At 44.4% G+C, this 144179-nt stretch overlaps 1 protein-coding gene across 1 annotated transcript; it reads right to left on the bottom strand.

Annotated features, from left to right (window-relative positions):
* Positions 1-8036: 8036 nt before the first annotated feature.
* Positions 8037-68177, bottom strand: LOC143764630 (thioredoxin-like). Its single transcript, XM_077250417.1, has 5 exons — positions 67995-68177; positions 14831-14935; positions 9827-9886; positions 9663-9728; positions 8037-8155 (listed from the first exon to the last, which is right to left on the bottom strand). Exons 1-5 carry the CDS (start codon positions 68160-68162, stop codon positions 8090-8092), a joined length of 465 nt encoding a protein of 154 aa, XP_077106532.1. The 5' UTR covers positions 68163-68177; the 3' UTR covers positions 8037-8089.
* Between the last annotated feature and the right edge of the window lie 76002 nt (positions 68178-144179).

Consider the following 144179-nt stretch of genomic DNA (forward strand, 5'->3'; position numbering starts at 1 on the left):
TTATGATTGGTTGGTCTCCCAGACGTGGTCAGATCACCCGGCGTCTGGATTCGAATGTCAGCTGTGGTGGCAAGTTCAGCAGCGGCGATGATGCACACCGTGGCGACAGTAGTGGCATTGGTCAAATCTGGGTTAGTCGTAGTCGGGACAGCAGGTGGCGCTACGGCCGGCCCGCATCGTTGGACGTCTCGAGCGCACCACCCCTGTGCACTCCGGTGGCGAGTGTAGGTCACCTGATCCCCTTTACATGGTAGCTGATTGTCATATCGATTACGGGACGGGGTTTTCACATTGTAGCTGGTAAAGAAGATTTCAGTCAGCAGTCCCGGTTCTTGTATAGAGCCCCAACCCCGCTTCGGGTGGAAGGCTAGTACAGTCCCCTGCTTGACCGAGTTCCTCCTATTGTGTTCAGTCTTTGGTCTCTGTACTCTCGGTGGGTCATTTGGTTCTGTCTCTTTTTGGTTTTGCCTTTGTCGAATTAAGCATTGCTTATACTGTTCCCAGGTGAGCGCAGCAATGCTGTGGCCCTCCTGCCTGGCCCCATCTGGCCCGATCCGTGGGGTGTCCCACTGGAAGGTCACCCCCTCCGAGCTCACATCTAGCGGTTTCCCCATTTTTGTTGGTAGCGGAGGCACCAGCTTCTCCATGGTGCCTGGGGTTAGTATTACTGGCTCAGCGGTGAAAACTCGGCTATTGTCAGGCTGGGGAGCGACCTCGGGGGCCAGGTCGGTCGGGGGAGCAGGATCGGTCGGGGGAGCAGGGGCGCTTTCCATACCTGCGTCTGATGTGATTCCACCGATGTCGATCTGTTCCGTTGACAAGGACACTGGAATCGGCTGCAGCCCGGACCGCGGTTCTTCCAGGGCGGTCTCCTGACACAGCTCCGACCTCCATTGCTTCGCATCGGCTGGCTCCACATTCATGATAGGCTGGCTCGGCTCCACCGCCTGTGGCTCCAAGAGGTCCGGGTCCTCCAGCTGCGGTGGGTCCGGGTCCGTCTCCGGTAGTCGAAGACAGGCCAGGGTCGCTTCGCCGTCGCTCTGGGACTCGCTGGTCTCCATCCCTGCTCCGGGATCTTCGGTGGCACATGCACGTTGCCCCTCAATTTTCTGAGGGCGTAGCTTCTTCTTCCTCCCGTTCCCGCCGTTGCAATCCAGGGGGCGGTTCTCCTCTGCTCCTTGGCAGGTCGTCATCTCGCAGCAGTAGACGGAGGGGGCGGTCGCCACTTTTGGCGCCGCTTGGATAGTCTACTCACATGGCACACCCTTCTTCTTCTGCACTCCCCATGGCACTGCAATGGCGGCGGTTTTGGCGGAAACTTCTGGCGGCAAGTGGCAATCCACAGTCTTTGCAATAAGTCACAGTTCAAGCACAATAAATCACAGTTCCAAGGCACACATGACCTGATTCTTCAGGTTTAAGTAGATCCTGTTCGTGACGCCAAGTTTGGAGCGCCCCAGACGCAGGGCCGCGGGGTACTCGGTACCAGGCCTCTCGGTCTCAGTTCTGGGGTTGTCACGGTGGCTAGACCCGGTCCGTGACCCTGCTAAGGGGCGTCCAATGAAAGTTGTAGGTGGTGGTGCGTGGTGCAGGTCGCGATGAATAACGAGGACACAGGGTTGCAGTCTCTTTACCTCTTTACTGAAGGCTTCAGGGTCCTCAATCCAGAGTACGATTAACAGGGCTGTCTGAGACCGGCCGGTTCGATGGCACCTCCAGAGTTCCCTTTGCAGGTGGAAATCTGTGCCTACCTTCTAGCGCCTGTGTGTTGTAGTACTTCCCTGCTGACAACCACGGGATAGTCCTCACAACTGTTGTGTCTGTTTCTGATGTTCTTTCCCACAACTTATGTCTGTTCTGATGTTCTTCTCCGTCCCCCAGATGATATGGATAGGACGCACCCGTATGACGAGTAGGCCTGGAGTTCTTCCGGGACCCTAGTGACGCCCCTCTCCCACAGTTGCCCCCTATGTCTGCTTAGGTGATTTAGGTGAGACAGCCAACCTATAATTAACTGTCCTGCCGTTGGTTTGAAGTAATGCTTGGAGCTTAATACTTCCTCGGTGTTCCGGCCACCGGCTACGCGCCTCAGTAGGATGTTGCCTCGGTCTTACAGCACGACTCCTACTGGTGTTATCTCCTTTTTTGCTGTGATCTCATTTCTCACTCTCCACAATAAACCTCGCTTCTTGTCCTTTCTTGAGATACCGCCGCGATGTAGTGCAGGTGCGGTTCCTTAACGTTCTTTCCTGTTCGCTAGGCCTCTGTCAGGATCCCACCCCTGACAGGGACCCCCCTGAATCTTCCCCTGCAACACCCTCTGCCACAGGATGTTGCCTGGTTCCAACCCAGTCAGCTTCTGTCTAACTTTCTATCCAACCCCCAGTTTTACCAGATTGTGAGGAGTGGCCTAATACATAGCGCCCTTAGCTCCCCCTGGAGGCCAGACAATGAAGTGTATTGGTGTCTGTGATACCTGGTCAGGTGAACTCCTTCAGTGCCATCAGACGTACCATCACTCCCCTTAGCGGCGGAGCATCAGTACTGCAACGACCAGGACTCTGGGGCGCTGCATCTGCTGCTAGTGGCATTGACTGTGTGGCATTGACCTGGTCTCTAATCTGAGCTGCTGTTAACCTGTGATTTCTGAGGCTGGTGACTCGGATAAACTTATCCTCAGAAGCAGAGGTGACTCTTGGTCTTCCTTTCCTGGGGCGGTCCTCATGTGAACCAGTTTCTTTGCAGCACTTGATGGTTTTTGCCACCGCACTTGGGGACACTTTCAAAGTTTACCCAATTTTTCGGACTGACTGACCTTCTTTTCTTAAAGTAATGATGGCCACTCGTTTTTCTTTACTTACAGTAGCTGCTTTTTTCTTGCCATAATACAAATCCTAACAGTCTATTCAGTAGGACTATCAGCTGTGTATCCACCAGACTTCTGCACAACACAACTGATGGTCCCAACCCCATTTATAAGGCAAGAAATCCCACTTATTAAACCTGACAGGGCACACCTGTGAAGTGAAAACCATTCGCGGTGACTTCCTCTTGAAGCTCATCAAGAGAATGCCAAGAGGGTGCAAAGCAGTCATCAAAGCAAAAGGTGACTACTTTGAAGAACCTAGAATATAAGACATAATTTCAGTTGTTTCACACTTTTTTGTTAAGTATATAATTCCACATATGTTAATTCATAGTTTTGAGGCCTTCAGTGTAAATGTACAATTTTCATAGTCATGAAAATACAGAAAAATCTTTAAATGAGAAGGTGTGTCCAAACTTTTGGTCTGTACTGTAGGTGATTGACCAGACCCACCCAGCTCTCCGGCAATCCCTGTAAGCCCAGCCCCTTACAAGCTAAGCAAAGCTTGGGGAACTACAGGTCCCAGAGCAACATTTCAGGCTTACAGCGCAGAGGACATCCTCCTCTGTGACACATACCGGCCATTCACAACAACATCGGTCACTGTCTCACATTGGCTAGCCTGTAAATGTAATGACATGGTCCTTTCCTCACCTGACCTTATCCATGATGACATGTGGGCCCTTCTTAAAAGGGTTGTCCTCGTTTGGGGTAATTTTTTTTCACTTTAAATAAATGTATTTTGGTGGAAAATAATTTTTGCAACTGGTTCATATTAAAGCCTATGTGTTACACTATCTAATGCTGACTGTCAGTGAGCTAGTTCTGAGCATTTTAAAGAGTATTTCTAACAATTATCTGTCTTTCAGCTAACTAATGACTAGAGATCACATCAAAGTTTAATGCACAGGAAAACAAAGTGTGTTTAGGCCAAATGGTGCAAAATTTGTAAAGCGTGCATGTCTCCAGAAGCAGGGGATTAGCATAATGTACTGGTGAGTGCAATGTACTGGTCACTACAATGACAGTTTGCAATTTTCACTCAGTGGTAGGACAACAGATCAGAGCTGAAGGGGTTAAACAGGCAGATGGCAAAAACAAAGCCCAAGCTCAGGGAACAGATCAAGCATACAGAACTCAAGGCACAGGAGAGCACAAAGCACATATCTAACAAGATGAATGTACGTCTGGTAGTGTTCTGGGAAGCTCAGCTCAGTTAACAAACATGGCCATTAACTGGAGTAATGAACACATGAAACAGCCGATGTCTCACAGTCTCAGATTGGATAGTCGGGCTGTCAATCAACACACTGACAGCTCAGCATGCCCCTGTACCAGATTGGTTGGCCAAGCTGTCAATCAAAGTACTGACAGCTTTAGCACACCCCTCTACCAGATTGGACGGCTGAGCTGTCAGTATCTGCATCCCAGGCACACTGAGGTGTGGAACCATGACAATGGAGCTAAAAAAGAGTTATTTGGGAAAAATGTGATTTTTTTATTTCCACGGCTCTATGTTATAAACTTCTGTAAAGCACCTGTGGGTTCAAGGTGTTCAATACACATCTAGATAAGTTCCATAAGGGGTCCAGTTTCCAAAATGGTGTCAATTGTGGGTGTTTCCACTGTTTAGGCACATCAGGGGTTCTTCAAACACGACATGGCATCCGCTAATTATTCCAGCAAATTTTGCATTCGAAAAGTCAAATGACGCTCCTTCCCTTGCAAGTGCTGTCGTGTGCCCAAACAGTTGATTTCCTCCACATATTGGGTATCAACGTACTCAGGAGAAATTGCACAACAAATTGTATGGAGCAATTTCTCCTGTTATCCTTGAAAATGCAAAATTGGAGCTAAAAAAGATTTATCTTGGAAAAATGTGATTTTTTTTATTTTCATGGCTTAACATTATAAACTTCCGTGAAGCACCTGTGGGTTCAATGGGCTCAATACACATCTAGATAAGTTTCGTAAGGGTCTAGTTTCCAAAATGGTGTTACTTGTGGGAGGTTTCCACTCTTTAGGCACATCAGGGGCTCTCCAAACATGACATGGCATGTGCTAATTTTGCCAGCAAATTTTACATTCAAAAAGTGAAATGGCACTCCTTCCTATCCAAGCGCTGTCGTGTTCCCAAACAGTAGATTTGCCCCACATATGCTCAGGAGCAATTGCACAACAAATTGTATGGTCCATTTTCTCCTGTTACCCTTGCAAAAGAAAAAAATTAATAGGTCTAAAGGAAATATTTTGTGAAAGAAAAGTAAATGTTTATTTTTTCCTTCCACATTCCAAAAATTCTTGTGAAGCACCTGAAGGGTTAATAAACTTCTTGAATGTGGTTTTTAGTATCTTGAGGGGTGCAGTTTTTAGAATTGTGTCACTTTTGAGCATTTTCTGTCATATAGGCCCCTCAAAGTCACTTCAAATGTGAGGTGGTCCCTAAAAAAATGGTTTTGCAAATTTTGTTGTAAAAGGGAGAAATCGCTGGTCAAATTTTAACCCTTATAACTTCATAACAAAAAAAAATATGTTTCAAAAATTGTGCTGATGTAAAGTAGACATGTGGGAAATGTTATTTATTAACTATTTTTTGCTATATGACTCTCTGATTTAAGGGCATAAAAATTAAAAGTTTGAAAATTGCAAAATGTTCTACATTTTCACCAAATTTCCATTTTTTTCACAAATAAACCCAAGTAATATCAAATAGATTTTACCACTATCATAAAGTACAATATTCAGAATCAGTGGGAGTTATGACCTCATAAAGTGATGCTGGTTAGAATTGTAAAAAGTGGCCTGGTTAGAAAGGTGAAAACAAGCTTCGGGGTGAAGGGGTTGAAAAGGGAGAATTACGGTGAAAGAAAACAGAACACCTCTCTGAACAGTTTATGGGAATCTGTGGTTGGTGCTGCCTAAAAAATTGATTGTCAACAGACTAAGAAACTGACAGACTCCATGGATGGAAGACTTATGACTCTTATTGAAAAGAAGAGTGGCTATATTGGTCACTGATATACACTCACCGGCCACTTTATTAGGTACACCTGTCCAACTTCTTGTTAACACTTAATTTCTAATCAGCCAATCACATGGCGGCAACTCAGTGCATTTAGGCATGTAGACATGGTCAAGACAATCTCCTGCAGTTCAAACCGAGCATCAGTATGGGGAAGAAAGGTGATTTGAGTGCCTTTGAACGTGGCATGGTTGTTGGTGCCAGAAGGGCTGGTCTGAGTATTTCAGAAACTGCTGATCTACTGGGATTTTCATGCACAACCATCTCTAGGGTTTACAGAGAATGGTCCAAAAAAGAAAAAAAATCCAGTGAGCGGCAGTTCTGTGGGTGGAAATGCCTTGTTGATGCCAGAGGTCAGAGGAGAATGGGCAGACTGGTTCGAGCTGATAGAAAGGCAACAGTGACTCAAATCGCCACCCGTTACAACCAAGGTAGGCCTAAGAGCATCTCTGAACGCACAGTGCGTCGAACTTTGAGGCAGATGGGCTACAGCAGCAGAAGACCACACCGGGTACCACTCCTTTCAGCTAAGAACAGGAAACTGAGGCTACAATTTGTACAAGCTCATTCGAAATTGGACAGTAGAAGATTGGAAAAACGTTGCTTGGTCTGATGAGTCTCGATTTCTGCTGCGACATTCGGATGGTAGGGTCAGAATTTGGCATAAACAACATGAAAGCATGGATCCATCCTGCCTTGTATGGAGCATCTTTGGGATGTGCAGCCGACAAATCTGCGGCAACTGTGTGATGCCATCATGTCAATATGGACCAAAATCTCTGAGGAATGCTTCCAGCACCTTGTTGAATCTATGCCACGAAGAATTGAGGCAGTTCTGAAGGCAAAAGGGGGTCCAACCCGTTACTAGCATGGTGTACCTAATAAAGTGGCCGGTGAGTGTATATATATATATATATATATATATATATATATATATATATATTTAAAATGTCAGAAATGTATTTTTGTACATTTTGAGTTGTTTGGTTATTGTTCTCACTTTAATAAATGAAAATAAACAGCTGAGATGTGAAATTCATTTAGTTGTATAATTACTTTGCACACAAGGAGTTGCCCAATAATTCTTCACATATACAAATTCTCATAAGGCCCTTTTCACATGTCCACTTAAAAAAACATACATGTGAGGTGACCATTTTTACTATCCGTGTGGTTTTCTGTTGGCTGTCCATGTGTTCAAGCATGTCATCCGTGGGACCATCCGTGTAGCATCTGTGTGACATCCATATAACACGTACAAAAATGGAATGCAGATAAGAAATTAGAGAGTTTTAGGTGTTAAATATGTGCAAAGATGTAGATAGATAGACAGATAGATATCCATGAGATACGTTATATAATTAGTACTTGGCATGTGTAGCTTACTGTACATGTAGTAACCTAATAAATAAAAGAAAATAATTATATTACCCATTTTTGGTAACCAGCAAAGGTAAAGCAAACAACTGTGAGCTGATATTTTTAGGCTGTTAAGGTCCCTGGTTATTGGGCCCTTCCCAGCCTAAAAATACCAGCTCGCAGCCACTCCAGAAGTGGAGCAGTACATAGGAAGCTCCAATTCTGGTGCTTCACCTTCATTCTTCCCGATTGCCCTGGTAGGTTGGCAATCAAGGTTGGTTTGGGGTTTATGTCAGCTGTGAAATGTACACAAACACAGCTGGCATCAAGCCCTCGTTTAAGCAATAGAGAGGTGTCTATCAGTCACCCTCATTGCTAATCCAGTAACAAAAAAAAAGCATCGGCGCATGTGACGGACACCACACGTTCTGGAAACACTGATGTGTGAAGGGGGACTAAGAAAGACAAAACCTCACTTTAACAACCATAAATATTCAGGTTTATTAAGCCTTTGGATTGACTGACAGCACCGTAATTGTTCAATATTAAAATGAATCATAAAAAATGCAAATTGTTTAATAATTGTACACACCGTGTATGAGAACACACAGAGTACGATAGGAGTGGAGATCAATGTTGTTTAATTTTGGCAAAGATATGGGACCACAAATGCTTTTACAGACAAATAATTTGACAGTACAAATTTATTCCTGTTCAGTAGACGTGCGCCTTTTTATTAAATGCAATCACACAAAGAACAACATATTTGTCATATAAAAAACTACTGACTTCTTTGATATTCAAAATGTCTTTATTTATTTGAAACAGCAATAGATTGCATTCTAGAACCTTAGGTCATGGACTGTTTTGCGTAGGAAGTCAACATTACCTCCTTGGAATTTATACACCTAAAGAGGAACAACATATCGTTAAAATTAAATTGTATTTGCACATATTAATAATTGTAGATTATATGTTACATGTAAAGCATGGTTAACAACAACATTCTATATAATCAAGTATTTCATTGTATTTTAGATCCTTATCACATACATTTTGAATAGAGTTAGCATGCAATACCTCCATGTGCATCTCATTTTAAATGAAGACACGCAGAGGATCTGTTGATGTGGGGATACTTTGCAGTTTAATAGCATTTTAAAGCCACCTGGCCGCAGTACTGAAAGCCCAGCTACAGGGAGGAAAATAAACTTACATTTCTCCCGGCAACTTCTGGCTTTGATAGTGATCGGCGGCTATAAGCTCGCTCCGACATTGCCAGACAGCCGGCTCTGTACTGATACACTGCTGTGCCGAGTGGCAGTCAGTGTTGCGGTGTGGTTACAGGTAAAACTACAAGATGGAAATACCCCTTTTAGGGTCCATATTTCAGATCCTTAAAGGGGTTGTCACAAAATAAGACCTGACTATGCATTTAATATCTATATGGCTGATGGAAACAGCCTCTCTGTGTGACAACTACTTTACTAAACGCCTTCTCACTACACTACTGCAGTTCTAGTGATTGGTTTGGGTTCCAGCGACTAAACCTACAACAATTAGACATCAATCACCTATCCTTTGGATAGATGATGAATTGCCTTTCTAGGACAACCCCTGTAATGCCGGCTGTCTCATCAAAAAGTACCCACACACAGATGTGTGCATGTGTCCAAAAGCCAAATTCATAAGTTATGTGTAAAATCACATTAGATTATAATTATCAATTGGATTTAGAAAGGAGCAAATTGATTTTCAGCATCTTGGGAGTCCTGTGAACTGACTCCTACCTGTCGGCATCCCCGGAGTCTCTTCGGATTAGTAGGCCCGGCAAACTTCATGTAGATGTCACGCTGCAATGATGATGTTGTACTTGGTCTACAAATCAGAAGAGACACCGAGGATTCGGGAAGCCAGGAGTCAGGTCACAATACTTTTGTCTAGTGGCCAAGAAATACTTATGGAAATTCTAGACCAGTGTCCTTTGAATTGATTCGTTCATCTCTAATTAGAATGCCAGAGAACACAGTTTTTTTTTACAGTTTACTATACAGATATTCACAGATCATAACAACAGAAAAGATCCCTACTTTGTGAATTGGAATTTAAATAGATTGTCCAGGCTTGGGATGAAAGTCTGCAGTCACTCTATGTGACTACAGACCTCTGAATCCAGACCACGTGCGGCATGGATTGTCCAGTTATACTAGAGCGGGCAGTTAAGTTTAGTGGACTGAGAGAGGATTCGCACATCTAGTTGAAATGTAACTGGAAGTACGCAAATAGCATACTTGCAGTCACGTGACGGCCTACTCTCACGGGCAATACCAGAAAATCCTGACTGCAAGTGACTTCAGACTTTAATCCCAAGTCAGTTTTTGACTTAGAGCATAATACAAATTTATTGTAACATACCTGTTGCATATTTCTGAAGAAACAAAAAGCTGGTACTCCAGATATCTCATATCGCTCTACAAATTCCTGCAACAAAGATATAAATTATATTATAAAAATTTTTATTGTAACCTTCATAAAAATTAATTTGATCTAGTTTGATTAAATCTATCTTTGCCACTTACGTCTGATTTACGAACATCAATTTTAACAAAAACTATGTCCGGCATCTCACTGCTCATTGACTGTAAAAAAAAAAGAACTATTAGTAAAATTCCAAATAATAACTGAATCATCAAAAAATCAAATAAAAAATATCTTGTGGGTTTGGTTTGAAATGTAGGCGAGATGTAGCAATTAAGAGCTACAAGTGTAAGGAGATGGACATAATGCCTACGTTCCCCCTTGAAGAAACAAGTGTTATGTTGCGTAATGAGAATGCTGATGTGCGATAATGATGTTGAAAATGTAAATTGCTTCACAGTAGGAATAGTAAGAGTTAATGTTTTGAAATATCACAGAGTGGGAGGGTATAAGCTTAAGGAAAAGTGATAGTTTCCTGTTGAGATGTCAGATAGGGCCTGGAGTGTGTAGAGAAGAGACATTAGGTCTGATGGGAGCAGTGCCACATTTATTGGGTGCCCCAAAAGTGAAAGGAGACATAGAGCTCAGGGGCCACAACATGCCCTCTGCTGCACACTGTCACCGCTATCTGCATCCTCAGGATGCAGACAGCAGTGAATACATTGGTGAAGAACGGCACCACCGGCTCCTTCTTCCACCAATCAGCGTTTGAGCCAGCAGATGCAATGACATCACTTAATCGCACTGCTGCTGACAATGGGAGAGAGGTGAGTATGTATGTAGTCAGGGCTAGTTTTAGACAAATTGGGACCCCAAAGGCTCACATATTGCACCATCACACAGAAACATTTCAGTTGTATTTACATGTGCTGAGTTCAAGTCGTCAAACGAGCGCAATTGACAATATTGAAGTTGTTTGATGCTTGTTCCCGAGTTTTTTTTACACCGGATGAGGAAGAATGATGGGGACAGATAGTCCTCGATACAGTATAATGCAGCTCACATACAATATAATGCACTCCCCATGGTCCTTGATAGGGTATAATGCAGCCCCCCTCAGAGTATACTGCAGCCCCCCTCATGGAGTATACTGCAGCCCCCTCATAGAGTATAATGCAGCCCCCTCAGAGTATAATGCGGCCCCCCCAGAGTATTCTGCAGCCCCGTCAGAGTATACTTCAGCCCCCTCAGAGTATAATCCAGCCCCCTGACAGTATAATGCGGCATATAGTGCAGCCCCCACACACACACAGCATAGTACAGCCCCCCACACACAGAATAATGCAGCACACACACACAGTGTAGTGTAGCCCACGCAGTACAGGCATCTCTGCTCCAGTCTCATCAGCTACACTGCTGGCACAGCGTGGCGCACGATGATGTGATATCATCACCTGCTGAGTCACAAACAGAGCGGGAGTGATGGAAGAGGGAGTATCACGTAACACTCTATCTTCCATCAGTGCTTTCTACTGTATCGGCATCTATGATGCTGATAAGTTGAATGCATAATGAAGGGGTGCTGGGTCCCTCTTACAGGCCCTATAATGGCCACTGGCTGGGGGGCCCCTGGAGGAGCATGGGCCCTAGGCAGCTGTCTGGTCTAACTTCCCCAACGCCGGCCCTGTAAGTAGTATAGTATGTACTGTATATTGTAGGCTATGTGGGGGCTCATACTGCATATAGGGGGCTGTTTGGAAGCTCATATTGAATATAGGGGGCTGTATGGAAACTCATGTTGTATATTGGAGACTATTAGAGTCTCATACTGTATATAGGATGCTATTTGGTGCTCATACTTTTTCAGTATATAGAGGCTGTGTGGGGGATCAAACTGAATATAGGAGGCTCATGCTGTATATTGGAGGCTATGTGGGGGCTCATATTGAATTTAGGGGGCTATGTGGTGGGCTCATGGTGTATATTGGAGGCTATGTGGTGGCTCATGCTGTATATAGAGAGCTATAGGAGGTAGTGGAGAGAAGAACTCTGAGAAAGTGTATGGCAATTATGAACAATAATGCACATCCACTATATGAGCTATTCATGAGACAGAAGAGCACCTTCAGTAACCGGCTAATACTTCTGAGGTGTAAGAAGGAAAAATTTAGGAAATCATTTGTGCCAACTGCTATGGGGATGTACAACAATAACATTAGGGTTAAATCATAAAGGTGATTGTCTACTTTATTCCTTCTACTTTTCAGTTCACCCGCTGTGTATGTCCTATTCTAATGTATAATGTCCTTCTGTCAACAAACTGTCATGTCAATTAAGTAATTCATTTTATGATTCTTATGATGTATGTTGTGCTGCTGTGATACCATAATTTCCCACGGGATCAATAAAGTGTATCGTATCATATCGTATCGTATGTGGGTGCTCATACTGTACACAGCGGGCTGTGTGGGGGTTCATACTGTATATAGGAGGCTATGTGCGGGCTCACACTCTACTTAGGAGGCTATGTGGGAGCTCATTCTGTATATAGGGGGTTATTTGGGGGATCATACTGTATATAGGAGGCTATGGGTATCAGCAGGGTAAGTAGTTCATGTACGATGGAAATAGATGGGAATGGTGCAGGACATGTGAGAAGTCAAATTAATCTTTGTTATAAACTCTACTGGCAAGTTGTGGCTACAGAAGCTGCCATGGCTGTCTGGGCCAGATGGAAAAGTGAACAACTCAATCATATAGATTAACCCCTGTCAGCCACTAGGCATAACTGTACTGTAATCTCTTAATAAGTTTTGCAGAATCGGAATCTTGTCCAGCACTAAAAAAAGAGCTTTGAGCACTGAACAAGATCACCGTTTTTTCACGTTTTCTATTATTCTTTCAATTACGATTCAGTGTCTGTGCTCATCTTGAGAGTTCAAAGTTTTTTCATCAAGTGAGTCCTTAGATGCACATTCAATTGAAATGTGTTGCAGCGCAGACACCAGCTATCTGCGCCACACTACCAATATGAGCCATCAGCCAATCAGAGGTGACAGCTGATATTGCCAGGCCGATGTGGGCAAAGTGTGTCATCACTGCCATGCGCTGCTCAGGCTGCAGAGGAGAATGGGATGCTGTTCACCAAGGGAGCAGACATCAGGTGAGAAGGATATTTTTTTAATGTGAAATGTGGCATAACTGGGGAAATTGCTACATGATGGGAAACAGGATGGGCACATTATTATAAGATGTTTGCAATGATGGCATATTACAATAAGATGGATACATTACTACAAGATGCTGACCAAGATGGGGACATTACTATAAAATGGGCAAATTGCTACAAGAGGGGGACCAGAATGGGAACCTGACTACAAGAAGAGGAAACTACTGTAATATGGGAACATTACTATAAGATGTTGGTCAGAATTACTATAAGGTGCTAATTGTTAGCCAAAATTACTGTATGCGGCCAATTAATGGACACGAAAAGGAAATACAAATTGTAAAAATAAAAAAAATTCAAAATAAAGTATGAAAAAAAAAATTTACACTAAAAATGCTGCTTTATGTATAAACTAAAGCAAACAAAAAACCCGTAATGACTGACCCAAGATATCAAACTGTACCATAACTCATAAAATGAGTGCCATTTAAAAGAATAGAACAAAAAAATCCAAAAATATTTTAAAAATGATCAAATGAATAGAAAAAATAATATATCACTAAAAATATAATCTCTTCTTTTAAAGAATGCGGCCCTTCAAATTCACATTTCTTCTAAGTGCGGCTCATTTACCCAGCCAAATTTGAGACCCCTACTTTAGACCTTTGCAACATACAGTGTAAGGGCTGTCCCACACGTCCAGATAATTCCGGTACCGGAAAAAATCGGTACCGGAGTTATCCGTGTCCGTGTGCCCGTGAGCTCACGTAGGCCATAGTGGGTACCACACGGAGCGTGCAGGAGACAGCGCTAAAGTTTAGCGCTGTCCCCTGCATCGTGCTGAAGCCGCGATTCATATCTTCTGTGCAGCAGCGTTTGCTGCATAGAAGATATGAATAATAGTGTTTAAAAGAAAGATCTATCTGTCCGCCACCCCCCCACCCCCTGTGCGCCCCCCCGCTGTTCAGAAAATACTCACCCGCTTCCCTCGTTGGCTGTCGCGGCTTCCTGTCCTGCCTTCCTGCCTTCTACTGTATGCGGTCACGTGGGGCCGCCGATTAGAGTCATGAATATGTGGCTCCACCTCCCATAGGGGTGGAGCCGCCTATTCATGACGGTAAATGAGCGGCCCCACGTGACCGCATACAGGAGATGGCAAGAAGGCAGGACAGGAAGCCGCGACAGCCAACGAGGGAAGCGGGTGAGTATTTTCAGAACAGCGGGGGGGCGCACAGGGGGTGGGGGGGTGGCGGACAGATAGATCTTTCTTTTAAACACTATTATTCATATCTTCTATGCAGCAAACGCTGCTGCACAGAAGATATGAATCGCGGCTTCAGCACGATGCAGGGGACAGCGCTAAACTTTAGCGCTGTCTCCTGCACGCTCCATGTGGTACCCACTCGGCACACGGGCGGCACACGTGTGCCGCACGTATGGCCTACGTGAGCTCACGGGCACACGGACACGGATAACTCCGGTACCGATTTTTTCCAGTACCGGAATTATCTGGACGTGTGTGACAGCCCTAAGTGTGCATGTTGTATCCACACTTATAAATATCGGAACTGCAGATGAGAGTTTGTCGGAAATCACAAGACAAACCAGCAAAATTATGCTAGACAGTAAAATATATGCTGGAACAAAAATCATTACTCTTGGCACCACATATAGGAGATGTGCTGCCTATGACATAATATGTATGGGGAGAGAAAGATCTATTAATGATCGTTCTATCCCCATTATTCTGCCTGTGTAAATAAGTTAGTAAATAACTGCCGAAGGGCTTGAACATAGCAGATTGGCACTTTTTAAGTTTGTCCGAAATAGACAAATCTGCGGGTGGTTTCTCAAATAATACCTGTATACCCAATACATCAAGGAGAAAATAGTTTTTATGTTAGCTTTTTTATTTTACTTAATGGCTAATGTGCAGGGGACAGAAAAAGTAACTGTGTTAATTCAGACATTTATTATTTCAAATCTTTTCACTTGCCTCCAAACATGGTGTTGTTAATCTGCATGGTCCACAATTTCCAGAAGAAAAGGCAACGACTACAAGCTTCCTCCCAGAATTTCTCAATACTTCTTGAAGCTCACACTATTTAAAAGGAGAACAAAATGAATAAAACACATGGACCTTGAGGCTTAGTTTGTCTCTGAAATACTAAAGACGTAGTTAGTATCAAACAACTCTTATATCTCTTTCACAATATGAGACCATTTTGATTGATGCATTATAATTTAGACCAATTAGCGAAGCATGTTTCAAATTCCGTGCCAATTCGCGGGCAGACTGCACGTGTCGCTGATTGTTCGCAGCTGGGCATGACCAATCAGTGAAGCCAGGGCCAGCTCCAGGTTTTTGAGGGCCCCGGGCGAAAGAGTCTCATTGGGACCCCCTCTTTAACACATACCACGAGTCATGATGCACAGATACAGCAGAGAAATATAGCACAGCCAAGTAGCGTATAACACAGCCCATGTAGTATATAACACAGCGCACGTAGTATATAGCACAGCCACGTAGTATATAGCACAGCCACGCAGTATATAGCATAACCACGTAGTACATAACACAGCCACGTAGTATATTGCCCAGCCAAGTATTATATAACACAGCCATGTAGTATATTGCCCAGCCACGTAGTATATAGCACAGCCCACATAGTAAATAGCACAGACATGTAGTATATTGCCCAGCCATGTAGTATATTGCCCAGCCACGTAGTATTTAGCACAGCCACGTAGTATATAGCACAGCCACATAGTATATAACACAGCCACACAGTATATTGCCAGCCACGTATTATATAACACAGCCACATAGTACATTGTCCAGCCACATAGTATATAGTACAGCCCACATAGTAAATAGCACAGACATGTAGTATATTGCCCAGCCACATAGTATACTGCCCAGCCACGTAGTATATTGCCCAGCCATGTAGTATATAGCACAGACACGTAGTATATAGCACAGCCACGTAGTATATTGCACAGCCATGTAATATATTGCACAGCCACATAGTATATAGCACAGCCGCGTAGTATATAGCACAGAGACGTAGTATATAACACTGCCCATGCAGTATATAACACAGGCCACGTAGTATAGAGCACAGCGATGTAGTATATAGCCCAGTCATGTAATATATACCACAGCCATGTAGTATATAGCACAGCCCACATAGCGTATAGCACAGAGATGTAGTATATAACACAGCCCACGGAGTATATAGCAATGTGGGCACCATATCTCTGTTAAAAAAAGAATTAAAATAAAAAATAGTTATATACTCACCCTCCGTCGGCCCCCGGATCCAGCCCAGGCGTTTACCGATGCTCCTCATGACACTCCGGTCCCAAGAGTGCATTGCGGTCTCGCGAGATGATGACGTAGCGGTCTCGTGAGACCGCTACGTCATCATCTCATGAGACCGCAATGCATGGCCGGTCACCGGAGCGTCGCGAGGAGCGGGAAAGGCCTGGGCTGGATCCGGGGGGCCGACGGAGGGTGAGTATATAATGATTTTTTATTTTTTTATTATTTTTAACATTAGATCTTTTTACTATTGATGCTGCATAGGCAGCATCAATAGTAAAAAGTTGGTCACACAGGGTTAATAGCAGCGTCAGCGGAGTGTGTTACACCGCGGCATAACGCGGTCCGTTAACACTGCCTTTAACCCAGTGTGAGAGCTGACTGGGGGGGGAGTATGGTGCGGGCACTGACGGCAGGGGAGTAGGGAGCGGCCATTTCGATAAAGTAACTTTATGGAATTGTAACAATTACAAGATCGATAGACATGTTAATCATATGCAAATGGTCAAAAAATGAAATCAAAATTTTTCAAACATTTTGATTATAATTCAGAATGTAGTAATTGCGAACACATAGAAATGCACGCACTTACATGCCTTGGCAATTAGGTTTAATTGGTTGCCTGAGGAATGCTCTGGAATTAGCCATGCAAATCATCAAGATCCACTGCTGGCCGCACCCTTTGCAATTGCCAACCAAAGATGTTCTATATGTATTTTCAATGGAAGTTGCCATCAGAAGATCTCGATGATTTTTGTGCTCAAGTGCATTCAGAACATTTCTCAGACAACATTAATTACCTCATTGAAAAATTGCCAAGGCATGTGTGTACTTTTGTACATGGCGCTCATACTCGATACTGAATACACTGAGATGTTTTGAAAATGTTGTTTTCATTTGTCCTTTACTTACAAATTTTTAACGTGTTTATCAGTTTGTCAGTCCTGTGATTTCTATAATTGCAATTTCACTGTGGAGGAGTGTACATATATATATACAGTTCTGTGTAAAAGTTTTAGGCAGGTGCAAAAAAAATTCTGAAAGTGAGAAGTGTTAATAGTTTATTTTTATCAATTAACAAAACACAAAGTCAGTGAACAAGAGAATCAATGATGCGCTTCCCGCCTTACGTGTGTTTTATGCCACTGCCAGCAATTGACAGCGACCTTTAACTTGTTAAACCCGGGTGGAATCTCAGATCCACCCACGGCTGTTGGAGGCACTTGATGGCTGATTAAATCAGCCATCAGGTGTGAGGAAAGATGTGGGCTCAGTCTTTGAGCCCACATTTAAGGAAGGGAAACGGCCGATGATGTAAATATATGTTACCTGTCGTCAAGGGTCTTGCTTGTTCAACAGGTGTTTGCCAGTCTGTTTAGGCGGGCCAATCAGGAATGAGCATTGCTGCGAACATTTGTTTCACGATTGCCCGGGAATTGCAGTATTGGAAAGATAGACTTAAATATGCTTTATCCCTTGTACTCATGAGAAATTAGATGTTGCCAGGAGTGTTTGGCTCAGGGCCGGTGTCATCACCTGGCGCACCCGGGCAAGTGCAGAAGCCGTGAGCAGGTGGGGGGCTCACTCACCATCGGGGACACTAGAGTGCTATGGGGGCTCGGTGCCAGCGCCCGCGAGTGGGCCCCACCACCTGCTCAGGTCCCCGGTACTTGAAATACTTACCTTTCCCCGATCCTGCTTTGCGGCGTGTTCCGTGTCTTCTGACTCAACAGTCAGTGGAGAGAGCCGGAAGACAGTGAAGCTGAGGAGTCCGGCGCAGAGCAGCAGCCAGCAAGGAGAGGGTTTTTTTGTATTTGTAACATTATATGGGGCCATCATATGCTGGAGGATTATATAGGGCCATCATATACTGGAGAATCATATGGCACATCACATGGGGCCCATCATATACTGGAGCATCATATGGGGCCGATTATATATGGAGCAATATATGGGGCACATTATATACTGGAGGATTATATGGGGCCATCATATACTGGAGCATTATATGGGGCCATCATATACTGGAACATCATTTGGGGCCATCATATAATGGAGCATCATATGGGGCCCATCATATACTGGAGCATCATATGGGGCCCATTATATATAGAGCATCATATGGGGACATCATATACTGAAGCATCATATGCGTCTCATTATGTATGGAGCAATATATGGATCCCATCATATACTGTATGGAGCATTATATGGGGCCCATTATGTGTGTATGAGGTCCATTATTATGTATGAAGCAATATATGGGGCCTAGTAATCTGTATCGAGTACTATGTGGTGCCCATAATACTGTATGGAGCAATATACGTATGGGGCTCATTATTCTGTATTGAGCGTATAGTGGTACCGATAATACTGTATGGAGACCTATACTGTCCGGTTTCTGAGCTATTGTATAATTTACAATAGATATCTTTGGCATTGTGCTACAGCTATATTTTTCTGCCATATCTATGCATCATGAATTGTGGTATATGTTAAAAGAGCCCACTGAGACTCTTTGGCCCAGGGCCCACGAAAACCTGGAACTGGCTCTGGTCTGGCTGTAGCATATTCCCACCTCACTATTTAGAACATATCCATGCTTGTCAAGCCGATGTATAGGAGTGCATATGTATAGGAGTATGGAATGTATAGCGATTGGCCAAATGGACTGATAGTTTTAAGCTGGCCATGCACATCATGAAGCCTTTGGCTAAATGCTTTGATGGATAGCTATATCTCCCGAACACTAATTAAAAATAAACAAAGCAATGCCTTTTTTGAGTTTTATGGATAATAAAAACTCTAAATTTCAACCTCTTTAGGACCTTTCCATTCCGGCCTATTACAGCCACTAATGAACTGCCCTATAAACAAGCACACTACCCACTCCTGGAGTGAAGAATCTTTAGTTTGCAGAAATATTATTGCACAGGATGTATGAAAAGTTATTCATTACTTTGGGCGACTATATATATATATATATATATATATATATATATATATATATATATATATATATATATATATATTGAACTTTTATATTTTCTCATTGTTTTTATGTTTTTAAAAAACGTTTAACTTTTGGCATGCTTCAATAGTCTCCATGGGAGACTAGAAAATGCAGTACTTTGATCTCCTCTGCTACATACAGGCGATGATCAGATCACCTGTGTGTAGCAGAAATGCTCACTTGCTATGAGCACCGACCACGGGGCAGCGCTCATAGCAATCTGGCAATAACAACCTTAGAGGTCTACTTCAGAGCTCTGGTTGTCATGTCGACCCATCGGTGACTCACGATCATGTGATGGGGTCATCGATGAGCAGGATTTACAATGGGCTACCGGTAAGCGCGAGTTCAATGACGCTGTCAGAAATTGACAGCCTCATTTACCTAGTTAACAGCCACAGGTGGATCGCGATTCCACCCGCAGCTGTTGCAAGCACGTGTCAGCTGTATATATCAGCTGATATGTGCCCAGAAAGGTTCCGGCTCAGCGCCGGAGCCTGCACCGAACAAAGAGAGTCTGACATTGGATTACTATTATACCCGATGTCGGAAAGGGGTTAAAACACAACATTCTCTCTCTTTCATTATTCTGGCATTTGGCAAATATTTATAATTATGGTAATGCTAATTGACCTAAAACAGGAAAAATATGCATATGCATCTTTTTATATAGTGTATGTAAACTTCTTGTTTCTAGTATGAAATCACCCTGAGCCAATAAGCCTTTGTATGCCCATGTGTGATGTTAGACAGTTATTAAGAAAGAAATGTATGATTTTTATATCAGCAGTTTGCGCCCCTTAACCTAAGGCCCCATAATTAGAATTTGTGAGAGTTATTATGGCACATTATTTGTAGCATTTCTGCTCCTATTAGCTAAACCAGACTACTTGCATTTTTTCATTGCTTTTTTTAGTTTGTTTTTACATTTTCTATTGAGTTTTTGATCTTGCGGTTTTTGTCTCTTTTCTTATGACATATTTTAAATAAAGCTGCTTTTTTATGCTTCCAGGTATTTGGCTTTGATTAAAATGTATTCCTATATTCATGTGTGGATTAAATACTTTTTTTAACTGGCAAATTTTCTACATCTTAAGCAGTTCTAAGGGAAAAATTTGCACATCAAAATCCGCGTTCCCCTTGAAAGAAATTTACATGTGACATATTTCAAAAATCAGTTTATGCGGAGTTAGAAAAAACCAGAGTGGGCATCAGATTTCTGTAAATCCCATCCAAGTTGCTGGAACTATAAGACAGTGCGATTTTGCTCAGCATAAATATCAAAACCTCACTGAAAACTCATGAAGGAAACTTCTCATTGTCTTTTAGACTTCTGATTGTAGTGTACCACTTCAATCAAGTGCCAATCTGTCCGGTCAGCGCAAAATAAGTGTGACATTCACCAATGTGCCTTTATTTTTCTTTCGGAACTCTACCTACAGTAGTTAAAGATATGACCATATGTGATTATTTCCTGCCCTCCGTCTTGTGGTGGCTGTGGACTGCCAGCAATGTAAGCTTGTATTCTATATCTGTGCTAGAGACTTTGGAGTCTATTGACTTCCATAGGAAATAAGCTGCAGTACCTGGCAGTGGCTGCTAAACAAAGGACAGAGTTGCCGTTTTCTGCCCCTACACTGCTTATGTTTGTCAATCGCCAGAACAGATATTAGGTGATCAATGGGGTTATCGGGTGTCAGACCACCACTGATCTCATATTAATGGCTAATGATGGGTAATTGCACTTTAATCCTTTTAGTGGTGATTACGCTATTTTAAATATGCCATTTTAAAAGGTTACACTGATTTCATGGACAAGATGAAACAAGAGTTTACGTTTATTGGATAGATTATTGCTTTATTCACGTAGCTGCAAAGACATACCTAGATTCTTTTCTCATGATGTAGGCAATGTCATTTCATAAGGTTTTACGTGCCTTACAGTCACAATTAAAACGCCATTAATCCGTCCAGAAGAAGATTGTGTTGGCACAATACAACGTACCCCACCTAGACCGCACCCTTTCTTGTTGGACATATTTAATAATTACAATGATTTTTTATCTTTGCTTCTATGAGAACATGGCCCTACAGATAATCTGCATTGCTGTAAATTCAGTGACAGTGTAAATGGATGTGAAATGACACTTCTGACTCAGTGTAACACTGCAGGAGTGCTGATGTCATAATGCTAGCTATCACGGGAGGATACCCATAGTAAGGCTTGATCCATCTGCCAATGGAAGATAATACAGTCTAATGTAAATAGTGAAATGAGCCATTTACCGAGATTAAAGGCCCATTCACACAGGCAATTTATCTCCCAGAAAGCAATGCCTATGGACAATGTAACTAGTGATCTGTGCTCGTGTAGGTGAATGTATCTCCTGACAACTGTGGGATGTACTGCTGACAACTAATGATGTTTTTGTAAACATCAATGATGAGAACGACAGCATTCTGTCATTGGTCACTGAATAATGTTTACACAGGACAATTATCGTGATTGAATGTTCATAGAAACAGTCCTTCTGGTTATTACCACTCTTGTGCAATTGGGCTCTAAACCTGGATCTATAGATAAGAATAATCTGAGCCACACCAGCTGAATACTGGATGTGCATGTTTGCCGCACAATTCTCCCCTAGCCTATGCCTGACCCTTGTGTTCATAGCAGGAGAGCCTGGCAGCAGTTTACCCTCTTCTCCCCATTCAGACTACGTGACCTAGATGTCTACCAAAGAGCGATTACCCAATTCTTGTTTGAAGGATTTTAATCCATTCTTCCTTGGAAAATACTTCCAGTTCTGTAAGATTCCTGGGTTGTCTCGTATGAACTGCCATTTTGAGGTCTAGCCACAGATTTTCAATCATGTTCAAATCAGGAGGCTATGAGGGCCACTGGAAAACCTTCAGATTGCGCCTTTTAAGGTAATCTATTGAGGATTTTGATGTGTGTTTAGGATCATTATTAGAAATGAGCGAGCACTAAAATTCTCAGGCGCTCATTGCTCAAACAGAGCAATTCCTATTACTCGATCTTTTCTAGTAACGAGTATAATAGGAGTCAACGGGAAATCCAAGCTTTTTTTCTGGCAGACCCTACAAAGAGGTCTGGGGGTGCAGTGAAAATGTTCAAATGAATGGGAAAAATGCTGAATGGAAGGGGACTAGCATGGGTAAGACCCCTAGGAGGATCTCTGACTCCCAGATCTCTGCTGAGAACAATGGTGTCACACTTTAACCCCTTCATGACCTTGGGATTTTCCGTTTTTCCATGTTCGTTTTTCGCTCCCCTCCTTCCCAGAGCCATAACTTTTTCATTTTTCCGTCAATTTGGCCATGTGAGGACTTATTTTTTGCAGGACAAGTTGAACTTTTGAACGACATCATTGGTTTTACCATGTCGTGTACTAGAAAACGGGAAAAAAATTCCAAGTGCAGTGAAATTGCAAAAAAAGTGCAGTCCCACACTTGTTTTTTGCTTGGCTTTTTTGCTAGGTTCACTAAATGCTAAACCTGACCTGCCATTATGATTCTCCAGGTCAGTACGAGTTCATAGGTTCATAGACACCTAACATGACTAGGTTATTTTTTATGTAAGTGGTGAAAAAATATTCCAAACTTTCCTAAAAAGGAAAAAAAAATTGTGCCATTTTCCGATACTCGTAGCGTCTCCATTTTTCATGATCTGGGTCGGTTGAGGGCTTATTTTTTGCGTTCCAACTGGCATTTTTAATGATACCATTTTGGTGCAGATACGTTCTTTTGATCGCCCGTTATTGCATTTTAATGCAACGTCGCAGCGACCAAAAAAATGTAATTCTGGCATTTTGAATTTTTTTCTCTCTACGCCGTTTAGCGATCAGGTTAATGCTTTTTTTTATTGATAGATCGGGTGATTCTGAACGTGGCGATACCAAATATGTGTAGATTTGATTTTTTTTATTGATTTATTTTGATTAGGGCGAAAGGTGGGTAATTTAAACTTTTATATTTTTTTAATTTTTTTCACATTTTTTTTTACTTTTTTAAAAACTTTTGCCATGCTTCTATAGCCTCCATAGGAGACTAGAAGCTGGCACAACACGATCACCTCTGCTACATAGCAGCGATCTGATGTTCACTGCTATGTAGCAGAGTTGCAGGTGTGCTGTGTGTTATGATCCTTAGTGGTTGAGGATCACAAATTACTCCAGCTAAGTAACAAACATAGGACAAGCTCTAGGGAGGTGGCAAACTGGACTGACCGCAAATCTGAACCTATCCAAACACACTAGCAGTAGCCGGTGAACGTGCCTAAAAATCCTAGACGTCTCAAGCCAGCCTGAGGAACTAACTACCCCTAGAGAGAAAGAAAGACCTCTCTTGCCTCCAGAGAAATAATCCCAAAAGATATAGAAGCCCCCAACAGATAATAACGGTGAGGTAAGAGGAAGGCACATACACAGGGGTGAAAGCAGATTCAGCAAATGAGGCCCACTAATACTAGATAGCAGAAAATAGAAAAGGGAATCTATGCGGTCAGTAAAAAACCCTTACAAAATATCCACTCTGAGATTTCAAGAACCCCCACACCAACTAACGGTGTGGGGGGAGAAACTCAGTCCCCTAGAGCAACCAGCAAGCGAGGAAATCACATTTTAGCGAGCTGGACAAAAAACATAATGAACACTGATAATCAAAAAATGATCAAACAAAAACTTAGCTTGTCTTGGAGAGACTGGGAGCAAGGTAGCCACAAGGAATCTGAAGAGCACTGAATACATTGATAGCAGGCAAGGAACTGAGTCTCCAGGTGAGCTAAATAGGAAACCAACCAAGGATAACGAACCAGCTGATGCAGCCAACCTGCAGAAAGACAACACTACACAGTACCGCTTGTGACCACTAGAGGGAGCCCAAAAATAGAATTCACAACAGCTGTGAGCACCGACCACAGGGTGGCGCTCACAGCTGTCGGGGATCAGTAACCATAGAGGTCTCAAGGACCTCTATGGTTACTATTCTGAAGCATTGCCGACCTCCGATCATGTGACGGGGGTCGGCGATGCGATCATTTTCAGCCGCCCGGCCGGAAGCGGTAGTTAAATGCCGCTGTCTGCGTTTGACAGCGGCATTTAACTAGTTAATAGGCGCGGGCAGATCGCAATTCTGCCGGCGCCTATTACGGGCACATGTCAGTTGTTCAAAACAGCTGACATGTCCCGGCTTTGATGTGGGCTCACCGCCGGAGCCCGCATCAAAGCGGGGCTTCTGACCTCAGACGTACTATCCCGTCCGAGGTCAGAAAGGGGTTAAAGAGTGGCAATAAGACAGCCAAATGGATGCAAAATTGCATTTTACAGAAAAAAAATGTTAAGAAACATATTTTCCTGTATAATAACTTGTATAAAGGGACACATTTAAAAAGGATTAAAAAAATATATAATTTAAGTAAACCAAAATTGTGTTTTTATTAAACAATAGGACATTTCAGTTTCATTCATGAAGCAAGAACTGCCAAAATTATGGACTCAGATACACCTTGTGTTAGACAAAAAGGAGGGCCTCATATACAGTACATTCTGTTAAAATTGCCATGTGTTGGTTCTTCCAGACTTTTAAAGGTTATGCACTTTTGAAGGTTTTATACTAAAGAAATGTAATCCAGACCATGGAATAGTCTATGGGTGAGCAATCTAATACCGATATAGCGATAACATTTAAAACAAGTTTGTTAGGGTTACATACCAAAGAAATATACCCAAGAATACGTTATACTGTGTGGATGAGCAATATAATAACAATACATTTTTTGCAACACTTTTAGAGGCTTTTATAGCAACAAAATATACCCAAGAACATCGTTGGGTTTTTGCTCATTTTGTTTCTTGTAGGTTTTATATGCTTTATGGCCAAAGTGAACATGTGTTTATGTGCTGCATGTATACCAACTCAAACCAAGCTCAATTTTTTTTCCCTCTCTGCTGAGCTGGAAATTATATTTAGGGCTCTTTTCCATTTGCGAGAAACACGTCCATGTCTCGCATGTGAAAACAAAGCTCTGGCGCCGGCACTTGGGAGCGGAGCGTGTGACTGCATAGCAACACATGGAGCAGCACGCTCCACTCCAAAGTTAAAGACTTCTCCAGACTGGTGTCCATAGGTCGGGACCGGGTCCTTTTGTCTGCCCTTATTCACACATTGAGGTCAACTCTGACACATGGTAAGGTTTTTAACCCCTTCACCATGAAGCCTGTTTTGAACTTCCTGACCAGGCCATTTTTTTCAATTCTGCCACTGTCACTTTATGAGGTCATAACTCTGAAACGCTTTAACGGATCCCGGTGATTCTGAGAATGTTTTCTCATGACATATTGTACTTTATGATAGTGGTAACATTTCTTGGATATGACTTGCATTTATTTGTGAAAAAAACGGAAATTTGGCAAAAATTTGGAAAAATTCACAATTTTCAAATTTTTAGTTTGTATGCCCTTAAATTAGAGAGTCTTATCACGCAAAATAGTTAATAAATAACATTTCCCACATGTCTGCTTTACATCAGCACAATTTTGGAAACGTAATTTTTTTTTGTTAGGAAGTTATAAGGGTTAAGAGTTGACCAGTGATTTTTCATTTTTACAACAAAATTTGCAAAACCATTTTATTTAGGGTCCACCTCACACTTGAAGTGACTTTGAGGGGCCTATATGACAGAAAATGCCCAAAAGTTACACCATTCTAAAAACTGCACCCCTCAAGGTACTCAAAACCACATTCAAAAAGTTAATTAACCCTTCAGGTGCTTCACAGGAATTTTTGGAATGTTTAAGAAAATGAACATTTAACTATTTTCCACAAAAAATTTACTTCAGATCCAATTTGTTTTATTTTAGCAAGGGTAACAGGAGAAATTGGTACCCAAAAGTTGTTGTGCAATTTGTCCGGAGTACGCTGATACCCCATATGTGGGGGTAAACCACTGTTTGGGCGCATGGCAGAGCTTGGAAGGGAAGGAGCACCGTTTGACTTTTTCAATGCAGAATTGGCTGGAATTAAGATCAGACGCCATTTCGCGTTTGGAGAGCCCCTGATGTGCCTAAACAGTGGAAATCCCCCACAAGTGACTCCATTGTGGAAACTAGACCACCCAAGGAACTTATCTAGATGAGTGTTGAGCACTTTGAACCCCGAATTGTTTCACTAAAGTTTATAATGTAAAGCCGTGAAAATGAAAAAATCTTTTTTTTTCCACAAAAATGATTTTTAGCCCCAAAATTTTTATTTTCACAAGGGTAGCAGGAGAAATTGGACTGCAAAAGTTGGTGTCCAATTTGTCCTGAGTACGATGATACCCCATATGTGGGGGAGAACTACCGTTTGGGCGCATGGCAGAGCTCAGAAGGGAAGGAGCGCCGTTTTGGAATGCAGACTTTGAGGTCTGCAGGCATCACGTTGCATTTGCAGAGCCCCTGATGTACCTAAACAGTAGAAAACCCCCACAAGTGACCCCATATTGGAAACTAGACCCCCCAAGCAACTTACCTAGATGTCAAAACAAAAGAACGGAGTATACAAATCCCAATACACATTTTATTTAAAAATTGTATAATTTTATTTGTATTATCAAAATATATAACTCAAACTGAGTACTTAAATATAAATACAATACATATAAATAACAGGATTAGTGGAGGAGGAAACACTATGATAGTGGCGGAGCGGGTGAAAACACCTATCACATCATATCACAAGGACTGCTGTTATGGGAGCCATAGTATGAAAACAATCTGTGGCAATAGCCCTAATCATCATAGCTATATTGCTCAAGAAAAGGTGCAACAGTGCAGATTACATCACTAGCTAAAGTGCCATAGTGCCTACAGGGCTCATCACCTCATATCATATAGAGCAGCTTACCCATTAGGTCTGAGATGTCTCACCACGCTCCACACACCACCCCCTTGACGCACGTTTCGCGGTCGCTTTCTCAAAAAGGGGTTTGAAACCCCTTTTTGAGAAAGTGACCGCGAAACGTGCGTCAAGGGGGTGGTGTGTGGAGCGTGGTGAGACATCTCAGACCTAATGGGTAAGCTGCTCTATATGATATGAGGTGATGAGCCCTGTAGGCACTATGGCACTTTAGCTAGTGATGTAATCCGCACTGTTGCACCTTTTCTTGAGCAATATAGCTATGATGATTAGGGCTATTGCCACAGATTGTTTTCATACTATGGCTCCCATAACAGCAGTCCTTGTGATATGATGTGATAGGTGTTTTCACCCGCTCCGCCACTATCATAGTGTTTCCTCCTCCACTAATCCTGTTATTTATATGTATTGTATTTATATTTAAGTACTCAGTTTGAGTTATATATTTTGATAATACAAATAAAATTATACAATTTTTAAATAAAATGCGTATTGGGATTTGTATACTCCGTTCTTTTGTTTTGTATTTATTGGGGAGTTTCCTAGACTGTCCTATTGTTTCGGACAGAAATATTGGGAGAGATATAACAATCCTTGTCTCTCGGCCACGCATATGTACTAATTTTTGTGAGTTTTGTATTGAACTTACCTAGATGTGTTGTGAGAACTTTGAATCCCCAAGTATTTCACTAAAGTTTATAACGCAGAGACGTGAAAAAAAAATGAAAAAAGGTTCCACAAAAATGATCTCTTAGCCCCCAAATTTTTATTTTTACAAGGGTAACAGGAGAAATTGGACTGCAAAAGTTGTTGTGCAATTTGTCCTGAGTATGCTGATACCTCATATTTAGGGGTAAACCACTGTTTAGGCGCATGGCAGAGCTCAGAAAGGAAGGAGCGCTGTTTTACTTTTTCAATGCAGAATTGGCTGGAATTGAGATCGAACGCCTTGTCGCATTTGGAGAGCCCCTGATGTGCCTAAACAGTGGAAACCCCCCAATTCTAACTCCAACCCTAACCCCAGCACACCCTTAACCCTAATCTCAACCGTAACCATAACCCTAACCACACCCCTAACCCTGATACCCCTAACCCTAATCCAAACCCTAACCTTAATCCAAACCGTAAACATAATCCCAACTCTAACCCTAATCCAAATTCTAATCCTAACTTTAGCCTCAACCCTAACTTTAGCCCCAAACCTGTTATTGTCTGGTGATGTAGGAGCGACATGCGACTATCTCTGAGCAGGTGGTAACTATACAGACCGCAGTTCCTAATCTTAACACAGACACTAGCAGTAGCCGTGGGATGTTCCTGTCACTCCCTGGACACCTCGTCACAGCCGGAGAACTAGCTACCCCTAGAGGTAGCCCCAAAGGATAGGACAGCCCCCACAAATAATGACTGTGAGAGGAGAAGGAAATGACATACGTAGTATGAAACAAGATTTAGCAAAGGAGGCCACTTCTAGCTAGATAGAATTAGTACAGGACAGAACACTGTGCGGTCAGTAATAAAAACTAGAAAAAATCCACCACAGAGAAATGCAAAAATCTCCACACCTGACTAAAGGTGTGGAGGGCAAACTCTGCTGCCCAGAGCTTCCAGCTTAGCTTAATAGGTTCATACTGATAAGCTGGACAAAAGAGCAAAACATAGAAAGTGCTGAACAACAAAGTCCACAACAAGTGAACTGCAAAAGGACAAGCAAGGACTTAGCTTTCCTGAACTGGTCAGAGTGTCAGGGAAATCCAAAGAGCCGTGACTCCAGGCTGGAACAATTGACAACTGGCATTGAATGAGGAAACAGGCCAGACTAATATAGCCGAGCCAGAAAGAAGATCAGTGAAAACAGCTGCTGATGCTAAATCCCAGAAACAGCCATACCACTCAAAACCACAGGAGGGAGCCCAAGAACAGAATTCACAAAAATGCCACTTACAACCACCGGAGGGAGCCCAAGAGTGGAATTCACAACACAAACCTAACCCTAACTTTAGCCCCAACCCTAACCCTAACTTTAGCCCCAAACCCTAACCCTAACTTTAGCCCCAACCCTAACGCTGAATTTAGCCCTAACCCTAACCCCAGCCCTAATAAGAAAATGGAAAGAAATAGATTTTTTTATTTTATTATTTTTCCCTAACTATTTATAGCGTATTTTTATAGCGGGTTTTTATGTTTGGCAGCTGTCACACACTAAAAGACGCTTTTTATTGCAAAAAAAGTTTATGCATCACCACATTTTGAAAGCTATAATTTATGTGAGGTCTTATTTTTTACGGGACGAGTTAACGATTTTATTGGTGCCATTTTACAGGCACATGACATTTTTTTATCGCTTTTTATACCGATTTTTGAGAGGCATTTATATCTTTTTTCATGTTTTGGCGCTTTTAAACAATAAAAACTATTAAATAAAAAAATTATTATTTTTGAATCACTTTATTCTGAGAGCTATAACTTTTTTATTTTTCTGCTCATGGAGCTGTATGGTGGCTTGTTTTTTGCGGGACAAGATAACATTTTTAGCGGTACCATTTTTATTTACATCTGTTTTTTTTATCACGTTTTATTGTACTTTTTGTTCAGCAGTATGATGATAAAGCATTGTTTTTTGCCTCGCTTATTTTTAATTTTTTTACGGTGTTCACTGAAGGGGTTAAATAGTGGGATAGTTTTATAGAGCGGGTTGTTCCGGACGCGGCAATACAAAAAATGTGTACTTTTATTGTTTTTTTTATTTACATAAATAAATGGATTTTTTGGAAAAATATACAGTACAGACCAAAAGTTTGGACACACCTTCTCATTTAAAGATTTTTCTGTATTTTCATGACTATGAAAATTGTACATTCACACTGAAGGCATCAAAACTATGAATTAACATATGTGGAATTATATACTTAACAAAAAAGTGTGAAACAACGGAAAATATGTCTTATATTCTAGGCTCTTCAAAGTAGCCACCTTTTGCTTTGATGACTGCTTTGCACCCTCTTGGCATTCTCTTGATGAGCTTGAAGAGGTAGTCACCGGGAATGGTTTTCATTTCACAGGTGTGCCCTGTCAGGTTTAATAAGTGGGATTTCTTGCCTTATAAATGGGGTTGGGACCATCAGTTGTGTTGTGAAGAAATCTGGTGGATACACAGCTGATATTCCTACTGAATAGACTGTTAGAATTTGTATTATGGCAAGAAAAAAGCAGCTAAGTAAAGAAAAATGAGTGGCCATCATTACTTTAAGAAATGAAGGTCAGTCAGACCGAAAAATTGGGCAAATAATAATAATAATAATAATAATTTTATTTATATAGCGCCAACATATTCCGCAGCGCTTTACAAATTATAGAGGGGACTTGTACAGACAATAGACATTACAGCATAACAGAAATCACAGTTCAAAATAGATACCAAGAGGAATGAGGGCCCTGCTGCTTGAAAGCTTACAAACTATGAGGAAAAGGGGAGACACAAGAGTTGGATGGTAACAATTGCTTTAGTTATTTGGACCAGCCATAGTGTAAGGCTCGGGTGTTCATGTAAAGCTGCATGAACCAGTTAACTGCCTAAGTATGTAACAGTACAGAGACAGAGGGCTATTAACTGCATAAAGTGTATGAGAACATGATACGAGGAACCTGATTATGAGGTTTTTTTTATGATAGGCCACACAGGGATAGTTAGGTTAATGCGTTGAGGCGGTAGGCCAATCTGAACAAATGAGTTTTTAGGGCACGCTTAAAACTGTGGGGATTGGGGATTAATCGTATTAACCTAGGTAGTGCATTCCAAAGAATCGGCGCAGCACGAGTAAAGTCTTGGAGACGGGAGTGGGAGGTTCTGATTATTGAGGATGCTAACCTGAGGTCATTAGCGGAGCAGAGGGCACGGGTAGGGTGGTAGACTGAGACCAGAGAGGAGATGTAGGGTGGTGCTGAGCCATGGAGTGCTTTGTGGATGAGGGTAGTAGTTTTGTACTGGATTCTGGAGTGGATGGGTAGCCAGTGTAATGACTCGCACAAGGTAGAGGCATTGGTGTAACGGTTGGTGAGGAATATGATCCTGGCTGCAGCATTCAGGACAGATTGGAGCGGGGAGAGTTTGGTAAGAGGGAGGCCGATTAGTAAATTGGGCAAACTTTGAAAGTGTCCCCAAGTGCAGTGGCAAAAACCATCAAGCGCTTCAAAGAAACTGGCTCACATGAAGACTGCCCCAGGAAAGGAAGACAAAGAGTCACCTCTGCTTCTGAGGATAAGTTTATCCGAGTCACCAGCCTCAGAAATTGCTGGTTAACAGCAGCTCAGATTAGAGATCAGGTCAATGCCACACAGAGTTCTAACAGCAGACACATCTCTACAACAACTGTTAAGAGGAGACTTTGTGCAGCAGGCCTTCATGGTAAAATAGCTGCTAGGAAACCACTGCTAAGGACAGGCAACAAGCTGAAGAGATTTGTTTGGGCTAAAGAACACAAGGAATGGACATTAGACCAGTGGAAATCTGTGCTTTGGTCTGATGAGTCCAAATTTGAGATCTTTGGTTCCAACCACCGTGTCTTTGTGCCACTCAGAAAAGGTGAACGGATGGACTCTACCTGCCTGGTTCCCACCGTGAAGCATGGAGGAGGAGGTGTGATGGTGTGGAGGTGCTTTGCTGGTGACACTGTTGGGGATTTATTCAAAATTGAATGCATACTGAACCAGCATGGCTACCACAGCATCTTGCAGCGGCATGCTTTTCCATTCGATTTGCGTTTAGTTGGACCATCATTTATTTTTCAACAGGACAATGATCCCAAACACAGCTCCAGGCTGTGTAAGGGCTATTTGACCAAGAAGGAGAGTGATGGGGTGCTACGCCAGATGACCTGGCCTCCATGGTCACCAGACTTGAACCCAATCGAGATGGTTTGCGGTGAGCTGGACCGCAGAGTGAAGGCAAAAAGGGCCAACAAGTGCTAAGCATCTCTGGGAACTCCTTCAAGATTGTTGGAAGACCATTCCCGGTGTATACCTCTTGAAGCTCATCAAGAGAATGCCAAGAGTGTGCAAAGCAGTCATCAAAGCAAAAGGTGTCTACTTGGAAGAACCTAGAATGTAAGACATATTTTCAGTTGTTTCACACTTTTTTGTTAAGTATATAATTCCACATGTGTTAATTCATAGTTTTGATGCCTTCAGTGTGAATGTACAATTTTCATAGTCATGAAAATACAGAAAAATCTTTAAATGAGAAGGTGTGTCCAAACTTTTGCTCTGCACTGTACCTTTGTTCATTGTGGCCAAAGAGTTCTATTTTAACCTCATCTTTCCAAAGGACATGTTTTCAAAATGCTGCAGGTTTGTTTAGATGCTCTTTTGGATACTTCTGATGCTGAATTTTATGGCAAGGACACAGGAGAAGTTTTCTTTTGATGACTCTTCCATGAAGGCTGTATTTTGCAGGTGTCTCTGAACATTAGAACAATGTACCATAACTCCAGAGTCTTCTAAATCTTTCTGAAGGTCTTTTGAAGTCAAGCTGAGGTTCTGATTTGCCTCTCTAGCAATCCTATGAGCAGCTCTCACTGAAATTTTGCTTGGTCTTCCAGACCTTATCTTGACCTCCACTGTTCCAGTTAATTCATTTCCTAATTACATTTTGAACTGAGGAAAGAGCAACTTGAAAATGCTTTGCTATCTTCTTATAGCCTTCTCCTGCTTCGTGGGCCCCCATCATTTTCATTTTCAGAGTGCTAGGCAGCTGCTTAGAAGAAACCATGCCTGATGGTTTTTGGTACAAGGTTAGAGGAGGCTGGATTTTTATAAAACTGGGAAATTTTCATTGCCTGGCTTTTCCTAACCATGTTAGCAAACAAGCCATAACCCTACCAGGCTAATTAAAGTCAGAAACATTGGTCAAATTTGTCTGAGTACACAAAACTACAAGGGTGCCCAAACTTTTGTATGTAAAAAATGTAAAAAAAATGAAGATGCATATACAGTTGAAACTAGAAATTTACATACTCTATATAAAACAACACATATGCATGTGTTTCTCAATATCTGACATGAAACCCGAATAAACCTTTCCTGTTTTGGTCAATTAGGATTACCATAATTATTAATATTTGCCAAATGCCAGAATAATGAAAGAGAGAGAATGTTTTAAGGCATTTTTTTACTCCAGCCCCAGCATCTCCCCTGTGATGTATATGCCCCACCATCTCCTATGTGATGCATATTTTCCAGCTCTAGTCTTTCCTATGTATTGTATATGCTCCAGCCCTATTATCTCCTATTTGATGTATATGCTCCAGCATCTCCTATGTGATATATATGCTCCAGCCCCAGTGAATCCTATGTGATGTATATTCTCCAGCCCCAGCATCTCCTATGTAATATATATACTTAAGCACCAGCATCTCCTATGTGATGTATATGCACCAGCCCCAGTCTCTCCTATGCAATGTATGTTCAACTGCCCTTGTGTCTCCTATGTGATGTATATGCTCCAGACCCAGTTGTGACGGGGTGTACGGCAGAGCAAGAAGGGACAACAGGCCAAGGGATGATTTCACAGATTTATTATCAAGAACGCTGGAACATCACATGCAGGTAGATCTACAGAGTCCACAATTAGTCCAACGGAACAGGTTCGGGGGCACCTCCCGATAATCCTTGTGCCAACTAACAAAGCAATAGACCACACGAGTCCAAGGGATCCCAAAACAATCTCACGAACGACGAGATATGTCCTCAGCTCAAGTCTCGCCCCATTCGCTTCCGCAGTCCCAGATGGACGTGGGGTCTTGCCTCAGCTAAGAATCCCCACTCCTTCTCCTTCAAGGATCAACTCACATCTGATCTCAAAAATAAGAATGGATTGTCTGAGCTCCTGGGATCCGTCCATGAAGGGGGGCAGTGGTCACACCTTCTATTCAATGGTTGGGTACACCAGAAGATTCTAGACTGGTCGGCTCCGCTTAGTCTATCTAGTATGTATATTTGACTAGCCACCTGCTGTGAGGAAGAATGGCTATTCTTTCACTAGTGGTGCTGACAAAGCTTAATTACATTATAGCTTAGGGCTGCAAGTATTGGGGGAAGGAGACATATTGTTACAGGTGAACTCCCAGCACAAGAAAATACATAAATTACAGCTAATAGAAACCAGAGAACAGTTACATACATCAAATGGCATATTATTCAAATACAGGACAGGGCAAAAGTACATATCATGACAATCCCTTCCCCTCCCAATTTGTGTACGTACTAGGGACCTCTACAGGTCGCTGGTTAAGTACACACAGGCAGAGCGTAACTTACATGTGGCTTCATGCAGCCATGAATTGGCATCGTAGCTCTCCCACATCATTGCCCAGGAGAACATCTGCAGGCAGACCACCCATCACCCCAACCACACATCGCCTGACCCCAAAACCAAAGTTCAGATCCACAGTGGCTGTGGGAATAGTCCTCCATTGTCCACCAGCCAGTTTAATGACAATCCCAGGTCCTCTATGAATTGCCTCAGGCCGAACCACTCGGAGATCAGCCAGTGTGAGGAAAGCCCCTGAGTCACACAATCCAATAAGTCTCTGTCCATCCAGCACGACCTCCTGCAAGTGCTTACCTTGATGAGCAGAAGTCGTCATAGCTGCAGGTCGCACACCATAAACTCCTAGTGGTGCAACATGGGTGGGTGAGGCACTAGGCCAGTACTCACGTAGTGGTGACACGTCTTCCTCCATGGCACTTGGCTGTACATAATTAATAATACGACTGGGTACAGGATCAATCCTCATTTGAAAAGCTGGGCAGGAGGCTTGCAGATGCCCCGGCTGCCCACATCGATAGCATCTGTGCTGGGTCTCACTCCATCCAAGGCGTCCTCTTGGGCGAGGGGTAAGGGAACCTGGAGGCCGGCTCCCACCTGAAGGTGCTGTAGGGGTTTGAGGATGACTCCTCCATGGGCTGGCTGGGCATGAGGCCTGCAGATGCCCTGGATGCCCACAACCATAATACCTGTGCTCTGCTACTTCCTCTCCTCATCGTATTCCAGAAAATGCAGTAGAAGCAACTGGAGGCACATTTACACGGGTATCAGCATGGGGTGGTGGCTTAGAGGAACGGGGAACAATGGGGACAGAAGAACTGGGGGCCACCGATGTTGTGGAGCTGGTAGGCCTCTCTCCATCCTCCAACAGAACCCTCCACTGAGGCTTGATGGTGAGAGCCTCATCAACGAGAGATGCAGCTTCTTCCACTGTCGCTGGTCTCCTCTCACGCACCCATTCCCGGATCTCAGCAGGGCACTTGAAGTAAAACTGCTCTTTTAGGATAACCTGGAGGAAGGTCTCCCAGGTTAAGGCCTCCTCTGCCTCCAGCCAGCGATGACATATTTGTTTGAGTCTATGAGCATTGTTATGACCCCAATGGCGAGGGTCTCAGAGGAACGTGGAAGTCTGCAGAATACAAAAATCCAGCTCATAGGGCAGTGGTAACTGGGTTGACCATATATCTACTCCTAACGCCAACACTAGAAGTAGCCGGGGATCATTCCTACGATGATTCTAGATGACACGCTCCAGCCGGAGAATCTAGCTACCCCTAGTAGAGGAAAACAAAGACCTTTCTTGCCTCCAGAGAAGGGGACCCCAAAGCAGGATAGAAGCCCCCCACAAATAATAACGGTGAGGTAAGAGGAAATGACAAACACAGAAATGAACCAGGTTTAGCACAGAGAGGCCCGCTTACTGATAGCAGAATAAAGAAAGGTAACTTATATGGTCAACGAAAACCCTATCAAAATCCACACTGGAAATTCAAGAACCCCCGAACCGTCTAACGGTCCGGGGGGAGAACACCAGCCCCCTAGAGCTTCCAGCAAAGGTCAGGATATAGATTAGGAAGAAGCTGGACAAAAATACAAAACCAAAACAAATAGCAAAAAGCAAAAAGCAGACTTAGCTGATATAACTGGAACCAGGATCAGTAGACACGAGCACAGCAGACTAGCTCTGATAACTACGTTGCCAGGCATTGAACTGAAGGTCCAGGGAGCTTAAATAGCAACACCCCTAACTAACGACCCAGGTGCGGATAAAAGGAATGACAGAAAAACCAGAGTCAAAAAACTAGTAACCACTAGAGGGAGCAAAAAGCAAATTCACAACAGTACCCCCCCCTTAGTGAGGGGTCACCGAACCCTCACCACGACCACCAGGGCGATCAGGATGAGCGGCATGAAAGGCACGAACTAAATCGGCCGCATGAACATCAGAGGCGACCACCCAGGAATTATCCTCCTGACCATAGCCCTTCCACTTGACCAGGTACTGAAGCCTCCGCCTGGAGAGGCGAGAATCCAAGATCTTCTCCACCACGTACTCCAACTCGCCCTCAACCAACACCGGAGCAGGAGGCTCAGCAGAAGGAACTACAGGCACAATGTACCGCCGCAACAAGGACCTATGAAATACATTGTGAATAGCAAACGACACAGGAAGATCCAGACGAAAAGATACAGGATTAAGGATTTCCAATATCTTGTAAGGCCCAATAAAACGAGGTTTAAATTTGGGAGAGGAGACCTTCATAGGAACAAAGCGGGAAGAAAGCCATACCAAATCCCCAACGCGTAGTCGGGGACCCACACCGCGGCGGCGGTTGGCAAAGCGCTGAGCCCTCTCCTGTGACAACTTCAAGTTGTCCACCACATGATTCCAGATCCGCTGCAACCTATCCACCACAGAATCCACCCCAGGACAGTCAGAAGGCTCCACATGACCCGAAGAAAAGCGAGGATGGAAACCAGAGTTGCAGAAAAAAGGCGAAACCAAGGTGGCGGAACTAGCCCGATTATTAAGGGCAAACTCAGCCAACGGCAAGAATGTCACCCAATCGTCCTGATCAGCAGAGACAAAACACCTCAAATAAGCCTCCAAAGTCTGATTGGTTCGCTCCGTCTGTCCATTAGTCTGAGGATGGAAAGCAGACGAAAACGACAAATCAATGCCCATCCTACTACAAAAGGATCGCCAGAACCTGGAAACGAACTGGGATCCTCTGTCTGACACAATATTCTCAGGGATGCCGTGCAAACGAACCACGTTCTGGAAAAACACAGGAACCAGATCGGAAGAGGAAGGCAGCTTAGGCAAAGGAACCAAATGGACCATCTTGGAGAAGCGATCACATATCACCCAGATAACGGACATGCCCTGAGATAGCGGAAGATCAGAAATGAAATCCATGGAGATATGTGTCCAAGGTCTCTTCGGGACAGGCAAGGGCAAGAGCAAACCGCTGGCACGAGAACAGCAAGGCTTAGCTCGAGCACAAGTCCCACAGGACTGCACAAATGACCGCACATCCCTTGACAAGGAAGGCCACCAAAAGGACCTGGCCACCAGATCTCTGGTGCCAAAAATTCCCGGGTGACCTGCCAACACCGAGGAATGAACCTCGGAAATGACTCTGCTGGTCCACTTATCCGGGACAAACAGTCTGTCAGGTGGACAAGACTCAGGCCTATCAGCCTGAAATCTCTGCAACACACGTCGCAGATCCGGAGAAATAGCTGACAAGATAACTCCATCTTTAAGAATACCAACAGGATCAGCGACTTCAGGAGCATCAGGCACAAAGCTCCTAGAAAGAGCATCGGCCTTCACATTCTTTGAACCTGGTAAATACGAGACAACAAAATCAAAGCGGGAGAAAAACAACGACCAGCGGGCCTGTCTCGGATTAAGGCGTTTAGCAGACTCGAGATACATCAGATTTTTGTGATCAGTCAAGACCACCACACGATGCTTAGCACCCTCGAGCCAATGACGCCACTCCTCAAATGCCCATTTCATGGCCAACAACTCCCGATTGCCCACATCATAATTTCGCTCGGCAGGCGAAAACTTCCTAGAGAAAAAGGCACAAGGTTTCATAACAGAGCAACCAGGGCCTCTTTGCGACAAAACGGCCCCTGCTCCAATCTCTGAAGCATCCACCTCAACCTGAAAGGGAAGTGAGACATCGGGCTGGCACAAAACAGGCGCCGAAGTAAACCGGCGTTTCAACTCCTGGAAAGCCTCCACGGCAGCAGGAGCCCAGTTAGCTACATCGGAGCCCTTCTTGGTCATATCCGTCAAAGGTTTCACAATGCTAGAAAAATTAGCGATAAAACGACGGTAGAAGTTAGCGAAACCCAAGAACTTCTGAAGACTCTTAACTGACGAGGGCTGAGTCCAATCAAGAATAGCTCGGACCTTGACTGGGTCCATCTCCACAGCAGAAGGGGAAAAAATGAACCCCAAAAAGGGAACCTTCTGTACACCAAAGAGACACTTTGAGCCCTTGACAAACAAAGAATTTTCACGCAAAATTTTAAAGACCAACCTGACCTGCTCCACATGCGAATCCCAATTATCAGAAAAAACCAAAATATCATCCAGATAAACAATCAAAAATTTATCCAGATACTTCCGGAAAATGTCATGCATAAAGGACTGAAAAACTGAAGGCGCATTGGAGAGCCCAAAAGGCATCACCAAGTACTCAAAATGACCTTCGGGCGTATTGAATGCGGTTTTCCATTCATCACCTTGCTTAATGCGCACAAGGTTGTACGCACCACGGAGGTCTATCTTGGTGAACCACTTGGCACCTTTAATCCGGGCAAACAAGTCAGACAACAGCGGTAAAGGATACTGAAATTTGACAGTGATCTTATTTAACAGCCGATAATCAATACAAGGCCTCAAAGATCCGTCCTTTTTTGCCACAAAAAAGAATCCCGCACCAAGAGGGGAAGAAGACGGACGAATATGTCCTTTCTCCAGAGACTCCTTGATATATGAACGCATAGCGGTATGTTCAGGTACCGACAGATTAAACAGTCTTCCCTTAGGAAATTTACTGCCTGGGATCAAATCTATAGCACAGTCACAGTCCCTATGAGGAGGCAGTGCACTGGACTCAGACTCACTGAAGACATCCTGATAATCAGACAAATACTCAGGAACTTCTGAAGGTGTAGAAGAAGCAATAGACACAGGCAGGGAATCCCCATGAATACCACGACAGCCCCAACTTGAGACTGACATAGCCTTCCAGTCCAGGACTGGATTATGTGTCTGTAACCATGGCAGCCCTAAAACAACCAAATCATGCATTTTATGTAAAACCAGGAAACGTATCACCTCGCGGTGTTCAGGAGTCATGCACATGGTAACCTGTGTCCAATACTGCGGTTTATTTGCTGCCAATGGCGTAGCATCAATACCCCTAAGAGGAATAGGATTTTCTAATGGTTCAAGAGTAAAACCACAGCGCTTAGCAAATGACAGATCCATAAGACTCAGGGCAGCACCTGAATCTACAAACGCCATGACAGGATAAGACGACAGTGAGCAAATCAAAGTTACAGACAGAATAAATTTAGGTTGCAAATTACCAACGGTGACAGGACTAACAACCTTAGCTATACGTTTAGAGCATGCTGAGATAACATGTGTAGAATCACCACAGTAGTAGCACAAGCCATTCCGGCGTCTATGAATTTTCCGCTCATTTCTAGTCAGGATTCTATCACATTGCATTAAATCAGGTGTCTGTTCAGACAACACCATGAGGGAATTTGCGGTTTTTCTATCACATTGCACTGAATTAGGTGTCTGTTCAGACAACACCATGAGGGAATTTGCGGTTTTGCGCTCCCGCAACCGCCGGTCAATTTGAATAGCCAGTGCCATAGTATCATTCAGACCTGTGGGAATGGGAAAACCCACCATAACATTCTTAATGGCTTCAGAAAGGCCATTTCTAAAATTAGCGGCCAGTGCACACTCGTTCCAATGTGCCAGCACGGACCATTTCCGAAATTTTTGGCAATACACTTCAGCCTCGTCCTGCCCCTGAGACATAGCCAGCAAGGCCTTTTCTGCCTGAATCTCAAGATTGGGTTCCTCATAAAGTAAACCGAGCGCCAGAAAAAACGCATCAATATCAGCCAATGCCGGATCTCCTGGCGCCAGCGAAAAAGCCCAATCCTGAGGGTCGCCCCGTAAGAACGAAATAACAATTTTTACTTGCTGAGCAGAGTCTCCAGATGAACAGGGTCTCAGGGACAAAAACAATTTACAATTATTCATGAAATTCCTAAACTTAAACCTGTCTCCGGAAAACAGTTCAGGAATCGGTATTTTAGGTTCTGACCTAGGATTTCTGATAACATAGTCTTGTATGCCCTGCACACGAGTAGCCAGCTGGTCCACACTTGTAATCAAGGTCTGGACATTCATGTCTGCAGCAAGCATAGCCACTCTGAGGTAAAGGGGAAGAAGAAAAAAAACAAAAAAAAAAACTCAGAATCTTCTTTCTTATAATCCCTCTTCTGCAATGCATTAAACATTTAATACTGGCCTGGCAAACTGTTATGACCCCAATGGCGAGGGTCTCAGAGGAACGTGGAAGTCTGCAGAATACAAAAATCCAGCTCATAGGGCAGTGGTAACTGGGTTGACCATATATCTACTCCTAACGCCAACACTAGAAGTAGCCGGGGATCATTCCTACGATGATTCTAGATGACACGCTCCAGCCGGAGAATCTAGCTACCCCTAGTAGAGGAAAACAAAGACCTTTCTTGCCTCCAGAGAAGGGGACCCCAAAGCAGGATAGAAGCCCCCCACAAATAATAACGGTGAGGTAAGAGGAAATGACAAACACAGAAATGAACCAGGTTTAGCACAGAGAGGCCCGCTTACTGATAGCAGAATAAAGAAAGGTAACTTATATGGTCAACGAAAACCCTATCAAAATCCACACTGGAAATTCAAGAACCCCCGAACCGTCTAACGGTCCGGGGGGAGAACACCAGCCCCCTAGAGCTTCCAGCAAAGGTCAGGATATAGATTAGGAAGAAGCTGGACAAAAATACAAAACCAAAACAAATAGCAAAAAGCAAAAAGCAGACTTAGCTGATATAACTGGAACCAGGATCAGTAGACACGAGCACAGCAGACTAGCTCTGATAACTACGTTGCCAGGCATTGAACTGAAGGTCCAGGGAGCTTAAATAGCAACACCCCTAACTAACGACCCAGGTGCGGATAAAAGGAATGACAGAAAAACCAGAGTCAAAAAACTAGTAACCACTAGAGGGAGCAAAAAGCAAATTCACAACAGAGCATATATCTTAAAAGACATTTCCCCATCACAGGCTAAAGTACGGAACTGAGTCCTGTAAGTGTCTGGCGTCACAGCATAATGTTCTAGAATAGTCTGTTTAATCTCCGCATACTCACGGTTCCCCCGAGGGTCCATAGCTCTATATGCTTCGGCAGCTCCACCCTCTAAGAGCCCCACAAGATGTCGGACTCGCTCCCTTTCCGGGACTTCCATTAATCGACACTAATGCTCAAAGTCCTGGAAGAGGCCCTGTTGTGAATTCTGTTCTTGGGCTCCCTCCGGTGGTTATCAGTGGTAGCGCTGTTGTCTGTTCTTCACAGCAGTTATCAGGTGTGTTCACTCTGGACTGGGCTATTTAGTCTGGCTTCACCCTTTAGTGAGTGCCAGTTGTCCATTGTATCTGGAGGATTCACATCTCTTCATGGTCTCTCCTGCTTCCTGGTCTTTTCATCAAGATAAGTCCTGCTTGTTTTGCAGCCCACATTTTGTGGGCCTTATTGTTCAGTGCATTTCATGTTTTTTCTTGTCCAGCTTAATCTGTGTAAGGATTTATGCAGTCAAGCTGGAATCTCTGGAGAGGCAGATATACCCTCCATGTCTTTTAGTTAGATGTGGAGTTTTTGTACTTTCTGTGGTGGCTATTTCATAGTATTTTAATACTGACCGCATATTACTCTGTCCTATCTTTCCTATCTAGCTAGATTGGCCTCCTTTGCTAAATCCTGTTTTCAGCCTGTGTATGTTTTTTCCTCTCCTCTCACAGTCAATATTTGTGGGGGGCTGCCTATCCTTTGGGAATTTTCTCTGAGGCGAGATAGCTTTCCCTTTTCTATCTATAGGGTTAATTAGTCCTCCGGCTGTGTCGAGGTGTCTAGGATCAGTAGGTACATCCCACGGCTACTTCTAGTTGCGGTGTTAAGTTCAGGGTCCGCGGTCAGTACAGATACCACCTTCTCCAGAGTACGTCTCATGCTGCTCCTAGGCCACCAGTTCATAACAGTACAACTGGCCAATAATGAGTTAACCGCATCTCAGAAGAAGGGAAAGAAAGTGCTGAGCCATTTTTTTTTTCTGTACTCTGTTGGGTTTTTTTTTCTCCCTCTTTACCTCTGGGTGGCTCAGGAGTTTGTCGCTGACATGGATGTTCAGGGACTTGCTTCTCGTGTGGATCAACTTGCTGCTAGAATACAGGATATTTCTGATTATATCGTTCAGACTCCGGTTTTAGAGCCTAGAATTCCAACTCCTGATCTGTTTTTTGGGGACAGGTCTAAATTTCTGAGCTTTAAAAATAACTGTAAACTGTTTTTTGCTCTGAAGCCCCGTTCCTCTGGTGATCCCATCCAGCAGGTTAAAATTGTCATATCTCTGTTGCGTGGTGACCCCCAGGATTGGGCATTTGCCCTGGAACCTGGGAATCCGGCGTTGTTTAATGTAGACACCTTTTTTCAGGCACTTGGGTTATTGTATGATGAACCTAACTCTGTAGAGCATGCTGAGAAAACATTGTTGGCCCTGTGTCAGGGTCAAGAAGCGGCAGACTCATATTGCCAGAAATTTAGAAAATGGTCTGTGTTGACTAAATGGAATGAGGATGCTTAGGCGGCAATTTTCAGAAAGGGTCTTTCTGAATCCGTTAAAGATGTTATGGTGGGGTTCCCCACGCCTGCTGGTCTGAGTGATTCTATGTCTCTGGCCATTCAAATTGATCGGCGCTTGCGTGAGCGCAGAGTTGTGCACACTATGGCGTTGTCTTCCGAGCGGAGTCCTGAACCTATGCAATGTGATAGGATTGTGTCTAGAGCTGAACGACAAGGATTCAGATGTCAGAATGGGTTGTGTTTTTACTGCGGCGATTCTGCTCATGTTATTTCTGATTGCCCTAAGCGTGTCAAGAGAATCGCTAGTTCCGTTACCATCAGTACTGTACAACCTAAATTTCTGTTATCTGTGACCCTGATCTGCTCATTATCGTCGTTTTCTGTCATGGCGTTTGTGGATTTAGGCGCCGCTTTAAATTTAATGGACTTAGAATTTGCCAGACGTTGTGGGTTTCCCTTACAGCCTTTGCAGAGTCCTATCCCTTTGAGGGGCATTGATGCTACACCATTGGCTAAAAATAAACCTCAGTTTTGGACACAGCTAACCATGTGCATGGCGCCAGCCCATCAGGAAGATTGTCGTTTTCTGGTGTTGCATAATCTGCATGATGTTATTGTGCTGGGGTTTCCATGGTTACAGGTGCATAATCCGGTGTTGGATTGGAAATCTATGTCTGTGACTAGTTGGGGTTGTCAGGGGGTTCATGATGACGTTTCTTTGATGTCAATTTCCTCCTCCCCCTCTTCTGAAGTTCCTGAGTTTTTGTCAGATTTCCAGGATGTTTTTGATGAGCCCAAGTCCAGTTCCCTTCCACCGCATAGGGACTGTGATTGTGCTATTGACTTGATTCCAGGCTGTAAGTTCCCTAAGGGCTGACTTTTCAATTTGTCTGTGCCAGAACATGCCGCCATGCGGAGTTATGTTAAGGAGTCTTTGGAGAAGGGGCATATTCGGCCATCTTCTTCTCCATTGGGAGCAGGTTTCTTTTTTGTTGCCAAGAAGGATGGCTCCTTGAGACCCTGTATTGATTACACTGGTCAACAGCATTTTTGGTGCCAAAGATATTTCATCGAATTTAGGGTATTTTTGGGGTGCTGATTCTGAATATGTCATCAGTTTTGCCAGATTGGCTCAAGTTTTTGAGATTTTTGGTATCTTATTTATAGCACTTGTTGGTAAATGCGACGCATCATCTCATTAATTTCTTTGGATTAGTACTTGAACTGAGCAGTTCTCAATATAGTTTTGTGTTAATTAGTGTTCTAAAAGTTTGTTCATAGCTTGATTTTTGCACTAACTTTATGTTGTTGTCTGTTTTCCAGTGAAAAGCATGAACTCATCAAGAAGAAGTTGTCTTAACGATCCAGACTCATTCTGTTACATTTGTGGTGAATACACACTGCCAAAACATAGAAGAAACATAACAGACTTCGTAAAAAAAGTGTATTTTGCCTATTTTGGGGTTATGCTTGGGGACCAAGACAAGTTTTGGGCACCACACATAGTGTGCAAAGCATGTATCGAATTATTACGAAAATGGAGCAAAGGACAAAGAAAAAGCTTCAAATTTGGTGTTCCAATGGTGTGGAGAGAGCCAAAAAATCATCATGATGACTGTTATTTATGGTAAACACAGGTACAGGCACATCTTCACAATGAGGGACAGGCCTTCTTGCAGATTCCATGTTACTCCCATTTTCGTTTCTTATGCTTATTGAATCCTTGCACTTGAACTGCACAGAAATAACAGTCATCATGATGATTTTTTGGCTCTCTCCACACCATTGGAACACCAAATTTGAAGCTTTGTCTTTGTCCTTTGCTCCATTTTCGTAATAATTCGATACATGCTTTGCACACTATGTGTGGTGCCCAAAACTTGTCTTGGTCCCCAAGCATAACCCCAAAATAGGCAAAATACACTTTTTTTACGAAGTCTGTTATGTTTCTTCTATGTTTTGGCAGTGTGTATTCACCACAAATGTAACAGAATGAGTCTGGATCGTTAAGACAACTTCTTCTTGATGAGTTCATGCTTTTCACTGGAAAACAGACAACAACATAAAGTTAGTGCAAAAATCAAGCTATGAACAAACTTTTAGAACACTAATTAACACAAAACTATATTGAGAACTGCTCAGTTCAAGTACTAATCCAAAGAAATTAATGAGATGATGCGTCGCATTTACCAACAAGTGCTATAAATAAGATACCAAAAATCTCAAAAACTTGAGCCAATCTGGCAAAACTGATAGCATATTCAGAATCAGCACCCCAAAAATACCCCAAATTCATTAAAATATTTTGGACACCAGAAAAAAATTTTTTTTTTGTTGACCTGTGTTATCGCCTCTTGAATAAGATCACGGTCAAATTCCAATATCCTTTGCCTTTGCTCTCTGATTTGTTCGCCAGGATTAAGGGGGCTAGTTGGTTTACTAAGATTGACCTTCGAGGGGCATATAATCTTGTTCATATTAAGCAGGGCGACGAATGGAAAACTGCGTTTAATACGCCCGAGGGCCATTTTGAATGTCTTGTGATGCCATTCGGACTCTCTAATGCTCCATCTGTGTTTCAGTCCTTCATGCATGATATATTTCGGAATTATCTTGATAAATTCATGATTGTATATTTGGATGATATTTTGATTTTTTCGGATGATTGGGAGTCTCATGTGAAACAAGTCAGGATGGTATTTCAGATCCTTCGTGATAATGCCTTGTTTGTGAAGGGGTCTAAATGCCTCTTTGGAGTACAGAAGGTTTCTTTTTTGGGCTTCATTTTTTCTCCTTCATCTATAGAAATGGATCCGGTTAAGGTTCAGGCCATTCATGATTGGATCCAGCCCACATCCGTGAAGAGCCTTCAGAAATTTTTGGGCTTTGCTAATTTTTATCGCCGTTTCATTGCCAACTTCTCCAGTGTGGTTAAACCCCTGACTGATTTGACGAAGAAAGGCGCTGATGTGACTAATTGGTCCTCTGCGGCCGTGCCTGCCTTTCAGGAGCTTAAACGCCGATTTACTTCTGCCCCTGTGTTGCGTCAGCCGGATGTTTCTCTTCCTTTTCAGGTTGAGGTTGACGCTTCTGAGATTGGGGCAGGGGCCGTTTTGTCTCAGAGGAATTCTGATGGTTCCTTGATGAAACCGTGTGCCTTCTTCTCTAGAAAGTTTTCGCCTGCGGAACGCAATTATGATGTCGGTAATCGTGAGTTGTTGGCTATGAAGTGGGCATTTGAGGAGTGGCGTCATTGGCTTGAGGGGGCTAAGCACCGTATTGTGGTCTTGACCGATCATAAGAATCTGATTTACCTCGAGTCTGCCAAACGGCTGAATCCTAGACAGGCCCGATGGTCCCTGTTTTTCTCCCGTTTTGATTTTGTTGTCTCGTATCTTCCGGGTTCTAAGAATGTTAAGGCTGATGCCCTCTCTAGGAGTTTTTTGCCTGATTCCCCTGGGGTCCTTGAGCCGGTCGGCATTCTGAAGGAAAGGGTGATTCTTTCTGCCATCTCCCCTGATTTACGACGGGCTCTTCAGGAATTTCAGGCTGATAAACCTGACCGCTGTCCAGTGGGGAAACTGTTTGTTCCTGATAGATGGACTAGCAAAGTGATTTCTGAGGTTCACTGTTCTGTGTTGGCTGGCCATCCTGGGATTTTTGGTACCAGAGATTTGGTTAGTAGGTCATTTTGGTGGCCTTCTTTGTCACGGGATGTGCGTTCCTTTGTGCAGTCCTGTGGGACTTGTGCGCGGGCCAACCCTTGCTGCTCACGCGCCAGTGGGTTGCTTTTGCCTTTGCCGGTCCCTGAGAGGACTTGGACGCATATTTCTATGGATTTTATTTCGGATCTTCCGGTTTCCCAGAGGATGTCGGTTATCTGGGTGGTTTGTGACCGGTTTTCTAAGATGGTTCATTTGGTACCTTTGCCTAAATTGCCTTCCTCTTCTGAGTTGGTTCCGTTGTTTTTTCAGCATGTGGTTCGTTTGCATGGCATTCCAGAGAATATTGTGTCCGACAGAGGTTCCCAGTTTGTTTCCAGGTTTTGGCGGGCCTTTTGTGCTAAGCTGGGCATTGATTTGTCTTTTTCTTCCGCATTTCATCCTCAGACAAATGGCCAAACTGAGCGAACTAACCAGACTTTGGAAACTTATTTGAGATGCTTTGTGTCTGCCGATCAGGATGATTGGGTGGCTTTCTTGCCATTGGCCGAGTTTGCCCTTAATAATCGGGCTAGTTCTGCTACCTTGGTTTCACCTTTCTTTTGCAATTCTGGGTTTCATCCTCGTTTTTCTTCGGGGCAGGTTGAGCCTTCTGATTGTCCTGGGGTGGACTGTGTGGTTGACTGGTTGCAGCAAATTTGGGCTCATGTTGTGGACAATTTGGTGTTGTCTCAGGAGGAGGCTCAGCGTTTTGCTAACCATCGGCGGCGTGTGGGTTCCCGGCTTCGGGTTGGGGATTTGGTCTGGTTGTCTTCCCGTCATGTTCCTATGAAGGTTTCTTCCCCTAAGTTCAAGCCTCGGTTTATTGGTCCTTATAGGATTTCTGAGATTATCAATCCATTGTCTTTTCGTTTGGCCCTTCCAGCCTCTTTTTCCATCGACAATGTTTTTCATAGATCTTTGTTGCGGAAATATGTGGTACTCGTCGTTCCCTCTGTTGATCCTCCTGCCCCGGTGTTGATTGATGGGGAGTTGGAGTATGTTGTTGAGAAGATCTTGGATTCTCGTTTTTCAAGGCGGAGGCTTCAGTATCTTGTCAAGTGGAAGGGTTATGGCCAGGAGGATAATTTGTGGGTTGTTGCCTCTGATGTTCATGCTGACGATTTGGTTTGTGCCTTCCATTTGGCTCGTCCTGATCGGCCTGGGGGCTCTGGTGAGGGTTCAGTGACCCCTCCTCAAGGGGGGGTACTGTTGTGAATTCTGTTCTTGGGCTCCCTCCGGTGGTTATCAGTGGTAGCGCTGTTGTCTGTTCTTCACAGCAGTTATCAGGTGTGTTCACTCTGGACTGGGCTATTTAGTCTGGCTTCACCCTTTAGTGAGTGCCAGTTGTCCATTGTATCTGGAGGATTCACATCTCTTCGTGGTCTCTCCTGCTTCCTGGTCTTTTCACCAAGATAAGTCCTGCTTGTTTTGCAGCCCACATTTTGTGGGCCTTATTGTTCAGTGCATTTCATGTTTTTTCTTGTCCAGCTTAATCTGTGTAAGGATTTATGCAGTGAAGCTGGAATCTCTGGAGAGGCAGATATACCCTCCATGTCTTTTAGTTAGATGTGGAGTTTTTGTACTTTCTGTGGTGGCTATTTCATAGTATTTTAATACTGACCGCATAGTACTCTGTCCTATCTTTCCTATCTAGCTAGAATGGCCTCCTTTGCTAAATCCTGTTTTCAGCCTGTGTATGTTTTTTCCTCTCCTCTCACAGTCAATATTTGTGGGGGGCTGCCTATCCTTTGGGAATTTTCTCTTAGGCGAGATAGCTTTCCCTTTTCTATCTATAGGGTTAATTAGTCCTCCGGCTGTGTCGAGGTGTCTAGGATCAGTAGGTACATCCCACGGCTACTTCTAGTTGCGGTGTTAAGTTCAGGGTCCGCGGTCAGTACAGATACCACCTTCTCCAGAGTACGTCTCGTGCTGCTCCTAGGCCACCAGTTCATAACAAAGCCCTCAATGTCGCCTGCAGCCTCATTAAAGGGCTTGAAGTCTTTGCGGGACACTCTGGGGAGTTCCCTCATGGTGGGTGCTGGGGTTACAGTCTGTCTGGAGCTTCTAGCTGCTTCCAAAGCAATCTGCCTCTCCAGCAATGCCATCTCCTGAGCTCTGTGAATGGCCTCCCTCTCCCTCTCCTCAGCTCTGTGAATGGCCTCCCTCTCCTCGGCTCTGTGAATGGCCTCCCTCTCCTGAGCTCTGTGAATGGCCTCCCTCTTATCATCTATGGTGGCCTCTTCTCCCAGCAATGCCATCTCCTCCTCGTACCACACAGCCCACTGACTTTTTTAGGTATTTACCTCCAGCTGCAGTCTTTCCTCCATTTGCTGTGAGGATCCTTCCTCAGCGTCATCCTGCAGGCGAACTCCGTCCAAAGCCTCAATTAGCTGCTCCTTGGAGAGTCCTTTAAAAGGGACTCCTACTTCACGGGCCTTCGATTGTAGGCTCCCCAAAGTCCAGTTCTTGTACTCTGCGGTGCTGGTTCCCGATGTTGGGCCATTGTCCTCCATTCCTTCTGCTCTGATCCCACGGCTGCCAACCAGTTTGTGACGGGGTGTATGGCAGAGCAAGAAGGGACAACAGGCCAAGGGATGATTCCACAGATTTATTATCAAGAACGCTGGAACAACACATGCAGGTAGATCTACAGAGTCCACAATTAGTCCAACGGAACAGGTTCGGGGGCACCTCCCGATAATCCTTGTGCCAGCTAACAAAGCAATAGTCCACACGAGTCCAAGGGATCCCAAAACAATCTCACGAATGACGAGATATGTCCTCAGCTCAAGTCTCGCCCCGTTCGCTTCCGCAGTCCCAGATGGACGTGGGGTCTTGCCTCAGCTAAGAATCCCCACTCCTTCTCCTTCAAGGATCAACTCACATCTGATCTCAAAAATAAGAATGGATTGTCTGAGCTCCTGGGATCCGCCCATGAAGGGGGGTAGGGGTCACACCTTCTATTCAATGGTTGGGTACACCAGAAGATTCTAGACTGGTCGGCTCCGCTTAGTCTATCTAGTATGTATATTTGACTAGCCACCTGCTGTGAGGAAGAATGGCTATTCTTTCACTAGTGGTGTTGACAAAGCTTAATTACATTATAGCTTAGGGCTGCAAGTATTGGGGGAAGGAGACATATTGTTACAGGTGAACTCCCAGCACAAGAAAATACATAAAATACAGCTAATAGAAACCAGAGAACAGTTACATACATCAAATGGCATATTATTCAAATACAGGACAGGGCAAAAGTACATATCATGACACCAGTATCTCCCATGTGATGTACATGCTCCAGCCCCAATCCCTCCTATGTGATGTAAATTCAGCAGCTCCAATGATGCCTTTGGGTGTATATGCTCCAACCCAACGTCTCCTATGCGATGTATATGCTACAGCCCCAGTCTCCTCTATGTGATATATATGTACAAGCACGTGTTTCCTTTGTGATGTATATGCCCCAGCATCTCCCTTGTGATGTATATGATCAGGCCCTAGCATCTCCTATGGATTGTATATGCTCCTGCATCTCCTATGTGATATAAAGGCTCCAGACTCAGCTTCTCCAATGTGATGTATATGATCAAGCCCCTGTCTTCCCGATTTGATCTATATATGTGTCAGCTCCAGCTTCTTCTATGTGATGTATATGCTCCAGCCCGTCTCTCCAATGTTTTGTATATATACCAGCCCAAGCATCTCCAATGTACTATGTATGCTCAAGCTCCAGTGTCTCCTCTATGTAATATATACTGTATGCTCCAGCGTCTCCTATGTGATGTACATTTTCTAGCTGCAGTCTCTCCTATGTGATGTATATGCTCCAGCAACCCCTATGTAACAAGCCTACAACCTGCAGCAACCACCAATCCACCAAACCACTGCACGACCAGCTCTGCCCTCGCCTATTGTATCCTCACCCATCCCTTGTAGATTGTGAGCCCTTGCGGGCAGGGTCCCCTCTCCTCCTGTACCATTCATGACTTGTATTGTTTAAGATTACTGTACTTGTTTTTATTATGTATACCCCTCCTCACATGTAAAGCGCCATGGAATAAATGGCACTCTAATAATAAATAATAATAATTTGTCGTATATGCCACAGCATCTTTTATGTGATGTGCTGTGTATGTCCCAGAATCTCTCATGTGATGCCTTTGCTTCAGCACCAGCATCTCTTGTGATAAATATACCCCAGCATCTCCTATGTGATGTATATTCTTCAGCTCAAGTGCCTCCTACATGATGTATATGCTCCAGCCCAAGTGTATACTACGTGTCTACTACATATATATGTCTCAGCCACTGGTGCTTTCAGTGATGCATATACATCAGACTTGATGTCTTCTATGTGATATATTTACAGCAGTATTGGTGTATCCTATGTGTTGTATATACAGCAATTTGGGTTTATCTCATATCATGTATACAGCAGTCTCAGTGTTTCCTATAGGATGTATATACTGCAGTGTTGGTGTATCCTATGTGATGTAAATGCACAATCTCCTGTGTCTAATGTGATGTAGATGCAGCAGTTTCCGTGACTCCTCTGTGATGTATACAGCAGTTTCGGTGTCTCCTGTGATGTATATACAGTAGTCACGTTGTTTCCTGATATATATGCTCCAGCCCCAGTCTCTGCATTGTGTTGTATATGTACCGGCCCCAGCGTTTCAAATGTGATGTCTATGGTCCAGCCCCGGTGTTTCCAATGTGATGTCTATGCTGCAGCTCCAGTGTCTCCCTTGTGATACATGTGCTCTAGCATCTTTTATTTGGTGTATATTCTCTAGTCCCACCATCTGCTATGTGGTGTATAGGCTCCAGCCTCAGGGTCTCCTTTTTGATGTATTTGCTCCAGTTGCAGTCTCTCCTATGTGATTTATATGATCCCACATTCCCTATGTGATGTATAAACTCCAATTCCAGTGTTTCCTATGCGATGTATATGCTCCTAGCATAAGGATGAGTCTACCTATACAGCTGGGACAAGGGATTGGAAACAAAGCTAAGTTTTTCATCTCCTGAGCCTTATATTATTCTAGCACACCTGCACTTTAATACAGGGACTATTTTTTATCTCTGCCTTTATATCAGATTGTTTTGGTTGCTATCTCTAACAGAGGCCAGCTGATTGGGCTGAAAGTCCAGCTTATGGTGACACAATAAATTGTAAATGTAAATTTGCACTTGTGCACTTTTGACATCATCATGAGCTATTTAGCACTTATCACTATCCATAGCTGATGTGTTAACAGATGGGTTTATGGATTTTTAATCTCTAATGCCAATTCCCTACTGAATCTACTACTGTGCTATTTCAGTCTCTTTATATTTCAAGTTGTTTTGTATCTATATTAAGTTGGCAGGCCGTGATATTACATCACTGTATCGTTATAAATAATATCCATCTGATATATTGTAGCTTACACCCAGAATTTATGTGATAAGGATTTATCTATAACTATTTGATGTCCTTGGTCCATATGTAACTAGTGACAGTTATCTGAGATATCACACATCAGTAGCTAGGTGTGCTCATTGTTGGTTATACAGAGACACTTGATCAATTGCATGGTCTGAGTGCATCTGTTTTTTTGTGTTTGTGTGAATATATATATACACTGCTCAAAAAAATAAAGGGAACACTTAAACAACAGAATATAACTTTAAGTAAATCAAACTTCTGTGAAATCAAACTGTCCACTTAGGAAACAACACTGATTGACAATCGATTTCACATGCTGTTGTGCAAATGGAATAGACAAAAGTTGGAAATTATTGGCAATTATCAAGACACACTCAATAAAGGAGTGGTTCTGCGGGTGGGGAACACAGACTACATCTCAGTACCAATGCTTTCTGGCTGATGTTTTGGTCGCTTTTTAATGTTGGTTGTGCTTTCACACTCGTGGTAGCATGAAACTGACTCTACAACCCACACAAGTGGCTCAGGTAGTGCAACTCATCCAGGATGGCACATCAATGTGAGATGTGGCAAGAAAGTTTGCTGTGTCTGTCAGCGTAGTGTCCAGAGGCTGGAGTCACTACCAGGGGACAGGCCAGTACACCAGGAGACATGGAAGGGGCCGTAGGAGGGCAACAACCCAGCAGCAGGACCGCTACCTCCGCCTTTGTGCAAGGAGGAACAGGAGGAGCACTGCCAGAGCCCTGAAAAATTACTTCCAGCAGGCCACAAATGTGTATGTGTCTGCACAAACGGTTAGAAACCGACTCCATGAGGATGGTCTGAGTGCCCGACGTCCACAGATGGGGGTTGTGCTCACAGCCCAACACCATGCAGGACGCTTGGCATTTGCCACAGAACACCAGAATTGGCATATTCGCTACTGGCGCCCTGTGCTCTTCACAGATGAAAGCAGGTTCACACTGAGCACACGTGACAAACGTGACAGAGTCTGGAGATGCCATGGAGAGCGATCTGCTGCCTGCAACATCCTTCAGCATGACCGCTTTGGCCGTGGGTCAGTAATGGTGTGGTGTGGGGCGGCATTTCTTTGGAGGGCCGCACAGTCCTCCATGTGCTCGCCAGAGGTAGCCTGACTGCCATTAGGTACCGAGATGAGATCCTCAGATCCCTTGTGAGACCATATGCTGGTGCGGTTGGCCCTGGGTTCCTCCTAATGCAGGACAATGCCAGACCTCATGTGGCTGGAGTGTGTCAGTAGGTCCTGCAAGATGAAGGCATTGAAGTTATGGACTGGCCCACCCGTTCCCCAGACCTGAATCCGATTGAACACATCTGGGACATCATGTCTCGCACCATCCACCAACGTCACGTTGCACCACAGACTGTCCAGGAGTTGGTGGATACTTTAGTCCAAGTCTGGGAAGAGATACCTCAGGAGACCTTCCGCCGCCTCATCAGGAGCATGCCCAGGTGTTGCAATAATAATAATAATAATAATAATCTTTATTTATATAGCGCCAACATATTCCGCAGCGCTTTACAGTTTAACAGCTTCAAACACAACAGTCATAAGTAAGAATGTTAACAATACAATAATTAACCCCTTAAGCCCCGAGGGTGGTTTGCACGTTAATGACCGGGCCAATTTTTACAATTCTGACCACTGTCCCTTTATGAGGTTATAACTCTGGAACGCTTCAACGGATCTTTGCGATTCTGACATTGTTTTCTCGTGACATATTGTACTTCATGAAAGTGGTAAAATTTCTTCGATATAACTAGCGTTTATTTGTGAAAAAAAGGGAAATTTGGCGAAAATTGTGAAAATTTCGCAATTTTCCAACTTTGAATTTTTATGCCCTTAAATCACAGACATATGTCACGCAAAATACTTAATAAGTAACATTTCCCACATGTCTACTTTACATCAGCACACTTTTGGAACCAAATTTTTTTTTGTTAGGGAGTTATAGGGGTTAAAATTTGACCAGAAATTTCTCATTTTTACAACACCATTTTTTTTTAGGGACCACATCTCATTTGAAGTCATTTTGAGGGGTATATATGACAGAAAATACCCAAATGTGACACCATTCTAAAAACTGCACCCCTCAAGGTGCTCAAAACCACATTCAAGAAATTTATTAACCCTTCAGGTGTTTCACAGGAATTTTTGGAATGTTTAAATAAAAATGAACATTTAACTTTTTTTCACACAAAATTTATTTCAGCTCCAATTTGTTTTATTTTACCAAGGGTAACAGGAGAAAATGGACCGCAAAAGTTGTTGTACAATTTGTCCTGAGTACACTGATACCCCATATGTAGGGGTAAACCACTGTTTGGGCTCATGGCAGAGCTCAGAAGGAAAGGAGCGCCATTTGACTTTTCAATGCAAAATTGACTGGAATTGACATGGGACGCCATGTTGCGTTTGGAGAGCCCCTGATGTGCCTAAACATTGAAACCCCCCACAAGTGACACCATTTTGGAAAGTAGACCCCCTAAGGAACTTATCTAGATGTGTGGTGAGCACTTTGACCCAACAAGTGCTTCACAGAAGTTTATAATGCAGAGCCGTAAAAATAAAAAATCATATTTTTTCACAAAAATGATCTTTTCGCCCCCATTTTTTAATTTTCCAAAGGGTAAGAGAAGAAATTAAACCACAAAAGTTGTTGTGCAATTTGTCCTGAGTACGGCGATACCCCATATGTTGGTGTAAACCATTGTTTGGGCGCAGGGCAGAGCTCGGAAGGGAAGGAGCGCCATTTGACTTTTCAATGCAAAATTGACTGGAATTAAGATGGGACGCCATGTTGCGTTTGGAGAGCCCCTGATGTGCCTAAACATTGAAACGCCCCACAAGTGACACCATTTTGGAAAGTAGACCCCTTAATGAACTTATCTAGATGTGTGTTGAGCACTTTAACCCAACAAGTGCTTCACAGAAGTTTATAATGCAGAGCCGTAAAAATAAAAAATCATATTTTTTCACAAAAATGATTTTTTCGCCCCCATTTTTTTATTTTCCCAAGGGTAAGAAAAGAAATTAGACCACAAAAGTTGTTGTGCAATTTGTCCTGAGTAAGACGATACCCCATATGTGGGGGTAAACCACTGTTTGGGCGCATAGCAGAGCTCGGAAGGGAAGGAGCGCTATTTTACTTTTCAATGCAAAATTGACTGGAATTAAGATGGGACGCCATGTTGCGTTTGGAGAGCCCCTGATGTGCCTAAACATTAAAACCCCCCACAAGTGACACCATTTTGGAAAGTAGACCCCCTAAGGAACTTATCTAGATGTGTTGTGAGAACTTTGAACCCCCAAGTGTTTCACTACAGTTTATAACGCAGAGCCGTGAAAATAAAAATTCCTCTTTTTTTTCACAGAGATGATTTTGTAGCCCCCAGCTTTGTATTTTTACAAGGGTAACATAATAAATTGGACCCCAAAAGTTGTTGTCCAATTTGTCCTGAGTACGCTGATACCCCATATGTGGGGGGGAACCACTGTTTGGGCGCATGGCAGAGCTCGGAAGGGAAGGAGCGCCATTTGGAATGTAGACTTAAATGGATTGGTCTGCAGGCGTAACGTTGCAGTTGCAGAGCCCCTGATGTACCCAAACAGTAGAAACCCTCCACAAGTGACCCCAAATTGGAAACTAGACCTCCCAAGGAACTTATCTAGATGTGTTGTGAGAACTTTGAACCCCCAAGTGTTTCACTACAGTTTATAACGCAGAGCCGTGAAAATAAAAATTCCTCTTTTTTTCACAGAGATGATTTTTTAGCCCCCAGCTTTGTATTTTTACAAGGGTAACAGGAGAAATTGGACACCAAAATATGTTGTCCAATTTGTCCTGAGTACGCTGATACCCCATATGTTGGGGTAAACCCCTGTTTGGGTCCACGGGAGAGCTCTGAAGGGAAGGAGAACTGTTTTACTTTTTCAACGCAGAATTGTCTGGAATTGAGATCGGATGCCATGTCCCATTTGGAGAGCCCCTGATGTGCCTAAACAGTGGAAACCCCCCAATTATAACTGAAACCCTAATCCAAACACAACCCTTACCCTAATCCCAACGGTAACCCTAACCACACCCCTAACCCTGACACACCCCTAACACTAATGCCAACCCTATTCCCAACCGTAAATGTAATCCAAACCCTAACCCTAACTTTAGCCCCAACCCTAACTGTAGCCTTAACCCTAGCCCCAACCCTAGCCCTAACCCTAGCCCTAACCCTAGCCCTAACCCTAGCAATAACCCTAACCCTAACCCTAGCCCTAACCCTAGCTCTATCCCTAGCCCTAACCCTAGCAATAACCCTAGCCCTAACCGTAGCCCTAACCCTAACCCTAGCAATAGCCCTAGCAATAACCCTAGCCCTAACCCTAACCCTAACCCTAGCCCTAACCCTAACCCTAACCCTAGCCCTAACCCTAGCCCTAACCATAGCCCTAACCCTAGCCCTTACCCTAACCCTAGCCCTAACCCTAATGGGAAAATGGAAATAAATACTTTTTTTTATTTTTTTATTTTTCCCTAACTAAGGGGGTGATGAAGGGGGTTTGATTTACTTTTATAGCGGGTTATTTAGCGGATTTTTATGATTGGCAGCCGTCACACACTGAAAGACGCTTTTTATTGCAAAAAATATTTTTTGCGTTACCACATTTTGAGAGCTATAATTTTTCCATATTTGAGTCCACAGAGTCATGTGAGATCTTGTTTTTTGCGGGACGAGTTGATGTTTTTATTGGTAACATTTTCGGGCACATGACATTTTTTGATCACTTTTTATTCCGATTTTTGTGAGGCAGAATGACCAAAAACCAGCTATTCATGAATTTCTTTTGGGGGAGGCGTTTATACCGTTCCGCGTTTGGTAAAATTGATAAAGCAGTTTTATTCGTAGGGTCAGTACGATTACAGCGATATCTCATTTATATCATTTTTTTATGTTTTGGCACTTTTATACGATAAAAGCTATTTTATAGAAAAAATAATTATTTTGGTATCGCTTTATTCTCAGGACTATAACTTTTTTATTTTTTTGCTGATGATGCTTTGTGGCGGCTCGTTTTTTGCAGGATCAGATGACGTTTTCAGCGGTACCATGGTTATTTATATCTGTCTTTTTGATCGCGTGTTATTCCACTTTTTGTTCGGCGGTATGGTAATAAAGCGTTGTTTTTTGCCTCGTTTTTTTTTGTTTTGTTTTTTCTCACGGTGTTTACTGAAGGGGTTAACTAGTGATATAGTTTTATAGGTTGGGTCGTTACGGACGCGGCGATACTACATATGTGTACTTTTATTGTTTTGTTTTTTTTATTTAGATAAAGAAATGTATTTATGGGAATAATATTTTTTTTTTCTTTATTTAGGAATTTATTTTTTATTTATTTTTTTACACATGTGGAAAAATTTTTTTTTTACATTTTTACTTTGTCCCAGGGGGGGACATCACAGATCGTTGATCTGACAGTGTGCACAGCACTCTGTCAGATCTGCGATCTGCTGTACAGGGCTGCAGGCTTACCAGCGCCTGCTCTGAGCAGGCACTCGGTAAGCCACCTCCCTCCCTGCAGGACCCGGATGCCGCAGCCATCTTGGATCCGGGACCTGCGGCGAGGAGGGAGGTAGGAGACCCTCGGAGCAACGCGATCACATCGCGTTGCTGCGGGGGTCTCAGGGAAGCCCGCAGGGAGCCCCCTCCCTGCGCGATGCTTCCTTATACCGCCGGTACACCGCGATCATGTTTGATCGCGGTGTGCCGGGGGTTAATGTGCCGGGGGCGGTCCGTGACCACTCCTGGCACATAGTGCCGGATGTCAGCTGTGATATGCAGCTGACACCTGGCCGCGATCGGCCGCGCTCCCCCCGTGAGCGCGGCCGATCGCGTATGACGTACTATCCCGTCGGTGGGAATTAAGGCCCACCCCACCTCGACGGGATAGTACGTCATATGGGATTAAGGGGTTAAAGCAACACAAGATGACCCTGTTCGTGAGAGCTTACAATCTACAATGAGGTGGGGAGATACAAAGTACAGCTGTGTATTTACAATGATGTATTTACAATGATGGTCCAGCCATCTTCAGGGAGTGGGGGATAGATGGAAGTAGTGAATAGGCTACACACAAACAAAATAACTGATTAGGGAACATGATAGGCCGCTCTGAACAAATGTGTTTTGAGGGAGCGCCTAAAACTATGCAAATTGTGGATGGTCCCAATTTCTTGGGGTAGAGCATTCCAGAGGATTGGCGCAGCACGGGAGAAGTCTTGGAGTCGGGAGTGGGAGGTACGGATTAGGGCAGAGGTTAGTCTAAAGTCATTTGCAGAGCGCAGAGGTCGGTTAGGCCGATAGACAGAAACGAGGGAGGAGATGTAAGGGGGTGCCGCACTGTGAAGAGCTTTGTGGGTGAGAACAAGTACTTTGAATTGTATCCTGTAATGAATGGGCAGCCAGTGTAATGACTGGCGAAGAGCGGACGCGTTTGAGTAACGATTAGCTAGATAGACAACCCTGGCTGCTGCATTAAGGATAGACTGGCGAGGGGAAAGTCGAGTGAGGGCGAGGCCAATTAATAGAGCATTGCAGTAGTCCAGGCGGGAGTGGATCAGGGCGACAGTGAGGGTTTTTGTTGTTTCTGTAGGGAGATCATACAGGCACGTGGTGGCCACACACACTACTGAGCATTATTTCCTTGTCTTGAGGCATTTCCACTGAAGTTGGATCAGCCTGTAACTTCATTTTCCACTTTGATTTTGCACATCATTCCAACTCCAGACCTCTGTGGGATATTAGTTGTGATTTACGTTGATCATTTTTAGGTTTTATTGTTCTCAACACATTCCACTATGTAATGAATAAAGATTTACAACTTCTATGTGATGTATATGCTCCAGCCCTACTCTCTCCTATTATTGTATATGTACCAGCCCCAGCATCTCCAATGTAATATATGCTCAAGCCCCAGTGTCTCCCCTATGTAACATATATGCTTCAGTGTCTCCTATGTGATGTTTATTCTCTTGCTGCAGTCTCTCCTGTGTGATGTATATGCTCTGGTCCTAATCTCCCCTATTTGCTGTATATGCCACAGCATCTTTTATGTGATGTATATGCTCCAGCCTCTGCATCTCCTGTGATGTATATACTTCAGCACCTCCTATGTGATGCATATTCTTCAGCCCCAGTGTCTATTATGTGATGTAAATGCCTCAGCCCTGGTGTCTTCAATGATGCATAACAGCAGTTTTTGTGTCTCCTATGTGATATATTTACAGAAATATCAGTGTATCCTATGTGATGAATATAGAGCAATCTCGGTGTATCTCATGTCATGTATACAGCAGTCTCAGTGTTTCCTATGTGATGTATATACTGCAGATTTAGTGTCTCCTATGTGATGTTTACAACAGTTTCTGTGTCTATATAATGCATTCAGCAGTCTCAGTGTGTTCTATATGATGTATATACATCAATCTCGATGTGCCCTATAAGATACATATGCACAAGCCATGGTGTCTCTTTTGATGTATATTCAGCAGTCTCTGTGTCTCCTATGTGATGTAGACATAGCAGTCTCAGAGACTCCTATGTGATGTATATACTCTAACCCTACCATCTCCTATGTGATTTATATGCTCCAGCCCCAGTGTCTCCTATGTAATGTATATGTAGCATCCCCGATGTCTCATATGTGAGGTAAATACTCCAGCTCCAGCATCTCCCTTGTCATGTATGTGCTCCAACTTCAAGCTCTCCTATGTGATGCATATGCACCAGCCCCATCATCTTTTATGTGATGTATGTGTTCTATCCCCAGTCTCTCATATGTAATGTATATGATCCAATCAATCCCAGTGTTGCCTATGTGATGTATATGCAATAGCCCCACCATCTCATTTGTGATATATATGCTCCAGCCCCAGTGTCTCCTATGTGATGTTCAGTACAGACCAAAAGTTTGGACACACCTTCTCATTTAAAGATTTTTCTGTATTTTCATGACTATGAAAATTGTACATTCACACTGAAGGCATAAAAACTATGAATTAACACATGCGGAATTATATACTTAACAAAAAAGTGTGAAACAACTGAAATTATGTCTTAAATTCTAGGTTCTTCAAAGTAGCCACCTTTTGCTTTGATGACTGCTTTGCACACTCTTGGCATTCTCTTGATGAGTTTCAAGAGGTTGTCACCGGTAATGGTCTTCCAACAATCCTGAAGGAGTTCCCAGAGATGCTTAGCACTTGTTGGCCCTTTTGCCTTCACGCTACGGTCCAGTTCACCCCAAACCATCTCAATTGGGTTCAGGTCTGGTGACTGTGGAGGCCAGGTCATCTGGCGTAGCACCCCATCTCTCTCCTTCTTGGTCAAATAGCCCTTACACAGCCTGGAGGTGTGTTTGGGGTCATTGTCCTGTTGAAGAATAAATGATGATCCAACTAAACGCAAACCAGATGGAATAGCATTTCGCTGCAAGATGCTGTGGTAGCCATGTTGGTTCAGTATTCCTTTAATTTTGAATAAATCCCCAACAGTGTCACCAGCAAAGCACCCCCACACCATCACACCTCCTCCTCCTCCATGCTTCACGGTGGGAACCAGGCATGTAGAGTCCATCCGTTCACCTTTTCTGCGTCGCACAAAGACACTGTGGTTGGAACCAAAGATCTCAAATTTGGACTCATCAGACCAAAGCACAGATTTCTACTGATCTAATGTTCATTCCTTGTGTTCTTCAGCCCAAACAAGTCTCTTCTGCTTGTTGCCTGTCCTTAGCAGTGGTTTCCTAGCAGCTATTTTACCATGAAGGCCTGGTGCACAAAGTCTCCTCTTAACAGTTGTTGTAGAGATGTGTCTGCTGCTAGAACTCTGTGTGGCATTGACCTGGTCTCTACTCTGAGCTGCTGTTAACCTGCGATTTCTGAGGCTGGTGACTCGGATAAACTTATCCTCAGAAGCAGAGGTGACTCTTGGTCTTCCTTTCCTGGGGCGGTCCTCATGTGAGCCAGTTTCTTTGTAGCGCTTGATGGTTTTTGCCACTGCCCTTGGGGACACTTTCAAAGTTTTCCCAATTTTTCGGACTGATTGACCTTCAATTCTTAAAGTAATGATGGCCACTAGTTTTTCTTTACTTAGCTGCTTTTTTCTTGCCATAATACAAATTCTAACAGTCTATTCAGTAGGACTATCAGCTGTGTATCCACCAGACTTCTGCACAACACAACTGATGGTCCCAACCCTATTTATAAGGCAAGAAATTCCACTTATTAAACCTGACAGGGCACACCTGTGAAGTGAAAACCGTTCCCGGTGACTACCTCTTGAAGCTCATCAAGAGAATGCTAAGAGTGTGCAAAGCAGTCATCAAAGCAAAAGGTGGCTACTTTGAAGAACCGAGAATATAAGACATAATTTCAGTTGTTTCACACTGAAATATATAGTATATAATTCCACGTGTTATTTCATAGTTTTGATTCCTTCAGTGTGAATGTACAATTTTCATAGTCATGAAAATACAGAAAAAGCTTTAAATGAGAAGGTGTGTCCAAACTTTTGCTCTGTACTGTATATGCTCCAGCCTCAGCACCTCCCTTGTGATGTACACTGTGTGCAGAATTATTAGGCAAGTTGTATTTTGATCACATGATACTTTTTATACATGTTGTCCTACTCCAAGCTGTTCAGGCTTGAGAGCCAACTACCAATTAAGTAAATCAGGTGATGTGCATCTCTGTAATGAGGAGGGGTGTTGTCTAATGACATCAAAACCCTATGTAAGGTGTGCTTAATTATTAGGCAACTTCCTTTCCTTTGGCAAAATGGGTCAGAAGAGAGATTTGACGGGCTCTGAAAAGTCCAAAATTGTGAGATGTCTTGTTGAGGGATGCAGCAGTCTTGAAATTGCCAAACGTTTGAAGCGTGATCACCGATCAAGCGTTTCATGGCAAATAGCCAACAGGGCCGCAAGAAGTGTGTTGGGCAACAAAGGTGCAAAATAACTGCCCATGAATTGAGGAAAATCAAGCGTGTAACAAAAAGCATGAGGTGTGCGATACTCAGGGACATGGCTAAGGTAAGGAAGGCTGAAAAACGACCACCTTTGAACAAGAAACATAAGATAAAACGCCAAGACTGGGCCACAAAATATCTTAAGACTGACTTTTCAAAGGTTTTATGGACTGATGAAATGAAAGTGACTCTTGATGGGCCAGATGGATGGGCCAGAGGCTGGATCAGTAAAGGGCAGAGAGCTCCACTCCGACTCAGACGCCAGCAAGGTGGAGGTGGGGTACTGGTATGGGCTGGTATCATCAAAGATGAACTTGTGGGACCTTCTCAGGTTGAGGATGGAGTGAATCTCAACTCCCAGACCTACTGCCGGTTTCTGGAAGACAACTTCTTCAAGCAGTGGTACAAGAAGAAGTCAGTATCGTTCAAGAAAAACATGATTTTCATGCAGGACAATGCTCCATCACATGCCTCCAACTACTCCACAGCGTGGCTGGCCAATAAAGATCACAAAGAACAAAAAATAATGACATGGCCCCCTTGTTCACCTGATCTGAACCCCATAGAGAATCTGCGGTCCCTCATAAAATGTGAGATCTACAGGGAGGGAAAACAGTACACCTCTCGGAACAATGTCTGTGAGGCTGTGGTGGCTGCTGCACGCAATGTTGATCGTAAACAGATCAAGCAACTGACAGAATCTATGGATGGAAGGCTGTTTAGTGTCATCATAAAGAAAGGTGGCTATATTGGTAACAAATTTTTTAAGGTTTTGTTTTTGCATGTCAGAAATGTTTAATTCTAAATTTTTGGCAGTTATATTGGTTTACCTGGTGAAAATAAACAAGTGAGATGGGAATATATTTGGTTTTTATTAAGTTGCCTAATAATTCTGCACAGTAATAGTTACCTGCACAAACAGATATCCTCCTAAGATAGCCAAATCCCCCCCAAAAAACCACTCCAGCTTCCAAAAATATTAAGCTTTGATATTTATGCGTCTTTTGGGTTGATTGAGAACATAATTGTTGATCAATAATAAAAAATAATCTTCTAAATACAACTTGCCTAATAATTCTACACACAGTGTATATGGTCTAGCTCCAGTCTCTCCTATGAGATATTTATGCACCAGCGCCATTGTCTCCTATGTGATGTATATGCTCCAGCCCTAGTCTCTCCTGTGTGATTTATAAGTACCATCCCCAGCATCTCCTTTGTGATGTATATACTCCAGCCCTAGTGTCCCCGATGTGATGTATATACTCCAGCATCTCCTATGAGGTAAATATGCTCCAGCCCCAGCATCTCCCTTGTGATATATATGCTCCAGTCACAGTCTCTTCTTCGTGATGTGTATGCAACAGCCCCAGCATCTCTTATGTTATGTATATGATTGGGACCCAGCATCTTCCTTGTGATGTATATGCGCCAGCCCCAGTCTCTCCTGTGTGATATATAAGCACCATCACCAGCATTTCCTTTGTGATGTACATACTACAGCCCTAGTGTCTCCTATATAAGGTATACACTCCAGCATCTCCTATGAGGTGAATATGCTCCAGGCTCATGGTTTCTTATGTAATGCATATACTCCAGCCCCAGTGTTTCCTACATGATGTATATGCTCCAGCACCAGCATCTCCTATGAGGTGAACATGCTCCAGCCCCAGTGTATACTATGTGATGCATATGCCTCAGCTCTGATGTCTTTAATGATGCATACACAGCAGTTTTTTCTCCTATGTGATGTACTTACGGAAGTACTGGTGTATCGATGTGATGTGTATACAGCAATCTCTGTTTATCTCATGTCATGTATACAGCAGTCTCAGCGTTTCCTATTTGATGTATATACTGCAGTCTCAGTGCATATAACGATATAAAGATGAACCTTTTCATAGGGAAACAAACTTAAAGGTGTTGTCCCACCAACAAAGTACATTTGAATTAATAGTTCACAGAATATTGGAATGATATAATATGTTATGTAAGAGCAGTAAAAAGCATATGGCCCAATGGACTAATTTAAATAAGTAATAAAGGATGAAAAACCTTGAATAATGCAGATAATAAAGTATGATGCCAATAAAAGTCTCCTCCAAAACACAGTAAGATACTCCCACAGTGAATTCCTCCAGAGTATCCTCCATATGCATGGTATGATGACCCTACTATACCCCCATCTGCTCACCCACCTGGCAACTCACCAACCTGGCAAAATATGGTGACCCTATCACAATATGATTCCCTAACTGTAATCCGCACCACAGCCCTCCACATAGTATAATTGACACCACAAAGTCCTCCATACAGTATAATGGGCACAACATAGTACTTCATACAGTGTAATGGGCCCTGCATTGCTTTACATACAGTATAATGGACCTACATACTCCTCCATACAGTATAATGGGCCCACATTGCTTTCTATACAGTATTTTGGCACCACATTGTGTTCCATACCGTATAATGGGCCCTGCATTGCTTTCTATACAGTATAATGGACCTACATACTCCTCCATACAGTTTAATGGGCCCTGCATTGCTTCCCATACAGTATAATGGACCAAGATACTCCTCCATACAGTATAATGGGCCCACATTGCTGTCTATACAGTATTTTGGCACCACATAGTGCTCCATACAGTATAATGGCTCACAAAGGTTTCTATACAGTAAAATGGCCCTACAAAAAGCTCCATACAGTAAAATGGTCCCATATAGTGCTTCATAAAGTATAATGGCCCAACATATTGCTCCATACAGTTTAATGGCCCCACATATTGCTCCATACAGTATAATGGCCCCGGATACTCCTTTATACAGAATAATGGATGCCTGGCATCGTGGGCCAAATATACTCTCCCTGAGGGCTAGATTTGGCCTATTTGCCAGAGTTTGACATCTGTGTCCTAGACACAATGCTTCCATGCGTGATATGATTTCTTTTTCTTTTTCAATAGTTAATTATGTCTATTACCCCCACTACTCTGTATTTTTGTTTAATATAAATCACATGTGATGAGAATAACCTTTACACATATGCTGTATCAATCTAAAGGAAGCCTTACCTGTCTAGAGAGATTCAACATGCTCACTAAAGCGCCTATACATTGGTCATGTAATTTTACCCATAGGGAAACATTTACAATCACGCATAACTACATATACCACAAACTGTGTCCTGTATGTTAGAAACTGATTTATGGTATATGAAACATTTCTATGAAATGGTGCTTGTTCGTGGTCTGGGTCAGTGAAGGCAGGAGACTGAAACAGTCCTCTCAGTCTGACATAGGAGCTAGGCAGGGAATAGGGAGGAAAGGCAGGAGAGCTTTAAGTACAAGCCCTTTGGCTTGAAAAAGGCTCAGTGTGAACTGAAACGTCGCCACGCCATGTGGGTCTGAATAAAATTCACCTTTTTTAATCTAAAGCCATATAGAGTGCTGCCTTACTTTTCCTTTTTTATGGACTTTTTGTGCACCCGAAGTTATAATATGGTGCTGTTCCATTTTATCTATATACTGTATACAGTAGATATGAGATAGATAGAAAAAGAGATAGATATGACATAGATATATATGAGATAGATGGATAGATAGATATATATGAGATAGATAGGTAGATAGATAGATAGATAGATAGATAGATAGATAGATAGATAGATAGATAGATAGATAGATAGATAGATAGATAGAGAAAGGATATGAGAAAGGATATTACATCCGAAACGTTGCCACGCCGTTCAGGCATTAAAGTCCACTTTTTCTTCAGTTTTTTGTGCTGTTTTCCTTTTTTTGATTCTACATTTGGGGGTCACTGGATTGGTGGTTAGGAAAGCTCTGCATGTCATCTGAGGTAACGCTGGATGCTGTTCCAATGTTTTCTTAGATAGATAGATAGATAGATAGATAGATAGATAGATAGATAGATAGATAGATAGATATGAGATAGATAGATATGAGATAGACAGACAGACAGACAGATAGATAGATAGATAGATAGATAGATAGATAGATAGATAGATAGATAGATAGATATGAGATGGGTAGTTAGATCGATAGATAGATATGAGATAGATAGATAGATAGATAGATAGATAGATAGATAGATAGATAGATAGATAGAAAGATAGATATGTGATAGATATGAGATATATAGATAGATAGATATTAGATAGATAGATAGATAGATAGATAGATATTAGATAGATAGATAGATCGATAGATAGATAAATATGGGATGGATAGATAGATAGATAGATAGATAGATAGATAGATAGATAGATAGGAGAGATAGATAGATAGATAGATAGATAGATAGATAGATAGATAGATAGATAGATAGATATGAGATAGATAGATATGAGATAGACAGACAGACAGACAGACAGATAGATACATAGATAGATAGATAGATAGATAGATAGATATGAGATGGGTAGTTAGATCGATAGATAGATATGAGATAGATAGATAGATAGATAGATATGAGATAGATAGGTAGATAGATAGATAGATAGATAGAAAGATAGATATGTGATAGATATGAGATATATAGATAGATAGATATTAGATAGATAGATAGATATTAGATAGATAGATAGATCGATAGATAGATAAATATGGGATGGATAGATAGATAGATAGATAGATAGATAGATAGGAGAGATAGATAGATAGATAGATAGATAGATAGATAGATAGATAGATAGATAGATAGATAGATAGATAGAGAAAGGATATGAGAAAGGATATTACATCCGAAACGTTGCCACGCCGTTCAGGCATTAAAGTCCACTTTTTCTTCAGTTTTTTGTGCTGTTTTCCTTTTTTTGATTCTACATTTGGGGGTCACTGGATTGGTGGTTAGGAAAGCTCTGCATGTCATCTGAGGTAACGCTGGATGCTGTTCCAATGTTTTCTTAGATAGATAGATAGATAGATAGATAGATAGATAGATAGATAGATATGAGATAGATAGATATGAGATAGACAGACAGACAGACAGACAGACAGATAGATAGATAGATAGATAGATAGATAGATAGATAGATATGAGATGGGTAGTTAGATCGATAGATAGATATGAGATAGATAGATAGATAGATAGATAGATAGATAGATATGAGATAGATAGGTAGGTAGATAGATAGATAGATAGATAGATAGAAAGATAGATATGTGATAGATATGAGATATATAGATAGATAGATATTAGATAGATAGATAGATATTAGATAGATAGATAGATCGATAGATAGATAAATATGGGATAGATAGATAGATAGATAGATAGATAGATAGATAGATAGATAGATAGGAGAGATAGATAGATAGATAGATAGATAGATAGATAGATAGATAGATAGATAGGAGAGATAGATAGATATGAGATAGATAGATGGATAGATAGATAGATAGATAGATATGAGATAGATAGATAGAAATATAGATATGAGATAGATAGATAGATAGATAGATAGATAGATAGATAGATAGATAGATAGATAGGAGAGAGAGATAGATATGAGATAGATAGATAGATAGATAGATAGATAGATAGATAGATAGATAGATAGGAGAGAGAGATAGATATGAGATAGATAGATAGATAGATAGATATGGGATAGATAGATATGAGATAGATAGATAGATAGATAGATAGATAGATAGATAGGCAATTAAACTTCACGTGAATTGACTCTATTATGGTGTGCTGCTTCTGTTTTTGTGGATATATTTACTAGGATTGTTACATGCCTGGGAAGCTTTCGTACCCTGTGACTACTTTTGTGATGCTTTTTCACTTTCTTTTTTTCCAGACAGATATACAGATAGACTGATACTGGTCAGAAGAACAGGACAAAATATGACATCAACTTAATAATCGCTAAAGTATTAAAATAACACTGTAGACTAATATAAATACAAAACTGATTTACCTCCTCTTGTACCTCTAACAAAGGCATGATTTCCTTTTTTTCCAGACTCGGTGTAGAACTCTTCTCAAGTCCTAATATGAAGATGCTGTAGCATGCTCTGGATGATTCTTGCTCTTTCCTGGTATTTGTGAAATCTCCAGTCACCCTCAGGGAAACAGCCCAGCCCATTATTACAAAGCACAATAAGATCAGTACTGAGCTCATCAATATTTGGGAGTGGCACAGATTAGTATGGTGTTAAGATTCGAAGGTATATGCCACTGGCACTTATGAGCAAGACATTTCCTGTCTAGTATAAGCAAAATTACAAAACCCGGTGTACACTATTTGCAGAGTGAGAACCAGAATTTGACTGTAGATCACCACTTTGGTAGGAATACAAATGTCCAACCTAAACTACCGTAATTAGATTTTATGGATGTAGAGTTGATCAAAAACAGTTGCCGGCACAGCCAAATAATTTTTTGCTCTTTTGTTACCCTTCCTTCCTCCAAGAGTCGTACCTTCTTTATTTTTCTGTCGGCTTAGCAGTATGAGGGCCTGTTTTTTGGGGGGATGATTTGCCATTTTGAATGATACATTCAGATTAGCATTAGAGTTGAGCTACTTTTACTTTTTTCGGATCGAGTCGGGTTTCGCGAAACCCGACTTTGTCAAAAGTCGGGTCGGGTGAAATCGGCCGATTATTGCGTAAAGTCGGGGGCCGACTGAAACACGAAACCCAATGCAAGTCAATGGGGAATCAAAGTCGACAGTGAGTGGAGGACAGGAAAACACCTACAGTGCCCATTTTCATGCCAAAAACATCTATTCTTATTACTGAAGCTTGTCAATTATAATTTACTTTATAATAATAGTTAGGCATTGAAAACTGGGGGTCATTTGGCTAAAGTTGTGGAGGGGGGTAGGGCTGGCTCAAGTTTTTCGTGGGCCCAGGAAACACGGAATACGTCACAGCGGTGAAGCAGGGAGAGGTAAGTATTTCAACTTTGCAAGTGCTGTGATCCTGAGCAAGCAGGGGGGGCCCACTCGTTGGCACTGGCACAGGGCCTCTCATAGTACGGCGGTGTGTTTGATGGCGGGTGGCGCCTCCCACTGACAGAGACACTTTTGCGTACTATGAGGGGCCCTGTGCCAGTGATGTCGCCAACGAGTATGCCCCCCACCTGATGAAGGAACCTGCACTTTCATTTGCACCTTCCTCTTTGTCCCCGTGTAAGGTGGTATAGTATGCGGGAAGGGGAACCTGACTTTCAGCAGGGTCAGATTCTGGCTGTTTAAAGTGCAAGGGGAATGTAGTGGTCTGGGTCAATGTACCAGCAGACTCATCTAGCTGTGGCTGGGCAATAGGCAGGATGAGGAGGAAACACAGATATAGGCCCAAATAATAAAGTAGGCTAAATGCAGTTCAAATGTGGTAACAGGACTAAACAGGCGGCATTGCTTTGTTCAGTGGAGGACAACTGTAATGAGAGGCTGACACAGTGAGTAGGCCCACATAAGTAAATAGGCTAAATGCAGTTCAAAATTGATAACATGACTAAACTGGCGGCATTGCTTTGTTCAGCGGAAAACAACTGTAAGGAGTGGCTGACACAGTGAGTAGGCCCAAATAAGTAAGTAGGCTAAATGCAGTTCAAAATTGGTAACAGGACTAACCAGGCGGCATTGCTTTGTTCAACGGAGGACAACTGTAATGAGAGGCTGACACAGTGAGTAGGCCCAAATAAGTAAGTAGGCTAAATGCAGTTCAAAAATGGTAACAGGACTAACCAGGAGGCATTGCTTTGTTCAGCGGAGGACAACTGTAAAGAGAGGCTGACACAGTGAGTAGGCCCAAATAAGTAAGTAGGCTAAATGCAGTTCAAAATTGGTAACAGGACTAACCAGGTGGCATTGCTTTGTTCTGTGGAGGACAACTGTAATGAGAGGCTGACACAGTGAGTAGGCCCAAATAATAAAGTAGCCTAAATGCAGTTCAAAATTGGTAACTGTTCTAAACTGGCGGCATTGCTTTGTTCAGCGGAGGACAACTATAATGAGAGGCTGACACAGTGAGTAGGCCCAAATAAGTAAGTAGGCTAAATGCAGTTCAAAATTGGTAACAGGACTAAACTGGCGGCATTGCTTTGTTCAGCGGAGGACAACTGTAAGGAGTGGCTGACACAGTGAGTAGGCCCAAATAAGTAAGTAGGCTAAATGCAGTTCAAAATTGGTAACAGGACTAACCAGGCGGCATTGCTTTGTTCAACGGAGGACAACTGTAATGAGAGGCTGACACAGTGAGTAGGCCCAATTAAGTAAGTAGGCTAAATGCAGTTCAAAAATGGTAACAGGACTAACCAGGAGGCATTGCTTTGTTCAGCGGAGGACAACTGTAAAGAGAGGCTGACACAGTGAGTAGGCCCAAATAAGTAAGTAGGCTAAATGCAGTTCAAAATTGGTAACAGGACTAACCAGGCGGCATTGCTTTGTTCTGTGGAGGACAACTGTAATGAGAGGCTGACACAGTGAGTAGGCCCAAATAATAAAGTAGCCTAAATGCAGTTCAAAATTGGTAACTGTTCTAAACTGGCGGCATTGCTTTGTTCAGCGGAGGACAACTATAATGAGAGGCTGACACAGTGAGTAGGCCCAAATAAGTAAGTAGGCTAAATGCAGTTCAAAATTGGTAACAGGACTAACCAGGAGGCATTGCTTTGTTCAGCGGAGGACAACTGTAATGAGAGGCTGACACAGTGAGTAGGCCCAAATAAGTAAGTAGGCTAAATGCAGTTCAAAATTGGTAACAGGACTTACCAGGCGGCATTGCTTTGTTCTGCGGAGGACAACTGTAAGGAGTGGCTGACACAGTGAGTAGGCCCAGATAAGTAAGTAGGCTAAATGCAGTTCAAAATTGGTAACAGGACTAAACTGGCGGCATTGCTTTGTTCAGCGGAGGACAACTGTAAGGAGTGGCTGACACAGTGAGTAGGCCCTAATAATAAAGTAGGCTAAATGTCTGCCAAATATTTTTTCATAAATAAACAGGTGGCATAGCTAGGTACAGGGGTGGGCTCCTCTGCTGAGCAGCAGACAGTGGTAGTAGGCGCAAATTATTAACTGGTCTAAATGGAGGCCAGGGCCCCTGTATATTTTAACTATCATCTGTCATTTCAACAAATTTGTATTGGCAGTGCCATTGAAGGATTTAACAGCACAGACTACACAGTGGTGGAGCTGGGAGAGGTAAGTATTGCAAGTGGTAGAGCACTGTTCGAGCTGGGGGGAACACTCTCTCGTGGGCGGCGGTACTGGCACAGGGCCCCTCATATTACGACGGTGTGTCTGACGTTGGTTGTGCACCACCACCGTCAGAGACACTTCATTGTACTATGAGGGACCCTGTGCCAGTGCCGATACCCAAGAGTGGGCACACCCACCTGTCCAGGCAAACGGCATTTGCACGGGTGCTTGCGCCAGGTGGTGATCACGGCCCTGTGGGGGGAGTCAGCCCATTTAGGGAGGTATAAAAATGGCCTAAGGTGGACATTCAGCAGCTGCAAATGGAGGAATTGGAGAAGTCAGTAAGAGGAGGCCAAAAGCAAGACATTTTTCAGGCAAGCTACGTGTCAGCAGGGGAAGGTGGGGCCAAATAATTTGAAATCCATGATTGGTTCATTTTAATGAAGGTTAGATCATCAACATTTCGGGTAGCCAGACGTGTCCTTTTTTTGGTCAGTATTGAACCAGCAGCACTGAAGACTCTTTCTGATAGCACACTAGCAGCCACGTTCTGCCACTTACATTGTGTTGTGTTATACACTGGGCCTGAGTTGTGGTGCAGTCTCCCCCCCAAAAAAGGGTGCTTCAAATTGTCACAAAGTGGCTATACGTCAGTTCTGTTAGTTTGTCGTATATCAGCCAGCCACGTTCTGCCACTTACATTGTGTTGTGTTATACACTGGGCCTGAGTTTTGGTTCAGTCTCCCCAAAATAAAAAGGGAGATTTAAATTCTCAACAAGTTTATATACACCTTCTACCTTGTTTTACAGTACCATATAACGATTGTTATTTTGGTTACATTTTCCCAAAAATGAGGAAGTCTAGTGGAAGAGGCCGTGGGCGGTCATTGCCAGCTGGTACTGATGGTGGTGGTGGAGCATCTGGTGGTAGTGGGAAAAGCAAAATAGCACCTAAGGCTGGAGGTGTTGAGCCAGCGTCATCGTCTGGCTGCACAAGGCCTCGAAGGCTCCCTTATCTTGGAGTAGGAAAACCGCTTTTAAAGCCGGAGCAGCAGGAAAAAGTTTTGGCTTTCCTTGCTGACTCAGCCTCTAGCTCTTTCGCCTCCTCTTCAGAAAGTTCAAAATATAAAAGCAGCTAGTCGTCAGTGGATGCTCCCGGTCAGGAACAAGATGTTTCCTTGTGTCCTTCACCCAAACCAAAAGTGAAGGATGCGTCAGGCGACACCACAGGTTACTCCGTGGAGCTCTTTACACATACCGTGCCAGGGTTAGAAAGGGAAATTGTTAACTGCCCATTACAAGATGAATCGGACATGGAGTGCACTGATGCACAGCCACAGCTAGATTATTATATTGTTCCATTGACTCAGATCACTACATTGCCCTCGCAGTGTACTGAGCCAGAATCTGACCCTGATGAGACTATGGTGCCCCGTCCCGAACGCTATAGCACCTTACACGGTGACACAGAGGAAGGTGCACATGACATTGAAGAGGAGGTGATAGATGACCCAGTTGTTGACCCAGATTGGCAGCCATTGGGGGAACAGGGTGCCGCTGCCAGTAGCTCAGAAGCGGAGGAGGATGATCTAAAGCAGCCATCTACATCGCAACAGCTGTCATCTGGCAGGCCCGTATCAGGCCAAAAACGTGTGTCAAAAACAAAAACAGTTTTAGGACAGCGTGGCCATCTGGTGAAAGTAGCACAGCGTGCAATGCCAGAAAAGGTACTCGATAGTAGGAAGAGTGCAGTGTGGCAATTTTTTAACCAAGATCCGAATGATCAGTCAAAAGTTATCTGTAAGAAATGCTCAAAGACCTTTAGCAGAGGGAAGAATCTTCAAAATTTAAATACAACGTGCATGCGTAGACATTTAACCAGCATGCACTTGCAAGCCTGGACTAACTACCAAACATCACGTACCATTGGTGCACCTGCTCAGAATGAAGGTAGTCAGCAACGCTACATTGCTTCACTCACTGTAAGCCCACCGGTTAGGACACCACCAGCAGCAAATGTGGAGGTATCGTCGCAAGGCCAAAGCAGTCAGGGAATCACCAGGTTCTTGGTAGGAAACACTGTATGTAGGCCAACATCAAGAATACCATTACCAACACTCTCTTAATCTGCCATGTCCAACACCACCACCACCACCACCGCTAGTTCCACCATATGCAGCTCTCCAGTCCAGCTCATCCTCTCATCCGCGTACACAGGGTTTGAACGCACTTTAGGCTCTTAAAAACATTTTCTATTTTTTTCCACTTTATTTTGTAATCCATCTAGGTGACTTGAAATTGCCATCATTTGTTCTGTACACTGCCATATGTCGGTATATAGACAAAACGACCTGCTGCAGCTTATCAATATTTCATAAGAGCAGACATGAAAAAGCAAACGTTGCAGCAGGTTAGCAGCCACTTGTAGGCTGTAGTGGTTTTACGACACAACAATGTCACGTCCCTGACTAGCAACAGCAGCATCATCATCGTGGGAATGGTGTCCATGCTGGAGGTGAGTATACAGTGTTTATACTTTCTATAGGACCCAGAATTGATTAAGCAGGGGTTGTCCCGGAACTGATTAAAGGGAACCTGTCATCAGGATTGTGCTCAGTAACCTACAGACACTGTCAGATTGGCGCTGTGATACTGATTAAAATGATACCTTGGTTCATGAAATCCGTATTGTCGAATAGAGGAGATTACCTGAGGAGAGACGGGTGCCAAAGAAGCATGTAAATGGTCCAATCATGCTCAGAAAGACAAACCTTTATTATTATTGTGCCTTTTAATTTTAACTAATTTTACCCTTTTTTGCCTCAGCGCTCCTAAAGACCGCTCCATCCTTTGTTTTCCCATTTCATATCCCTCTTTGAGGGTACACGGCAGGAGCAGCTCCAGGAGCAGCAAATTCTCTTTTCCTCAGCCAAAGGATCTGCGGTCACGTGACTCCAGCAACGTCTCCCCGCGGTCATGTGGTCTTACCCAGTGACAACAGTAGGAAGAGTCGGTCAGCACGGAGTTTTGTCTCCCTCATCTTTGCGTTTTCACCGCGGTTATGCAGGTGTGCACAACCCCAGGAGGTTAGTGGCCCTTTGGCTTTGACTAGCCATTAAAGTCTTTTTAACCAAAAGGTTCTTCTCATATGCGCTCCCTGTTTCTCTTTTTTTGCATAAGACTTTTAGGTTGTCAATGCATTGCTAATGTCTGCCTGTGGCTTCCAGTAACCCTGCTACCTGTCTGCGGTCTGCGCAATGTCAACTGTCTGCCTACGGCTTCCAGTACCTCTGCTGTGTCCTACATGCTTCACCCATCTGCTGTACTGCCGCTCCTGTCCTGTGTGCCTACTCGGACCATGGGTTTGGAGGATAAACCTCCTCTAGGTGAGTCTAACATTCAACCTGAATTATTTGTCTAACTTCTCTGTAACTAGCCACATGTTTAATTTCACCCACACCTCACCCCTTAACAAAAATTAAAAAGTTAATGTCAGTATGATTGACCCCACTGAATATGAGTGCCCACACAACTACTGAGTTTGCACCAAGCGAAATGAAACAATGCTTGGTCATGTACAATGTGATGAAGGAAGCCAAGCACTGCTGGCACAATTCAGTGATGTCATAGCACCTGCAGGGCAAGGAGTCTCAGACTCACAGCTACTGCTGAATGGAGTATCATGGAGCCTTCTGCTCTCACATTTAAAATTAAATTTAGTGGTATCGGAGTCCTCTGCATTCAGAGGTTGATCAAATGTTGTTGACTGGCATGGCAAGGGTCCGCTGCCAAGTGACACCATGGCTTACAGGCCCCATAGCAGTGCCATGGTCTCCCGTTATTGGCTGGACGTTACTGTGAACTTCAACCAAGTTTGCACACATATTCTTACTTGTTCTGGGTGTGTGTTAACTGGACCTGTAAGCTTACTATTTGGTAACATACATTATCACAGTTCTCAGTTCCTTACACTAATTGTGCTACGTCCCACAATTTACTTGAGTAAGCTGGCCACAAATAGTATGGCACCTGTTTGGCAAATGTTTAAGAATAATTGTTTAAAAAATGTTAGCCGACTTATCTTCTTGCCAGGGTGTGAGGCCATATTTTGGTCAATCATGTTGGCCAGGACTGCCTGTATAATATCTGACGACTAAATCACCCTATTTTTGTCACACTTTGTATGTCCAATGACGAACTAAAGGATAGCAAAGTTTTGAACTTTTGACTTTCAGACTCCATAACTCACCATCCACTACTGCTTCGAACATGAGACAACCACCATTTTATAGACAATTATCTTGGCTATCTCATACATAAATTTGACTTGCAACTATTTAGCATCTGATTAGCTATGCAGATTCTTGTCATGTCAATGCATTGTTACTGGTCCAGCCGGAGAGAGTAAGAAAAAGGCTTGGCGCTAAACCGTGGGACATGCTAAATAGTTGCAAGTTAAATTTATGTATGAGCTAGCCAAGATGATTGTCTTTAAAATGAAGGTAGTCTTAAAGGGAACCAGTCACTAGTTTTGGCCGATATGAAGTAAGGCCACCACCTTTCAGGACTAATATACAACATTCTATATTGCTGTATATCTGCCCCCAAACCGACCTGTAAGAGAAGAAAAATCACTTTTATTATAGTCACCTGCGGGTTGGTCCTGTCTGAGGGGTTTCGCAGGCCTTGGTGCCTCCCATCTTCTTACGATCACCTTTCTACTGCTTCCTCAGTATCGTGCTCCTGCGCAGGCGTACTTCTCTGACCTGTTGAGGGCAGAGCAAGGTACTACTGTACACATGCGCTGGGGCTCTTTGACCTTTCCCAGCACCTGCGCACTGCAGTACTTTGCTCTGCCCTTAATAGGTCAAAGAAGTACGCCTGCGCAGGAGCACGATGCTGAGGAGATTGTGTGGATGATGTAGGGCCGCATCATCCAGATGAATTAAGCAGGAGGACGGCGATCGTAAGTAGATGGGAGGCGCCGGACCTAGACCTGCGACACCCCTCAGACCGGACCTCCCAGCAGATGAGAATAATAAAAGTTATTTTTCTTCTCTTATATGTCAGGTTCGGAGCAGATATACAGCATTATAGCAGTGAGAGCAGGCATATGGTGATGAGAGTATTCAGCAGCTGGCATCTGTGCAATAAATAAATATATTTTTAAAAAAGACATGCGGTCCTCTACATTTTTGACAACCAGTGCAGGTAAAACCGATTATTGTGGGCTGCAGCCCTCAGCTGTCAGTATTGTTTTGGCTAGTTATCAAAAACAGAAGGGTCCCCATGTCATTTTTATAGTTATTTAAATAAATAATTTAAAAAAATGTGTAGGGTTTCCCCCATTTTTGACAACCAGCCAAGCTAAAGCAGACAGCTGTGGTCTGATATTCTCAGACTGGGAAGGGGCCATGAATATTTCCCCCCAGCCTAAAAATAGCAGTCCATAGAAGCCTCAGAAAAGTCGCATCTATTAGAGTCTGGCGCTTTGCCTGGCTCGATCCACTTGCACTGGTGCAGTGGCAAGTGGGGTAATAATTGTGGGGTTAATGTCAGCTGTCAGCTGACATCAAGCCAACAGGTTAGTAATGGAGAGGCATCTATAAGATGCCACATTACTAACCCAGTAGTTATATTGTAAAAAATACACAGCCAGAATAAAGTCCTTTATTCACACAGACTTCATTATTTTAAATAAATACTTCCCGTCCCTCTTTTTTTCCCTTTTATTACTGTAAGATAAAAAATAATAAACCACCATATACCTCACCTGTCTGACAAGAAGGTAATCCATATCTGTCCCACGAAGAAGTCCAACTCTGCTACATCTGGGTGGTTAATTGAGCACTGGCATAATCCGAATGCTCAACAAGCCAGCCAGAACAAACTGAGAAAGGAGCGAGATTATGCTTCTGCAGTGTGTAGATTTGACTTGAGAAAGGTCACCGGAGTTTATAGCTGATGAACCCTTGTCTCGCTAACATCACTGCTACCATCGTGATAAAGTTCTCAAGCAGTGAGCGGTGACATCAGTGAGGTGACTGCGGTTCATCAGCTATGACTGGTGATCATTCTCATGTTAACGCTACACATTGCAGGCTGTCTCTGTGTGTTTTGGCTGGCTTATTGAGCTCAACAACCACCTAGATGTAGCAGAGCTAGACTTCTTCTTGGGACAGATATGGAATATCTTCTTGTTGGATAGATGAGGAATATGATGATTTTAGAATAATAAATGGGAAAAAGAGGGACAGGGAGTGTTTGTTTAAAATAAAGGAGTTTGTGTCTTTCAATTAAAGGACTTTATACTGTCTGTGTACTTTTTACAATATGACTATAGGGTTAGTAATGGGGGCGTCTTATAGATGCCTCACCATTACTAAACCTTAGGCTTGATGCCAGCTGACATTACATAAACCCCGCAACTATTACCCCACTTGCTACCGCACCGGGGGAAGTGGTAAGAGCCGGGCAAAGCGCCAGAATTGGCGCATCTAATTGATGCCCCTTTTCTGGGGAGGCTGCAGGCTGCTATTCTTGACTGAGGAAGGCCAATATCCATGGCCCCTTTTCCAGTCTGAGAATACTAGACCCCAGCTTTCTGCTTTAGCTTGCCTGGTTGTCAAAAATGGGATGGACCCCACATCATTTTTTTTTTAAATGACTTATTTAAATATTTAAAAAAAAAATGGCGTGGGACCCATCTATTTTTGATAAAAAGCCAATATAAAGTTGACAGCTGGGGACTGCAGCCTACAGCTGTCTGCTTTGCTTGCGCTGGTTATCAAAAATATAGGGGATCGCACGTCATTTTTTTAAAAGTTATTTATAGCACAGGCGCTGGCTGATAAATACTCTCACTGCTGTCAGCGAGATCAAGTGTAGGATGACAAAAGTAGTGTTCTGTCATCAGCCGACACCTGTGACAGTTAGTTACCATTTTACCGCCGGTCACAGGTGCTGCTTGGTAACCACAACATTCTGACCAGTAGTATCAAACTTACCGCCGATCAGAGCTGGTGGTTTTCATGCTGTCACACAGAAAAAAGGCCAAACTGCCTGTTTAATGTGCCAATTCAGGAATTTCCTCATCAGGTTGAGACCTCCCACACAACAAAGAGTTCTTAAACGGGGGAATATTATAATGTATAGTGCCCACTTTATCCCACCCCGGTTCATGGAATGTTTTGGTTCTGTACTGTGTATTTTTTAGTGTTTATAATGTTCAGTGGCTTGCAAAAGTATTCTCTCCCTCTTGGCTTTTTACCTATTTTGTTACATTACAACCTGTGTTTAAATATTTTTGTAATCTGATTGGTGTATGATGCATCAACACTAGTGTTGAGCATTCCGATACCGCAAGTATCGGGTATCGGCCGATATTTGCTGTATCGGAATTCCGATACCGAGTTCCGATATTTTTGTGATATCGGAAATCGGAATCGGAAGTTCCCAATGTATGGTTCCCAGGGTCTGGAGGAGAGGAGACTCTCCTTCAGGCCCTGGGATCCATATTCATGTAAAAAATAAAGAATTAAAATAAAAAATATGGATATACTCACCCCTCCGGCAGCCCCTGGACCTTACCGATGTAACTGGCAGCCTCCGTTCCTAAGAATGAGGAGTTTAGGACCTGCGATGACGTCGCGGCTTGTAATTGGTCGCGTGAGCGGTCACATGAGCGGTCACGAGACCAATCACAAGCCGCGACGTCATCGAAGGTCCTAAACTCCTCATTCTTAGGAACGGAGGCTGCCGGTTACATCGGTAAGGTCCAGGGGCCGCCAGAGGGGTGAGTATATCCATATTTTTTATTTTAATTCTTTATTTTTTACATCAATATGGATCCCAGGGCCTGAAGGAGAGTTTCCTCTCCTTCAGACCCTGGGAACTATCCAGGATAGCTTCCGATACTTGTGTCCCATTGACTTGCATTGGTATCGGATATTTTTTGGATATCGGCCGATCCCATCTGATACCGATACCTTTGAGTATCGGAAGGTATCGCTCAACACTAGTTAACACTAGTGATGAGTGAAGGTACTTGGATAAGGTGCTATTCGAGCATGCTTGGGTGTTAACCAATTATCTTTGGCATGCTCAAATACTATGTTAATGTCCCCGTACCTGCATGTCTCGCGGCTGAATGACAACGGCAACACATTCATGGATTGTCAGTTTGTTAGTCAAACCCCGCATGTATTGCAGCTGTTGAACAGCCTCGAGACATGCTGCCATGGGAACTCAAACATATTATTCGAGAACGCAGAAGACAACCGGTTAGCACCCGAGCATGCTCGGATAATACCTTGTCCAAGCATGTTCGCTCATTACTAATCAGAACTAAATAGTCTAAGTTGGTGAAGTGAGAAAAATATAGGCATAAATTACACTTATGGGGTCAAATAACTAAAAATTGGCATGTGCACATATATTCACCCCTTTTACGATGAAGCCTCTAAAAATTTCTGGTGCAAGCAATTACCTTCATAAGTCACATGTTTAGTGAAAAGAAGTCCACCTGTGTGACATGGACTGTTAGTATATGCACACCTTTTCTGAAGGACCACAGAGGCTGCAACACCATTAAGCAAGAGACACCCTTAATCAAACAACACCATGAAGACCAAGGAGATCTCCACACATGTCAGGGACAAAGTTGTTGAGAAATACAAGTCAGGGTTGGGTTATAAAAAAAAATCCCAATCTCTGATGATCACCCAGAGCACCAGCAAATCCATTATCATCAAATGGAAAGAACATGGTACCACAACAAACCTATCAAGAGAGGACTGCCCACCTAAACTCTCAGCCTGGGCAAGAAGTGCATTGAACAGAGAGGCAGCACAAAGACCAAAGGTTACCCTCAAGGAGCTGCAGAGACTGGAGTATCTGTCCATATGACCACAATAAGCCATATATTTCGTAGAGGTGGCCTTTATGGAAGAGAGGCAGGAAAAAGCCTTTACTTATACACAAAAATTGTAAGGCTCATTTTGAGTTTACCAAAAGCCATGTGGGAATTTGCCCAAATGTACTGAGGAAGGTGCTGTGGCGAGATGAGACCAAAACTGAACATTTTGGCCACCAAGGTAAACGCTATTTCTGGAGCCAAACCAACACAACTCATCACTAGTGATGAGGTAATACATTCAACACTATTCGTTACTCGCACGAATAGTACGGTATTGGTGCTATTCGTTACTTGGCAAGTAATTAGGTTTTCGCCTCGATATATTCGAGTGACCCGCGATGCATGTTTGGAGCTTATTTTGCAGCCAATGATCATGCTGGGCTGGCTTGCCAATCACAGTAATGCCGGCGCCATCTTTGGTGTGGTATTACTGTGATTGGCTGGCCTTCCAACATCATAGGGGCTACATAAAGGCTGTCGGCGCCATCTTGCGCACATTGCAGCTGGAAACAGCATAGGGAGAGCATAGTTTGAGCATAGGGAAAATGAAAGGAGAGTAGAGAGAGTGATAGGAGGTTATAGTGAGCGTTATTCATTCAAAAGAGCTCTTTTAACAGCTGAAGATTGTGAAGAGATTACTTGTTTGTTTGGTGAGGATTTAAGTAGAGAGAGATTTAATAGTAGGGAGGGTGTTCTCATCATTGCAGGTACATGCTGCAGATCTCTTCTATTTTCCACTGTGTTGCATAATAGTTAGTATTAGGAACAGACTGTGGGATAAGGGTGAAATAGGGAGGGTTTCATCCACTAAGGAAATATACAAATCAGATATTTGTAGAGGCAAATAACATTAGGTTATAACAGCATATACAAAACCATTTTTGGGAGCTACATAATATTCCTGTGTAGTAGCCTATACACTTTTTTTTACTCTAAATAATACCCCTCAGTAGGGTTGAGCGACTTTGATTTTTTTTAGGATCGAGTCAGGTTTCGCGAAACCCGACTTTGTCAAAAGTCGAGTCGAGTGAAATCGGCCGATTATCGCGCAAAGTCGGGGATCGACCGAAACACGAAACCCAATGTGTTGTGAACTCTATTTTTGGGCTCCCTCTAGTGGTCACAAGCGGTACTGTGTAGTGTTGTCTTTCTGCAGGTTGGCAGCATCAGCTGGTTCGTTATCCTTGGTTGGTTTCCTATTTAGCTCACCTGGATACTCAGTTCCTTGCCTGCTCTCAATGTATTCAGTGCTCTTCAGATTCCTTGTGACTACCTTGCTCCCAGTCTCTCCAAGACAAGCTAAGTTTTTGTTTGTTTATTTTTTGATTATCAGCATTCATCATGTTTCTTGTCCAGCTTGCTAAAATGTGATTTCCTCGCTTGCTGGTTGCTCTAGGGGACTGAGTTTCTCCCCCCACACCGTTAGTTGGTGCGGGGGTTCTTGAAATCTCAGTGTGGATATTTTGTAAGGGTTTTTTACTGACCGCACAGACCCCTTTTCTATTTTCTGCTATCTAGTATTAGTGGGCCTCATTTGCTGAATCTGCTTTCACCCCTGTGTATGTGCCTTCCTCTTACCTCACCGTTATTATTTGTTGGGGGCTTCTATATCTTTGGGGATTATTTCTCTGGAGGCAAGTGAGGTCTTTCTTTCTCTCTAGGGGTAGTTAGTTCCTCAGGCTGGCTCGAGACGTCTAGGATTTTAGACACGTTCACCGGCTACCTTTAGTGTGTTGGATAGGTTCAGATTTGCGGTCAGTCCAGTTTGCCACCTCTCTAGAGCTTGTCCTATGTTTTGTTACTTAGCTGGAGTATTTTGTGATCCTCAACCACTAAGGATCATAACACCAATGTAAGTCAATGGGGAGCAAAGTCGGCAGTGAGTGGAGGACAGGAAAACACCTACAGTGCCCATTTTAATGTCAAAAACATCAATTCGTGTCACTTAAGCTTGTGAATCTTAATTTACCTTATAATAATAGTTAGGCATTGAAAATTGGGGGTCATTTGGCTAAAGTTGAGGGGGGGGGTAGGGCTGGCTCAAGTTATCCGTGGGCCCAGGAAACCCGGACTACGTCACGGCGGTGGAGCAGGGAGAGGTCAGTATTTCAACTTTGGAAGTGCTGTGATCCTGAGCAAGATGGGGGGGGGGCACACTCGTTCGCATTGGCACTGGCACAGGGCCCCTCAAAGTACGGCGTAGTGTTTAACGGCGGGGGCGCCTCTCACCGGCAGAGACACTTTTGCGTACTATGAGGGGCCCTGTGACAATGACGTCGCCAACGAGTATGCCCTCCCCACCTGATGAAGGAACCTGCACTTTCATCTGCGCCTTCCTCTTTGTCCCCGTGTAAGGTGGTATAGTATGCGGGAAGGGGAACCTGAATTTCAGCAGGGTCAGGTTCGGGCTGTGTAGAGTGCAAGGGGAATGTAGCGGTCTGGGTCAATGTACCAGCAGACTCATGTAGCACTGGCTGGGCAATGGGCAGGATGAGGCGGAAACACAGATATAGGCCCAAATAATAAAGTGGGCAAAATGCAGTTCAAAATTGGTAACAGGACTAACCAGGCGGCATTGCTTTGTTCATTGGAGGACAACTGTAATAAGAGGCAGACACAGTTAGTAGGCCCAAATAATAAAGTGGGCCAAATAAAGTTCAAAATTGTTAACAGGAGTAAACAGGCGGCACTGCTTTGTTCAGTGGAGGAGAACACCACGGAGCGGCAGACACCGTTAGTAGGCCCCAACCAAACTAGTAGGCCAAATGCATTTTAAAATCTGATATAGGCCGAAAGCCTGAAGATTGAAGCTCAGGAAAAAAAACCGGGAGAAAACAACGGAGCGGCAGACACCGTTAGTAGGCCCTAACCAAACTAGTAGGCCAAATGCATTTTAAAATCTGATATAGGCCGAAAGCCTGAAGATTGAAGCTCAGGAAAAAAAACCGGGAGAAAACAACGGAGCGGCAGACACCGTTAGTAGGCCCTAACCAAACTAGTAGGCCAAATGCATTTTAAAATCTGATATAGGCCGAAAGCCTGAAGATTGAAGCTCAGGAAAAATAACCAGGAGAACACCACGGAGCGGCAGACACCGTTAGTAGGCCCCAACCAAACTAGTAGGCCAAATGCATTTTAAAATCTGATATAGGCCAAAAGCCTGAAGATTGAAGCTCAGCTCTGTTCAGTGGAGGAGAAAAGCAAGGCGCGGCAGACACCGTTAGTAGGGCCCAACCAAACTAGTAGGCCAAATGCAGTTTAAAATCTGATATAGTCCGAAAGCCTGAAGATTGAAGCTCAGCTTTGTTCAGTGGAGGACAACACCAAGGAGAGGCAGACACCGTTAGTAGGACCCAACCAAACTAGGAGGCCCAATGCATTTTAAAATCTGATATAGGCCAAAAGCCTGAAGATTGAAGCTTAGGAAAAAAAACCAGGAGAACACCACGGAGCGGCAGACACCGTTAGTAGGGCCCAACCAAACTAGTAGGCCAAATGCATTTTAAAATCTGATATAGGCCGAAAGCCTGAAGATTGAAGCTCAGCTATATTCAGTGGAGGAGACAAGCAAGGAGCGGCAGACACTGTTAGTAGGGCACAACCAAACTAGTAGGCCAAATGCATTTTAAAATCTGATATAGGCCGAAAGCCTGAAGATTGAAGCTCAGCTTTGTTCAGTGGAGGACAACACCAAGGAGCGGCAGACACCGTTAGTAGGGCCCAACCAAACTAGTAGGCCAAATGCAGTTTAAAATCTGATATAGGCTGAAAGCCTGAAGATTGAAGCTCAGCTATATTCAGTGGAGGAGACAAGCAAGGAGCGTCAGACACCGTTAGTAGGGCCCAACCAAACTAGTAGGCCAAATGCATTTTAAAATCTGATATAGGCGGAAAGCCTGAAGATTGAAGCTCAGCTTTGTTCAGTGGAGGACAACACCAAGGAGAGGCAGACACTGTTAGTAGGGCCCAACCAAACTAGGAGGCCAAATTCAGTTTAAAATCTGATATCGGCCGAAAGCCTGAAGATTGAAGCTCAGGAAAAAAAAAAAGGAGAACACCACGGAGCGGCAGACACCGTTAGTAGGCCTGTTGTGAATTTGTTTTTAGGCTCCCTCTAGTGGCTACTAGTGATTTGACTCTGGGTATGTCTGTTATCCCTTGTATGTTCACCTGGGTCGTTAGTTAGGGGTGTTGCTATATAAGCTCCCTGGACCTTCAGTTCTATGCCTGGCAACGTTGTAATCAGAGCTAATCTGCTGTGCTCTGGTCTTCTGATCCTGGTTCCTGCTAAATTAAGCTAAGTCTGCTTTTTGCTTTTTGCTATTTGTTTTTTGTTTGCATTTTTGTCCAGCTTGTACTTAATCAGTATCCTGACCTTGCTGGAAGCTCTAGGGAGCTGGTGTTCTCCCCCCGGGCCGTTAGACGGTTCGGGGGTTCTTGAATTTCCAGCGTGGATGTTTGATAGGGTTTTTGTTGACCATATAAGTTATCTTACTACTTTCTGCTATTAGTAAGTGGGCCTCTCTATGCTAAACCTAGTTCATTTCTGTGTTTGTCATTTCCCCTTACCTCACCGTTATTATTTGTGGGGGGCTTGTATCCTACTTTTGGGGTCCTTTCTCTGGAGGCAAGAGAGGTCTTTGTTTTCCTCTTCTAGGGGTAGTTAGTCCTCCGGCTGGCGCGAGACATATAGCGATCAACGTAGGCATGTTCCCCGGCTACTTCTAGTGTTGGCGTTAGGAGTAGATATATGGTCAACCCAGTTACCACTGCCCTATGAGCTGGAATTTTGTACTTTGCAGACTTACATATTTCTCTGAGACCCTCGCCATTGGGGTCATAACAGTTTGCCAGGCCAGTATTAAATGTTTAATGCATTGCAGAAGCGGGATTATAAGAAAGAAAAATTCTGAGTTTTTTTTTCCTCTTTCTCATTTTTTTTTTTTTTTTTTTTTCTTTTCCCCTTTACATCTGAGTGGCTTAAGCTTGCTGCAGACATGAATGTCCAGACCTTGATTACAAGTGTGGACCAGCTCGCTGCTCGGGTGCAGGGCATACAAGATTATGTTACCAGACATCCTATGTCAGAACCTAAGATACCGATTCCTGAACTGTTTTCCGGAGACCGATTTAAATTTAGAAATTTCAGGAATAATTGTAAATTGTTTTTTTCCCTGAAACCCTGTTCATCTGGAGACTCCGCTCAGCAAGTAAAAATTGTTATTTCTTTTTTACGGGGCGACCCTCAGGATTGGGCCTTCTCGCTGGCGCCAGGAGATCCTGCATTGGCTGATATTGATGCGTTTTTTCTGGCGCTGGGTTTGCTTTATGAGGAACCCAATCTTGAGATTCAGGCAGAAAAAACCTTGCTGGCTATGTCTCAGGGCCAGGACGAGGCTGAAGTGTATTGCCAAAAATTTCGGAAATGGTCCGTGCTGACCCAGTGGAACGAGTGTGCACTGGCTGCAAATTTTAGAAACGGCCTTTCTGAAAACATTAAGAATGTTATGGTGGGTTTTCCCATTCCCACAGGTCTGAATGATTCCATGGCCCTGGCCATTCAAATAGACCGGCGGTTGCGGGAGTGCAAAACCGCAAATCCCCTCATGGTATTGTCTGAACAGGCACCTGATTTAATGCAATGTGACAGAATCCTGACTAGAAATGAGCGGAAAATTCATAGACGCCAGACTGGCTTGTGTTACTACTGTGGTGATTCTACACATGTTATCTCAGCATGCTCTAAACGTCTTACTAAGGTTGTTAGTCCTGTCTCTATTGGTAATTTGCAACCTAAATTTATCCTATCTGTAACTTTGATTTGTTCACTATCGTCCTATCCTGTCATGGCGTTTGTGGATTCAGGTGCTGCCCTGAGCCTTATGGATCTGTCATTTGCCAAGCGCTGTGGTTTTGTTCTTGAGCCATTAGAAAATCCTATCCCTCTCAGGGGTGTTGATGCTACTCCGTTGGCAGAAAATAAACCGCAGTTTTGGACACAGGTCACCATGTGCATGACTCCTGAACATCGGGAGGTGATACGTTTTCTTGTTTTGCATAAAATGCATGATTTAGTTGTTTTGGGGTTGCCATGGTTACAGACCCATAATCCAGTCTTGGACTGGAAGGCAATGTCAGTGTCAAGTTGGGGTTGCCGTGGGAGTCATGGGGATTCCCTACCCGTGTCTATTGCTTCTTCTACGCCTTCGGAAGTTCCGGAGTATTTGTCTGATTATCAGGATGTCTTCAGCGAGTCCAGGTCCAGTGCAATGCCTCCTCATAGGGAATGTGACTGTGCAATAGATTTGATTCCAGGCAGTAAGTTTCCTAAGGGAAGACTGTTTAATCTGTCGGTACCTGAACATACCGCTATGCGTTCATATATTAAGGAGTCTCTGGAGAAGGGGCATATCCGTCCTTCTTCTTCCCCTCTTGGTGCGGGATTCTTTTTTGTGGCCAAAAAGGACGGATCTTTGAGGCCTTGTATTGACTATCGGCTTTTAAATAAGATCACTGTCAAATTTCAGTATCCTTTGCCGCTGTTGTCAGACTTGTTTGCCCGGATTAAAGGTGCCAAGTGGTTCACCAAGATAGACCTTCGTGGTGCGTACAACCTTGTGCGCATTAAGCAAGGTGATGAATGGAAAACCGCATTCAATATGCCCGAAGGTCATTTTGAGTACTTGGTGATGCCTTTTGGGCTTTCTAATGCGCCTTCAGTTTTTCAGTCCTTTATGCATGACATTTTCCGGAAATACCTGGATAAATTTTTGATCGTTTATCTGGATGATATTCTGGTTTTTTCTGATGATTGGGACTCGCATGTGGAGCAGGTCAGGATGGTCTTTAAGATTTTGCGTGAAAATTCTTTGTTTGTTAAAGGCTCAAAGTGTCTCTTTGGTGTACAGAAGGTTCCTTTTTTAGGGTTCATTTTTTCCCCTTCTGCTGTGGAGATGGACCCAGTCAAGGTCCGAGCTATTCATGATTGGACTCAACCCTCGTCAGTTAAGAGTCTGCAGAAGTTCTTGGGTTTTGCTAACTTCTACCGTCGTTTTATCGCTAATTTTTCTAGCGTTGTTAAACCTTTGACGGATATGACCAGGAAAGGCTCTGATGTAGCTAACTGGGCTCCTGCTGCCGTGGAGGCTTTCCAGGAGTTGAAGCGCCGGTTTACTTCGGCGCCTGTTTTGTGCCAGCCTGACGTCTCACTTCCCTTTCAGGTTGAGGTGGATGCTTCGGAGATTGGGGCAGGGGCCGTGTTGTCACAGAGAGGTCCTGGTTGCTCTACTATGAGACCTTGTGCCTTTTTCTCTAGGAAGTTTTCGCCGGCAGAGCGAAATTATGATGTGGGCAATCGGGAGTTGTTGGCCATGAAGTGGGCATTTGAGGAGTGGCGTCATTGGCTCGAGGGTGCTAAGCATCGTGTGGTGGTCTTGACTGATCACAAAAATTTGATGTATCTCGAGTCTGCTAAACGCCTAAATCCTAGACAGGCCCGCTGGTCATTGTTTTTCTCCCGTTTTGACTTTGTGGTCTCGTATTTACCAGGTTCAAAGAATGTGAAGGCCGATGCTCTTTCTAGGAGCTTTGTGCCTGATGCTCCTGGAGTCGCTGAACCTGTTGGTATCCTTAAGGAGGGAGTTATCTTGTCCGCTATTTCTCCGGATCTGCGACGAGTGTTGCAGAGATTTCAGGCTGGTAGGCCTGACTCTTGTCCACCTGACTGTTTGTGCCTGATAAGTGGACCAGCAGAGTCATTTCCGAGGTGCATTCCTCGGTGTTGGCAGGGCACCCGGGAATTTTTGGCACCAGAGATCTGGTGGCCAGGTCCTTTTGGTGGCCTTCCTTGTCTAGGGATGTGCGGTCATTTGTGCAGTCCTGTGGAACTTGTGCTCGAGCTAAGCCTTGCTGTTCTCGTGCCAGCGGGTTGCTCTTGCCCTTGCCTGTCCCGAAGAGACCTTGGACCCACATCTCAATGGATTTCATTTCTGATCTTCCGGTGTCTCAGGGCATGTCTGTCATCTGGGTTATATGTGATCGTTTTTCCAAGATGGTCCATTTGGTCCCTTTGCCTAAGCTGCCTTCCTCTTCCGATCTGGTTCCTGTGTTTTTCCAGAACGTGGTTCGTTTACACGGCATTCCTGAGAATATTGTGTCATACAGAGGATCCCAGTTTGTGTCCAGATTCTGGCGATCCTTTTGTGGTAGGATGGGTATTGATTTGTCGTTTTCGTCCGCTTTTCATCCACAGACTAATGGACAAACGGAGCGAACTAATCAGACTCTGGAGGCTTATTTGAGGTGTTTTGTCTCTGCTGATCAGGATGATTGGGTGGCCTTCTTGCCGTTGGCTGAATTTGCCCTTAATAATCGGGCTAGTTCCGCCACCTTGGTTTCGCCATTTTTCTGCAACTCTGGTTTCCATCCTCGTTTTTCCTCGGGACATGTGGAGTCTTCTGACTGTCCTGGGGTGGATTCTGTGGTGGATAGGTTGCAGCAGATCTGGAATCATGTGGTGGACAACTTGAAGTTGTCACAGGAGAAGGCTCAGCGTTTTGCCAACCGCCGCCGCGGTGTGGGTCCCCGACTTCGTGTTGGGGATTTGGTGTGGCTTTCTTCTCGCTTTGTTCCTATGAAGGTCTCCTCTCCCAAGTTTAAGCCTCGCTTCATTGGTCCTTACAAGATATTGGAAATCCTGAATCCGGTATCCTTTCGCCTGGATCTTCCGTTGTCGTTTGCCATTCACAACGTGTTTCATAGGTCCTTATTGCGGCGGTACGTTGTGCCTGTGGTTCCTTCTGCTGAGCCTCCTGCTCCGGTGTTGGTTGAGGGCGAGTTGGAGTATGTGGTGGAGAAGATCTTAGATTCTCGTCGCTCCAGGCGGAGGCTTCAGTACCTGGTCAAGTGGAAGGGCTATGGTCAGGAGGATAATTCCTGGGTGGTCGCCTCTGATGTGCATGCGGCCGATTTAGTTCGTGCCTTTCACGCCGCTCATCCTGATCGCCCTGGTGGTCTTGGTGAGGGTTCGGTGACCCCTCACTAAGGGGGGGGTACTGTTGTGAATTTGTTTTTAGGCTCCCTCTAGTGGCTACTAGTGATTTGACTCTGGGTATGTCTGTTATCCCTTGTATGTTCACCTGGGTCATTAGTTAGGGGTGTTGCTATATAAGCTCCCTGGACCTTCAGTTCTATGCCTGGCATCGTTGTAATCAGAGCTAATCTGCTGTGCTCTGGTCTTCTGATCCTGGTTCCTGCTAAATTAAGCTAAGTCTGCTTTTTGCTTTTTGCTATTTGTTTTTTGTTTGCATTTTTGTCCAGCTTGTACTTAATCAGTATCCTGACCTTGCTGGAAGCTCTAGGGAGCTGGTGTTCTCTCCCCGGGCCGTTAGACGGTTCGGGGGTTCTTGAATTTCCAGCGTGGATGTTTGATAGGGTTTTTGTTGACCATATAAGTTATCTTACTACTTTCTGCTATTAGTAAGTGGGCCTCTCTTTGCAAAACCTAGTTCATTTCTGTGTTTGTCATTTCCCCTTACCTCACCATTATTATTTGTGGGGGGCTTGTATCCTACTTTTGGGGTCCTTTCTCTGGAGGCAAGAGAGGTCTTTGTTTTCCTCTTCTAGGGGTAGTTAGTCCTCCGGCTGGCACGAGACATATAGCGATCAACGTAGGCATGTTCCCCGGCTACTTCTAGTGTTGGCGTTAGGAGTAGATATATGGTCAACCCAGTTACCACTGCCCTATGAGCTGGAATTTTGTACTTTGCAGACTTACATATTTCTCTGAGACCCTCGCCATTGGGGTCATAACATAGGCCCCAACCAAACTAGTAGGCCAAATGCAGTTTAAAATCGGATATAGGCCAAAAGCCTGAAGATTGAAGCTCAGGAAAAAAAACCAGGAGAACACCACGGAGCGGCAGACACCGTTAGTAGGCCCCAAACAAACTAGTAGGCTAAATGCAGTTAAAAATCTGATATAGTCCGAAAGCCTGAAGATTGAAGCTCAGGAAAAAAAACCAGGAGAACACCAAGGAGCGGCAGACGCCGTTAGTAGGCCCCAACCAAACTAGTAGGCCAAATGCAGTTTTCAAATTCCTATAGGTTGAAAACCTGACAATTGAAGCTGAGCTTTTTTCAGAGGAGGACAGCTGTATTGAGTGGCACAGACAGACACAGGGAGTAGGCCTTAAACAAAAAAGTTGGCTCAATGCAGTTTAAAAAAGGTTACAGGGGTACACAGGCAGCATTGGTGTGGTCAGCGGAGGACGATTGGAAGGAGTGGTGCAGACTTACTAGGCCTAAAATAAAAAAGTAGGCTCTATGCAGGTTTAAATAGGTTACAGGGGTACACAGGCAGCATTGGTGTGTTCAGCGGAGGACGATTGCACCGAGGGGCAGACACAGTTAGTAGGGCCAAAAAAGTAATAGGTAAAATGCAGTTAAAAATAGGTTAAAGGAGTACGCAGGCGGCCTAGCTTTGTTCAGTGGAGGACAATTGTAAGGAGTGTCTGACACAGTTAGTAGGCCAAAATAATAAAGTGAGGTTAATGTCTGGCAAAAAAAAAAATTCACAAATAAACAGGTGGCATACCTAGGTACAGGGTTGGGCTCCTCTGCTGACTTGCAGACAGTGGTAGTTGGCGCAAAGTATTAACTGGTGGAAATGTATGACAGGGCCCCTGAATATTTTTACTAGCATCAATCATGTCAACAAATTGGTATTGGCAGTGCCATTGAAGGATTTAACAGCACAGACTAAACAGTGGTGGAGTAGTGAGAGGTAATTTTGCAAGGGGTAGAGCACTGTTTGAGCTGGGGGGGACACTCTCTCGTGGGCGGCGGTACTGGCCCAGGGCCCCTCATGTTACGACGGTGTGTCTGACGTTGGCCACCGCCAGAGACACTTCATTGTACTATGAGGGACCCTGTGCCAGTGCCGTCGCCCCAAAGGGGGCACACCCACCTGTTCAGCCAAACAGCACTCGCACGGGTGCTTGTGCCAAGTGGTGAACACGGCCACGTGGGGGGAGTCAGCCCATTTAGGGAGGTGTAAAAATGGCCTATGGTGGACATACAGCAGCTGCAAATGGAGAAATTGGAGCAGTCAGTAAGACGAGTCCAAAAGCAAGACCTTTTTACAGGAAAGCTAGGTGTCAGCAGGGAAAGGTGGGGCAAAATAATTAGAAATCCATGATTGGTTCATTTTAATGAAGGTTAGATCATCAACATTTTGGGTAGCCAGACGAGTCCTTTTTTCGGTCAGTATTGAACCAGCAGCACTGAATACTCTTTCTGATAGCACACTAGCAGCTGGGCAAGCAAGCTCCTGTAAAGCATATTCTGCCAATTCAGGCCAGGTGTCTATTTTGGATGCCCAGTATTCAAATGGGAATGACGTGTGAGGGAGAACATCGATAAGGGAGGAAAAATAGTAACCATACTGGACAAATGTTGTCTCCTGTCACTTTGAATTGATGCTGCAGTACCTGTCGTGTCTGCGGTCATTGCAAAATCACTCCACAACCTGGTCATAAAACCCCTCTGTCCAACGCCACTTCTGATTTGTGCACCTCTAACACCTCTGCCATGTGGGCCCCTGCAGCTAGTGTGAGAACCATCACCGCCGCTGTGTGCTGGGAATGCCTGAACCAAGCGGTCTACAAGAGTTGCTTGTTTGGTAGCCAATATTTGCTCAAGGTTCTCATGTGGCATGATATTTTGCAATTTCCCTTTATAGCGTGGATCCAGGAGGCAGGCCAACCAGTAATCGTCATCGGTCATCATTTTGATAATGCGGGGGTCCCTTTTTAGGATACGCAAGGCATAATCCGCCATGTGGGCCAATGTTCCAGGTGTCAATTCACTGCTTGTGCTGGGTTGAGGAGCACTTTCTGGCAAATCAACATCACTTGTCTCCCTCAAAAACCCTGTACCTGACCTTGCAACGCCACCAGTTTCTATTGCCCCCTGAGAAGCTTCCTCCTCCCATAAATATTCATCCCCATCCTCCTCCTCTTCGTCCGCCACCTCGTCCAGGAGACTTCCCTAAGCAGACAATGGCTGACTGTCATCAAGGCTTCCCTCATCCTCGGCTGCAGATGCCTGCTCCTTTATGTGCGTCAAACTTTGCATCAGCAGACGCATTAGGGGGATGCCCATGCTTATGATGGCGTCGTCTGCACTAACCAGGCGTGTGCATTCCTCAAAACACTGAAGGACTTGACACAGGTCTTGTAGCTTCGACCACTGCACAACTGACAACTCCATGTCTGCCATCCAACTGCCTGCCCATGTATGTGTATCCTCCCACAAATACATAACAGCACTCCTCTGTTCGCACAGCCTCTGAAGCATGTGAAGTGTGGAGTTCCACCTTGTTGCAACGTCGATTATTAGGTGGTGCTGGGGAAGCTTCAAAGATCACTGATGGTTCTGCATACGGCTGGAGTGTACGGGCGAACGGCGGATGTGCGAGCAAAGTCTTCGCACATTCAGGAGAAGGGCGGGTAACCCCGGATAACTTTTCAGGAAGCACTGCACCACCAGGTTCAAGGTGTGAGCCAGGCAAGGAATGTGTTTCATTTGTGAAAGGGCTATGGCGGCCATAAAATTCCTTCCGATATCACTGACTACCTTGCCTGCCTCAAGATGTACACTGCCCAGCCATGACTGAGTTTCTTGCTGCAAGAACTCGGCCAGAACTTCCGCGGTGTGTCTGTTGTCGCCCAAACACTTCATTTCCAACACAGCCTGCTGACGCTTACCACTAGCTGTTCCATAATGGGACACCTCGTGTGCAACACTGGCAGCTGCGGATGGAGTGGTCGTGCGACTGCGGTCTGTGGATGAGCTCTCGCTTCTGCTGGAGGAGGAGGAGGAGGGGTGGCGAACGCCTACAGCCAACTGTTTCCTAGACCGTGGGCTAGGCAGAACTGTCCCAATATGGCTGTCCCCTGTGGACCCTGCATCCAGCACATTAACCCAGTGTGCCGTGACGGACATGTAACGTCCCTGGCCATGCCTACTGGTCCATGCATCTGTTGTGAGGTGCACCTTTCTACTGACAGATTGCCTGAGTGCATGGACAATGCGGTCTTTGACATGCTGGTGGAGGACTGGGATGGCTTTTCTCGCAAAGAAGTGGCGACTGGGTAGGTCATAGCGTGGCACTGCATAGGCCATCAGGGCTTTGAAAGCTTCGCTTTCAACCAACCGGTAGGGCATCATCTCTAACGAGATTAGTCTAGCAATGTGGGCATTCAAACCCTGTGTACGCGGATAAGAGGATGAATACTTCCTTTTCCTAACGAGAGTCTCTTGTAGGGTGAGTTGGACTGGAGAGCTGCATATGGTGGAACTAGCGGGGGTGGTGGTGGACATGGCAGACTGAGAGAGGGTTGGTGATGTTATTCTTGCTGTTGGCCTACATACAGTGTTTCCTACCAAGAACCTGTTGATTCCCTGACTGCTTTGGCCTTGCGACGATACCTCCACATTTGCTGCTGGTGGTGTCCTAACCGGTGGGCTTACAGTGATTGAAGGAATGTAGCATTGCTGACTAGCTTCATTGTGAGCGGGTGCAACAACGTTACGGGACGTTTGGCAGCTAGTCCAGGCTTGCAAGTGCATGGTGGTTAAATGTCGACGCATGCAAGTTGTATTTAAACTTTTGACATTCTGACCTCGGCTAAAGGTCCTTGAGCATTTCTTACAGATCACTTTGCACTGATCATTCGGATCTTGGTTAAAAAATTGCCAGACTGCACTCTTCCTACTATTGAATAGCTTTTCAGGCATTGCACACTGTGCTACTTTAACCGGATGGCCACGCTGTCCTACAACCGTTTTTGGTTTTGACACACGTTTTTGGCCAGATACGGGCCTGCCAGATGAAAGCTGTTGCGATGTTGATGCCTGCTGCGGCTCCTCCTACTCCGCTTCAGAGCTACTGCCAGTGGCACCCTGTTCCCCCAATGGCTGCCAATCGGGGTCAACAACTGGGTCATCTATCACCTCCTCTTCTATGTCCTGTGCACCTTCCTCTGTGTCACCATGTAAGCCGGTGCTATAGCGTTCGGGACGGGGCACCATAGTCTCATCAGGGTCAGATTCTGGCTCAGTACACTGCGAGGGCAATGTTGTGATCTGAGTCAATGGAACAGCATAATGATCTAGCTGTGGCTGTGCATCTGTGCACTCCATGTCCGATTCATCTTGTAATGGGCATGGCCTGTTAACAATTTCCCTTTCTAACCCAGGCACGGTATGTGTAAAGAGCTCCATGGAGTAACCTGTTGTGTCACCTGACGCATCCTTCACTGTTGTTCTGGGTGAAGGACACAAGGAAGCGACTTGTTCCTGACCGGGAGCATCCACTGACGATGCGCTGCTTTTAAATTTTGCACTTTCCGAAGAGAAAGCGAAAGAACTAGAGGCAGAGTCAGCAAGGAAAGCCAAAACTTTTTCCTGCTGCTCCAGCTTTAAAAGCGGTTTTCCTACTCCCAGAAAAGGGAGCGTTCGAGGCCTTGTGTAGCCAGACGATGACGCTGGCTCAACAACTCGAGACTTAGGTGCTATATTGCTTTTCCCACAACCATCTGATGCTCCACGACCACCACCACTACCATCATTACCAGCTGGCAATGACCACCCACAGCCATGACCTCTTCCACCAGACTTCCTCATTCTTTCAAAAATGTTACCAAATTAACAACCGTTATATGGTACTGTAAAACCAGGTAGAAGGTGTACGTAAACTTGTTGTGAATTTATATCTCCCTTTATAGGTGTGGGAGACTGCTGGGAAAATCAGGCCCACTGTACTACACTACACAGTTTGAGTGTCAGAAAGTGGCTGGCAGATATGCCACAAACAGGGCTGACGCAGATGCACACACTGGCAATATAAATCTCCCTTTTTTATGTGTGGGAGACAGCAGAAAAATCAGGCCCACTGTATTACACTACAGAGTTTGAGTGTCAGAAAGTGGCTGGCAGATATGCCACAAACAGGAATGACGCAGATGTACTCAGTGGCAATAGAAATCTCCCTCTTTATGTGTGGGAGAATGCAGAAAAAACAGGCCCACTGTATTACACTACAGAGTTTGAGTGTCAGAAAGTGGCTGGCAGATATGCCACAAACAGGAATGATGCAGATGTACTCAGTGGCAATAGAAATCTCCCTCTTTATGTGTGGGAGACAGCAGAAAAATCAGGCCCACTGTATTACACTACACAGTTTGATTGGCAGAAAGAGGCTGGCAGATATGCCACTAAAAATACAAGGGCTGTAGTAGAATTTCAATCTCCCTACAATGATCAAAGGACAAGAACGGCAGCAATAAAAAGGACTGCTGCACACAAGAATGTGGACAAACAAACAAGAGAACTATGCAGAAAGGAGCAGCAGGACTTTTGCTTTTAAAAAAGCAGTTGGTTTGTACAGCGGTGTACAAACAGCAATGCAGCTACCAGGGAGCCTTATAAGCTACAGAGCTGATGCACAGAAATCTAGCCTCCACTGTCCCTGCCAAGAAAGGGTGGTGTAGGACAGTGGAAATCGCTACAGCACAAGCAGTTTGGGGGTTAATCTTCCCTCCCTAACAATATCCCTGCTTCAGACGAAGCTACAGCAACCTCTCCCTATGCTCAGATTGGCAGCAGTAAGATGGCGGTCGGCGTGCATGCCCCTTTATAGCACCTGTGACGCCGCAGAAAGCAAGCCAATCACTGCCTTGCCCTTCTCTAAGATGGTGGGGACCAGGACCTATGTCATCACGCTGCCCACACTCTGCGTCCACCTTCATTGGCTGAGAAATGGCGCTGAACACGTCATATGAAACGCGACTTTGGCGCGAAGATCGTCGACCGCATGGCCGATCCCACGCTGGGATCGGGTCGGGTTTCACAAAACCCGACTTTGCCAAAAGTCGGCGACTTTTGAAATTGTTCGATCCGTTTCTCTCAAACCTACCCCTCAGTGCTAGCATATAGAAACATACATTTTAAAATCTGATTGCTAAATAATAATCCTCGACTATTGCTTAGGCTGCTTTCACACATCAGGTTTTTTATTTCAGGCTAAATCCGACAAATTTGCAAAAACACAGATCCGGCGTAAATTGTGAAAAACTGATGCACCGGATCGGTTTTTTAGCTGGATCCGGCTTTCTTTACTGCGCATGGATTTTTTAACTTCCTGATTCGAGAGAGAGAGAACGAATGCTCAATGTGCAAAAAACGGATTCGGTAGCCAGAACCATTCATTCAGACACCCGTTCCATGCGTTTATTGCCGGAAACGTCCCTTCAGGCTTTTTCGCCGCACAGAAAAAACGTTGCAGTGGACGTTTTTTGTGTCCGGCAAAAAAGCCTGAAGGGACGGAACGGGCACAAAACGGATGAAACGCATGCCCTTCAGGCACAATCCGGCGCTAATACAACTGTATGGGAAAAAACGGATCCGGCGTAAAAAAAAAAAACGGATCCGTTTTTTCCAAAAACTGCCGGATTGTGCCTGAAACAAAAAACCTGATGTGTGAAGGCAGCCTTAAATACCTAATATTTGTCTAGCAGTAGTGCGACTGGTGCAAAACCTCTTGAGCTATGCAAATGTCACTATTTACCATTATTTTCCCTGTCTCATAAAGGCGATGTAAAAAAATCTCTCAAAAAATATATTTATTTAAAAAATATCGTGTCCTTATCTAGCATTTGTGCGACTGGTGCAATCTGGGTAATCTTACGTGACAATTTAGCAGGGGCAATAATCTTCATTACTACACTGTTGGAGTCTGTCAGAAAGGCGATATAAAAAACAATCCTAATTTTCTATTGTTTTAAAAAGCAGCATATCTTTATGTAGCAGTTGTGCCTTGTATAATCAAGCTGCAATCTCCAAAAAAATGGCCACACATTGTTAGATACAGTGAATTTGTACGGGTACTTGCGAAAAATAAAGCCAGAATATTTGGTCTCATAAGCATAAAGCATTCAAGATGAGAAAGGGTGACGTTAAAGGACGTGGATGTGGTGGTGACCGCCAAGGACATGTGACAGATCCGAAGGTGACTGTATCTTGTTCTAGGTTAATGTCAAAATTTCTTCCTGTCAACGTACTACACCCTAACGAAGCCAGACAAGTGCTAGGATGTTGTGGGTAGGATGGCAGACAAAAGCTCCAGTGTGTTGACAAGCAGCACCACAGTCTTCCACATCGTCCAGTCTCAGTAGCCAAGAGGCTGGGCCTCTGAATCCTTAACCTGGTCCTTCTTCCTGCCACCATCAAGAGTCACAGGAGACATATGACCCCAACTGTCATGATCTCTGCAAGCAGAGATCATAGCAAGCCTATAGAGGGACAAGCTCTCGGAAGATGGAACTATACTGACCATGAACTAAGCCTGCCGCGCAACTAGAAATAGCCAGGTAGCATTTCCTATTTATAGCTAGATGCCCAGCTCTGGCCTAAGACCTAAATAGCTAGCAGAGGGAAATATAAGACCTGGCTCACCTCTAGAGAAATATTCAAAAGAAGACAGTAGCCCCCCACATATAATGACGGTGAGTTCAGATGAAACAACAAACGCAGCAGGAAAATAGTCTTAGCAAATTTGAGGTCCGCTTACTAGATAGCAGAAGACAGATAGTATACTTTCATGGTCAGCAGAAAAATACTAACAAAACACCATCCAGAGATTACCTTAAACTCTGGCATTAACTCATAACGCCAGAGTAGCAATCCCTGATCGACGAGAGCTTTCCAGACACAGTAACAAAACTTCAGCTGCGAACTGGAACAAATAGGCAAAACAAAACATGGACAAAAGTCCAACTTATCAGTAGTTGTCTAGAAGCAGGAACAAGCACTGAGAGGCATCAGATAACATTGTTGACCGGCAAGAAACCACCAGAGAAATGAGCTTAAATAGCGACACCCACTACTGATGGAATCAGGTGAAACAGGAAAGAGGATGACAAGTCCAATTCCACAAGCGGCCACCGGGGGAGCCCAGAATCCAAATTCACAACAGTACCCCCCCCTCAAGGAGGGGGCACCGAACCCTCACCAGATCCACCAGGGCGACCAGGATGAGCCCTATGGAAGGCACGAACAAGATCAGAAGCATGAACATCAGATGCATTGACCCAAGAATTATCCTCCTGGCCGTAACCCTTCCAGTTGACCAGATACTGGAGTTTCCGTCTGGAAACACGAGAGTCCAAAATTTTCTCCACAACGTACTCCAACTCACCCTCAACCAACACCGGAGCAGGAGGCTCAAGAGAAGGTACAACAGGTACCTCATACCTGCGCAATAACGACCGATGAAAAACGTTATGAATGGAAAAGGACGCAGGGAGGTCCAAACGGAAAGAAACAGGATTAAGAATCTCCAATATTCTATAAGGGCCGATGAACCGAGGTTTAAACTTAGGAGAAGAGACCCTCATAGGGACAAAACGAGAAGACAACCACACTAAATCTCCAACACAAAGCCGAGAACCAACACGACGATGACGGTTGGCAAAACGCTGAGTCTTCTCCTGTGACAACTTCAAATTGTCCATAACCTGCCCCCAGATATGATGCAATCTCTCCACCACCGCATCCACTCCAGGACAATCCGAGGATTCCACCTGACCGGAGGAAAATCGAGGGTGAAACCCCGAATTACAGAAAAACGGGGACACCAAGGTGGAAGAACTGGCCCGATTATTGAGGGCGAACTCTGCCAATGGCAAAAAAGCAACCCAATCATCCTGGTCAGCAGAGACAAAACACCTCAGATATGTCTCAAGGGTCTGATTAGTCCGCTCGGTCTGGCCATTAGTCTGAGGGTGAAAAGCAGATGAAAAAGACAAATCTATGCCCATCCTAGCACAGAATGCCCGCCAAAATCTAGACACAAATTGGGTACCTCTGTCAGAAACAATATTCTCAGGAATACCGTGCAATCGGACAACATTCTGAAAAAACAGAGGAACCAACTCAGAAGAAGAAGGCAACTTGGGCAGAGGAACCAAATGGACCATTTTAGAGAAACGGTCACAGACCACCCAGATGACAGACATCTTCTGGGAAACAGGCAGATCTGAAATAAAATCCATCGAGATGTGTGTCCAAGGCCTCTTAGGAATAGGCAAGGGCAACAGCAGTCCGCTAGCCCGAGAACTACAAGACTTGGCCCGAGCACAAACGTCACATGACTGCACAAAGACTCGCACATCTCGTGACAGAGAAGGCCACCAGAAGGATCTTGCCACCAAATCCCTGGTACCAAAAATTCCGGGATGACCTGCCAATGCAGAAGAATGTACCTCAGAGATGACTCTGCTGGTCCAATCATCCGGAACAAACAGTCTATCAGGCGGACAACGATCCGGTCTATCCGCCTGAAACTCTTGCAAGGACCGCCGCAGATCAGGAGAAACGGCCGACAAAATTACTCCCTCCCTAAGGATACCTGTGGGTTCAGAATTACCAGGAGAGTCCGGGTCAAAACTCCTAGAAAGGGCATCTGCCTTAACATTCTTAGAACCCGGTAGGTACGACACCACAAAATTAAAGCGAGAAAAAAATAAAGACCAGCGCGCCTGTCTAGGATTCAGGCGTCTGGCAGTCTCAAGATAAATCAAATTTTTGTGGTCAGTCAATACCACCACCTGATGCCTAGCCCCCTCGAGCCAATGGCGCCACTCCTCAAACGCCCACTTCATGGCCAAAAGCTCCCGATTCCCAACATCATAATTCCGCTCTGCGGGCGAAAATTTGCGAGAAAAGAAGGCACAAGGCCTAATGACGGAGCAGTCGGAACCTTTCTGCGACAACACTGCCCCAGCTCCGATCTCCGAAGCGTCAACCTCAACCTGAAAAGGCAGATTCACATCAGGCTGACGCAACACAGGGGCAGAGGCAAAACGGCGCTTAAGCTCCTGAAAGGCCTCTACAGCATGAGGGGACCAATTAGCAACATCAGCGCCTTGTCTGGTCAAATCAGTCAGTGGTTTAACGACATCCGAAAAACCAGCAATAAATCGGCGGTAAAAGTTGGCAAAGCCCAAAAATCTCTGAAGACCCTTAAGAGAGGAGGGCTGAGTCCAGTCACAAATAGCTTGCACCTTGACGGGATCCATCTCAATGGAAGAGGGAGAAAAAATATACCCCAAAAAGGAAATTTTCTGGACCCCAAAAACGCACTTAGACCCCTTCACACATAAAGAATTAGACCGCAGAACCTGAAAAACTCTCCTGACCTGCTGGACATGAGAGTCCCAGTCATCAGAAAAAATCAGAATATCATCCAGATATATTATCATAAATTTATCCAGAAAATCGCGGAAAATATCATGCATAAAAGACTGGAAAACTGAAGGGGCATTAGAAAGACCAAAAGGCATGACCAAATACTCAAAGTGGCCCTCGGGCGTATTAAATGCGGTCTTCCACTCATCCCCCTGCCTGATCCGCACCAAATTATACGCCCCACGAAGATCAATTTTAGAGAACCACTTAGCACCCTCTATACGAGCAAACAAATCAGTAAGCAATGGCAATGGGTATTGATACTTAACAGTGATCTTATTCAGAAGCCGATAATCAATACATGGTCTCAAAGAGCCGTCTTTTTTTGAGACAAAGAAAAACCCAGCTCCCAAGGGAGAAGAAGATGGACGAATATGTCCCTTTTCCAAAGACTCCTTTATATATTCCCGCATAGCAGCATGTTCCGGCACAGACAAATTAAACAAACGACCCTTTGGATATTTACAACCCGGTATCAAATCTATGGCACAATCGCACTCACGGTGCGGAGGTAACGACCCAAGCTTGGGTTCGTCAAAGACGTCTTGATAATCAGAGAGGAACTCAGGGACTTCAGAGGGAATGGACGACGAAATAGAAACCAAAGGTACGTCCCCATGAATACCCTTACATCCCCAGCTCAACACAGACATAGCTCTCCAGTCCAAGACTGGGTTGTGAGACTGCAACCATGGCAATCCCAGTACCAAATCGTCATGTAAATTATACAGCACCAGGAAACGAATAATCTCCTGGTGATCCGGATTGATACGCATGGTTACTTGTGTCCAGTATTGTGGTTTATTATTAGCCAATGGGGTGGAGTCAATCCCCTTCAGAGGAATAAGAGTCTCCAAAGGCTCTAAATCAAAACCACAACGATTGGCAAAGGACCAATCCATAAGACTCAGAGCGGCGCCAGAGTCAATATAGGCGTCCGTGGCAATGGATGACAAAGAGCAAATCAGGGTTACAGACAAAATAAACTTAGACTGAATGGTGCCAATGGAAACAGACTTATCAAGCTTCTTTGTACGCCTAGAGCATGCCGATATAACATGAGTTGAATCCCCACAATAGAAACACAATCCATTCTTCCGTCTAAAATTCTGTCGCTCACTCCTGGACAGAATTCTATCACACTGCATACTTTCTGGCGTCTTTTCCATAGACACCGCCAGATGGTGCATCGGTTTGCGCTCCCGCAGACGCCTATCAATCTGAATAGCCATTGTCATGGACTCATTCAGACCTGCAGGCAAAGGGAACCCCACCATAACATCCTTAACGGCATCAGAGAGACCTTCTCTGAAAGTTGCCGCCAAGGCGCACTCATTCCACTGAGTAAGCACAGACCATTTACGGAATTTTTGGCAGAAAACTTCAGCTTCGTCTTGCCCCTGAGATAGTGCCATCAAAGTTTTTTCTGCCTGAAGTTCCAAATGAGGTTCCTCATAAAGCAAGCCCAAGGCCAGAAAAAACGCATCCACATCGCGTAACGCAGGATCCCCTGCTGGCAATGAGAAGGCCCAATCTTGAGGGTCACCCCTGAGCAAGGAAATCACAATCCTAACCTGCTGAGCAGGGTCTCCAGCTGAACGAGACTTCAGGGACAAATAAAGCTTACAATTATTTCGGAAATTCTGGAAGCTAGCTCTATTCCCTGTGAAGAACTCCGGCAAAGGAATTCTCGGCTCAGATACCGGAGCATGTACTACAAAATCTTGTAAATTTTGTACTTTCGTAATGAGATTATTCAAACCCGCAGTTACACTCTGGAGATCCACCATTGTCAGGTGCACACAGAGCACACAGAGATTAGGAGGAGAGAGAGAAAAAAGACTGCAGCAAGGCAGACTGGAGGAAAAAAAAAAAAAAAATTCCAGCAGACTTCTTATAACTCTCCTTTCTCAACCTGGGTCTTTAACACTTTATTGGCCGGTCAAACTGTCATGATCTCTGCAAGCAGAGATCATAGCAAGCCTATAGAGGGACAAGCTCTCGGAAGATGGAACTATACTGACCATGAACTAAGCCTGCCGCGCAACTAGAAATAGCCAGGTAGCATTTCCTATTTATAGCTAGATGCCCAGCTCTGGCCTAAGACCTAAATAGCTAGCAGAGGGAAATATAAGACCTGGCTCACCTCTAGAGAAATATTCAAAAGAAGACAGTAGCCCCCCACATATAATGACGGTGAGTTCAGATGAAACAACAAACGCAGCAGGAAAATAGTCTTAGCAAATTTGAGGTCCGCTTACTAGATAGCAGAAGACAGATAGTATACTTTCATGGTCAGCAGAAAAATACTAACAAAACACCATCCAGAGATTACCTTAAACTCTGGCATTAACTCATAACGCCAGAGTAGCAATCCCTGATCGACGAGAGCTTTCCAGACACAGTAACAAAACTTCAGCTGCGAACTGGAACAAATAGGCAAAACAAAACATGGACAAAAGTCCAACTTATCAGTAGTTGTCTAGAAGCAGGAACAAGCACTGAGAGGCATCAGATAACATTGTTGACCGGCAAGAAACCACCAGAGAAATGAGCTTAAATAGCGACACCCACTACTGATGGAATCAGGTGAAACAGGAAAGAGGATGACAAGTCCAATTCCACAAGCGGCCACCGGGGGAGCCCAGAATCCAAATTCACAACACCCAACGCTGGCCAGTCTGAGGAACTGTTTACATTACCTTGTAATTTGTCAGGCCTCTCAACGTGCACCAATGAAAAGGGTCATGAGGAGGTGTAGTGCAATGATGGTGTCACAGTTCCACCCCTCAGGGTGTCTGGGATGCAGTTGATAACAGCTCAACTGTCCAATCTGGTATAGGGGTGTGCCGAAGCTGTCAGTACTGTGATTGACAGCTTTACCATCCAATCTGGTGCAGGGGTGTGCTGAGCTGTCAGTGTGTTAATTGGCAGCTTGACTATCCAATCTGAAACTGTGAGGTGTCGGCTGTCTCATCATTATCCCACTTAATGGCCATGCTTCTTAACTGAACTGAGTTTCCCAGAACACTGTCAGGCGTACATTTATCTTGTGAGGTTTGTGCTGTGCTTTCTGTGCCTTGAGTTATATATGTTTGATCTGTTGCCTGACCTTGGACTTTGTTTTGACCTGTTTAACCCCTTCAGCTCTGATCCGTTATCCTCCCAATACTCTGAGGGTACCGTCACACAGTGCCATTTTCATCGCTACGACGGCACGATTCGTGACGTTGCAGCGTCGTATAAGTATCGCTCCAGCGTCGTATACTGCGGTCACACGTTGCAATACACGGCGCTGGAGCGATAATTTTATGACGTATTTGCGATGTAGAAGCCGTTGGTTACTGTGCGCACATCGTATACAACCTGTGTCACACAATGCAATCATGCCGCCACAGTGGGACACTAGACGACGAAAGAAAGTTTCAAACGATCTGCTATGACGTACGATTCTCAGCGGGGATCCGGATCGCAGTAGCGTGTCAGACACAACGATATCGTAAATGCATCGCTGGAACGTCACGAATCGTGCCGTTGTAGCGATCAAAATTGCACTGTGTGATGGTACCCTGACCTCAGAGTACCTGACTACGCTTTTGTCTCTCTCTTCTGTTTATGATGTACCCTCCTGGCTTCTGACCTTGGACTCCTTGACCACTCTGACTGGTGGCTTGGCTGTGAAAAGTGACTAGCGTCACATTACGTCTAGCCACTATATTTTTCTTTTTCACCAGCATGGATCCTGTTTACACGCTTTGTGACCAGGTTGCGAATTTGATGCAGATGACTCAGGATCTGGCGAAGGATTGCCAGAGTCTGGAATCATCGCAATATCAGTTACAGGGACAGATAAATAATTTGATGAAGACCTCCCAAAGCGCCTCACCGCCGGCAGTGGCTGTGACGTCAGTACCCTCTGATGTACAGTTGGTTAAACCCAAAACTGTCATATCCCTCCCTGATACATTTTCGGGAGAGAATGACCAGTTTAGGGTATTCAGGGAGAGCTGTAAGTTATTTTTTACCCTGCGCCCCCGGTCGTCAGGGGAGGAGTTCCAGGGTGTGTGAATAATCATGTCCCTGTGGGTCTGCTGCTAACTTTATTGATTCGGGACTGGTTCTGAAGTTAGGGTTGGGGACAGTTAGTTTAGAAAGACCCACTCAAATTATCGCCCTTGACAAGAAACCGTTAGCTCACAATTTGGTCAAGAGAGCAACGGTGGATTTCAATCTCTAAGTGGGAGCACTCCACTCTGAATCCTTCTCCTGTTTTGTGTTGGATAATTTATTTGCTGGATTGGTACTTAGATTTCCATGGTTGCAGACTCATAATCCAGTTATTGATTGGTGTCTGAAGGAGATTGTGAAATGGAGTCCCAACTGTTCCAAAAAATGTCTAAAAAAAATGTATAAATATGGTCCGCTAGTCTCGGGGGTCTTCCGGGGTGCCTGAAGGACTTCGGAAATATGTTCTCGGAAAAAAAGGCAGACATACTACCTCCCCATCGTCCCTATGATTGTGAAATTGACTTTATTCCTTGCGCCAAATTGCCAAAAGCTCGTCTTTACAATTTGATGGGGCCTGAGCGGGCCACCATGAAAGAATATGTTAACGAGAGTTTATAGAAGGGTCATATCCATCCTTCTTCCTCCCCTGTATCTGCTGGATTTTTCTTTGTTAAAAAATAGATGGTGGTCTCCGTCCTTACCTTGATTTCCAAGAACTAAACAAGATCACGGTTAAAAATACCTACCCACTTTCACTCATCACCTATCTATATAATCAGCTTCTGGGGGCCAGAGTGCTTTCTAAACTTGATATTAGAGGGGCTTACAATTTGATATGCATCCGAAATGGTGATGAGTAGTGTTGAGCATTCCGATACCGCAAGTATCAGGTATCGGCCGATACTTGCGGTATCGGAATTCCGATACCGAGTTCCGATACTTTTGTGGTATCGGAAATCGGAATCGGAAGTTCCCAGTGTATGGTTCCCAGGGTCTGGAGGAGAGGAGACTCCAGAAAGCTGATGCCTTATCTCATAGTCTAGATTCCATTTCTCCTCCAGAACCTCCATCCTCCATTACTCCTCAGGGTATTGTGGTGTCTATGGCTACCTCGGAGCTGGAAGAGGAGATTCATAAAGCCCAGTCGTTGGCTCCTTCTACTTCCCCAGGGTCCAAATTATTTGTGCCTGTGTACCTAAGATTGCGGGTGTTACAGGAATTTCATAATTCCGTTTTAAGTGGTCATCCTGGGGGTACTGCCACAAAGAAAGCCATCGCTAGACTTTTTTGGTGGCCATCCATGCATAAGGATATTAAGGATTTTGAATCTGCTTGTGAAGTCAGCGCACGTGCCAAAGTCAGTCATAGCCGGCCGGCTGGGGAATTGACTCCATTGCCTATTCCAGAAAGACCATGGACTTATTTATTTGTCCATGGATTTCATTACTGATTTGAATCTGTCTGATGGGAAGACTGCTATTTGGGTGGTAGTTGATCGATTCAGCAAACAAGCCCAATTTGTTCCTTTGTCAGGATTACCTAATGCAGAGACACTCTTCAGGTTGTTCATCTCTCTCATATTGTAAGATTACATGGGATCCCTCTGAACATTGTGTCTGATAGGGGAGTACAATTTGTATCTAAATTTTGGAGAGTTTTTGCAATAAACTAGGGATTGACTTGTCATTTTCATCTGCTATTCACCCTGAAACCAATGGTCAGACTGAGAGGACAAATCAATCTTTGGAACAGATTTTAAGGTGCTTTGTGGTAGCACGACAGGAGGGCTGGTCTTCATTATTACCTCTCGCTGAGTTTGCTTTCTACAGTCGAGAAAACCAATCTACCGGAATCTCACCATTCTTCTGTAATTATGGTTTTCACCCCATTTTTTCTAGGATTAGTTCTGAATGTCTTGGGGTGGAGGTCACCGTGCAGAGACTTGGGGATGTCTGGAGGAAGGTTCAAAAGAATATTGGAACTGCTCAGGTTCACCAAAAATGAAAGGCCGATAGAAGACGGTTGGTGGGTCCTGCTTTTAAGATTGGGGATAAGGTTTGGTTGTCTGTTGTGAACTCTGTTTTTTGGCTCCCTCTTGTGGTCACAAGTGGTACTGTGTGAGTGCTGTCTTTGGGCTCCCTCTGGTGGCTCTTTTTGTCATTTTGCAGGTCTGTGGCTGGGATCAGCTGTCTCATTATATGCTGGTTGGTTTCCTATTTAGCTCACCTGGACTTTCAGTTGTTGCCTGCTGTCGATGTATTCAGTGCTATTTTGATCTCTCCTGACTACCTTCGTTATCAGTCTCTCCAAGAGAAGCTAAGTTTCTATTTGTTCATTTTTTGATCATCAGTGTTCAATATGTTTCTTGGTTTATTATCTGTCTTTGTCCAGCTTGCTAATATGTGATTTCCTTGCTTGCTGGTAGCTCTAGAGGGCCGAGTTTCTCCCCTCACACCGTTAGTTGGTGTGGGGGTTCTTGAATTCTCAGCGTGGATATTTTGTATAGGGTTTTCTACTGACCGCACAGTTTCCTATCTGTCTTCTGCTATCTAGTACTAGCGGGCCTCATTTGCTGAATCTGTTTTCATTTCTTCATTTGTATTTTCCCCTTACCTCACCGTTATTATTTGTGGGGGCTTTCTATATCTTTGGGGTTATTTCTCTGAGGCAAGTGAGGTCTTACTTTCTATCTCTAGGGGTAGCTAGTTTCTCAGGCTGCGTCGTGACGTCTAGGAATTCAGGCACGTTCACCGGCTACCTTTAGTGTGTTTGGTTAGAATCAGGATTGCGGTCAGTCCAGTTACCACCTCCCTAGAGCTCGTTCTATGTTCAGTTACTTAGCTCGTCAGTTCTGTGATCCTCAGCCACTAAGGATCATAACAGTACAGCAGGCCAAAGAGTGTTTAATGCATCGCAGAAGTGGGATAAGAGAAGTCCTGAGTGCAATTTTTTTTTCTCCCTTTGCTGCAGTCTGTCCAGCTTCTCTCATCCCCTTAATCTCTGGGTGGCTTTGAGTTCAGCTGCAGACATGGATATTCAGAGTCTGACTTCTAGTGTGGATCATCTTACTGCAAGGGTGCAAAGCATTCAGGATTTTGTTGTTCACAGTCCTATGTCAGAGCCAAAAATACCTATTCCTGAGTTGTTTTCTGGAGATAGATCTAGGTTTCTGAATTTTAAGAATAATTGTAAATTATTTCTTTCCTTGAGACCTCGTTCCTCTGGTGATTCCGCTCAGCAAGTTAAAATTGTTATCTCCTTTGTTATGATGCTAGTGGCAAGGATCTCAAGTAGGACTAGCTAAGTAACTAAACCGACTACAAACTCTGGGGAAGTGGTAACTGAATTGACCGCAACCTGATCCTATCCGCAAACAACTATAGGCAGCCGTGGAACGTTACCTGAAAATCCTAGACGTCTCTTCACGGCCTGAGAAACTGACTATTCCTAGAGGGAAGGAAAGTCCTCACTTGCCTCAGTGAAATGACCCCAAAGATATAGAATAGCCCCCCACAAATATTAACGGTGAGTTAAGGGGAAAGCACAAACGCAGAGATGAAATTAGATTTAGCAAATGAGGCCCGCTAACACTAGAAAGCAGAAAATAGAAAGGGAACTGTGCGGTCAATTAAAAACCCTATTCAAAATATCCACGCAGAGATCGCTCGAGCCCCCGCACCAACTAACGGTGCGGGGGAAGCAACTCTGTACCCCAGAGCAAACCAGCAGAAGAAATCACATATTAGCAAGCTGGACTAAACTCATCATACACAGAAATCATATTGCAGACTGATGAGCAAAAAATAATTAAACCGAACTTAGCTTCTCCTGAAGAGACTGAAACCGAAGATAATCAGGAGTAATCAGAATAGCACTGAGTACATTGACAGCCGGCAACAAGTGGAAGTGAAACAGAGCTAAATAGGAAACTCCCAAGTGAATAACGAGGCAGCTGATCAGCCAAAGACCCACAGGATAACAAACAAAGCCACCAGGGGGAGCCCAAAACAAAAGTCACACAATACCACCTGTGACCACAAGAGGGAGCCTGAAAACAGAGTTCACAACACTCCTTGTTACGTGGCGACCCTCAAGATTGGGCTTTCTCCCTGGCGCCAGGAGATCCTGCATTGCTGAATGTGGATGCGTTTTTTCTGGCGCTTGGACTGCTTTATGAGGAACCTAATCTTGAGAACCAGGCAGAAAAGGCTTTGCTGGCCCTATCTCAGATGAAGCAGAGGTGTATTGTCAAAAATTTAGGAAATGGTCAGTGCTTACTCAATGGAATGAGTGTGCCCTGGCTGCAAATTTCAGAGAAGGTCTTTCTGAAGCCATTAAGAATGTTATGGTGGGGTTCCCCACGCCTGCAAGTCTGAATGACTCAATGGCTTTGGCCATTCAGATTGATTGGCGTTTGCGGGAGCGCAAATCTGCGCACCATCTGGCGGTGTTTTCTGAACAGAGACCTGAGTCTATGCAATGTGACAGAATTCTGACCAGAATTGAGCGGCAAAGTCATAGACGTCAAAATGGGTTGTGCTTTTACTGTGGTGATTCTACTCATGTTATCTCAGCATGCTCTAAGCACTTAAAAAAAATCGCTAAATCTGTCACCGTTGGTACTATACAGCCTAAATTCATTTTGTCTGTTACTTTAATTTGTTCTTTGTCATCCTACTTGGTTATGGCTTTTGTGGATTCAGGTGCTGCCCTGAATCTGATGGATTTGTCGTTTGCCAGGCATTGTGGTTTGGTCCTGGAGCCTTTAAAATTCCCTATTCCACTGAGGGGAATTGATGCTACACCATTGGCTGAGAATAAGCCTCAGTATTGGACTCAAGTGACCATGTGCATGACTCCTGTACATCAGGAGGTGATTCGCTTTCTTGTGCTGCATAATTTGCATGATGTTGTCGTTTTGGGTCTGCCATGGTTGCAGGCCCATAATCCAGTTCTGGATTGGAAAGCTATGTCTGTGTCAAGTTGGGGTTGCCAGGGGATTCATGGCGATGCTCCTTGGGTGTCCATTGCTTCTTCCACTCCTTCTGAGGTCCCTGAGTTTTTGTCGGACTACCAGGATGTATTTGATGAGCCCAGATCCGGTGCACTGCCTCCTCATAGGGATTGTGATTGTGCTATAAATTTGATTCCTGGTAGTAAGTTCCCTAAGGGACGACTTTTTAATTTGTCTGTACCAGAACATGCCGCTATGCGGAGTTATATAAAGGAGTCTTTGGAGAAGGGACATATTCGGCCGTCCTCATCCCCTCTTGGTGCAGGATTCTTTTTTGTGGCCAAGAAGGATGGTTCTCTGAGACCTTGTATAGATTATCGTCTTCTAAATAAAATCACGGTCAAATTTCAGTATCCTTTGCCATTATTGTCTGATCTGTTTGCTCGGATTAAGGGGTCCAGTTGGTTCACCAAGATAGATCTTCGTGGTGCGTATAACCTTGTGCGTATTAAGCAGGGGGATGAATGGAAAACAGCATTTAATACGCCCGAAGGCCATTTTGAGTACTTGGTGATGCCTTTTGGACTCTCTAATGCTCCTTCTGTGTTTCAGTCCTTCATGCATGACATCTTCCGAGAATATCTGGATAAATTTATGATTGTGTATCTGGATGACATTTTGGTCTTTTCTGAGGATTGGGAGTCCCATGTGATGCAGGTCAGGATGGTATTTCAGGTCCTGCGTGCTGATGCCTTATTTGTGAAGGGCTCAAAATGTCTCTTCGGAGTACAGAAGGTTTCGTTTTTGGGTTTTATTTTTTCTCCTTCTACTATTGAGATGGACCCAGTCAAGGTTCAGGCTATTCATGACTGGACTCGGCCTACATCTGTTAAGAGTCTTCAGAAGTTCTTGGGTTTTGCTAATTTTTACCGTCGCTTCATTGCTAATTTTTCTGACGTGGTTAAACCCTTGACGGATTTGACCAAGAAGGGTTCTGATGTGACTAATTGGTCTTCTGCGGCCGTGGAAGCCTTTCAGGAGCTGAAGCGCCGGTTTTCTTCGGCTCCAGTTTTATGTCAGCCTGATATCTCTCTTCCTTTTCAGGTCGAGGTTGATGCTTCTGAGATTGGAGCAGGGGCTGTTTTGTCGCAGAGAAGCTCTGATTGCTCTGTGATGAAGCCTTGTGCCTTCTTTTCAAGAAAGTTTTCGCCTGCCGAGCTGAATTATGATGTTGGTAATCGGGAGTTGTTGGCTATGAAGTGGGCATTTGAGGAGTGGCGACATTGGCTCGAGGGAGCTAAGCATCGTGCGGTGGTCTTGACTGATCACAAAAATCTGATCTATCTCGAGTCTGCCAAGCGGCTGAATCCTAGACAGGCTCGCTGGTCGTTGTTTTTCTCCCGTTTCGATTTCGTGGTCTCGTATCTGCCTGGTTCGAAGAACGTGAAGGCTGATGCTCTTTCTAGGAGTTTTGTGCCTGACTCTCCGGGAGTTTCAGAGCCGGCTGGTATCCTCAGAGAGGGAGTGATTTTGTCTGCCATTTCCCCAGATTTGCGACGAGTGCTGCAGGAATTTCAGGCGGATAGACCTGACCGTTGTCCACCAGAGAGACTGTTTGTCCCAGATAGATGGACCAGCAGAGTTATTTCCGAGGTTCATTCTTCGGTGTTGGCAGGTCATCCTGGGATTTTTGGTACCAGAGATTTGGTGGCTAGATCCATCTGGTGGCCTTCCTTGTCGCGGGATGTGCGTTCCTTTGTGCAGTCCTGTGGGATTTGTGCTCGGGCTAAGCCTTGCTGTTCTCGTGCCAGCGGTTTGCTTTTGCCTTTGCCTGTCCCGAAGAGGCCTTGGATGCACATTTCCATGGATTTTATTTCGGATCTTCCAGTCTCTCAGAGAATGTCTGTCATCTGGGTGGTGTGTGATCGTTTTTCTGAAATGGTCAATTTGGTGCCCTTGCCTAAGTTGCCTTCCTCCTCCGATTTGGTTCCTCTATTTTTTCAGAATGTGGTTCGCTTGCACGGCATCCCTGAAAATATTGTGTCTGACAGAGGATCCCAGTTTGTGTCCAGATTTTGGCGGATCTTTTGTGCTAAGATGGGCATTGATTTGTCTTTTTTGTCTGCCTTCCATCCTCAGACGAATGGCCAAACCGAGCGAACTAATCAGACCTTGGAAACTTATTTAAGATGTTTTGTTTCTGCTGATCAGGATGATTGGGTTACTTTTTTGCTATTGGCCGAGTTTGCCCTTAATAATCGGGCTAGTTCTGCTACTTTGGTTTCGCCTTTTTTTTGTAATTCTGGCTTTCATCCTCGTTTTTCCTCGGGTCAGGTGGAGCCGTCTGACTGTCCTGGGGTGGATTCTGTGGTGGATAGGTTGCAGCAGATTTGGAACCATGTGGTGTACAATTTGAAGTTGTCACAGGAGAAGGCTCAGCGCTTTGCCAACTGCCGTCGCGGTGTGGGTCCCCGACTTCGTGTTGGGGATTTGGTATGGCTGTCTTCTCGGTATGTTCCTATGAAGGTCTCCTCTCCTAAGTTCAAGCCTCGCTTCATCAGTCCTTATAAAATTTTGGAAATCCTTAACCCTGTGTCATTCGTTTGGACCTCCCAGCGTCGTTTGCCATTCATAATGTGTTCCATAGGTCTTTGTTGCGGAGGTATGTGGTGCCTGTGGTTCCTTCTGTTGAGCCCCCTGCTCTGGTGCTGGTTGAGGGAGAATTGGAGTGCGTAGTGGAGAAGATCTTGGATTCTCGTATTTCTAGACGGAGGCTTCAGTATTTGGTTAAGTGGAAGGGCTATGGTCAGGAGGATAATTCCTGGGTTGTCGCCCCTGATGTTCATGCGGCCGATTTGGTTCATGCCTTCCATGTTGCTCATCCTGATCGCCCTGGGGGTTTTGATGAGGGTTCGGTGACCCATCCTCAAGGGGGGGGTACTGTTGTGAACTCTGTTTTTGGGCTCCCTCTTGTGGTCACAAGTAGTGTTGAGCATTCCGATACCGCAAGTATCGGGTATCGGCCGATACTTGCGGGTATCGGAATTCCGATACCGAGATCCGATACTTTTGTGGTATCGGGTATCGGTATCGAAACAACATTAATGTGTAAAATAAAGAATTAAAATAAAAAATATTGCTATACTCACCTCTCCGACGCAGCCTGGACCTTACCGAGGGATTCGGCAGCGTTCTTTGCTTAATATGCGCGCGTTTACTTCCTTCCGTGACGTCACGGCTTGTGATTGGTCGCGTGCCGCCCATGTGGCCGCGACGCGACCAATCACAGCAAGCCGTGACGAAATTTTCTGGTCCTCAATGCCTAGTTCTAGGCATTCAGGATTTTAAAATTACGTTCCGGCTTGTGATTGGTTGCGTGCCGCCCATGTGACCGCGACGCGACCAATCACAGCAAGCCGTGACTTAATTTCAGGTCCTGTATGCCTAATTCTGCATTCAGGACCTGAAATTACGTCACGGCTTGCTGTGATTGGTCGCGTCGCGGTCACATGGGCGGCACGCAACCAATCACAAGCCGTGACGTAATTTTAAAATGCGCGCGTTTCCTGCCTCCCGTGACGTCACGGCTTGTGATTGGTCGCGTCGCCCATGTGACCGCGACGCGACCAATCACAAGCCGGAACGTAATTTTAAAATCTTGAATGCCTAGGATTAGGCATTGAGGACCTGAAAATTACGTCACGGCTTGCTGTGATTGGTCGCGTCGCGGCCACATGGGCGGCACGCGACCAATCACAAGCCGTGACGTCACGGAAGGAAGTAAACGCGCGCATTTTAAGCAAAGAACGCTGCCGGTTCCCTCGGTGAGGTCCAGGCTGCGTCGGAGAGGTGAGTATAGCAATATTTTTTATTTTAATTCTTTCTTTTACACATTAATATGGATCCCAGGGCCTGAAGGAGAGTTTCCTCTCCTTCAGACCCTGGGAACCATCAGGGATACCGTCCGATACTTGAGTCCCATTGACTTGTATTGGTATCGGGTATCGGTATCGGATTAGATCCGATACTTTGCCGGTATCGGCCGATACTTTCCGATACCGATACTTTCAAGTATCGGACGGTATCGCTCAACACTAGTCACAAGTGGTACTGTGTGAGTGCTGTCTTTGGGCTCCCTCTGGTGGCTCTTTTGTCATTTTGCAGGTCTGTGGCTGGGATCAGCTGTCTCGTTATATGCTGGTTGGTTTCCTATTTAGCTCACCTGGACTTTCAGTTGTTGCCTGCTGTCGATGTATTCAGTGCTATTTTGATCTCTCCTGACTACCTTCGTTATCAGTCTCTGCAAGAGAAGCTAAGTTTCTGTTTGTTCATTTTTTGATCATCAGTGTTCAATATGTTTCTTGGTTTATTATCTGTCTTTGTCCAGCTTGCTAATATGTGATTTCCTTGCTTGCTGGTAGCTCTAGAGGGCTGAGTTTCTCCCCTCACACCGTTAGTTGGTGTGGGGGTTCTTGAATTCTCAGCATGGATATTTTGTATAGGGTTTTCTACTGACCGCACAGTTTCCTATCTGTCTTCTGCTATCTAGTATTAGCGGGCCTCATTTGCTGAATCTGTTTTCATTTCTTCGTTTGTATTTTCCCCTTACCTCACCGTTATTATTTGTTGGGGGCTTTCTATATCTTTGGGGTTATTTCTCTGAGGCAAGTGAGGTCTTACTTTCTATCTCTAGGGGTAGCTAGTTTCTCAGGCTGCGTCGTGACGTCTAGGGATTCAGGCACGTTCACCGGCTACCTTTAGTGTGTTTGGTTAGAATCAGGATTGCGGTCAGTCCAGTTACCACCTCCCTAGAGCTTGTTCTATGTTCAGTTACTTAGCTCGTCAGTTCTGTGATACTCAGCCACTAAGGATCATAACAGTTGTCGTCTAGGAACATTAAACTTAAAGTGCCGTCAGCGAAGTTGGGTTCAAAGTTTATTGGTCCATATGAGATCCTAGAGGTGGTCAATCCTGTGGCATTTAGGTTAAAGCTTCCTCCATCCCTCCATATCCCTAACGTATTCCATAAATCCCTATTAAGTATATCCCTTCTGCATTGTCTGCCTCATCACCACCTCCTCTGATTTCAGTAGACAGTGGCCTGGAATATGAGATTCATAGGGTTGTGCATTCGTGGAGGGTCCGTAATTCTCTCCAGTACCTCATCCACTGGAGGGGATAGGGACCAGAGGAGAGATCCTGGGTCCCTGCTCGAGATGTGAAGGCCAATCGGTTAGTCAGGGCCTTCCATCTAAAATTTTCTGGGAAGCCTGGGGGTCCAGTGGCCCCCTCTAGAAGAGGAGGTACTGTCATAATTCCACCCCTCAGGGTGTCTGGGATGCAGTTACTGACAGCTCAGCCATCCAATCCGATACAGGAGCGTGCTGAAGTTGTCAGCACTTTGATTGACAGCATGGCCATCCAGTCTGGTTCAGGGGTGTGGTGAGCTGTCAGTGTGTTTATGGACAGCCAGACTAGCCAATCTGTGACTAGGAGGTGTCGGCAGTCTCCAGGTGTTCACTAATCTGGGTAATGCCATGCCTACATAACTGAGCAGCTTCTCCCAGACCACTGCTGGACGTACATTCATCTTGTGAGGTTTGTGCTGTGCTCTCTGTGAATTGAGTTCTATACAGTATGTTTGATCTGTTGCCTGACCTTTGATTTTGTCCTGACTACCCGCCTGTTTAACCCCTTCAGCTCTGATCCGTTATCCTCCCGGTACTCTGACCTCGGAGCGTTACCTGACTACACTTTTGTCTCTCCCTTCTGTTTATGACTACCCTCCTGGCTTCTGACCTTGGACTCATTGACCACTCTGACTCACGGCTTGCCCGTGAGAAGTGACTATCGTCACACTGTGTACCTGTGGGGATGTGCCCGCTCAGGATTACCAAACACATAGTTCAGTTTACTACAAACAAGAGTACCACTCTGCAGTTAGCCTCTCCAGACATACTGAACAACTAATGACTGAGAAGGCTGACTATTTACCTTCTTTACCCTAAAATGGGGTGGAGGTATGGTGAACAACCTTCCACCCACTCTTTAGTTGTTCACATAAAACCCAGCCCTAAAATGACCGATTAACCCCTTTCACCCCTTAGTGTTATGGACCAAACTTTTAGGTTTCAAAATTACTGACGCTAATAGCCTCAGTAAAGCATATCTCCCCTCCAGTACTTTTCCAGCAACTTTGTAACATATCCTCCTTTCTTCCCAAAGCCGGGCAGGTTTGGTCACCAAACAAGGAAGTTCAGACAGGCCATCGTTTAGCTTCCCGGGCTGCAGATCCACTTTTCCCTGGCTGGTGGACCTTGCAGTTTACATCATTAAATTTTTTGACCACCTTGTATGGTCCCTGCCACTTGGACAGAAATTTACTTTTGACCATGGGTACCAATACACAGTCTCCAGGGCTAAACTGTCTCAGCCTTGCTGCCCGATTGTAGACCCTGGCCTGAGCTTCTTGTACTTGATATACCCTTCCAATATCCAGAAATCCTCAAGGATGCCATCCGTAGTTCGAACGGTAAGAACCCCATACTGGTCTGTGGGGCTTCACTAATAGAGGTCAGCAGGTATGGCAGAAGGCAATCCTAGTCTCAGCCATCCTTCTCCACTGCCTTCTTAAGTATGGATTTCCAGGTGTTGTTGAACCTCTCCACGTGGCCATCTGTCTGCGGATGGTACATCGACGTCCAGATTTGTGTAATCTGGAGAGCCTTACACAGCTCACGCATCACTCCAGGATATCCTTTGGCAGGCCAGTCCAGGAGAAAATATGGACTTGCTCTCAGGCTATATACCTGGCAAAGGAGTTTACCAGTGGTACCACCTCCGGGTACAGAAGAAGTAATGCAGGAAATAATGTCTGCCCTGGGAGTGGAATGGTGTGAAACATCCGCAAATTAGCAAGTAGAGAGATTGAGCGGGATTCTGAAACTGAAAATCCAAAAAGCGATGGCTGAAACGAGCAGACCATTGATAGAATGTTTGCCTCTTGCACTCTTCTCAATCAGGTATACTCCCAATAAAAAGACATACCTCAGCCCATATGACGTGTTATTTGGATCAGCCCCTAGGCTAGGGTTGTATTTTCCACAACAGCTCCAGATGCAACATTATAGGCTCTCTTCTTATGTTATTGCACTTGCAAAATGATTGTCTAAGGCAAAGTGCACTTTAGCGTATCTGTGCGCAGCGTATCATCTGCATGCACAAACGCATGCCAAAACGCATGCAAACGCATGGTTATGCTGCATTTTTTATCTTCATCAGCTTATGCATGACGCCAAAAAACACTGCATGTGCATGCATTTGTATGCATTTTTGCATGCGTTTGCATTGTTTCTGAGCATGAGTTCGAAATTTCCATGAATTTTGGTATGCGGCAAATGCTGTTCCAGGAGAATTTCCTGGACAAAGGCCACACACAATTGGCGTGTCTCATGGGGATTCTGTATGTAGACCCTACACAGATGAAATCCTCATCTTTTGCTGCTGTATCCAGCTGCAAGATGGATGTTGGCATGGAGAGCTTCTATTGTAATCTGGATTTGGCATTGAAATTAATTACATTTGCTGTGGCTTGTGAAGAAGAAGAAAGAAGAAGAGAAAGATGGAGATGACGGTGGCGTCGCTACTGGCAACACCCAATCGTTGAAGTTCGAGGAGCCGTGAAGCCTACCACTCGTTGTACACCAAGCTGCGTGAAAACCCGGAGAAGTTTTTCGACTTCAAGAGGATGTCGGAACAGAGCTTTGATGACTTGCTGCAACGTGTCCGAGGATCCATCGCTAGGCAGGACACACAAGTACGTCGAGCAATTCCTGCTGAGGAACATCTGTTGGTGACCCTGAGGTACGTTATTTTGAAAAACAAACACGTGTCATTAGTATTATTGTTAGAAAAGCCATGTACTTATTATTTTTTTCCATTTTCTGTTTTGCAGATTTCTGGCTACCAGAGAGACCTTATCATCTCTACATTTTCAATGCCAGATTGGAGTGTCCACCCTTTCTGGGATTGTTGGAGGCACCTGCTATGCTTTATGTGACGTTCTGCGTGAAGAATTCCACCCCCAACCCAAAACTGAACTGTGGCTGGAAAATGCTGCAAATTTCAAGGAAATTTGTAATTTTCCAAACTGTGTGGGGGCTGTCGACAGCAAACACATTCAGATTATGAAACCTGCTGGAAGTGGATCCGAGTATTTCAATTGCAAAAAAATACTTTTCAATTGTTCTCATGGCGATTGCAGATGCCGAATGTTGGTTTGTCGCCATTGACGTTGGCTCATTTGGACGAGGAAATGACTCACAGACTTATAAAAACTCTGGCATGGGCCAATGTTTGAATAGTAATAATTTCAATTTTTCATCACCAACACCTATTCCGAACACTGAAGGACCGCCAATGCCATTTGTTGTGGTTGGGAATGAGGCATTTCAAATGTGTGCCAATCTCATAAAACCGTACTCGAGTCGGGACTTGAATCACACCCAAAAAATTTTCAACTACCGACTGACAAGGGCACAAAGAACTGTGGAGTGTGCCTTTGGTTTGCTGGCATCTAAATGGCACATTTTGGGAACACTAATCAATCTAACAACTGAGAAAATTGATGATGTGGTCAAAGCATGTGTTGTTATGCACAATTACATCCTGGCAAAAGAGCGACAACAATTAGAACTTGACAAAACTGTTGCTAGCACTTTGCAGGATTACCGTGATCACCCTCTGAAGACTACAGTGGAAGTTGCCCAGATGTGGAATAAGTTTGCTGCTTACTTTTTTCAGATATTGGACGTGTGGCATGGCAAGATGATATGATTTACTATACTTGTAAGTAAATGTATGTGAAATGTTTGCTGACTTTACTACTAATAAAACACCTCTTCGCCCACTGATGCTGTGCGTGGCTTTGTTGTTGTGTCGGGAAAGAAATGTTCGCCTGCTGGTAATATCCGGCCTGCAGATGGTAGCTTTGGGACCGCTGCAATGCCTGGCTGTAAGCAGCCTGGCAGGCCTGCATGACGTTCAGTTGGAATTCAGGCGTAAGCTTTTCCGACACGCCTCGCTGTATTGCGGAAAAAATGTTACTCTGAAGGTCAGCTTCCAGGTGGTCAAGGCATCTGTGGGCATCCTGGAAAAGTGTGTTCACCTGAGTGAACCCACTGTCCAGTCTATCTCCAATCACCTTCATCTTATCCTGGAAGATCGAGCTTAAGTGAATAAACTCGGGCATGACTGACCTCTCCCAGCCCCTCTGTCGCTGGCGAGAAGACCCAATAAAAGCAGTGGCAGGGGACTGGGAGAGGGGAAAACCTAATGGACTGGCTGCCTGTTCCCCAGCCTTTGAATCTTGCTTAGTTGATGCATCGCTGGCAGATGATTGAGAGTGTTCCGTGGCTGTTCAATTATGGGCCGCTCCAACTGAGGACGATCCAGGTTCTGTGTGGAAAACAAATTAAAAACATTACTAAAAAATAAAAAATTTTAGAAAGCGCCAACATATCCTGTAGAACTGAACAATTCAGATGTTAGATAATTGAATACAACACAAAGATACTCACGTTCAATGAGCAATTGCAGGACTCAGGAAGTCCAGCATGCGATGGTGTTTGTAGTTTGATATCTTTGGAGCATCACCACTTCGAACCTGAATCTTCTCTCTCATATCATTATTGAAGTGATCTTTCATCGAACGCCAACGGACTTTTACTATCTTCACTGTGAAGGGAGAAAAAAAAGAAAAATACATTATAAAACAATGCACCTACATTTACAGGTTCACTGCCACGTCAGTCCACATTGCAATACTTATGAAAATCCTTTCTGACTTGTGTGGTGGCATGGTCCCAATTAGCCAAGAGCGATTGTGCAACTTCTTCCCAGAGTCGTCGAATCACTACTGAGTCAAAATGATGACGACCACGGGTGTCCCACAACGCTGCTCGCTCTTGCACAAGATGAATCAGTTGATCATTGTCAAAGATGGTATTGGCTTCCTCACATTGTGGAACCTAGACATCAAAGAAACACAAAAAAATGAAGTCATAGTTTTAAAGATTAAACACTTAAACCAAAAACAATCAAGACTACTTACACGCCGTCTTTCCACCTTAGGAACTCGGGCCCGACGACCCTGGGAAGAATCATCACTCAACTGCTTCGGCTGTTCAGCCCCGGAAGTGTCCTGTAAAGAAAATACATGATTTTAATATATGATTTATGTGTCAGATTGACAGTCAATACATACCAATCAGTATGGCAAATGTACTCACTTCATCTGTGTCTTGTCCACTCTGGGAAGCGTTCAGGTCTTCACTAGAGGACATATTGGAATAGAAGGCTGCAAGAGAGACAGAGTACACACTGAATAACATGACAAACACAAATACACAGAATACAGACTGCAGTGAAAGAGATAGACAGACATTTTCATACCTTCTATACTCACATCCAGAGTCTTCAGATGAAATCCAGAGTCTTGGTAGCACATCCAGGGGGTTGTGATCACTTCAAGAGTCTTGAGAGTACTGGAATTACAGTGTCCACACCCCCTCTTTATACAGCTTGTTTTTTTGAGTGGCTGAAACCAGTTCCTGGACATGTTCAGTCTGAAGTACGCATGCGCATCGAACGCATCCATGCGCATATGCATGCGTACCGATGCGTTCCTATAGACAGTAATGCGTTGTTTATATGCACTCATCCGCATGCGTATGCCTGCGCATATTTGACGCCTCAAAAAATGCATCATGTTGCATTCGCTGAACACTGCGAAATGACGCACGGGGACGCATCTGCATACATCCGCATACAAACTGATACCAATGCACACGTCCTGATATTTCTGGTACCGGAAAAAACCCAGTACCGGAGATGTCAGTGTCCGTGTGTCCATCTGTGTACTAGGTGCGGCACACGTGCGTCAACCGTGTGCTGCCCCTGTGCCACATCAGTACCACATGTGTTGTGTATCTGCTTTTTGGGCTCCCCTGGTGGTTGCTGGTGGTACTGGTGACTTGTTTGCACTTTGCTGTTTCTGTTCACCTGCTTCCATCAGTGTTTGGGAGTTTCCTATTTAGCCTTGCTCTCCAGTCATTTCCTTGCCGGTCATCATTGTAACCAGAGCCTTCGGTTGCATGTTCCTGCTACTAGTCTGCTGATCAGCTAAGTGGACTGTTGTCCTTTTGTTTTGTATCTTTTGTCCAGTTTGCAGTTTTTGTTATTCTCTGTAGCTGGAAGCTCTTGCGGGCTGAAATTGCCACTCCTGTGTCATGAGTTGACACAGGAGTCTTAAAGTAATTTCAGGATGGTTTTTGAAAGGGTTTTTAGTTGACCGTGAAGTCCTCTTTTGTATCCTTCTGCTATCTAGTAAGTGGACCTCTCTTTGCTAAATCTACTTTCATACTGTGTATGTATTTTCCTCTTAACTCATCGTTATTACATGTGGGGGGCTGCTATCATCTTTTGGGGTATTTCCCTAGAGGTAAGCCAGGTCTGTTCCTTCCTCTACCAGGCGTAGTTAGTCCTCCGGCTGGCGCGTGGCATCTAGGAAGTCGTAGGTATGCTCCCTGGCTACTGTTAGTTGTGTGGTAGATTTAGCTCACGGTCAGCTCTAGATTCCATCACCCAGAGCTCGTCCGTTATTTTTGTGTTCTGATGTTTCCCTGCCATTGGGAACCATGACAGTATGACCGGCCAGTGTTAAACTTATTGGCAGAAGAAAGGAGAAAAAAAAAAGAAGTCTGTAAATTTTTTTTTTTTTTTTTTCCCCCTATGCTTGCTGCATAGTTGGATCAGTTGTATTTCAGCTCTAATTACAGCCTTTGCCTTTCTCTCCTTATAATCCTTGAATGGCTCTGAGCTCACCTGTTTAAAGATGGATCCTCAGAGTTTGGCTGCAGGTTTAAATAATCTTGCTACGAAGGTTCAAAATTTACAAGATTTTGTTATACATGCTCCTATTTCTGAACCTAAAATCCCTACACCAGAGGTGTTTTCCGGAGATAGATCGCGGTTTCTGAATTTCAAATATAATTGTAAATTATTCCTTTCTCTCAGACCTCACTCCTCAGGAGATCCTGTCCAGCAGGTTAAGATTGTAATCTCTTTGCTGCGAGGTGACCCTCAAAATTGGGCATTTTCATTGGCACCAGGGGATCCTGCGTTGCTCAATGTGGATGCGTTTTTCCTGGCTTTAGGGTTGCTTTATGAGGAACCTAATTTGAAGATTCAAGCTGAAAAAGCTTTGATAGCCCTATCTCAAGGGCAAGATGAAGCTGAGATATACTTCCAAAAATTTCGTAAATGGTCTGTGCTTACTCAGTGGAATGAGTGCGCCCTGGCGGTAGTGACTATGCGTATGACTCCAGACCATCAGGAGGTGATTCGCTTCTTTGTGTTGTACAATTTACATGATGTTTTGGTGCTTGGATTACCATGGTTACAATCTCATAACCCAGTCCTTGACTGGAAAGCTATGTCTGTGTTAAGCTGGGGATGTCGGGGGGTTCATGGGGACATACCTTTGGTGTCCATTTCGTCTTCTATTCCCTCTGAGATTCCGGCATTTTTGTCTGATTATCGCGATATTTTTGAAGAGCCTAAAATTGGTTCACTCCCTCCCCACAGGGATTGTGATTGCGCCATAGATCTGATTCCTGGCAGTAAATTTCCAAAGGGTCGTTTGTTTAACCTATCTGTACCTGAACATGCTGCTATGCGTGAATATATTAAGGAGTCCCTGGAAAAGGGACATATTCGTCCTTCGTCATCACCTTTAGGAGCCGGGTTTTTCTTTGTCTCTAAAAAGGATGGCTCTCTGAGGCCTTGTATTGATTATCGACTCCTGAATAAAATTACAGTCAAATATCAGTATCCGTTACCTTTGCTGACTGATTTGTTTGCTCGCATAAGGGGGGCTAAGTGGTTCTCTAAGATTGATCTTCGTGGGGCGTATAATTTGGTGCGAATTAAGCAGGGGGATGAGTGGAAAACCGCATTTAATACGCCTGAGGGCCATTTTGAGTATTTAGTAATGCCTTTCGGCCTTTCTAATGCACCTTCGGTCTTTCAGTCCTTAATGCATGATATTTTCCGTGAATATTTGGATAAATTTATGATTGTGTATTTGGATGATATTTTGATTTTTTCTGATGACTGGGAGTCTCATGTTCAGCAGGTCAGGAGGGTTTTTCAGGTTTTGCGGGAGAATTCTTTGTGTGTAAAGGGTTCAAAGTGTGTTTTTGGGGTTCAAAAAATTTCCTTTTTGGGGTACATTTTTTCCCCTTCTTCTATTGAGATGGACCCTGTCAAGGTTCGGGCTATTTATGACTGGACGCAGCCTACTTCTCTGAAGAGTCTTCAGAAATTCTTGGGCTTTGCTAATTTTTATCGTCGATTTATAGCTGGTTTTTCTGGCGTTGCTAAACCTCTGACGGATTTGACTAAGAAGGGTGCTGATGTTGCCAATTGGTCCCCTGCTGCTGTGGAGGCCTTTCGGGAGCTTAAGCGCCGCTTTTTGTCTGCCCCTGTGTTGCGCCAGCCTGATGTCTCTCTTCCCTTTCAGGTTGAGGTCGATGCTTCCGAGATCGGAGCGGGGGCGGTCTTGTCGCAGAAAAGTTCCGACTGCTCGGTGCTGAGACCTTGCGCATTCTTTTCTCGAAAATTTTCGGCCGCTGAGCGAAACTATGATGTTGGTAATCGGGAGCTTTTGGCCATGAAGTGGGCATTTGAGGAGTGGCGTCATTGGCTTGAGGGTGCCAGACATCAGGTGGTGGTTTTGACTGATCACAAGAATCTCATTTATTTAGAGTCTGCCAGGCGCCTGAATCCTAGACAGGCACGTTGGTCGTTGTTCTTTTCTCGGTTTAATTTTGTGGTCTCGTACTTACCGGGTTCTAGGAATGTGAAGGCAGATGCTCTTTCGAGGAGTTTTGAGCCTGACTCTCCTGGGAATTCTGAACCTGCTGGTGTCCTTAAGGATGGGGTAGTTTTGTCTGCTGTCTCCCCAGATCTGCGACGTGCTTTGCAAGAATTTCAGGCGGATAGACCTGATCGTTGTCCGTCTGGTAGACTGTTTGTTCCTGACGATTGGACCAGTAGAATCATCTCGGAAGTTCATTCTTCTGCTCTGGCAGGTCATCCGGGAATTTTTGGCACCAGAGATTTGGTGGCTAGATCCTTCTGGTGGCCTTCTCTGTCTCGAGATGTGCGTGTTTTTGTGCAGTCTTGCGATGTGTGTGCTCGGGCCAAGCCTTGTTGTTCTAGGGCTAGTGGGTTATTGTTGCCCTTGCCTATTCCGAAGAGGCCTTGGACGCACATCTCTATGGACTTTATCTCGGATCTCCCTGTTTCTCAGAAGATGTCTGTCATCTGGGTGGTGTGTGACCGTTTTTCTAAAATGGTTCATTTGGTGCCATTGCCTAAGTTGCCTTCCTCATCTGAGTTGGTCCCTCTGTTTTTTCAAAATGTGGTTCGCTTGCATGGTATTCCGGAAAACATCGTTTCTGACAGGGGTACCCAGTTCGTGTCTAGATTTTGGCGGGCAGTCTGTGCCAGGTTGGGCATTGATTTGTCTTTTTCGTCTGCATTCCATCCTCAGACCAATGGCCAGACGGAGCGAACTAATCAAACTTTGGAGACTTATTTGAGGTGTTTTGTGTCTGCGGATCAGGATGATTGGGTTGCCTTTCTGCCGTTGGCAGAGTTTGCACTTAATAATCGGGCTAGTTCTGCCACTTTGGTTTCTCCTTTCTTTTGCAATTCAGGGTTTCATCCGCGTTTTTCATCTGGTCAGGTTGAATCTTCGGATTGTCCTGGAGTGGATGCGGTTGTGGATCGGTTGCATCGGATTTGGGGACAAGTGGTGGATAATTTGGAATTGTCCCAGGAGAGGACTCAGCAGTTTGCTAACTGCCGTCGTCGTGTTGGTCCTCACCTTCGTGTTGGGGACTTGGTGTGGTTGTCTTCCCGTTTTGTCCCTATGAGGGTTTCTTCTCCTAAATTTAAGCCTCGGTTCTACGGTCCTTATAGGATTTTGGAGATTCTTAACCCTGTTTCCTTTCATTTGGACCTACCGGCATCTTTCGCTATCCATAATGTGTTCCATCGGTCGCTGTTGCGGAGATATGAGGTACCGGTGGTTCCTTCTACTGAACCTCCTGCTCCTGTGCTGGTAGAGGGTGAATTGGAGTACGTGGTAGAGAAGATCTTGGACTCCCGTATTTCCAGACGGAGACTTCAATATCTGGTTAAATGGAAGGGTTATGGTCAGGAGGATAATTCTTGGGTAACTGCCTCTGATGTTCATGCCTCGGATTTGGTTCGTGCCTTTCACAGGGCTCATCCAGATCACCCTGGCGGTTCTTGTGAGGGTTCGGTGCCCCCTCCTTAAGGGGAGGGTACTGTTGTGTATCTGCTTTTTGGGCTCCCCTGGTGGTTGCTGGTGGTACTGGTGACTTGTTTGCACTTTGCTGTTTCTGTTCACCTGCTTCCATCAGTGTTTGGGAGTTTCCTATTTAGCCTTGCTCTCCAGTCATTTCCTTGCCGGTCATCATTGTAACCAGAGCCTTCGGTTGCATGTTCCTGCTACTAGTCTGCTGATCAGCTAAGTGGACTGTTGTCCTTTTGTTTTGTATCTTTTGTCCAGTTTGCAGTTTTTGTTATTCTCTGTAGCTGGAAGCTCTTGCGGGCTGAAATTGCCACTCCTGTGTCATGAGTTGACACAGGAGTCTTAAAGTAATTTCAGGATGGTTTTTGAAAGGGTTTTTAGTTGACCGTGAAGTCCTCTTTTGTATCCTTCTGCTATCTAGTAAGTGGACCTCTCTTTGCTAAATCTACTTTCATACTGTGTATGTCTTTTCCTCTTAACTCACCGTTATTACATGTGGGGGGCTGCTATCATCTTTTGGGGTATTTTCCTAGAGGTAAGCCAGGTCTGTTCCTTCCTCTACCAGGCGTAGTTAGTCCTCCGGCTGGCGCGTGGCATCTAGGAAGTCGTAGGTATGCTCCCTGGCTACTGTTAGTTGTGTGGTAGATTTAGCTCACGGTCAGCTCTAGATTCCATCACCCAGAGCTCGTCCGTTATTTTTGTGTTCTGATGTTTCCCTGCCATTGGGAACCATGACACACATGGACGACCACAGGGGAAGCAGCACTACAGTAAGCGCTGTTCCACTGCGTGTGGTGCTGAAGCCGGCTGTCATCCCATCTCCCCTGCTCGGCCGCCAATCAGCGCGAGCAGGGGAGAATGAATGAATGAGAAGCAGCAGGCACAGGCTCAGTAACTAGTGCTGACGTCACTGAGTCTGTGCTCGCTCACCGACATGAACTCCTGTCACCTCAGGACCATGGGAGAATGTAAGTGATGAGGTCACTGTGACAGAGCTTGAACTGCCGTGACCTCATCACTTGCATTCTCCCACGGTCCTGAGGTCACAGGAGTTCATGCTGGCGAGCGAGCAAAGACTCAGACTCAGTGATGTCACCGCTAGTTACTAAGTCTGCACCCGCTGCGTATCATTCATTCCTTAGTAGTTTACAGCCAGGAACGGTCGCATTAGCACCGCTCCCGGATTTAAACTGTATATTCCCCCAGATATGGATTACGGCGTGGGACTCACTGTAGACTAGATGGGTATATTGTTGATTTATTATTTTGACTCTTTTTTACAGGAGATCGAGGGCTTCGCTTGGAGTGGCAGACTAATAAAGATGGCAAAACTGTGTATATTGTTTTATTTCATTAAAAGAGTTTTTTTCTTACTGTGTGGTGTTTGATTAACCCTTTACAAACTTTAGAATTAGTAATGTATAGGTGTCTTATTGACATCTCTCCATTACTAAGCAAGCTTAATGTCAACTTACAATAGGAAGGTGACATTAACCCCTCATTAACCCACTTGCCATCATTACAAGGCAAGTGGGAAGAACTGAGCAAAGCTCCAGAATTGGCGCATTAATAGATGCACCTTTTCTTGGCAGCTGAGAAGCTGCCCACACCTGTGAGTTTTGCCGAGTTGGTTTAAAAATATAGGGGGGACCCCATGTCGTTTTTTTCTTTCATCTCTTCTCCCCTGCTCGCCAACCAAGCAGGGGAGAAGGGATGACAGCCGGCTTCAGCACCACACACAGGGGAACAGCGGCTTACAGTAGCACTGCTTTCCCTGCGGCTGGCCGTGCACACAGAGGACAGTGTACACTGTTCTCTGTGTGCACATGTGAGGCACATTTTGTGGCCCATGTGTCCGGGTAAAAACGGACATGTCTGCGTGTTTTGCAGGTCCTTCAAAACACACTGACATGTGCATAGACTCATTCATTTGAATGGGTCTACATGTGTCAGTGTCTCCTGTATGTGAGAAAACTGTCACTACAATTACACAATTACCAGAGACACTGACATGTGAAACCGGCCTTAAAGATAGGTACACAAGATGCATGTGGACTGTACGCAGAACTATGCTGAATTTCCTATTTTCTTCCAGATCCAGATTCTGTGGAAGGGAGTCACCCCCTGCAGCCCAGAGACTGGGGCTTGGTCAAAAGACACGTCAAAAGAGCCTTTGAGCCATGAAAATACAAAATGTGTTGTTTCAGCCAGATTCAGAGAACCATTTACAAGCTCTATAGTACAGAAGATTTAAAGTGAACCTGTTTTTGCCACCTAATCTGATAGCAGCATAATGTAGAGGCAGAAACTGCAATTCCAGTGATGTATCTCTTACTGAGCTGCTTGCTGTAGTTTTTATAAAATCCCACTTTTTATCAGCAATGGCTTATCACTAGAAAACTATTAAACCTACTTATGCACAGTTTGCACAGACAGCTCTGGGCAGGATTATACAGAGCTCAGCATTCAGAGAACTGGTAGATCTTCAATACATTTATCAATGGTTTTATCAAAACTACAGCAAGCAGCCCAGTTAGTGATACATTGCTAGAATCAGGGAGTCTGCCTCTGCATTATGCTACTCTCAAAGTATAGGTCTATCCTGGTTACAGATTCCCTTTAAAGGGAACCTGTAAGCAGGATTGTGCTGAGTAACCTACAGACAGTGCCAGGTTGGCACCATTATACTGATTAAAATTATACCTTGGTTGATGAAATCTGTCTTGTGGTTGTTGTTTAATCTTTATTTTCAGTTTTGAGTTAATGATATGCTTGTACTTCGCAGAGAGCCTGTGGCGGAGTCTTCATGCGGTGCTCTGATTAGCTATTCATGTGTATAGCTTCTAACAGGTCACTGATCCCTCAGTAACCTGCCACCTAGTTTGCATAATGCATATTATATACATTTTGGAAAAAAAATCCCCTTTTGCAGGCAGGCACTGCAGCCTTATCGCATATGTAATGTGTATATAATTCATATGTTTGAGAATATTCTGAAATTCATTAAAAAAAAAATTGTTTGAAAATGGCGCTGGCCTCGCCTACGCAATAGCAGCAATCCTTGATCTGATATCTGCTATTGCGCAGGCCCCGGCAGCACCATCTTGCTAGAAAAAAAAAATAAATTCCTCCTCCAAGATGGTGCTGCCGAGCCTGTGCAGTAGCAGTTTTTGGATCACCAATAGCCGCTAATGTGCAGGCGTGGCTGGCGCCATTTTCACACTGACTTTTTTTATGAATTTCAGGATAACTTCAAAAAAATCAATTATATACACATTACGTACGCAATCAAGCTGCATCGCAGGCACCACTGACGGTGCCTGCCTGCAGAAGGGGAATTTTTTTCCCCAAGATGTATAAATAATATTCATTATGTAAATTAGGGGGCAGGTCACTGAAAGGTCTGTCAGAAGCCATACACATGAATACCTAATCAGAGCACCACATTAAGACCCCCTACAGCAGGGGTGTCAAACTGCATTCCTGGAGGGCCTCAAACCATGAGTGTTTTCAAGATTTCCTTCTCATTGCACAAGGTGCTGGAATCATTCTGTGCAGGTGATTAAATGATCACTCACCTGTGCAATACAAGGAAATCCTGAAAACATGACCTGTTTGCAGCCCTTGAGGAATGCAGTTTGACACCCCTGCCCTACAGGACCGCCCTGGAGCATGAGCATATCATTAGCTCAAAACTGAAAATAAAGATTAAACATCAACCACAAGACAGATTTCATCACCCAAGGTATCATTTTAATCAGTATAACGGTGCCACCACTGATATACAGTGGGTACGGAAAGTATTCATACCCCTTTACATTTTTCACTTATTTGTTTCATTGCGGCCATATGGAAATTCAAAAAGTAAATTTTTTTCTCAATAAATGTACATTCTGCACCCCATCTTGAAAAAAAACACAAATGTAGAAATTTTTTGCAAATTTATTAAAAAAGAAAAACTGAAATATCACATGGTCAAATCTGCCAATAAATGTACTGTCATGGGGTTGCCGAGACAGAGAGGACTCTGAAGACCGCGCTGTCTGATTTCTCATACTGCACTGATTGTTAAGAAGGTGATGTGCTTCTAGACAGTGAAGGTTTCTTCTAGCAGTGCAGCCGTTATCTGAGACTATGTGCGCAGAATGCGCTTTTGATGCTTTTTTTAAGCGCAAAAATACTCCAAAACCACAATGGAAAACTAAAGCAAGGTAATGCAATGACAATCCAGTAAAGGCTAAGAAAACAGCTGTGAGCTGATATTAATAGCCTGGGAACCTTTGGCCATTGGATCCTTCCCAGAATATTAACATTGACCCTCAGCCATCAGCTTTCGCTCTGCTGGTTATTAAAATTATGCGGGAGCCCACGCAAGTTTTTTTTTTTTTAATTTTGAAAAATAAACAAATATTGCATTTCACACAGATTTGTGGCAGTTGCTTTTTTGTTAAAGCATATGTAGTTTGATCTGGCTGAAGAGGTTGAACAAGGAAATTACATCACAATTCATTTATTTTTTTTAATAATAATAATTTTATTTAGCTCTATGTATTTACAAAAACGCACACAAAAACGCATGAAGAACCGCATGAAAAACGCAACAAAACTGCATAAATTCTGCATAAAAAACACAAGGATTTTCCACTGCATTTTTCTGCCAAGAGATGCAGAAACCTTGCAGAAATTTCTGAAAGCAAATCCGTAACGTGCGCACATAGCCTTAGGCTCTCAGCTATTCACTGTTTGACACTCCCCTCTCCTATATAAACTGTACTCTGGAAACATTGCCAAAGTTAGCTTCACTGCTGCATGGCTCAGGAATTGGAAGTGTCTTGCTTGAGAAGGTGTTTGGTGGATTTATCTAAGACTGTTGTTAGGTTTAGGTTGTGTGAAAATCCTCTCCTTCTCCTACTTTGGATTTTCCATCCTTCACTCCCCAATGTCTCCCTATGTTGTTTGTGTGTGTATTTTTGTATGATTTATATTTTCCTTTATCCCTGTTCGTATTACCTTGTTTTCCTGGTTGGTGTATTGCCTAAGGGCTTGTTTCCATTTGCGAGAAACACGTCCATGTCTCGCATGTGGAAACCAAGCTCTGGCGCCGGCACTCCAGAGCGGAGCGTGCGGCCGCATAGGAGCACATGGAGCTGCACAGCTCCGCTCCCAAGTGCCGGCGCCAGAGCTTGGTTTCCACATGCGAGACACGGATGTATTTCTCGCAAGTGGAAACAAGCCCTTACACTACTACTTTCGGAGTGGGGGGAGGGAACAGACTGAGGGTGTACTCAGGAGCCTGGTCCCGGCATCTTCACCATTAGAAGTAATACGGGAAACAGGGATAGATAGGGTGCCCCTACCGCTAGGGGCAGGGAAGGAGCCCCTGGCCCCGGGATATCTGACAACAGAGTAATGACATGTACATTTAAGAATATATATATATAAAGCAAAAAAATGTTCACAAATTACATATTCCTGTAATACTGTAACACCCTAAACAATATGAACTTTTTAGAAATTGCTGTAAAAAGTGAACAGAAAAAAAGCAAAAAACTGTTTTTTCCAATATTAGTGTTGTATAAATAATTTATCATTTGTCTGTACCCCAAAGCAGTGCCGAAAAATAATGCAATTTTTCCCTTATTAAACAAAGCCTCATTTTAGGTCTTGTCTTTAAAAGGTTAATACAGTGTGACTAGAAAATAAAACTGTCTTAATGAAATATGCAAGTAAAACTACCTCAAGGAAGCAAGGTGTAGAATACAAATCTATTAGACTGATATTTATGGTTACACCCTTAACTAGAAGAACAAGTTATTTGAAATATCATCAAGACAGAAAGGTAAAACAAAAAATCATTAAAGAATCTAATTATATAGTGTTTATTAGAGTTAAGCGACTTTTACTTTTTTAGGATTGAGTCGGGTTTCGCGAAACCCGACTTTGTCAAAAGTCGGGTCGGGTGAAATCGGCCGATTATTGCGAAAAGTCGGGGGCCGACTGAAACACGAAACCCAATGCAAGTCAATGGGGAATCAAAGTCAGCAGAGAGTGGAGGACAGGAAAACACCTACAGTGCCTGTTTTAATGCCAAAAACATCAATTCTTATTACTGAAGCTTGTGAATCTTAATTTACTTTATAATAATAGTTAGGCATTGAAAATCGGGGGTCATTTGGCTAAAGTTGTGGGGGGGTAGGGCTGGTTCAAGTTTTTCGTGGGCCCAGGAAACGCGAACTAAGTCACGGCGGTGGAGCAGGGAGAGGTAAGTATTTCAACTTTGCAAGTGCTGTGATCCTGAGCAAGCAGGGGGGGCCCACTCGTTCGCATTGGCACTGGCAAAGTACGGCGGTGTGTTTGATGGCGGGGGCGCCTCCCACCGGCGAAGACACTTTTGCATACTATGAGGGGCCCTGTGCCAGTGACGTTGCCAACGAGTATGCCCCCCCCACCTGATGAAGGAACCTGCACTTTAATTTGCACCTTCCTCTTTGTCCCCGTGTAAGGTGGTATAGTATGCGGGAAGGGGAACCTGACTCTCAGCAGGGTCAGATTCTGGCTGTGTAGAGTGCAAGGGGAATGTAGTGGTCTGGGTCAATGTACCAGCAGACTCATCTAGCAGTGGCTGGGCAATGGGCAGGATGAGGAGGAAACACAGATATAGTCCCAAATAATAAAGTAGGCTAAATGCAGTTCAAAATTGGTAACAGGAGTAAACTGGCGGAATAGCTTTGTTCAGCGGAGGACAATTGTAAGGAGTGGCAGACACAGTTAGTAGGCCCAAAAAAGTACGTAGGCTAAATGCAGTTCAAAATTGGTAACAGGAGTACACTGGCGGCATAGATTTTTTAGCGGAGGACAATTGTAAGGAGTGGCAGACACAGTCAGTAGGTCCAAAAAAGTATGTAGGCTAAATGCAGTTCAAAATTGGTAACAGGAGTACACTGGCGGCATAGCTTTGTTCAGCGGAGGACAATTGTAAGGAGTGGCAGACACAGTCAGTAGGCCCAACCAAACAAGTAGGCCAAATGCAGTTTAATATGTGATATAGGCTGAAAATTGAAGCTCAGCTTTGTTCAGTGGAGGAGAAAAGCAAGGAGTGGCAGACACCATTAGTAGGCCCAACCAAACAAGTAGGCCAAATGCAGTTTAATATGTGATATAGGCTGAAAATTGAAGCTCAGCTTTGTTCAGTGGAGAAAAGCAAGGAGCGGCAGACACCGTTAGTAGGCCAAACCAAACAAGTAGGCCAAATGCAGTTTAATATGTGATATAGGCTGAAAATTGAAGCTCAGCTTTGTTCAGTGGAGGAGAAAAGCAAGGAGCGGCAGACACCGTTAGTAGGCCCAACCAAACAAGTGGGCCAAATGCAGTTTAAAATTGGTTACAGGGGTACACAGGCGGCATAGTGTTGTTCAGCGGAGGACAATTGTAAGGAGTGGTGCAGACACATGTAGTAGGCCTAAAATAAAAAAGTAGGCTCAATGCAGTTTAAAATTGGTTACAGGGATACACAGGCGGCATAGCGTTCGGCAGAGGACGATTGTAATGAGTGGTGCAGACAGACTTAGTAGGCCTAAAATAAAAAAGTAGGCTCAATGCAGTTTAAAATTGGTTGCAGGGGTACACAGGCGGCATAGCGTTGTTCAGCGGAAAACAATTGTAAGGAGTGGCGCAGACAGACACAGGTAGTAGGCCTAAAATAAAAAAGTAGGCTCAATGCAGTTTGAAATTGGTTACAGGGGTACACAGGCAGCATAGCGTTGTTCAGCGGAGGACGATTGTAAGGAGTTGCACAGACAGACTTAGTAGGCCTAAAATAAAAAAAAAGTAGGCTCAATGCAGTTCAAAACGAGTTACAGGAGTGAACTGGCGGCATAGCGTTGTTCAGCGGAGGACAATTGTAAGGAGTGGCAGACACAGTTAGTAGGCCCAAAAAAGTAAGTAGGCTAAATGCAGTTCAAAATTTGTAACAGCAGTAAACTGGCGGCATAGCTTTGTTCAGTGGAGGACAACTGGCTGACACAGTTAGTAGGCCAAAATACTAAAGTGAGGTAAATGTCTGCCAAAAATTTTTTCAAAAATAAACAGGTGGCATAGCTACGTACAGGGGTGGGCTCCTCTGCTGAGTAGCAGACAGTGGTAGTGGGTGCAAAGTAATAAATGGTCTAAATGGAGGCCAGGGCCCCTGTATATTTTAACTATTATCTATCATTTCAACAAATTTGTATTGGCAGTGCCATTGAAGGATTTATCAGCACAGACTACACTGTGGTGGAGCAGGGAGAGGTAAGTATTGCAAGTGGTAGAGCACTGTTCGACCAGGGGGGAACACTCTCTCATTGGCGGCGGTACTGGCACAGGGCCCCTCATATTACGACGGTGTGTCTGACGTTGGTTGTGCACCACCACCGTCAGAGACACTTCATTGTACTATGAGGGACCCTGTGCCAGTGCCGTCGCCCAAGAGTGGGCACACCCACCTGTCCAGGCAAATGGCACTCGCACGGGTGCTTGCGCTAGGTGGTGACCACGGCCCTGTGGGGGGAGTCAGCCCATTTAGGGAGGTAAAAAAATGGCCTATGGTGGACATTCAGCAGCTGCAAATGGAGGAATTGGAGCAGTCAGTAAGAGGAGGCCAAAAGCAAGACATTTTTCAGGCAAGCTACGTGTCAGCAGGGGAAGGTGGGGCAAAATAATTTGAAATCCATGATTGGTTCATTTTAATGAAGGTTAGATCATCAACATTTTGGGTAGCCAAACGACTCCTTTTTTTCGGTCAGTATTGAACCAGCAGCACTGAAGACTCTTTCTGATAGCACACTAGCAGCAGGGCATGCGAGCTCCTGTAATGCATAATCTGCCAATTCAGGCCAGGTGTCTATTTTAGATGCCCAGTAATCAAAGGGGAATGACGTGTGAGGGAGAACATCGATAAGGGAGGAAAAATAGTTTGTAACCATACTGGACAAATGTTGTCTCCTGTCAATTTGAATTGATGCAGCAGTACCTGTCGTGTCTGCGGTCATTGCGAAATCACTCCACAACCTGGTCATAAAACCCCTCTGTCCAATGCCACTGCTGATTTGTGCACCTCTAACACCTCTGCCATGTTGCCCCCTGCAGCTCATGTGAGAACCATCACCGCCGCTGTGTGCTGGGAATGCCTGAACCAAACGGTCTACAAGAGTTTCTTGTTTGGTAGCCAATATTTGCTCAAGGTTCTCATGTGGCATGATATTTTGTAATTTCCCTTTGTAGCGTGGATCCAGGAGGCAGGCCAACCAGTTATCGTCATCGGTCATCATTTTTATAATGCGGGGGTCCCTTTTTAGGATACGCAAGGCATAATCCGCCATGTGGGCCAATGTTCCAGGTGTCAATTCACTGCTTGTGCTGGGTTGAGGAGCACTTTCTTGCAAATCAACATCACTTGTCTCCCGCAAAAACCCAGTACCTGACCTTGCAACGCCACCAGTTTCTATTGCCCCCTGAGAAGCATCCTCCACCCATAAATATTCATCCCCATCATCCTCCTCCTCTTCGTCCGCCACCTCGTCCAGGAGAGTTCCCTGAGCGGACAATGGCTGACTGTCTTCAAGGCTTCCCTCATCCTCGGCTGCAGACGCCTGCTCCTTAATGTGCGTCAAACTTTGCATCAGCAGACGCATTAGTGGGATGCTCATGCTTATGATGGCGTCGTCTGCACTTACCAGCCATGTGCATTCCTCAAAACACTGAAGGACTTGACACAGGTCTTGCAGCTTCGACCACTGCACACCTGACAACTCCATGTCTGCCATCCAACTGCCTGCCCGTGTATGTGTATCCTCCCACAAATACATTACAGCACGCCTCTGTTCGCACAGCCTCTGAAGCATGTGCAGTGTGGAGTTCCACCTTGTTGCAACGTCGATTATTAGGCGGTGCTGGGGAAGCTTCAGCGATCGCTGATGGTTCTGCATACGGCTGTAGTGTACGGGCAACCGGCGGATGTGCGAGCAAATCCTTCGCACCTTCAGGAGCAGGGCTGGTAACCCCGGATAACTTTTCAGGAAGCACTGCACCACCAGGTTCAAGGTGTGAGCCAGGAAAGGTATGTGTTTCAGTTCTGAAAGGGCTATGGCAGCCATAAAATTCCTTCCATTATCACTGACTACCTTGCCTGCCTCAAGATGTTCACTGCCCAGCCATGACTGAGTTTCTTGCTGCAAGTACTCTGCCAGTACTTCTGCGGTGTGTCTGTTGTCACCCAAACACTTCATTTCCAACACAGCCTGCTGACGCTTACCACTAGCTGTTCCATAATGGGACACCTCGTGTGCAACACTGGTAGCTGCGGATGGAGTGGTTGGGTGACTGTGCTCTGTGGACGAGCTTTCACTTCTGGAGGAGGAGGAGGAGGTAGAGGAGGAGGAAGGGTGTCGAACGCCTACTGCCAACTGTTTCCTAGACCGTGGGCTAGGCAGAACTGTCCCACTATGGCTGTCCCCTGTGGACCCTGAATCCACCACATTAACCCAGTGCGCCGTGATGGACACTTAACGTCCCTGGCCATGCCTACTGGTCCATGTATCTGTTGTGAGGTGCACCTTTCTACTGACTGATTGCCTGAGTGCTTGGACAATGCGGTCTTTGACATGCTGGTGGAGGGCTGGGATGGCTTTTCTCGCAAAGAAGTGTCGACTGGGTAGGTCATAGCGTGGTACTGCGTAGGCCATCAGGGCTTTGAAAGCTTCGCTTTCAACCAACCGGTAGGGCATCATCTCTAACAAGATTAGTCTAGCAATATGGGCATTCAAACTCTGTGTACATGGACGAGAGGATGAGTACTTCCTTTTCCTAATGAGAGTCTCTTGTAGGGTGTGCTGGACTGGAGAGCTGCATATGGTGGAACTAGCGGGGGTGGTGGTGGACATGGCAGATTGAGAGAGGGTTGGTAATGGTATTCTTGATGTTGACCTACATATAGTGTTTCCTACCAAGAACCTGGTGATTCCCTGACTGCTTTGGCCTTGCGACGATACCTCCACATTTGCTGCAGGTGGTGTCCTAAATGGTGGGCTTACAGTGAGGGAAGCAATTGCTGACTACCTTCATTCTGAGCAGGTGCACCAACGTTACGGGACGTTTGATAGTTAGTCCAGGCTTGCAAGTGCATGCTGGTTAAATGTCTACGCATGCACATTGTATTTAAATTTACGGGATTCTTCCCTCTGCTAAAGATCTTTGAGCATTTCTTACAGATAACTTTGCACTGATCATTCTGATCTTGGTTAAAAAATTGCCACACTGCACTCTTCCTACTATCAAATACCTTTTCAGGAATTGCACGCTGTGCTACTTTCACCGGATGGCCACGCTGTCCTAAAACTGTTTTTGTTTTAAACACACGTTTTTGGCCTGATACGGGCCTGCCAGATGAAAGCTGTTGCGATGTTGATGCCTGCTGTGGATCATCCTCCTCCGCTTCAGAGCTACTGCCAGCGACACCCTGTTCCCCCAATGGCTGCCAATCTGGGTCATCTATCACCTCCTCTTCAATGTCCTGTGCACCTTCCTCTGTGTCCCCGTGTAAGGTGCTATAGCGTTCAGGACGGGGCACCATAGTCTCATCAGGGTCAGATTCTGGCTCAGTACACTGCGAGGGCAATGTAGTGATCTGAGTCAATGAAACAGCATAATAATCTAGCTGTGGCTGTGCATCTGTGCACTCCATGTCCGATTCATCTTGTAATGTGCAGTTAACTATTTCCCTTTCTAATCCTGGCACTGTATGTGTAAAGAGCTCCATGGAGTAAACTGCAGTGTCGCCTGCCACATCCTTCACTTTTGCTTTGGGTGAAGGACACAAGGAAGCGACTTGTTCCTGACCGGGAGCATCCACTGACGACTCGCTGCTTTTATATTTCGAACTTCCTGAAGAGGAGGCGAAAGAGCTAGAGGCTGAGTCAGCAATGAAAGCCAAAACTTGTTCCTGCTGCTCCGGCTTTAAAAGCGGTTTTCCTACTCCCAGATAAGGGAGCCTTCAAGGCCTTGTGTAGCCAGACGATGACGCTGTCTGAACAACTCGAGCCTTAGGTGCTATTTTGCTCCACCACCACGACCACCACGACCACCACCATCATTACCAGCTGGCAATGACCGCCCATGGCCTCTTCCACCAGACTTCCTCATTTTTGGGAAAATGTAACCAAACTAACAACCGTTATATGGTACTGTAAAACAAGGTAGAAGGTGCATATAAACTTGTTGAGAATTTAAATCTCCCTTTTTTGTGTGGGAGACTGCTGCAAAAATCAAGCCCACTGTATTACACTACACAATGTAAGTGGCAGAAAGTGGCTGGCAGATATAGGACAAACAGAACTGACGCAGATCCACTTAGTGGCAATTTAAATCTCCCTTTTTTGTGTGGGAGACTGCTGCAAAAACCAGGCCCACTGTATTACACTACACAATGTAAGTGGCAGAACGTGGCTGGCAGATATACGACAAACAGAACTGACGCAGATCCACTTAGTGGCAATTTATATCTCCCTTTTTTGTGTGGGAGACTGTGGGAGACTGCTGCAAAAAACAGGCCCACTATATTACACTACACAATGTAAGTGGCAGAACGTGGCTGGCAGATATACGACAAACAGAACTGACGCAGATCCACTTAGTGGCAATTTAAATCTCCCTTTTTTGTGTGGGAGACTGCTGCAAAAACCAGGCCCACTGTATTACACTACACAATGTAAGTGGCAGAACGTGGCTTGCAGATATATGACAAACAGAACTGACGCAGATCCACTTAGTGGCAATTTAAATCTCCCTTTTTTGTGTGGGAGACTGCTGCAAAAACCAGGCCCACTGTATTACACTACACAATGTAAGTGGCAGAACGTGGCTGGAAGATATAGGACAAACAGAACTGACGCAGATCCACTTAGTGGCAATTTTAATCTCCCTTTTTTGTGTGGGAGACTGCTGCAAAAACCAGGCCCACTGTATTACACTATACAATGTAAGTGGCAGAACGTGGCTGGCAGATATACGACAAACAGAACTGACGTAGATCCACTTAGTGGCAATTTAAATCTCCCTTTTTTGTGTGGGAGACTGCTGCAAAAATCAGGTCCACTGTATTACACTACACAAAGTAAGTGGCAGAAAGTGGCTGGCAGATATACGACAAACAGAACTGACGCAGATCCACTTAGTGGCAATTTAAATCTCCCTTTTTTGTGTGGGAGACTGCTGCAAAAACAAGGCCCACTGTATTACACTACACAATGTAAGTGGCAGAACGTGGCTGGAAGATATAGATAAAAAAAAAGGGACTGTACTACAATAACAATCTCCCTACAATGATCTCAGGACAAGTATGGCAGCCAGCAATAAAAAGGACTGCTGCACACAAAAGTGTGGACAAATAAACAATAGAACTGTGCAGAAAGGAGAAACAGGATTTTTGCTTTTAAAAAAGCAGTTGGTTTGCACAGCGGCGTACAAACAGCAATGCAGCTATCAGGGAGCCTTATAAGGCAGCCTAATAAGCTACAGAGCTGATGCACAAAAATCTGGCCTCCACTGTCCCTGCAAAGAAAAGGTGGTGTTGGACAGTGGAAATCGCTACAGCACAAGCAGTTTGGGGGTTAATCTTCCCTCCCTAAGTATTTCCTGCTTCTGACGAAGCTGCAGCAACCTCTCCCTATGCTCAGATCGGCAGAAGTAAGATGGCGGTCGGTGTGCACGCCCCTTTATAGCCCCTGTGACGCCGCAAAAAGCAAGCCAATCACTGTCATGCCCTTCTCTAAGATGGTGGGGACTGAGACCTATGTCATCACGCTGCTCACACTCTGCGTCCTCCTTCATTGGCTGAGAAATGGAGCTAAAAGCGTCATACGAAACGCGACTTTGGCGCGAAGATCGCCGACAGCATGGCCGATCTCACACTGGGATCGGGTCGGGTTTCATGAAACCCGACTTTGCCGAAAGTCGGCGATTTTTCAATTTGTCCTATCCGTTTCGCTCAACCCTAGTGTTTATTGTTAGTATTCCTAGTCCATCCGCTCATATTGTAACTTTCAGGTTAAGCCATAAGTATGTGATATGCATGGGACCACACAGAGAGAAAAATGAAAAAGATGTCCCAGTGCCTCAGAGGTGTACCTAGGTTTTACGGCACCCGGGGTAAGAATTCAGTTTAGTGTTCCCACAAAGCATATATGCGATTTGCACATTTAGTCACGTGCTGACTAGATGCTCTAACTAATTCTCTCAAGGTTCAGTGAAAAACTGAGAGGAGATAGTTATTATTATTATTATTGATTGTTATAGCGCCATTTATTCCATGGCGCTTTACATGGGAGGAGGGGTATACATAATAAAAACAAGTACAATAATCTTAAACAATACAAGTCATAACTGGTACAGGAGGAGAGAGGACCCTGCCCGCGAGGGCTCACAATCTACAAGGGATGGGATGGGTGAGGATACAGTAGGTGAGGATAGAGCTGGTCATGCAGCGGTTTGGTTGATCGGTGGTTACTGCAGGTTGTAGGCTTGTCGGAAGAGGTGGGTCTTCAGGCTCTTTTTGAAGGTTTCAATGGTAGGCGAGAGTCTGATGTGTTGTGGTAGAGGGTTCCAGAGTGAGGGTGATACGCGAGAGAAATCTTGTATACGATTGTGGGAAGAGGAGACAAGAGGGGAGTAGAGAAGGAGATCTTGTGAGGATCGGAGGTTGTGTGTAGGTAAGTACTGGGAGACGAGGTCACAGATGTATGGAGGAGACAGGTTGTGGATGGCTTTGTACGTCATGGTTAGGGTTTTGTAGTGGAGTCTCTGGGCAATGGGGAGCCAGTGAAGGGATTGACAGAGTGGAGAGGCCGGGGAATAGCTGGGGGACAGGTGGATTAGTCGGGCAGCAGAGTTTAGAATAGATTGGAGGGGTGCGAGAGTGTTAGAGGGGAGGCCACAGAGCAAGATAGTTGTCATGTGATCGTAAGACTGAAAATTGCTTATGAGTGAAGTAGCCATGTGATGACTGATGGAACCAGCAAGTAGAACTGGATCTTGACAGTGAGTATATTACATGCTATTAGGATTGTAACACTACAGGACTACATTTTATAATTAAAGGGCTTGTCCAGGTTTGAAATGAAAGTCTGCAGTCAGTCTAGGTGGCTGCAGGCTTCTGAAGTCTCACAGCGCATTCACTGCACACTTTTAGGGCTCTTCCTTGCTGGTGGCAAGAGTAAACGGTCATGTCAGCACAAGTATGAGTTGTACATATTTCTGACCACATTCCAACTAGACATGAGGCCATGCATGTCTAGTCAGAATGTAACCGTATAGCTGCAAATCGCCGGCATCATAGAATCCTGACAGCGTGTAGTGCAGTGTGCACTGTATGAATTCAGAAGTCTGCAGTCACATAGAATAATTGCAGACTCATCACAAACTTGTACAGCCCCATTAATGCTCCTAACATAAATAAAAAATTGTGATTTAGTTAGTATCACAAAAAACATTTCCATCCAGATAATTGACTTTGTCTCTGATTGGAGTCATTCTCTTTATTTTCTTTTTCATCTTGTCCAGATGCCATGATGATTTTTTTCGTCCACAGCTCGTATCTGCAAACTTCCATCTTCTCCGGTCTTCTGCAGCACATCCACACATGATGCCCTTAACAATTGCAATGTCATTATAATGCTCCTGAATAAAAATATCTGCCCTATTCTGAGCCCCTGAATAAATAATTGGCTCTCACTATATTCCCTGCACAAAATATGACCCCAAACTATCCCTCTTATGGTACATGCCCTTTGCACTGCACTCTCCTTTCCATACTGGACCCCATCTTCACACAGTCCTCTTACATTATGCTGTCCCATAAGGCCCAATGTCTATACTTTGCTCCCACATCACACTCCCCCTCCTTATCACACTGTCCCCCCTTTTGTTTCCCACAACACTAATCAGTCTTTAATCTGTGCCCACTCACACTTTACTCCCCGCATACTATCTCCTTGCATTATTCCCTTCAATAGTCTCTCTCCTGCCACATTTCCCCTCACTCTGCATACTGACTCCTCATATATTTACCCCTCACTCAAAATACTGCCTCCTCACACATCCCACCTGACTCATCATACTTCCTTGCTCCCAAATCTGTGCCTGAATACGTGTCATGATTCAGGACGGGATTTCCTTCACCGTCCGGGATCTATTGGGGTTAACTTTGTATGGCCTCTCTTTGGTTTGGGGAGGGCTATTCAAACCTACTTTGAGCCAGGCTCTTTGTCAGTGATACTTCCGTTGTTCGGCTGAGCAGCTGACCCCAGTTATACTTTTGTATACCGTTTGTTCCTCTGTGTGCTTGTACCGTGTATGACTCGGCTTGTTCCTCGTTCTGTGACTGTATCGTGATTCTTTACTACTGATATCTCTCTGGTCTCGACCTTTGGCTTTTCTCATGACATCCCCTCTCGTCTGTGTCCCTGGTTACTGTGTTCCCTGTCCAGCTTCTGACTTTGGCTTGTCTTGCACTATTTTACTGATCTCGGCTTTCCTGACTTCTCTCCCGGCGCTGCAGGTTTCCGACTCTCGCTCTCCCTCTCTCATATAGGGGTTGGCTTCACCTCCAGCCACTCCCTCAGTGGTCACATGTCCAGCAAGGTCCTGCTCTGGCGTGGCTTGGCACATAGCGGCAGCTGCACGTTCCGGTGCGGAGCTGTTGCCCGTTCTACAACTCTCACTCGGGTGTGTACACTTAAAGACACACAGTCAGTGTGCCTTTACAATACATTTTTCCTCTAGCTACTCATACTGTGTCCGTACCCATTCCCTCATTCACCATACTGTGCCTGCACCCATGACCTCACTCGCTCCTCATACTGTGTCCGCATACATTCCCCCTTTGCTCTCCATACTGCTTTGCACCCATCTTGCCAATTCTGTGTCCGCACCTATCCCCCACTTGCCATAAGTCTGCACCCATCCCCCATTCATACATTCCCCCCTCATTCCTCATACTGTGTCCGCACCCACCCCCACTCAACATACTGTGTCTGCACCCATCCCCTCACTCACCTTACTGTTTCCACATTCATTTCCCCACTCACCATACTGTGTCTACTCTGCTCAGTGAATGGCCGAATCCCAGAGTGGGGGAGGGCAAAATGCAGTTGTGGGGATACAACTTGAAGCAGCATTAGGGGGCTCGACTGCGCCTCCCTGCCGGCTGTGTCCGGGGCAGATGTCTTGCCTGCCCCCCAGATACGCCTCTGCTGTGCCTATACCACTGTTCTCAGAATGAAATACAGAAGGGAACTATAAGCCTTTAATGATAGGTTTAACCCCTTAAGGACCAAGCCACTTAGTAGGTTAACGGCCGGGTCTAATTTTTTAAAACTGACCAGTGTCAATTTATGTGGCAATAACTCAGGAATTCTTCAATGGATCCTAGTGGTTATGCAAACCTTTTTTTTGTGAAATATTGTACTTCATGATAGTGTTAAAATTTGTATCATATGACTTGCTTTTATTTGTGAAAATATCGGATATTTGGTGAAAAATGTTGATAATTTCACAATTTTCAAAACTGTAATTATTATCCCCTTAAACCACAGAGTTATGTCACACAAAATAGTTCCTGGATAACATTTACAAAATGTCTACTTCACATTAGCACAATTTCTGAAAAATATTTTTTTATTTTCAAGAAGTTAGAAGGGTTAAAAGTTGATCAGCATTTCACATTTTTACAACAAAATTTACAAAAACATGACTTTGGGGTGTCTATATGACAGAAAATACCCCAAAATGTCACCACTCTAGAAGCTGCACCCCTGAAGGTGCTCAAAACCACATTCCAGAAGTGTATTAACCCTTCAGGTGCTTCACATGAATTAATGGAATGTGTAAAGAAAACAATAACATTTTACATTTCTTTTACATTTTTTTCTTAGACCCAATTTTTTTTATTTTCGTAACAGGAGAAAATGAACAGCAAACTTTGTTGTGCAATTTCACCTGAGTACGCTGGTATCCCATATCTGGGTGTAAACTACTGTTTGAGTGAAAGGCAGGGCTAGAAAGGGAAGGAGCACAGTTTGACTTTTTGAACACAAAAATGGCTGGAATCGAAAGCAGATGTCATGACGAGTGTGAAGAGTCCTTGATGAGTCTAAACAGTAGAAACCCCCTACAAGTGACACTATTTTGTAAACTAGACCCCTTTAAGGAATGTATCTAGATGTGTGGTGAGCATGTTGAATTCCCAGGTGCTTCACAGAAGTTTCTAACGTAGAGCCATGAAAATAAAAAAAATCTAATTTTTCTCACAAAAATGTTCCTTTAGCCCCAAGTTTTTCATTTTCACAAGGGTAACAGAAGAAAATGGACCCCAAATGTTGTTGTTCAATTTCTCCTGAGTACGCCGATACCCCATACATAGTCGAAAACTACTTTTGAAGCACACTGCAAAGCTCAGAAGGGAAGAAGTGCCTTGTCCATGCTATGTTCATCATTGGACGTAAAGGGGTTAAAAACTAGGACTTGCATACTTACCAACAAATAACTCACAAGGAACACCCCCAAAAAGTTCACCTTTGGGAGTGAGTCTACTAAGTATCCCCACTATCACACCCCTTTTCAGAAATTTAGGCGAATATGGATTTGTTCTCCAGGCTTTGCACAGCAGTTATTCAGAGCTTTAGGTTTTTGAAACCTTTACAGGGAACCTGTCAGGTCCCCTTGCCCTCAGAACCATCAGCAGTTGTGTCTACATAGCTAAATACCCTGCCTGATAGTCCCTTTATTACATTAAACACATAAACAGATCTTTAGAAAAAGTCTGTTTATGATATGTAAATGAGGCCTTTGACTAGTGATGGGACCAAGGGGCGGCAGTCATGTAGGACTTTTTTCAGCAGTCTATAACCTGTATGCCTATATTAATAGGTTACATAGCTAAAACGTGGTGACAGATTCATTTTAAATAATTCCTATTTAATGTCACTGGCTTACCAAAGAACCTGAGCATCCCATGGTAGGAATGTAGTAGTAGAAATCCTCTAGCATTATTAGTCCATGGATAGGAAGATCTATGCATTTCTGCATTTGTGGTGCACACAGCACCCTTATTCATAATGTGAGTATGGGTGCTGAAACATGTAAATGTACCTATGTGGGGATGATTTACTCATCTATCTATCTATCTATCTATCTATATATGTATTGTGGCATAGCGACTGGTCATGTGATTGACGGGAGGTATGTATCACAGAGTAGGCTTGTCGTTGTGATGTAACCCGGAGTGTTTTCTGTAATGCACATAAAGCAATAAGGAATTGTTTAGTATGTTTGGGTCCG

Source organism: Ranitomeya variabilis, chromosome 1, assembly GCF_051348905.1.
Source record: "Ranitomeya variabilis isolate aRanVar5 chromosome 1, aRanVar5.hap1, whole genome shotgun sequence".
NCBI lineage: Eukaryota > Metazoa > Chordata > Amphibia > Anura > Dendrobatidae > Ranitomeya > Ranitomeya variabilis.

What these genes read in the sequence shown, in the direction of transcription:
- LOC143764630 (XM_077250417.1), bottom strand. Translation starts at nt 68,162, where the DNA reads ATGGGCTGGGCTGTTTCCCTGAGGGTGACTGGAGATTTCACAAATACC. An exon ending in TGTTAGAGGTACAAGAGGAG is followed by an intron (nt 14,936 to 67,994) that starts GTAAATCAGTTT and finishes CCTTTTAAATAG; the next exon opens with TGTGAGCTTCAAGAAGTATT. An exon ending in TTGATGTTCGTAAATCAGAC is followed by an intron (nt 9,729 to 9,826) that starts GTAAGTGGCAAA and finishes TCTTTGTTGCAG; the next exon opens with GAATTTGTAGAGCGATATGA.